The sequence below is a fragment of the Seriola aureovittata genome, chromosome 12 (genome assembly GCF_021018895.1).
Source record: "Seriola aureovittata isolate HTS-2021-v1 ecotype China chromosome 12, ASM2101889v1, whole genome shotgun sequence".
In the NCBI taxonomy this organism is placed as follows: domain Eukaryota; kingdom Metazoa; phylum Chordata; class Actinopteri; order Carangiformes; family Carangidae; genus Seriola; species Seriola aureovittata.
Window position 1 is genome coordinate 7,007,598 of NC_079375.1, and position 128,634 is coordinate 7,136,231.

At 38.9% G+C, this 128,634-nt stretch overlaps 4 protein-coding genes and 2 non-coding genes across 6 annotated transcripts in view; all 6 read left to right on the forward strand.

Annotated features, from left to right (window-relative positions):
* Window positions 1–2,151, forward strand: part of rps8a (ribosomal protein S8a) — a 3,776-nt gene extending 1,625 nt beyond the window's left edge. Inside the window, exons 3-6 of the mRNA XM_056392455.1 lie at window positions 1–47; window positions 298–473; window positions 1,136–1,265; window positions 1,996–2,151. The exon at window positions 1–47 is cut by the window's left edge and continues 53 nt beyond it. Coding sequence (XP_056248430.1) covers window positions 1–47; window positions 298–473; window positions 1,136–1,265; window positions 1,996–2,105 — 463 coding nt within the window. The 3' untranslated portion in view covers window positions 2,106–2,151. The remainder of the gene's footprint in view (window positions 48–297; window positions 474–1,135; window positions 1,266–1,995) is intronic.
* Window positions 117–186, forward strand: LOC130179545 (small nucleolar RNA SNORD38). The gene has a single exon (XR_008829304.1). It is a non-coding gene; the product is annotated as a small nucleolar RNA SNORD38 (small nucleolar RNA).
* Window positions 929–997, forward strand: LOC130179546 (small nucleolar RNA SNORD38). Its single transcript, XR_008829305.1, has one exon. It is a non-coding gene; the product is annotated as a small nucleolar RNA SNORD38 (small nucleolar RNA).
* A 1,315-nt stretch (window positions 2,152–3,466) lies between the features above and the next one.
* acadm (acyl-CoA dehydrogenase medium chain) lies at window positions 3,467–12,577 on the forward strand. The gene is made up of 12 exons (XM_056390936.1): window positions 3,467–3,603; window positions 4,611–4,722; window positions 5,492–5,589; window positions 6,245–6,314; window positions 6,817–6,917; window positions 7,306–7,386; window positions 8,085–8,215; window positions 8,565–8,673; window positions 10,037–10,177; window positions 10,704–10,799; window positions 11,014–11,262; window positions 11,353–12,577. Exons 1-12 carry the CDS (start codon window positions 3,589–3,591, stop codon window positions 11,422–11,424), a joined length of 1,275 nt encoding a protein of 424 aa, XP_056246911.1. The 5' UTR covers window positions 3,467–3,588; the 3' UTR covers window positions 11,425–12,577.
* A 401-nt stretch (window positions 12,578–12,978) lies between these two features.
* Window positions 12,979–19,988, forward strand: rabggtb (Rab geranylgeranyltransferase subunit beta). Its single transcript, XM_056390938.1, has 9 exons — window positions 12,979–13,254; window positions 13,620–13,727; window positions 13,916–14,113; window positions 15,052–15,157; window positions 15,473–15,525; window positions 15,617–15,727; window positions 16,091–16,216; window positions 16,755–16,904; window positions 17,816–19,988. Exons 1-9 carry the CDS (start codon window positions 13,252–13,254, stop codon window positions 17,954–17,956), a joined length of 996 nt encoding a protein of 331 aa, XP_056246913.1. The 5' UTR covers window positions 12,979–13,251; the 3' UTR covers window positions 17,957–19,988.
* A 17,601-nt stretch (window positions 19,989–37,589) lies between these two features.
* st6galnac3 (ST6 (alpha-N-acetyl-neuraminyl-2,3-beta-galactosyl-1,3)-N-acetylgalactosaminide alpha-2,6-sialyltransferase 3) lies at window positions 37,590–116,197 on the forward strand. The gene is made up of 5 exons (XM_056391917.1): window positions 37,590–38,122; window positions 66,044–66,238; window positions 73,111–73,520; window positions 107,641–107,748; window positions 110,410–116,197. The coding sequence occupies exons 1-5, from the start codon at window positions 38,105–38,107 to the stop codon at window positions 110,597–110,599; spliced, it is 921 nt and encodes a 306-aa protein (XP_056247892.1). The 5' UTR covers window positions 37,590–38,104; the 3' UTR covers window positions 110,600–116,197.
* Window positions 116,198–128,634: the final 12,437 nt, after the last annotated feature.

Here is a 128,634-nt window from a genome sequence, read left to right on the forward strand (position 1 = left end):
CCGTGCTCTGAGATTGGATGTTGGAAACTTCTCATGGGGCTCTGAGTGTAAGTTTATTTTCAATGCCCCTTTGATTTCATGGGACCATGTGAGCCCTTTCTGAGGTTGTGCATATCTTTTCATGATGATAACTTTGTCCAGTTCTGCTACTGAATGAAAGTGGTGATAACAAAGACTCTGATAAGACCCATTTAATTTATTGATATGCATTTTCAAAAGTTTTATCAAAATGAATTAGTTGTCAAATGAAATGGGAAAGGGTGCTTTTGCTGACAGTGGTTGCGTTTGTGTTCTCAGGCTGCACACGTAAGACCAGGATCATCGATGTGGTCTACAATGCTTCCAACAACGAGCTGGTCAGAACCAAGACCCTGGTGAAGAACTGCATCGTCCTCGTTGACAGCCTTCCCTACAGGCAGTGGTATGAGGCTCACTATGCCACTCCTCTGGGACGCAAGAAGGGAGCTAAGCTGGTATGTTGGGAAGATGCTAACATTTGGAAGTACCTAATTTTTACTGAGTGATGCATGGATGGCTATTTGCAGGTTAAAATGCTAAAAAAAAAAAATTAAGTCTTAAGTGGAAATGGGGCCATCCTAGTGCATATAAACTTGAAAATTTGTTTTTGTTCCATCACAAAGCTGGCATTTCATCTCATAATACCAGCCTAATGCTGTTGAGAAGTCAGCTTGCCTCTTATTATATATTGCCATAATTGGTGCAGTTGTAGTCTATTAAGTTGGTAGGTCTGCTGGTTTTGATGAGTGGTATATCAGATCAGTCTGACTTAATGAAATCAAATACTGTATTTTTGTAAAAAATTAGTGTATATGGAAACACACTTTTTGGGTTAGGTTTTCAAGTGCTTTATGTGTGAATACATTCACTAGAGGCCCTTTTTGTTATCACACCTGATCTGCTGCACGTCTTTCCATGAAGATAACTTTGTCCAGTTCTGCTACTGAATGAAAGTGGTGATATCAAAGACTCTGAGAAAGACCTGTTGCCTACAGTGAGATCTGCAGCAGTGTTATACATTTTAAATATCCCAGTACTAGCAAACAATTTAAATGTGAATCTGTCTCTCAAGTGTTTCATGGCCATCTAATAAGCTTTGTCTCCTCTGCTGCTGTAGACTCCTGAGGAGGAAGAGGTCCTGAACAAGAAGAGGTCAAAGAGGACCCAGAAGAAATACGATGAGCGTAAGAAGACAGCCAAGATCAGCCCCCTCTTGGAGGAGCAGTTCCAGCAGGGAAAACTGCTTGGTAGGTCCAACATTTGTGGTGTTTGGCTGTCCTGGGTGGCCTTCAATGTAGAGTTTGAGTTGTACCAACATTTTGTACCGTTTGACCACTGATAGGCTTTCCTGAAAGTCACCCAGTCTCACCAGAGGGGATCTAGTGCCTTTTTGATTTTGTGTGAAAACTTGCAGAATTTGGGTCACTTGCACACATACCTAGTGCACGAACAGCTTAATGGGCAACAGATGAGATGCTTTTTGTACTTTAAAGCCTCCATGTGTAAATATGTTAGTGAAACAAGGCAAGTCCATTGTAGAGACAGTTATAGGGTTGGGCCAGTGCAGAAAAATTTCAAACCAGTTTGATATTAAGTCCAACACTGGACCAGATCGTAATAAAGAATCTTACCACTAGGTGTCACACTTGGCTCAGCACACACACACTAAAGTTGAATAGAGTAAGAGTGTGAGCGCCCATGAATGATGGTAGGTTTGCCAACTGCCAATACTGAAAATTGATCATGTTGTCAGCCTAGTGACTCCGTTAGTTCAATTATAAACATGTTTATCACATTTTTATATTGTTTTAGTGCAAAACAAGTTGGACTTGGTGCCATGACACTATTGGCACAAGTAGCTGTAGTCAAGTTTTAATTTGCCAGAACCTATTATGCCAAATGTTGGTTCAGTCAGTTCGCATAAAATGTTTGAGAAGGTTTATCCGCATTCATCACCGTTTCTCTTCTCTCCCGCAGCTTGCATCGCCTCCAGACCCGGCCAGTGCGGCAGGGCTGACGGTTACGTCCTGGAAGGCAAGGAGCTTGAGTTCTACCTGAGGAAGATCAAGGCCAAGAAAGGCAAATAGATGTACAGCTGTTTGATAACGTGAATAAATTCCTCCCACCACACAACTGTCTGCTGCCGCTCCTTTGTTTTCTGTGTTCATTGGTGCTGTTGTGAAACTCAGAATCTGTCATCTAGGTTAAAACTCCGAGGGTGGTTGTCACTGCTTTTTAGTCCTAATCAGCAAGGTGGTGAGGACGTGTAACTGGGAGCAAAATATAAGTTTCATATTAAGGTTTTGATCACAGGTTGATGGTGAATAAAGCAAATTACAAATCGCTGCAATTGTTTGATCTTCTATAAATTCAGTAGTATACATAGTGACAGGCTCTTGAGATGTAAAGCACACAACAGTTCAGATCCATATCAGCTACAACAGTAAAGTCCTGCTAACATATTGTACATAATTTGATAATTTACTATTAAATAATGCAACACAATGCAGGGACAGTTTTCCTGCATTTTGAACATTTTTTGATACGTTGACTAGATTTAGCTGATTAAGCAAATGTGGTGGAATCATGATTAGTTTAATGTAAATAGAGCTGCTTGTCACTGACAATGAACCATGTGGTGGAAAGTAATAACTGGTGGGGAAATTTACTGATGTACTGTCACTATAAAACAGGACATACTTGCTCTTGAATATTTCCAATTTGTGTATGTACTTTTAGTCCATCAAATTTCTGAGAAAAATATTTAACTAATTTAACAACAAAATACATTGGTAGATTAGTCTACAACAAACCATATTTAGATGCTAAACACACCATAATGGTTAACATTGGCTCCAAGTCAACCCAAAAAATGAATGCAGGGTTTAATTTTCCTGGTATTGATCTTATTACTGAGATTAATGATCTGAGTACTTCTTGCACCTCTGATATCTGAAATGTTTGATTTATAAGAAACAAGTGGCATGATTAGTAGTAGGAATTTTATGTGGATATCATCAGCAGTATTGACAGTAAATTGATTGGCAACTATTTTCTATCAATTGATTACTGACTTATTTTTCAAGTAAAACACCAAACATTTGTTATTCTCAGCCTCTGGTGAAGATTTGAGGATTTTCGTGTCATAATACGTGATAGTAAACGGAATATCCTTTGGGGGCTTTTGGTTGAATAAAACAAGCAATTTGGACACATAATGGGCTGTGGTTGATTACAATGGACATTTGAGCTTTTCACATTGTATAGACAAACGTGATTCATCAGGTATTTGAGAAAATAAAAGACATCTGATGGATGATGAAAACAATCGTTAGCTGAGGCAGTAGTATCTGCATTAGTACAAGTAATTTAATACTGAATACACTTCTGCATTTGTAAAACGTCGTAGAGGTTAGGTTAGGTAAGAAACTGGGTCAAAAGTCATTTTACATACCCGAGAACTGACACGTGATCAAATCCTGCTGCTGTGATTGGCTGACACAACGCTCCTTTAGATGTAGGACAAAGGTAGTGGTCCAGTTTATACTGTCTACACGACGAGTCAAAACAATGCTGCTCAACAAGGTACGTTATCGTATATTAGCTTTAACCCAAAAGTGACTTTATGTGGATTTAGTAAATGGGAGATCGCTCGCCCGCTGCAGTTAGTTGTCATCCTGACCTACAGTTTCTCTTTTACAGTGAACAGTTTGATAGCTACGTCACAAGCTAACGGCAGCTAGCAAAAAGCCGCAGCGGTTAAAATGCTCTTAACACATTATGAGACGCTGTGTTATAACGTCTCCTATTTATATTACACAATAACATTCAGCTCAGAGTGTAGCTTCTCGCGTATTATCTAGTCTACATTTGTAAAGTCAAGGTGTAGTGGTTTTTAAATCTGGACCTGGTCGATTTTGGCCTGTTTTCACACATTGAATAATAGTGTTACAAATCTGAAACTGTTTCTTTTTCTCTGGATTAATTAAAGTATAGTCTTTTTTTAAATCTACAACTGGTCTCATTTTGTCTAAATGACTAAAAAGCAGTTACCTAGTTAAGTGGCCCCTTAGCGTTAGTCTTTGCTTAATTAACCAAACATAGAAAAGGGTATTTTTGTATTTGTCTATACAAATGTTACTTTAAATTATTTCTATATTTGCATACACAGTATTGCATTTATTTATTTTGTATGTGTGTTGTACAAAAAGAGCAAGGCCATAAATTATGTAATTTCCTTGATTGCTGTATAGGAAATAGTTGCAGCTTAAGAAACGCTTAAAAATCATTTTATTGTATAGCAGATAGTGTTTGGTGTCATGGTTTGAAGCCTTTGTTGGATCTAGAATTACCTTCACTTAAAAACTGCTGGTTTTTAAATGTCTTTTTTCAGACATCACAACATGTTTATTTCTCAGAAAAACAGATGCTTGGCTCTGTGACTCGATTAATTTAATGGTAATACATGGGAGGCAGATAATGTCTGCAACTGTACCAACTTGTTAGTTGAAACAGTACAAATTTTGGAGGTGACCTATTTAAGATTAACTAAATGATGTGTTGCTGATATCCCCTTCCATGCACTCAAACAGGTGATCAGAGCTAGTGTGCGGTCTGGGATCCGGCTGCAGAGCTCCACTGCTACTGCAGTCAACCATACGGCATCTTCCAGCGGCCACTCGTCATCCCTTGGCTTCTCGTTTGGTGAGTAGGAGGTTAAACTTTTACATAATTGTAATGGATATATTCACATTTTTATATTTGTCTAAAAAAGCAATACTTGCATGCTCTTATATTCAGAGTGTTAGAGGTCACTGTAACTGTTCCTCTTGTTCATACTTGCTGAGAAGAAACCCCTTCCTAAAGCAACTCCAATATAAGTGATGGAGATCAAAATGCACAGTACTCATTCTGGGGGAAAAAAAATTAAGTCGTCACTGGAGGAGGCACAACACCTGGAGGGAGAGAGAGCAGCAGTACCAGACAACTACGGGGGTCGTAGCAGAAGCTAATATGAGGCTTCAGGGGTCTGAGTTAGAAAATCAAGTATCTTCCAAAGTTACAGTCTTTGTAGAGTAAAACTCCCTCTGTTTTTCATTAACCCATAAATGCATACCTCAGTTATTTATCAACCCAGGACTACATTACAGCCTGTTTAATTCATTCATGTCATTTATTCAATCAACACTTAAATCCCTCCAATTCCTCAAACTATTTGTCTTTGGTTTTATTCTAACAGTCTATAGACACCTGAGGTTATGTAACACCGGTATGGTATGCAGGATACAAGTGTGTTTTCCTGCTTGACCTAATGATAAGGTTCAGTTTATGAGAAGTTACAGTAGGCTGTAGGTGACAAAAAGATGGTATAAACATGAAATATTACAGTCTACACTGAGAAATATAAATGACTGTGGAAAAAATCGGACATTTGTAAATGATCGTAAGAATGATCTTCTGCTTTGGCACACAGAGCTGACGGAACAGCAGAAGGAGTTCCAACAGCTGGCGAGGAGGTTTGCACGTGAAGAGATCATCCCTGCTGCACCCACTTATGACAGGAGTGGTGAAGTGAGTATAGCCTCGGGCTGCAGTGTGATATAGAGAATACTTACAATTTGTTTGTAAGATTTAATACAGTGACATGATAGTTTTGTCATGAAGGCTGCAAAATTTAAATGTCACACTATACCTTTTCCTTTCTGCACATGCCTGAACTTTTTCAGTGGCCTTATGATGGGATGTGCAATATTCTCTAGTTTCCGCCTCACAAATTAGATAATTTACTATTTTTCAGAGTAATAAAATGACACAGAATATAGAAGCAAGCAGAAGACATCACTTTGGTCTGAAGCATTTCTTCACTTTTTCTTCAAAATTTATGAACTAAATGATTAATCAAGGAAATAATATCCAGATTAACTGACAATGAAAATGATCCTTAGTTGCTGCCCTAGCACAAATATTTAAATAATTCACATAAATAGTGTAAGGTATTTTGGCTAAGGTATATCGCATATACCTTTTTAATGCTGGCACTTAAATTATTTTAATATTTATTAATTTCTTTGAAAAAATAATCTGTTTTTCTACACCTCAGCCTGCCTGCTGCATTATGTGAATTCCCCCTGGGATTAATGAAGTTATTCATCACATTTGACCTCAATTTTTTATTTTTTATTTAATAAGCATGACTATAACTCCTTAATGTTGTGTCATTTTACAGTATCCTTTCCCCATCATCAAAAAAGCATGGGAGCTTGGTCTGATGAACGGTCACATTCCACAGGAATACGGTATGTTACCTTTCTTGACTGGTTCAAAATTACCTGCCATATTTTGTACTGTTTTTGCTGGGTTCCCCCACTGCGGCAGGCCCCACACATTCTGACACATCTTCTCTCGTACCAGTTTACTTTGTAGAAGATGACCTAAACAATAGCCACACTTAGTAAATATGTATTGAATTGAATTTGAACAGACAAAGAACAAAATACTTCACACATATAGGATATCAGGTAACAAAAAAAGATAAATAAAAATAAATACATTTTTTATAGATAAATCAAAATAGAATAATAAAGAAGAATAAATAAAACAAACAAAAACAACAACAAATAAACAAAATAAAATAAGAGCATAACATGCACATTCTTCAGTGTATGATACAGACCTACATATTGAGCGTGTTCATTTTTTAATGAGATCAGCGGAAATGGTTTCTTCAGGCAAGTTTGTGGATTTCAATTTTAAAACGCTGCGAGTTTCCCTTTTATGTTCATCTCTTTTTGTATTCAGGTGGAATGGGCTTGTCCATCTTCGACAACTGCCTCATCACAGAAGAGTTGGCTTACGGCTGCACCGGAGTACAGACTGCTATAGAAGCTAATTCTCTGGGAGTAAGTTGTTGTTTATCAACTCCTCAAGTTTTTAAAGAGTTAGTTCATTCAAATCACAAAAAAAGTGTTTTTTAAGGAATTCACTGCAAGGGCAACAAGAGGGAAGATGACAGAGGACCTGATGAATGAGTGATAGAGACTGATTCTATATTCTTCTTGTTTTCCTTGTTGAGTTTAAATAGTGACTTTGGTGCTTTTACACACAAAAATATAAATAAGATATAATTGCTTTCTAAATGTACTCCCTTTTTATTACACAATAATAAAGAAGTACAGATGAGAGTATGTTATTACATCATATCCACCAGGACTACTGATAACAGTAGAAGTATTGATTTTAAACCTAGTGTTGGGAGGTAATTAAGGTACATCTGTTTCTCCCACACAGCAAATGCCTGTTATTTTGGCTGGCAATGATGCACAGAAGAAGAAATACCTGGGAAGGATGACTGAGGAGCCTCTTATGTGTGTAAGTATTTCATTTTAAGAAGATCATCATGTATTTTAAACAAGTACTCTCCTGTATCCAGTGATGTCACACGTTTGTAGTGTACAGTGATAAAACACACGGGTCTGTACTTAAGTACAATTTTCAGATATTTCTGCTTTACTATAGTAACAATCCTACTTAATATTATACTCTTCTACATTTATTTACCTGCTGCAGTTACTAGTTACTTTGACTTCATTTTTCATAGATTAAAGGCTCCACATAGCCACAGAAGTGTTTTCAGGCGTATGTCAGCCTGATTACACCTACTCATGTTGGGGTTTATGTCAGTTCATCCTCCCCTAATGAGAAATATGAAGTTGTAAATTGTCCCACAAAAAACCAAGAGCAAAGCCGCTGAAGTTCTCCCAAAAATATGATCTTGCTGCACTTGTGTGTACAAATGATCTCAAATTAAAAAAAAATCTTTAAGCATCTTGGAGGCTCCACTAAACGATTTGGATGTGCCCCAAGATTTAATGGGTTCTTTCCTGGCCCATACCCCACGCCTCCACCAAGCACTCTGTCTAGAATTAACTTTCTAGACTTAACAGCAACAAATGGCTTCTTTATATAGTACTGCTTTGCTAGTGTGTCCTGACTCCAGCAGAAAGGTACTGCGCTGTCTTCCGTCAGGTCAGACGGTGTTAACTCCTGTGTGGTTTGTTTTTCGGCAGGCGTACTGTGTCACGGAGCCGGGGGCGGGCTCTGACGTGGCCAGCATCAAGACCCGAGCTGAGAAAGTGGGTGATGAGTATGTTGTTAATGGGCAGAAGATGTGGATCACAAATGGTGGAAAAGCAAACTGGTATGTAATCCCTAATATGCCGTTGTTGTCCACGAAGAATATACACACTCAGCTAAAACTAATACTTTTGCACATCCCACAATTACAGATTGATTTTTTTTTTTTTGCATTTTTAAGTTGATGAAATAAAAAATAACAGAGCATTAATATTTAAAGAGAGGCTCGTTTTTTAATGTCTGTTTGCTGCAGGATTTGTATTAAATTCTTTTCATTTGTAAAGATCAGCAGAATATCTCATTTGTCCAAGGGTGTCCAAACATCTGCATGCACTTGTATATATTTATATCCTTGAATGTAGTTAATACAAAAAGGTGTCTGTTATTTGACTGTTTGTCTTTCATATTCCTAGGTACTTCCTCCTGGCTCGCACTAACGCAGACCCCAAATGTCCAACCAGCAAGGCTTTTACTGGCTTCGTTGTGGAGGCTGACAGTCCAGGAATTCAAATTGGAAGGAAGGTAAGATGAGGCTGTATATATACATTTTTTTCACTCTAACACATGGTCTGGTTTTGTATTAATATAGTTATTTTATTGGAGGTTTAAAACATTGTATCAAAGGGGAAATTTAGTTTTGTAAGAGAAATTACAATCCGAGAAGCCCGTGTCGACTATGACAGAAACTGTGGGTTTTCAACACTACTGCACATGAAAGGTAACAATTCAAAGGACGGTGACGTGCATGTAAATTAAATATCCCTGGGGCCTGTTCTATGAAGCAGGTTGATGATGTTTTCAGGTTACATTTGCTGACTAAAACCAGGAAAGGCTATCGGATATGTTTACAAGGACTGACGTAAAGAAAAACGGAAAAAAATAAATGTTCCGTGTTTATCTAGATAAACTTGATGAACCTGCTGGGAACAAACCCCCGGCTGTTCTGAAGTGGATCCATGATACATGATACATACATGTCTTGCAGTTTTTATACCCACATCAGTTTGAATAAAATGGTACTCTTTAGTATTGATTTGAATATGATGGGCTATTTTTGGCTATTTCTTTTTTGTAATCTTTGAGAGCTCTTAGTTACACAAAACTTGATTCAGGATTGGAAACATAAAAAAAAGAGACTACAAATCAAGGTTTATAAAATAATTTTTCTTGCAGAAGCCCAGATGCCACGACAGTATGGGCTATGTTTAGTTTTCTTGTTCTGAGGACTGACAGTAACTTGAGCATTGGCACAAAAGATTGACCCAAAGTCTACAAAAAGCTTCATATTTCACTGAGAGAAAGGGACAAGATAATGATGCAGACAAGCGGTTCACTGATAATGTGTCTTCCAACAGCCGTGATGGTTAAGATAAATGTAGGTAAAAATTTCACTGCTCTTTCACAATTACAACTTCAAAAACTTCCTACAAGATAAGCATCAGCTCTGCCTCCTGAACAAAACACTTCCCGGCTCTCTTTATGTTTATGTGTCTCAGTTATGCTGAAATTCACACTGCTCACACATATCCTTTTTTCTGTCTCTTGGGATAAGCTCTGGTGAAAACACCAAATGTACACGATTCAGCTCCACCTACATCAACACATTTTAAAGCTACAAATTTATGATTTGGGGGTTTCCTGTTTCTTTTTTTTAAACTTGCAGTGCAGCAGCCATATGATTTAGAGCTAGAAACCACCACACTGTCCCTGTAATCTGAGACTATTTGTCTCCCTGTGAACTGCATTATATACCTATAGATAAGTGCTGTATAAATGGTTATTATATAGATTTATAGGGAAACATGTTATCCAACCAGGATGATACAGTCCCATAATTTGTCATTGACTGTGACATGCACACCATGTGTTTGTTCTGTGCTCGTAGGAGCTGAACATGGGCCAGAGGTGCTCCGATACCAGAGGCATCACCTTTGAGGATGTGAGGATACCGAAAGAGAACGTCCTGATCGCAGAGGGAGCTGGCTTCAAAATTGCCATGGGTGCCTTTGACAACACAAGGCCACCGGTAAGTCTTTTAACTGTTACTGAATTGGACTGAACATCGGTCCAAACAGGAAATTGTTGGTGATTGATAGTTTTGTTCTGGCAATTCAAAAGGTTTGAAAAAGTGGGGGTTGTCTTATAATCGAGGACTATTATGAGTCTTATGAATGTTGTCAGGCAAGTGAGTGTTTTCAAGTCTGTTTATAGTGAGTCTCTGAAAGTCATTCCTCAAAGGGTTTCATTTGACCAGTTTAACCTGCAGGAGAGTCTGGAGACTGGTTTGATGTGTTTTGCTGCCAAAAAGGAAATAAATTGAAAACAACTGAAAACGAGTTTGGGGTGTCTCTGACGTCATTAAGAAGCAGAAAAAAATCTGTCAAACAGCTAAGAATTGCAGCTTCCACAGATCACAGCTCAAAGTATGAAACAAATTATCCACATACTAATAAAAAACTGTGTGTGGAAAAAACACAAAACTCATGTGTAATTCGATTTGTCACTGCTGATTTGTGTCTATCATGTTTACTAATGTAATTAATACATTTCAGGTGGCAGCAGGAGCAACAGGCCTGGCACAGAGAGCACTTGATGAAGCTACCAATTACGCACTGGAGAGGAAGACCTTCGGCAAAGTTATCGCTGAGGTTTGTTCTCACAGATCTTCATGTTCTTATGAGTCACCTGCAGAAAACCACATCACTGGCAGTCATAAGCTAACACATCCCATTTTGACTTACAGAATTTACTCTGAAATGCTACTGTATCTGTCATGACAACTGCACTTTTAACAGTGCACACCTGAGTTGTCAAAGATGAGTGCAGGATCAACAGGCCCCTCTGTCTCCTCCTCTTTCACAGCACCAGGCCGTCTCGTTCCTTCTGGCTGAGATGGCGATGAAGGTGGAGCTGGCCAGGATGGCGTACCAGCGGTCAGCCTGGGAAGTGGACCAGGGCCGCAGAAACACCTACTACGCATCCATCGCAAAGGCCTTCGCCGGAGACGTCGCCAATCAGGTGGCCACTGACGCTGTTCAGGTGTTTGGAGGCAACGGGTTCAACAGCGATTACCCAGTCGAGAAACTGATGAGAGACGCCAAGATCTACCAGGTGGGTGATGAAGTTGTGTACCTAATGACTGCTAGTGGAGGTGTTACATGGCAAAACCTAATTTTCTTAAATTTTTCTTTCCTTTTTCAGATCTACGAGGGAACGGCTCAAATCCAAAGACTCATTATTTCCCGAGAACATCTGGGAAGATACAAGAAATGAACTCCTGACTTGACCTCATTCAAATGCAGTTTGTTGTAACTTTTCTAAACATATATACGTGTTACTGGAAATAGATCTGGTTGCTTAAACTCAGGATATAGAGCAAAATGTTGTTTGCCTTAATGCCATTTCATCCTGCCTTGCTTCTTCAGACTGATCCAGGCCCTGAACCGACAGCAGTCTACACAGCCTTCTAAATAATGCCATAATTCATTCAGTTTACTGTTTAATGGAGCTATCAGGTGTCATTAAGTCACTAAATATCACATGACCATGTCCTGTTAACCTGGTATTTGCATTCAGGTGATTATCTCCCACTTGTAAATATATCACATGGAAATACAGTCCCCTACAGGTTGTTAACAATGGCAGCCAAACACAAACTCCACTGCGTTTGCTATCAGCCAGGGTATGTTGTTAATTCCAGGGCATTACAGTAAAATCCTGTATTTATTTAACATTCGCCTGGTACACTGTTTGCCAGCTGTCCATCATATGTTTAACTGTGAAGTTGTTTGTATCTGGTGGGGTGAGATGGGGAGGAGGAGCAGGTTCAGCCTGGCTTTCAGTGTTGCAACACTTGAATATAGTGTTGATTTTGTTCTTTTTCTCCATTCTGATTGACAGTAAAATCAAAGATAATAGCAAAGATGATGATGATGATGATGCTGATGTCCAGACATCCTGCCAGATAATGACATAGTTGTAGTGTTTGGCTGACTTTCTGCACTCATTCAAAATATTAAATCAACAAAATGATTCTTCAGACAATGGATGTAATGCTCTTTTCTCAAACAGTAAAAACAGTTTTATCTTGATCTGTAAAAGAATGTGTCAGACATAGGAATGTGCCTAATGATTTAACAACTGTAAAACTGCATGTTGTCAGAAAATGGTTATCTGCCTGATTTAGCAAGTAATCCTCAACTGTTGCAGTTCAATATAACAATAGCACCGATATGAAATATAGAGGCATCAGCTTTACACATAACCATGGAGAATCTCCACAAATGTAGAGAATGGATGTAATATGTAGGCTGTGGTTCAGGTGTCACTGTAGCATTACTGATTGACATCATTCATGACATAATGATAAATTCACCTGAAGCTTTTCAGTTTGTACATCATCCATTTATTAAATTATTCCTTTCAATCTAGAAGTGATCATGGTTTTTTTGTTCCTTTCTTTTTGTGGAAATTAATAGTGGAAATAAAAAATGTGTTCTCTGATTTCATTTTGAAGTTGGATGAACCAAGAAAACCATAACCAACTAGCAACCTTTGTAATTGTATGAAGAATGCATGGATAGAGAAGAAGAAATTGGTGAGATCAAATTTAAAAGTGACAGGATTCAGATAATTGTGAAAGCTGCAGAGCACCATTTGGACCATTGTGATGGGTTTAAGAAGTAAACCATGAACTCAGGATACAGTCAAGAGACAACATGTGTCGGTTGATAATACTAATAATTCAAATTCTCAGTGAAATGTGAGAAACCTGATTGCTAATAGCAAAATTTTATAGGAGAGAAAAAACACACACTCTTTCAAGTAAAGAAATGGTGATTTTGTTTTGTAAGGATGACTGGACTGGAGAGACAGATTTCAAATGATTGGACAGTGAGGGAGAATAAAACTGTAGGTGGCAGTAATGCAGCATCGTGATGCCAACTTCCATAAAACATCGAAGAAGAATTGATACTCTTGTCCACACACGAAGCAGAAGGTGGCGGTAATGCACCTCGTTCCAACCGCCATTTAAGAAGAAGAAGAAGAAGAAGAAGGAGGAGGAAGCGACGAAGAAACTATCATGCGACAATTTTCAGAATGGTAACCAGCATATTGTTGTAAATGTATTTGATAGTAAGTTTATTTTAAGATAAAATTATAGCGGAAGTGGGTTTGAAGGTTCGCTTGTCTCCACACTGTCCAAATTTAACCGCAAATGTGTGAAAGCTGCAAGTAAAATGGCTAAAATGTAACTAGCATCAGTGTTAGCATGTTGCTTGCCGATAGCACAGCCTGTCAACAACCAATATTCATTTCATTCAGTCAGTTAGACGCATAATATGAATTTATTCAGTGTCAGGTTTTCATAGTGAAAGGATGGGGTTATCAGTTTATCAAAGTGTAACTAGGTCAGTTTGAAATTGTGGTCTGTTTTCACTGTTTTGTGTATGTGTGTTTCATGTCAGGGTACCCAAGTGAAAGATGTCATCATTAAGCCTGACGCTCCCAGCTCACTGTTGTTGGACAAACATGCAGACTACATCGCTGCCTACGGCTCCAAAAAAGATGACTATGTGAGTGTTTTTTTATTTTTTATATTAATATCTACTCTGGACACTCTGACCACTTACATTTCATATATTTTCACACAAATAAGTCAACTAAAAACGAAGATCATAACAGTTATTAGATGTGCAAGATATGAATAAATACTCACAAGTAAGGCTGCAATGAACAATATTGTTTCTTTGTGTTTGTCTAGGAGTACACGCTGTCTGAGTACCTGAGGATGAGCGGTATCTACTGGGGGCTGACAGTGATGGACCTGATGAGCCAGCTGCCCCGCATGAACCGTGAGGAGATCATAGACTTCATCAAATCCTGTCAACATGAGTGTGGAGGTATCAGCGCCAGCATCGGACACGATCCCCACCTGCTCTACACCCTTAGCGCTGTCCAGGTGACTCCGCAACTGTCAACATTAACTTTGACAGATTACTATTTATTCTTGTTTTCTCAGCAACTTTCATACTGTGAGAGGTTGGAACTAGGGCTGCAACTAACAATTGTTTTCATCAATTCATCTGTGGCTTCTTCACTCATTAAGTTTAGTAGGTGCTAGTCTATAAAGTATATACAATGTCATAAAATTTATTGAGAAATCACATCACAGATTCCAAAAGCCTAATGTGACATCTAGTTTTCACAGTACAAAACTCAAAAATACTATCACAGAATACTGAGGAAAACAAAATATATACACATTGGAGAAGCTGGAATTCTGTGTTGAAATAACCATAAACAATTAATTGATCGTCAAAATAGTTGCTGATATATTTTCTGTCAATGGACTAATTGTGAAATCTCCGGATGGAATTGTTGCCAACGAAAAAGACAATACTTATCTGTGATTTGAATTTGATGAGATGTCATGTTCTTTACGATTAATCAAATAAGCAGAGCGGAGAAAGCAGAAATATAGTTTCATTGATTTTAATCCTGAATGACAGAACTTTAAAATCAGTGAGGTGCCATTAATTTTTATTTTCATTCCACCTGAACAGAGCTGCAATGATTAGTGCATTAATCAATTAGATAATTATCTGCTAGATGCAGCACAATGTTAGAATCTCCGCACTGACATTTTCTAGTAATTTCAGTGATTATACCATTTATGTCTCTCTCTTGAGCTGCCTCATTGTCTGTGGTTTTTAAAAGGATTTTTTTTTTCTCCTGAAGGATCTTTATGATTAAAGTGATGTTTTTATTTACCTCTTCTGTTAGTATCAGGTTTGTAAATTAACCGGATTGCTCTGTAAACCTTGTGTGTTTTCTTTACTGCTTTTTCACTTTTATTAATTACAGTATTTAAAAAAAAAAAAAAAAAACCCTCCCCAGATCTTGTGCTTATATGACAATGTAGACGCGATTGATGTGGACAAAGTGGTGGAATACGTCAAAGGGCTGCAGCAGGAAGACGGCTCATTTGCAGGAGACAAATGGGGTGAGGAGGGTTTATTCTGATTTATGTTTTCTCAAATAACATTTTCTCCTTAAATGGACAAAAAAGTAACAAGAATGTTAGTACAGTAGATGACATAATTGGCAGCGTCAGCGCACACTTTATATCCAAATTGAGAACGCGCATCTTTTCAAATATGTTTATTCAAATATATAACTAAGGACTTACAGCTGAAATCTCAGTAAAGAAAGTATAGGAGTTGTCCTTTATGTATATTATAGTTTGCTTTAAATATAATATAAAATACTACAATGTTTCATATAGTGACAGTTTTTTTGTCTCTGTCTTTGTCTACAGGAGAAATAGACACAAGGTTTTCCTTCTGTGCTGTTGCTACACTTGCATTACTGGTATGTGTACGACCTTTGCACAGGTTTTTATCATAAAGCACATCCACAACAGTAATATAAAGATGTCTCTTGCTCCTCTGTTCTTTCTAAGGGTAAGATGGACAAGATAAATGTTGACAAAGCTGTAGAGTTCGTCTTATCCTGTATGAACTTTGATGGAGGTTTTGGCTGCAGACCCGGTTCAGAGTCTCACGCTGGTCAGGTGAGTCCACTGCTGTACTCGTAGAGAGCGAGACAAATGTTGTGAGAGTTTTACTTTTGTTCAACCATTTTTAAACAGAGGCAACAAGTTAAAACTAGAAGTAAAATGTAATAAATCAGGTGTTAAGTTTCCACATAGCATCAGGCATTTAAGTCATTATTCACACATCACAAATGTGAGGCTGCAGGCAGGTCTCGTAGGAGGGAGGCTGACTCAGCTAAAAGGCTGTCAGTCCTTGATGGAAACGGGAGGAAATGTTCTGATTCTTGAAGGTGGCTGCTATTACATTTACACCCCCATGAGCGATGTCATGTATTAAAATCCTTCTCAAATAATAATGTTCTTTTCCCTTCGGCCTGTTAGATTTACTGCTGCACCGGTTTCTTGTCGCTCACCGGTCAGCTGCACCAGGTGAACGCCGACCTGCTGGGCTGGTGGCTCTGCGAGAGGCAGCTGCCGTCCGGGGGCCTGAATGGACGACCTGAGAAGGTTTGTGCTTGACGGATGTTCTGAGAAATCGGACGCCAGCTTGTCGGCGTATAATGTTTTAGTTCTGCTGCTTTGATGGTTCATAGTCTCCAGCGTTGGGAATAGATTTTTCTTCATGTTGGGAGAGTTTTAACATAAACGTGTGTAGTCTCAGGGGAAATTGAGTCTGTTCATTTCAATCAATCACAGTTGTAAATAAAATACATCTACCACTTTACATTATTTCACTGCTTCTGGCTCTAATGTTTTTTATTCCTCATACAGTATTGAACACATAACTGCATGTGAGATAAATAAAATGTATCAAGGAAACATAAACACACACCAGAGGAATCCTTACTACACATTTCACACCCTCCTGATCAATGCTGCAGAGTTTTATATTTTGTTTTCCTCTCTGTGCCTTAGCTGCATTAAAAAGACAATGCAGGCCACATATAGGTAATAATATCTGTAGATGATTTTGGTTTGAATTGTTACACCTAACTACTGCAAAATATATTGTAACTGCTACTTACGTTTTCTTTGCTCCACTCAGCTTCCAGATGTGTGCTACTCGTGGTGGGTGTTGGCGTCGCTGAAAATCATCAGCAGGATTCACTGGATCGACAAGTCCAAGCTGCGGACGTTTATCCTGGCCTGCCAGGACGAGGAGACGGGAGGTTTTGCTGATAGACCGGGAGACATGGTGAGCTGTCAAACACGACGCAACTAAAATCCGTGTGTTGCCATGGAAAGAAGAACCTGTCATTTCTGAAAATCACGGCTTTTGTTTTATCTGTAGTCATCTCTCTGTACCCTGAGCCTTTTTTACCCTCCCCTGCCCTCCTTAGTTTTCCTCAGCCGTACACACAGATCCTATCCTTTATCTCTCTGTCTCATACACTGAAGATAAAAGTTATCTTACAGTAGATACACAGGGAGCTGCCTCAGTACTGGAATGCCTGAAAGTGTTTAGATAAAAATTTTATAAGTTTTAAAAAGTCTGGAAGATACTGCGCTGATGCATTTGATAGGGCTCAGTATTTTTAGTTTTATACTGAATATGAAACTGAAACTTCATCAGCAGAAAACTGCAGAAAATAGAGCATCCTTATCTGTTTTTCCTAATTTACATAAACGGCGTCAGGGCAACAACTATTTATTTTCATCTCTGGTTAATCGGCACAATATTTCCCTATTAATCAATTAATAGTTTGGTCTAAAAATGCCAAAAAAATAATGAAAAGTCTGAATTTTCATTTTGTTTTGTCAGAGCAAGCATCCAGAACCGAAGGTTTTCAGTTTATTATGATAGAATACAAAGACAAAAGCTTACATTCACATTAGAGAATATGAAACCAGCCAGTTATCGGTACACCAGTTTTCCTAATTACATTTTTTTTTTTAAAAACAGGCTGCTGCTTCCATTCCACATTTCCCACCATTTAAGCCCATTAATAAGATGCAGATTGTGACATTTTACATCCTGAAAGCCTGTGCCACAATGTTTTCTCACAGCGTATCATAACAACGCAGTAGTGGTTGACAACATGCAACTCTGTTTTTTTTATTTATTTTTTTTATATATCTCTGGTTAACCGTCCCTCCTCTCTGCAGGTGGATCCTTTCCACACTCTGTTCGGAGTTGCAGGTCTCTCTCTCCTCGGAGATGAACAGATCAAGCCGGTGAATCCCGTACTGTGCATGCCGGAAGACGTCCTGCAGAGGATCGGACTGCAGCCGGACCTCCTCAGCTAGCCCCCCGACACCATCATCCCAACATCCCACATTCATACATACACACACTCAACTACCACCTCCGGATGTTGGGAGCAGAGAGAGGATTACCACACATCGTAGTGTTAGCTGAAGTCTACAGACACATTTTAGATGCAGGTGTCAGTCTCCGCTCACTAAGGACAAAAAGCGTAATGCAGTTGTGCAGCTCATTCCCTCTGAACCTTTCTGTCTTTAAACCCTCAACCACTCGTTATGTTATCAAGTTGGTTTTCTTGGATTCGATTGAGAGATGGTTTAGACAGTTTTTGAAGGAATGAGGAAAAGATGTTTTGAAGTGTAACTGTCGTTAAAACAGCACAGAAATCATGAAACTACATTCCTCTACTTTTGTTCACATACGTCAGTTTGAGGGAAAACGAAACTGTTAGCACAAGAAACAGTTTGGAAATGTCTCTCTCTGATCTTTTTCTTGCTCTCATCACCTTTTCAGCTTGTCAACTAGCCAAGGAAGTTATTATTCACTTTATTGTTATTTTTCTGGCCAGAGACAGGAAGAAGTGCTGATTTCTTCCTCCTTTTGTTCTACTATGCTTTATTATCATCTTTGGTACTTGAATAACAGGAATATTCAGTTTTACTTGACAGATTTGACCTTGAGAGCGTAGAAGGACTATGTGTGGGAGAAGATCAGCCAAATTCAGCTGAAAAGTGAAAGTTAGGTTTATCATTTCATAAGACACTTGACTGTTTGTTAGTGATTTGGTTTAAAGGCACCACTTCTCTTTTTTTTTTCATTTTTTGGAGCCTTTTCCTGCCTTTACCTGTTTCAAATAAAATAACTTCCATAGTTGAAAAGTGAGAGCATGACAAGGGCGAACTATCCTCATCCTGTTTACGCTAGAGCAGTCACACCAACACTACTAATAATACCTCTCACAACTGGAGATGCAACACGGGACGTTTTTGTTCATGTTACTGCATTAAAATAACCTCAATTTAACAATACAGAGACCATTATTTTGGCAAGCATTGGCGGAAGGAGACACCCAGAGCAAAAACACATGGCGTTGTCTCTTGCCAAGTATATTTAACATCTTATCCACAGTCTCAGCTGCGCTATTTATTTAAATCCTTGCTACTCAGTCCAGCATTGTAATGTAGCTGTGGGCAGAGGGTTAGGTTTGCCCTCACACTGTGTGAAGAAATGTTTCCAGTCGTATGTTCAGATGATTCTGAACAGAATCTGTGAAATGGCTTTTTGGAAAATGTAACTTTAAGGTTATTTTTCTTTCAGGAATACCTGATTTTCATTGTGCTGCACTCATGTTGTCTCACTGAATGCACATATTTTTCTGTTTTCTGTTCCAGCAGAGAGTAAATAAATCACACAGCTCAGTCAGTTCTCAGATTTTCCCCAATTTGAATGACTGGGCAACACTTTTATTTTGCATTTCTAAGTCATATATAAACATTTAATACATGGTATATAACACTGTAATGTAGTGGTGCGCAGATATGTGTTTCTTAATGAATTTGCACCTGTAAGTGGAGGCCCACAGGGTAATAAAGGACAGTAGTACAACACAGTTGTGAAAATATAAAATGTCTTCAGGGGGAAGTTATACTGTAATAAGCACTTACAGTGTCCTTAAAGCTGAGTAATACTACATTATAGTGTTATAAACCATTTATTAAATATTTGTGTACTACTTATAAATGTTGAGGGAAATGTTACCAATGATGGACAACTAAACAGAAATGTATTAGTTTATTTATGCAATATTACAGCAAAGACATTACCTAAACAAAAGCTTATATTGTGGTAATAGGATTTAAATTACAATTCTTAATGAATTGTTCTGCTTAAAGATTTCTTAAAATCTTAATAATAAATTAAAACCTTAACTGTGTCCTAAACCACGTGTTCAACTACCAGGTCTTATCTATGTGTTGTGGGGGCGGCGCTGATCCAAAAAGCTGCTGACTGATACACATCTAGATGTAAATTATTTGTTATCTCGGTTGGCAATAAATGTATGATTTCTCCTCAGCTGTGATTCTGTTCGTTTCTGCACTAAGAGACTCTGGAGTATTTAACAAGCACTGTGTGAATTAACTGTTATCAAGCAAAGAAAAATGGGGCTCTGTTTATCAGCAGCTCACTCCCACTGAGATCAGGGATCTAGTTTTTTTTTTTTTTCAAGAAGTAATCAAGGCAGCAGCCAGTTAGTCGATTAACATGGTGGATGTGATTGCTTTTTATCTGCATCTGCCTGCTTGTATATGTTGTTTTAATCTAATTAAATTGGCTTGTTAGCTTTCGTTTAATTGTGTACAGAAGTAAAATGCCAAGTTCAAGTGTGGCACGATTAGAGCCGAAACAATGGGTTGATTAATTGACAGAAAATTAATGCAACTATTTTGATAATGGATTTAATCATTGGAATCATTTATGAAGCTAATATACAAAAAAAGCTTGTTTCCCCTTCTCCAGTGTGAAGATCTTTTGTTTTATTTAATTGCAAACTTAATATTTTGGGCTTTTGGACAAAAAAGATATTTGAGGACATCAATAGTATAGATGCCCAATGGTGGACATTTATTGCAGTTTTATACACTAAACAACTTGATGATTAAACGTTCTGTAAATTAGATTTTAAACACTAATACAGCGGTAAACAACTATTTCTTATGTGAAGATATAGTGGAGTAATGGTGTCCTGTGCAGAGAACTGTCATTCCTCTGAAGGAAGTGTGTCTCTCTCTTCTTCGTTTTGGTATCCAGTGTGGCAGGGCTGGCATGTTAGTGCATGAGTCCCTTCTGTTAAACCATTGGCCCTCCCTACTTTTAAACACACAAAGGGGCCCCTTACACAGAGATGGGCAGTGCGGTCTGCAGTGTTGAGGTGAAAGCTACTTTCCAGAATTTCCTTCACTGAATAAACCAACAAAAGCCTCTGACAAAGAAAGATACAAGACTTGTAGCACAGGCAGACCGACCGTTGGATTCAGAGAACAAGTGAGAACCACTAGATGGCAGCCTTACCATTTAAAATCCATTGATCAGTCAAAAGCAAATATCCTTGTAAGAAACTGATCATACTAAAGCAAAAGATTTAATTATATATGTCATTTAAGTCACTGAAATATGTATAAATGTGGAACCACAATGAGATGGAAATGAAATTTAAAGCTCTTATTTTCATGAGTTGTTTTGGCTAATTATATATATTGAAGACCAAGAAAAACTTGATATGCAAATATTTACATTTCAGGAGCTGGAACAATTGAATTTTGGGCATATTTGCCTTTTAAAAAATTTCTTAAAACGAATTAATTGTTTCAGCTGAAATATTCTGACACACAAGCAATATATATTACTTTTTTTTAACCTTTTCTCATTTATTTTACATCCTACGTCACATCCACACTGATTCATGCTGTGGAGGCTGTAGTAATAATGCTTGCACTCCACGAAATGCCACGACTCTTACTGTGCTAGAAATTATGTTTCTAAGCAGTGGCAGATGGTAATAATGGAGCCACATAAAGATTGATGCTCTCCGCCTGAGTAATTAGAGCCAGGTAATTCTCTCCTACCTGTTTTCCTACACGTAATAAAGATAAGGACTTTCTCTGCATTGTACAGCCTGATAAGAAAATGACACTTTACCTGGAACAATGTCTAACAATTGCTTTCATAAAATGTCAGACTGATGATAAAGCGATAACAATAACTATGTGGAACATTATTATCTTCATGCACTAATTAATGCATCATGATAGTGGAAGACTCGGTACGTTTTATTGCTCTCATGCACTTCTGGATTCCTGCTCAGACGTGGGTTCAGAAACTTTTAGGAACTGAAGAAAATTTTAAACAAAGGGGGGCACGTGTGTAAAATGAGCACAGTGTGTTATGACTCATTTAAAGCCCTGGTTCTTAGTATTATTATTATTATTATTATTATTAATAATAATAATAATTATTATTATTATTTTTATTAATAATTATTATTATTAATAATAATAATAATAATAATAATAATAATAATAATAATAATAAAGTGCTCGTCATTAACAGCTATGTTATTTATTCATGGTAATAAATGAGTGACAAACAAGCAACTTGAAATGTACTAATATGAAATACAATCAATAAATAGCTGCTTTTTGTAACACAGACAGATTCCTGGACTCCTCCACAGGAGCAAGACACCCAGAGCCTGAAAGAGACACGAAACAACTACAAATGATGCAGGTCCCTTTTTTGATTGTTTTGCATTTCTCTGTCTTTTTGCATTATTTTGCGATCATTTGTATCTTTTTGGGGTCATTTGTGTATTTTTGTGTGTATTTTGTATCTTTTGGGGTTGTTTGGCTTCTCCCTGTGGTGGTTTTGAATCTCACTGTAGTCGTTTTGCATCTCTTTGTAGTTGTTTGCAGTCATTTTGCATCTCTTTGTAGTTGTTTTGCATCTCTTTGGTTTTTCTGTGTGTTTTTTGTGTAGCCAGTTTATGGCCACAAATATGGTCAGTTTGCTTCTCTTTGTGGCCTTTTTTTTAATATCTTTTTGTGATCATTTTGTGCCTCTTTGTTGTTTAATTGACTTCCCAACAAGAAATGTTGACTTCATACTGAGGTTCTGGTCCAGGGCTCCAGGTCCTGTACCTGGTAGACCTGTTCAGTAATCCATCCATGATACTAACTTGGCTGGGCGGGGGCCATGTCACCCCTGGCCACACCTCTGTTCCTGCTGTATGCATTTTTAATCATGTGAGATTCTCAGTGCAGCGTGGACCTGCTAGAAATATACTGGCAGCCCTGTGAGTTTTGTATTTATTTGTCTATTTATTTAGTCGATGGGGGAGCAGTAATCTGTGGGCCCCTGGTGTCTGGGCAGAGAAAAACATGCTGGTTGTTAGGCTACTGTGAAACCCCACCGGCTCTCATTAGTGAGGAAGAGAGAGATGAAGAGGGAGACGGAAGGGGGAAGAGAGGAAAGAGGAAAAATGTGAGTGAGAGATAAAGGCAGAGAGGGGGAAACCAGACAGAGAAGAAGAAGCAGAGAGACAGCTGGATAGATCGCAGCTTTCACCTCTCAGTCTTTTTGTTTGTTTGTAAGGAAAGCCACAACCCATTTTTCCTCCCTCTCCTCTTCTCACTTGCGTCACCCTCTTGTTATCTCTCAGCACAAAATACTGAGGATTAGTCCAGGCCACGGGGGCTGCAGCCAAATGCTGTTGAACCACAGGCAGAGCAGACAATCACTTAATAAATGTTTAATTAAAACCGCTGTTATATGTGAGAGTGGAGATGACTCATGAGTTTGGTGGAAAATGGAAAATACTTTTGAAAAGTAGACACAAGAGATTCCTATTGTACCTTTCACCCAGTTTGTGGTTATTATCAGGGACACAGCGTGACATGTTATTATTCACTCCCAACAGCTCCGGCAAGGTCTGATTTTACAGCACAACACTCTGGCTTGGACCGGAGGCTCTTGTTAGGAGAGAGTCTGTTTCCACTGAATTCATAATTTACTTCTTGTCACTGTGGAGATTTTTGGACCATCAAGTTACCACAGTTTCTGCTGACAGCAAAGTTGTTGCTTTGGTCAAACCTGTGGTGTCCCCTGACACACCTGTCACATAAAAATATAGATTTTCAGTGCTTTGGTTGAAGTGGAAGATCAGCTGGGGACCATGATCTCACAACCAACTCTATAAAACAAGAGTCCGTAGCTGAAGAAAAATAAAACTCCTACTACCTCAAAAAAACAAATTGATCACTGAGATCTGCTGAAGCCACACGAGTCTTCTTCTGTCTGTGAGAGAAAACACTCGCACACAGATCCGATCAAGTCAAGGGTGAAGATGATCTTACATCCTTTCTCAAGATATTTTACTTCAGGAAATATGCTTATTTACTTTGGCCCCACTTTGGCTGAGAAGAACAATACCACTCCCATGCCTATACAATAAATATGAAGCTAGGAGACGGTTAGCTTAGCTTAGCATAAAGACTGGAAACAGGGGGAAACAGCTAGCCTTGCGTTGTCCAAAGATTAAAAAGTCCAACCACCAACATCTCTAAAGCTCAATAAGTATTGTTGCAACCTCTGTTGCCCAACCTGGTCTCCTAGAAATTCTGTTTAAATACAACTGATTTGTAACAGGAAATACATGTTGAAGGAAACGTAATGCCGACTGATGCTGTGTCAAACACTCTCTCTCTGTCGGTATGTGTTCCCCTTCACCTCAATCTGAGCCAAACCTCACCCTTAACGCTAACCAGTCAGAAGTAGGACTCAATGCACCAATGAAAGAGCAGCAGTAAATGAGGAGAGCAAATGAGGCTCTGTGTGTCTTGTGTGTTTGTTCTGTCAACTCTTGGATTTATTTCATCATACATAGAGTCTTTATATTATTTCAAAGTAAAGGGTAAAAGTACAAATACCTTGAGATATTGTATTTTAAAACTTTAAGGTGAGTTTGCTATAACTCTGACAAAAGGGCAAGAAGCTGGTGTCAGGTATGTTGTCAGGAAGAGCACTGACTGACGTTTATTTTACCATTGTTTGCTTTAGTGTCATTTTAACATTATTAGTTGTGTTATTGTTTTTAGGATTTAGTTTAAGGTTGCTTTTAGATAAAGGTTAGCATCTCTGTTGCTCTTTGTTTCCAGTGCTGCGGCTTGTGGCGGCCTCCATCCATGGGTGTGGTCAGTATGCCGGGAGTTTAATCACCTTTAAAGTTATATGGTTTGTGGTGGTGCATTTTTGTGGTGTTTTTATTTGGCTTATTGGTTTTGGATTGTACCAGTGGGTGATTGGCTCCACGGTGCAGCTTGTCTGTCCTCCCCTCTTAATTTCTTGTGGAGCCTCTGTTTCCCCATCCACATCTAGTAGTTCTAACAACACTCACGAACTACTACACTAACCTCAGCTGTAACAGCAACCACGGAGGGAGGCGCTCTGGGAAACCCGGAGAAAATCATTTTAATGGGAGAGCAGCCTGCGGCACGAGACTGGATTATGTTTTCTATTAACAATATGAGGAAATGTTAATGTTAATTAACATTTGTGGCAAGATCGCCAACACATTTCCTTTGTCTGCCAGTATATGTGATCTTGTGGTAAAATATCCACGTGTTGTGACAACAGCATTATTTTACATCTCATTTATATGTTCAACTTTTTTCTTTTAACCCAATGAACACAATCCACCTGGTTAAGAAAACAACAACTTCAGACGTTTCTTGTGCTGCAGCTGGAAATGACCATGCATCGACAAAAAACTGTTGCAACGGGGGAAAAGAACCACCAGCCTGAATCAGAGGTTTTGTGTTTCGCAGAATATACAAGATCTATTTTTGATAGACACAGATTCATGTGAAATGTGAGACTAACAAAACAATCTCACCTCAAGGTCCATAGCTTTTCTTTTTCTTTTTTTTGAGCTTTTGGTCGTATCATGCAGGACTTATACTAGTAACAGAGTGTTTTTACAGTGTTGTATTAGTACTTTAAACCAAGCAAAGGATCTGAATGCTTCCTCCACCACTGGAAATGAAAAAAAAAATGGCGATCAGAGGTTATTTTGAGTTAATGGAAAGATATACTGTCAGAAAGACAGTAGGATGTTCTTACAGCTGCCAAAGGGCAAATTAAAGTCGACTTTAACCTGTGAGCCGACACCCTATAAGGTTATTTATTTCAGTCATAGTTCAACTTACGATATGAATATGAATGAATCTTGTGTCTTAAGATGAACCATTACATGCGTTAACAAAAACACACAGTGACAAAAACACACAGTGACACAGTGTTCAAAAAGAACTCATGGTAATTAGATTTCAATTTATGCTTCTTTTCAGTGGCAGGAGAGAAAAATCTGTCTGAATGAGTCAAAATGAATCATTTTCATAAGCTTTCATAGAAGCAGAGAGGAACATGGGACAGGAGCTTATCCTGTTTCTATTGCTGGAGGCGATCTGATGTGTGAGTGCATCCTCTGTGCTGAGTTCTAGTTTGAAATGCTCCACTTGTGTTAAAGTGCTGCTTGAGTTACACTTTATTCAGGTCACTGTGAGACTGCACGTGTGCTAGAAAGCGCACCGTTCGATTGCTACTGAATTCTAAGTGGTTCATTAAAAGGTGATCAAGAAGAAGAGTGAAATTTTAACCTGTCAAATTCAAGTAATTTGTTTTGATTTTGATTCCTGCAGGTAATTTGAATATTTTTCCATGATTTAAGATTTAAGATTGACCTGTTGTTTGAAATCAATAAAAAAAAAGGCAGTTTGAACTAGAAATATTATAAAAAGTTATTGAAGGAACTAAATTTGTCCAAATTCATTATAAAGTGAGAGTTAATGTGCCCAGAAAAATCAAGAGTTGAACATTTTTATTCCTTGACACCTGAAAAAACTTTCTGTTGAAGAAGACTGTGATGCCATCAAAAGCTCCAGAACAGTTACTAAATGGACCTTTTGGGGAGACTGATGAAGTAGATCTAATACTTATAAGGTCTTAGATAAAGGTTTTAATGTAGAAAATATGAGTTTTTCAACAAAAAAGCTTATTAAGTTGTTTTATTGGGTTAGGTTGTGTCTTTTACCAGTTTGGATACACAAAAAAACAGAATTAGTTTGACTCTTTTCTGGGTTAAAGTCAAGTCACAAATTAAATTGTCATTGTCAAATTACAACATTAAAGTCTGTCTGCTCTCTCAGTGAGATTAATATGAACATTTTTCTTTTTAAAGAGCAGAGCTGAAGACCGTTTAATGCACTCCAGGTGAACTTTTATTTAAGAAAAATGTTGTTTGCTAAAATTATTTTGTAATTTGTCAAGAGGACGTGTGTCAGGTAAAGTCTCACAACAGATGATGATTACTGCAGACTAACTTTGATGAACTGATACAGATACAGACACAGATCTCCAGCCAGTTGGATGTAAGGTTACGCTGACATTTAGTGGGAATTAACTGTAAATTATAAATACAGTTTTGATTTGATTTGATCTGCAGATTTTCAGTCACCTTCCACCTTGCCTCTTTACAGACCGACGGACTGTGAAGAGCGACTTGTCTCCATCAGCTGGGAACCTCCAGCGGAGTCTTTGTGTCTGCGTCTGTCAGCAGAGGAAGAGGGTTTCACAGAGCAAAGAGGGCATCATCACCCAGGCATCCTCTTACTGGCTTCACTGGACTCAAGCCTGGGAACCGGACCAACGCTGACCATCCTCATCAAGCAAATTCACCCAGGGACTCTGAGGGTGAAATCAGAGCCCTGCTTCACAGCGTGGTGTTTTTAGATAAAAGCTCTGAGAGGAAAAAGTCTGTTCTGAATCTTCTCTTCTGTGCACAATTTTTCATTTATTATACTCTGAACCTGAAAGCAGCTTTTTTTTTTTTTTTCTGAGTCCATTATGCTCAGTCGACTTGTGTTGCCTGGCATCTTCACACGTCTTACCTCATTAAGCAGAGTATACTTTTAAATGAACATATTGTAGTTGTAGACGCAATTATGGTTTGAACTTTTAGTCTTCAGGCACTTTTTTTTTGTCACACCTTTCCATCACATGAGTGACATAAAGTTTCTTTGGGAATATTTTCTTCTGTTCTGTGTTCAAGTCTGATGCCTCTCCTCTCTGCAGGTAATTATTCATCAGCTGTTCAGCAGAAGCTCTGGGAAAATGAATGGTGTAATTTGTGATTTGCTCCCACGTAGGTCATGTGAACATTTCTATGAAAAACACAGACAAAACAAAACAGTCTCCAATTGTCAAGGAAGATGTCACCTGTGAAAAATGTATTATTATTATTATTACTATTATTATTAATAATCATTTTTAGCCGCAGTAGCTTGGTTGCTCCACTGCTTTGGTCAAAACTGAAATATATTAATGACTGTCAGATGGATTAACATGAAAGTTTGTGCAGACATTCATGGCTCTCAGAGGATGAATCCCTGTGCCTTTTGTGATCCCCTGACTCTTTTTAAAGTTTTCTGTCATACATAAAATGGATCTCAATATCTAATGAATGGACTGACACTAAAACACTGAATCCTCATGACTTTTGGTGATCCTCTTACTTTTCCTCCAGCAACACCTCAAGGTTGATGGTGAGATGTTGAACACAGTTGACTTTATACCTGCTAAACACGAGCATGTTAGCATTATCATTGTGAGCATTTTAACATGTTAGCATTTAGCTCAAAGCACTGCCGTTCTTAAGTACGGCCTCACAGAGCCGCTAGCTGCAGACTACTAGACCTCTGCAGGTCTTCAATATATGTTGTAGCCTATTCACTCTGGGGAAATTACATGGGTATACTCAAAACAGCATCCATACTTAAAAACCCGGGATTTTTGAGTTTGATGCTAATGGACATTGCTTTCACATTATGTACCAAGGGGGGAAAAAAGTAAAATATCATGTGGATGATAGTGAAACAGCTTTGTTAATACTCCCAACAATCCAGAAATAACTATAAAATCCTTGGAAAAACATTCTGATTTCAAAACTTGTAAAGTTTAACTGTTAGTGACTGACTGACATGCAGCAGCTACGCATCATTTTCTTGTCAGTAAAAAACATGCAGTGTCTTCACTTTCACTTCACTGTTGTATACTAACTAAAAACAACAGCGTACAGAGAGTTAGTATAAATTATATATTTTGTAAACTACACACTTGTTCGTACTGCATGGTTGTCGTATGGAGGTGGCACACAGCATTAGTTTCAGATCGGCGTCTGATTTTTGGAAGAAAACTGCACATGTGCGTCTAGATTCAGGTGAACCTGTCTGTCATTAGATCTACTGTACAAAGCTGAGACTGCCAATCTGAGACCTGAAACAAAGAACTGTTTTTTTGTATCTCGAAGACATAGTGTTACCTTCCTCTGCTTTCCCGAGCCCAATAGCTCATTATCGCATCCAAAAAAATGTGCGTATCATCCACAGTCTCTTAATCATCCAGAGGTAATTTCACATGCACGGTCTGCAGGTGACCTTGACTTTCTCTTTTTAAATAGGGTCCGCACTCCAGAGAATTTAATCCGTGATGTGGCACTCTCAGAGTTTGAGGATTACTTCTTTTTTTTTTCATGCTCTGTTTGAAAAGCTTTAAAAGAAGAGAGGGAGAGAGAGAGAGAGAGAGAGAGAGAGGGAGAGAGAGAGAGAGAGAGAGAGAGAGAGAGAGAGAGAGAGAGAGAGAGAGAGAGAGAGAGAAAGAGAGAGATTTGGTGATAACCCTGATAGAGCTATTGATTTGGTGAGAGAACCTGCTTCACACATGGCAAGATTCAAGAGAAAATAACTGAGAAGTTTAATCAATGTGCCGACAGCTAATCAAAAGAAGTGAGGTGCACCAGCAGCCTGTGGTTACCTGCTTAGAGGATTTATATGCATGTGTGTGTGTGTATGTGTGTGAGTGTGTGTGTGTGTGTGTGTGTGTGTGTGTGTGTGTGTATATGCCTCTTTTCCACCAGCAAGTGTTTGTACCTCAGTGGATTCATGCCTGTTTGTGTCTCAGTAATTGCAGATGGTGTATATCAAATATTTTTTGTGTTAAAAAAAAAAAGAAAGAAAGAAAAACTCAGATTGGTTTCTTTCATTTGCAAACAAGACTGACATCTTGGAAAATTTCTATTTACTCAAGGTGTCATGTCTTCTGGCAGGAAGGCAGGCTGCAGCTGAACTCAATTACAGCCTCCTATACAGGCAGGAGGAACACAAAGGCAGCATCTGAATAACATGATGGAGAAGACGGACAGGATGTTTGCCATGTTTTTATCACCATGTCTGATAATTCCAACTGTTTTTGTAAAGATTTCTTTTATATTTCTCCAAATATAAGCTATCACAGAAGGTCAACTTGAAATGCGATGTCTGGTTGTTCGTGCGGCCGGACCGCTTGTTTGTGTCCTCGGTGTCTTTAAATGGGCTCATGCATTTTACTCAAATCTTCTTTCAACAAAGGAGTGTGAGAAATGCTGCTTTGTCAACACACTGACAAAATTATACTTTTTGATCCTACATTTATTCCGATCCATTTTTAATTAAGATCACTATAACTGGATTTTGATTGTGACTGATGATTCTTAACTGTTTGAAATCCACTAACAGCAATGTGTTTGAACTGAAACATAATGTTTTTGGGTTGTCCGTTCATCCCTCCCATTTTCGTCCCATCCTTGGACTCAAGGATGAACTAATTAGAATTTGGTGTTAAAAGCCAAAGGTCAAGGTCACTGTGACCTCATAAAACATATTTATATCCAAAAGGTCAGAGGTCAAGTTCACTGCAAAAACACCTCTGGGTATTATTTAGCACTGTAACTCAAGAAGGGGAAAATTTCACCATATTTCCTGCAACTTGACTGGTTAGTGGAGTCATACAACCACAAGGTGGTAATACTAGTTTTGTAATGTGAACAGTAGGTTAGAGACTCTGGGATTAGAACACAGGAAGTAGATGCAATAAAGTTCCCACACCTGATCCAAAGCTAGTCATGTTCACAAGAGACACACCTCAAAGGTTTGATTCAACATGAAAAATACTGGTGACCAGCCACATTTGATATCTTATACCTAAACAATCATTTTTGATGCAAATGTTTCCAGATTTAAGGTACTTTATTTTAATCAATATGGTTTTATGTGAAATTTGGAAGAGCTGGTTTCTGCTTCAAACCTGCATATTCAGTAGTAATGTTTTTCACAGTGCTATAAAGGACCCACTGTATTTGACTAGAGACCAATGCCATTTCACCAAGTATGCAGATTTTATGGTACAAAAGGTATTTTTTATTGATCTCTCTTCATTTTTAGTGTCGTATATATGGCCCTCTACCTGTCTGCTCTAGTTGAATCAGAACCACCACACAAAAACTTTTAATGTAACCACAATATGAAATTTAACAAAGCAACTCACAACATGATACAGCCCCTCTGCTCCTGCAGAGGCAGGCAAAACATTTGTCACATAGGAATTAGATTAAAAAACAATATTTGTTTCTTTCTGCAGAAAGTTTTTGAGTAAACTTGAAGGTAGGAGGGAACTACAGGAAGGTAATTATTGCTTACAAAAATAACTTTTGCAACCCTGTTATAAATCGTAGAGGGTCCTAGACACAACTGCAATAAAGAAGATAGTAAAAGAACAATAAGGAGACAATAAATCTGTAGTATTCCCTACAGGAGTATTATGGGAATTATATACTCATATTATGGGCCATAAAATATTATAAAGTACAACAAAGTCATTAAACACACTAATGACTCCACACAGTGGCAGTCCACTGGCTTGGTGGTTATCCTTGTCACTTTACAACCTCTTTGAACCTGATCCTGTCAGCTGGATTCTTCCTGTGTGGTGTTGTCTGCTCTCTCTTTGACGTCTCCTATGTCCTCTGGGTGCTCTGGTTTCCTCCACAATCCAAAGACACGTATGTGGTGGACTGGATACTCCTTAAGTCGTGTGACTGTGTTTTTCCCACTGAGTGACAGCAACCATACCCCAGCTCTCACCCAGGACACGCTGAGGTTATAGCCTCTAGTCCTCCAGTGACCCTGAACATAACCAAGACCTGTATTTGTCAGACTTATAAGAATTATACTTTAGAAGTTTCTCAAGTATACTAAAGAGGAAGAAAGTTTAACCAGGGCAGTCACCTCTCACACAGTTGTGTGTGTGTGTGTTTATATATATTTATATAGAATCAAAGACCTGCATGCAGCATATTGTTTATGAAACATGGAAGCTTCGAAGGCGGCGTTGCCATGGAAACGGCGCTAACAAACAATTTCTAAGAAGTTGGTCTAACGTTAATCATGCTTCGCATACACGTGTTGTATTGTTCAGACTAAACATAGAGGAGCACCGGCAGTTGAAGGTATCTTACGTCGAGGATTACGTCATACGGAAGTGGGCGGTGTTTCATCCAAACTGGGTACACGCGGGCAGGCAGAAGCAGCTGAATCCACTGAAGCGCGATACAGGTAACTAGTGTTTCACAAACTAGGTAGTTAGCTAACATTCATTCCTGATAAACTTTTAATGAAAGTTGAAATGCTTCTCTTTGCAATTCAGTTTGTGTAAAACATTAACATGGATATTAAAATGAAAGGTAACCCTATTTTTATTCTCATTGCAAGATCAACCTAACCGACGCTGGTAACATTGGCATGTAAATATCAACTTACAAGTGTTTACTTTCTGTCACAGATGAAAATGAAAAGACTGCTTCAATCAAAGCTCAGCTTTGGGAGAGGAAGAGATGTGCAACAAGATGAGGATAGGGAGAAAAAAGAGAAGGTGAAGGAGATTAGAGAGGAAGAGCAGGTACTGCCCACAAACAAAAACTGACTGACCTGATCCCATTCAAACAATGTAGGGCTAATTAGCACAGAGATACCCCACCACATACAACATTGACCTATTGCTCCCTTATAATTAGATTTCAGTGGTGTCTGTGGTGAGAGTTTGCCTTTCCTTGAACAACTTAATTGAACAATGTCAACATTCATTTTCAGGTGTTTCATGATCATTTTAGCCTCTTCTGTATTTCCAGACTGTAGTGTAGATCATTCATTGCAACATTTAACCCGATTATCATGCATTACTGCATGAGAGATAATTTATAGTATAACTTATGCTCCAGCCCACTTACATGGTTTTAAAGCTATTGTTATCTAGCTATTGTAATTTTTGCCCTCCAAATGTCTTAAACCCCCCCACCCCAAATACCAAATCTCACTCACAAGTTCAGTTTGTTTGCGTGAAATCTTTAAATCTCTGGAAATAAATAACACGGGAAATGAACAATAATCTAATACTGTGTATTCATAACACAAATAGGGATGAAATGGGATGATAGAAAATTTGCTTAAATTGAAACAAAAGTCTGATACAAACATTTTGCTGTTGGTAGATGAGGTATGTCAGAGAAATCATACTAAAGGAGAATTTAATGCCACACTGACAAGTGCAGACAATGAAGAGGCTGAGACAGTGATTGTAAATAAAATCATTTGTCAGAATATATTCTTCAGTGTTGGCACCACTGATAAATGGCAAGTTTGTGAGCAGGTGTAGAAGTGAAGGATTTTTACTTTTATTTTTTACTTGAGTCCAAACTTTTACATGTAGCAGTTTGATAAATACAGGAGGTCGGCACGGTGGGACAGTGGTTAGCACTGTGGCCTCACAGCGAGAAGGTTCTGGGTTCTGACCCCTGGCAAATTGCCTTTCTGTGTGGAGTTTGCATGTTCTGCCTGTGCCTGTGTGGGTTCTCTCCGGGTACTCCGGCTTCCTCCCACAGTCCAAAGACGTGCACAGAGGTTAATTCGCGACTCTAAAGTGACCATAGGTGTGAATATGTGCGCAAGTAGTTGTTTGTCTCTACATGTCAGCCCTGTGATAGGCCTGTCCAGGGAATACCCTGCCCTTGCCCAGTGTCAGCTGGGATTGGCTCCAGCCCCCCTGTGTCGCTACAAGGATAAGCAGTATAGATAATGGATGGATGGATAAATACAGGCCCAGATACAGAAAATTGAAACATGACCCCAATGACATTTTTTGCTGAAATTTCATGATGACCTTAAAAGAGGTTATCACTGACATTCACTTGTATGAAAAACTAATTTGGCTCACTTTAATATTTAATGATTTCCTTTAGTTGCCCTGTTTGAACCCTGAATGCAACTTTTTGAGGCAAATAATCCTTACAAGTAGATTAATGTTTCTGTTTCTATCAGGAACCCCTAAAGGTTTCCACCACGTGAGTGTTGTTCATTGCAACATTTCTGCATTCAGGTGAATTCAGCATTTGAAGAAAACATACAGTAATACAATATATCTACAAACCTGAGTTTTTCTGTACTGACTCCCCACCAGAGAAGATATCATTTATATTCTCAGACAGGATTCCTTACCAAAACAGAGGTGACATCCTATAAGCTCAGCAGAAAAGTGTTCTACTTCATCTACTTATATGGTAGTTTAATACACCATATGTTTTGAACACGCTTTGTGTCAGATACAAAACACTGAGTATGATTTGCTGATTTTGAAATATGTGGTTTTTTACTGTTAATTTCTACTGCTTAATGTGACAGGACAAAATATAAAATCAGCATGTTCAATTGAAAAAGAGTAAGGAAAGACACAGCTTGCTAACCTGAATACTTGATCAAAAAAGTACTTAGTATCTTACTATCAATAATAATGAAATTGCAGTGAGGGGGAGTCTAGTGATATCACTACACTATTTGTGTCACTTGTTGTATAAGTTAACCCTGTTGTCTGGTTGACTCTGGCTCAATACATTGTTTTCTATTTCCAAAGAAGCCGCATTACACATAGAGGAGGAAAAAAATTGGCAGCATTGCGACTGCATCCCAGCAGATTTGTATTATGTGAATCAGAGGAGTGACTCACCAGTAAAATTGAATTATTCCACATTTTCTACGTCCCTCGTTCCCTGTTCTTTAGACGCTCTGCTGGTCCAAACCAGCAGCAGTGTGAACACAGTCTAGACAGCCTAGAACCTGGACGTACATGCTCTCATATTTGTCATTTCACAAAATATTCTATTATCTAGTTCCCACAAGTTCTGTTTTCCACGTGATAGCATGAAAATAATAGATTGCAAAAACAATTTTTAAATTTATTAATTTGTTGTGAGTTTCAGGTCATTGTTTTGGTTCACTTTCACCGCTTTCATAGCATACCATTTGTGGCATGCTAAAAAGCCACTGCAGCACCAAACAGCAGTTAGCAACTAGCTGGTGGACGTAGTGGAGCATTTAGTAGTGGCTAACGAGCCAGATATTTCCCTCAGGAGTTGGCAGTGACCAAAAACGGAGCTAAAAGAGTGTGAACATTATATCTTAGCTCGCCGGGTGGCCACAAACTCACATCCAAATGAATGATAATGTTGCTCTGTAAATGCTGAATGAGTAAATGAGAATCTATTTGCTAAGTTTCACCATACAAACCTAAAAGTTGATGATATGTCAATACTGTGTTTTTCCGCTGCTCCCATGTAACAAAAATATCAGCTATTGCAAATTTAACATCTTGTTCTCACGTTGCAAAAAATGCATAGGTAACTTGGGGCATCAGTATTGTCCTACCATTATGGCTCAGAAAACAGGACTAACTTTTTATGTGAATTATTATAAACATTTTAATTATATACAATTTATGAATCATATTTAGAAACCTCTTCAGTGACTCTTTTGTGTAAAAATCCTGTGTTGTTTTCACACATTTTAAAAAAAGAAATTCTGATGCAGGACCACTGCTTTTCATTGATAACTGCAGATTTCACGCATTCATTTCACATTTTTCTCACAAATAAAGTAAAGTTGCCTGTAAACAAAGCGTGGTGGGAGAGCACTCGTGATTTGGTGATTTGGTTGGTGTTGAGGATGGATAGATAAACAGGTGGATGGTCTTGTGTGTCTCCTCAGGTTGTGCCTGCTCTTCTTTATTTTACTTTTCAACATTTCAGTTTTCCATGATGCCTTTTGGATCCTGGGGCTCTTTGCTCAATCACACAGGTTTTCTGAGGCCTAAAGCGATATCAGTATTTGAGAGTTCGAAAAAATGACAAATGATATTATTATTATTTTTAACATTAATGCATAACATAAGTGAACTTTTCTGATAAGGGCACTTTAAAGCACAATTGTGAACAAGAAATGTTCTGAAAGGCACATTTTATGGTGGAAAAATTGACTAACCATGTAATCACAACACTGTTTCTAAGGCCCTGTCCACATGGTCATTTTGAAAACGCTGCTGTTTCTATATGCGTTTTGGTCTTTCCTCCACATGCAAACTCCATTTCAGGTCACTGAAAACAGACCTGTTGCAAAACTCCGGCCACTCTGTTGTTTTCAGCGTTGTCATGTAGACGGGGAAAACAGAGTTCTTGGCTCGTAAACTTGCCTGTAACATCATTGTCATGTTGTAACCAGAGCCGGTGATACCTTTTTACCTTATTGTTTTCGGGTTGTCCGTTCATCCGTTCTATTCTCGTGGACACAATATCTCAGTAACGCCTTCACAGAACGTCTTCAAATTTGGCACAAACATTCACTAGGGCTCAAGAGCGAACTGATTATATTTTGGGCATCAGAGGGCAAAGGTCAAGGTCACAGTGACATCACAAAACATAATTTTGGCCTTGTGAATGTGATATCTCCAGAACTCTTCAATGGAATCCCTCTGAATTTTGCATAAATCTCCAGTTAGACTCAAGGACGAACTGATTAGACTTTGGTGGTCAAAGGTCAAAGGTCAAGGTCAGGATGACTTCACAAAACGCTTTTTAGCCATAACTCAAAACTTCACACAGCAATTATGACCAAATTTCGCACAAATGGTTAATATTTTATATGGTTTGGGATAAACAGGGATGTGACCTGAAACTAGTCTGAGTGGCGGAGGCAGACAACCCTGAGATGATAATTCTAGTTTTTCGAGCTTCTGATTGGCCGACATAGCTTGGCGATAGGGTGATATCGCTGATTTCTTTGGACAACATCCATAATTCATTCTTGAAGTCTTGTTCTGAAAGATTTCTTGACATTATAAAAATTTGGGCTACATTTGGATGCAAACTCGGCTAATGTGAAACTCGTAGTGATGAACCTACAGAGAATTATCTCCTGAATGTGCAGCTCCCGTCAGTTTTCTGGAGCTTTGTAGTGAGTTTCAGGTCATTGTTTTGGTTCACTTTCACCGCTTTCATAGCATACCATTTGTGGCATGCTAAAAAGCCACTGCAGCACCAAACATAATGTTGTGGCTAACGAGCCACATAGAGGAGGAAAAAAATTGGCAGCATTGCGACTGCATCCCAGCAGATTTGTATTATGTGAATCAGAGGAGTGACTCACCAGTAAAATTGAATTATTCCACATTTTCTACGTCCCTCGTTCCCTGTTCTTTAGACGCTCTGCTGGTCCAAACCAGCAGCAGTGTGAACACAGTCTAGACAGCCTAGAACCTGGACGTACATGCTCTCATATTTGTCATTTCACAAAATATTCTATTATCTAGTTCCCACAAGTTCTGTTTTCCACGTGATAGCATGAAAATAATAGATTGCAAAAACAATTTTTAAATTTATTAATTTGTTGTGAGTTTCAGGTCATTGTTTTGGTTCACTTTCACCGCTTTCATAGCATACCATTTGTGGCATGCTAAAAAGCCACTGCAGCACCAAACAGCAGTTAGCAACTAGCTGGTGGACGTAGTGGAGCATTTAGTAGTGGCTAACGAGCCAGATATTTCCCTCAGGAGTTGGCAGTGACCAAAAACGGAGCTAAAAGAGTGTGAACATTATATCTTAGCTCGCCGGGTGGCCACAAACTCACATCCAAATGAATGATAATGTTGCTCTGTAAATGCTGAATGAGTAAATGAGAATCTGTTTGCTAACAAGTTTCACCATACAAACCTAAAAGTTGATGATATGTCAATACTGTGTTTTTTTTCCATGTGACAAAAATATCAGCTATTGCAAATTTAACATCTTGTTCTCACATTGCAAAAAATGCATAGGTAACTCGGGGCATCAGTATTGTCCTACCATTATGGCTCAGAAAACAGGACTAACTTTTTATGTGAATCATTATAAACATTTTAGTTATATAGAATATAATAATTATATACAATTTATGAGTCATATTTAGAAATCTCTTCAGTGACTCTTTTGTGTAAAAATCCTGTGCTGTTTTCACACATTTTAAAAAAAGAAATTCGGGGATATTTTATGAGAAAAAAGAAAAGATTATGGGCCAAGTTCTCTCCACACTGGCATGTTGTAAAGGCAGGAGGAAATCAACGGCGGTCATGTGACTGAGGAGGGCGGGACTGTGCGTCTGTGCCGGCCAGTAGCAGCGCAGCGTCGGTCCAGGTCCCAGCAGCTCCGTGGGAGAAAAAAAAACCCAGAGAGAGGAGACGAATAACGGTACACTCCAATATTTATGGAGCCGATCCCCGCATTTAACCACACCGCGTCTGCGTCTCCTCCTGTGATGCATACATGAATAAATGCGTTTGGAAACGGACGCGGTCATCGGCGTTTTGGGGCTGACGAAAACAAGCGGTCCACCATTGTTTGCGTAGAAATAAGAATGGCCTGGATGTGGAAGGTAAGTGGGGGTTTCTCTCACACATACATCAGTCAAAAAAAAAAAAAAAAAAAAAGGGGGAAAAGGGGGGAAAAAGCACACAGGCAGCTGACGTGGTCGCCTTTTAAGTCTATCCATTTTAACAGATGTGAGGTGAAATGTGAGCAGGGAGCTGCTGTGGTGGTGATGCTCCGTGGAGGTACTGAACCCTCCCCTGGTTTCTGGACGTTCGCCTGGTTTTGGGCTCTGAATTTGTGATTCTGGTTCGTGCACATGACAGGAAACACAGAGGAAACCGGGCCCTCGTGCTTGTGTGGTGCATTCAGTGTGTGTTTGTGTTTATTGCTCCTAGAGAAAGCAGGCATATGCAGGCCAGCCAGCCAACATCCCCCCTGACACGTTCAGGTGTTCACATGATGTGAGGAGTTGACAACACACAGACACCTTAAAGAAGTGTGTGAACAGATGAGGAGAAAGTTGACAAGAACGTCCTCACTGACTCCCACTCTGTTCCTCTTTTTCTATTTTCACTTCAGTTAATTTCACAAATTCACACATTTACAGATGTTGACATCAACAACGCTGCCAGATGTTAAGGTGTAGTTTTTCATATGTGACACAGAACAATCCACTTAGGATTAGTCAGGGCTGCAACAAATGATTATTAAAATTTCTTTCTTAGTTAATCATTTTGTATATGTAATGACAGAAAATGATGAAATATGTCAATTGCAGTTTCTCAGAGTTCAAAGTAATGTCTTAAAAAATTGCCTGTGTTGCTGAACCAACAGTCCCAAAGCCAAAGATGGAGGATGTGATAGAAAACAGAGACAAGCAGCAAATCCTCATATTTGAGAAGTTGAACTTGGCAAATGTTCGGTATTATTGGATGAAAAATGACTCGAACAAGTAATTGTTTCAGCTATAATAATTTCTGCTTTGTCCGACTGTCATTCTAAAACCCGAAAATATTCAATTGACAATGATATAAAAGAGAGAAGCAAATCGTCACACTGGAGAAGCTGGAACCAGAGAACATTTGATTTCTTGTCTTGAGAAGTGAACTATCATACTTGTTGATAAACACAGAATGTTCTTTGTCAAACCAGCAGTCTAAAACTCTGAGATATTCAGTTTACAACCAGGTAATGGATGTAAAACGTTGTTTGCGTCACAGAAATGGCTTTGTGTTTGTAAGAAGCTGTTGTTGATATCTGTGAATGTGTGTCACTATTGTGTCTTTTAGCAGGAGCAGCATTTGCTATTCAAAACACTCAAACCGTGTCACTTGACACCCCCACCACACACACACACACACACACACACACACACATATTCGTGAATACAGCTACAGTTATTTGCATGGGAAATTTTTGCAGTTCATTTCAGCAGTCCAGTCTCTTGAGTTTGTTATCTGAAGCTGAAATGAAGCTTTGTGTATAGAAAGGTGTACAGTACTGAATGTTGGCTTTGGATGTGAATGATTCTGATGATTCTCACTCTTGCTTATTTTTTGGATCAGATGTTTGCTGATTAATATGATGATTTTGTGAATTCACACAGTATTTTACTCAGGCAAAGTTCTCCTGCTTTACATTCTTTAATGTAAGAAATTGAAAAAGTTTAATCTAAGCTTTGGTACAGGGGCTGCAACTAACAATTATTTTCATAATTTATTCATCTGCTGATTATTTTCTCAACTAGTTAGTTAATCTCTTGGTCTATAAGTTTAAAAAAAAAAAAAACGTCCCAAAGCCTGATGTGTCATCATCAGTGTCATTTTTTTTTTTGTCTGACCAACAGTCACAAATCCCAGGGATATTTAGTTTACAATCAGTTAAGATTAGGAACTAGGAAACGTCTGGCATTTTTGCTTGAAAAATGACTGAAAAGATCACTTTGCTGTAGATTAACTAATCAATTAATCGATTAATCGTTTTAGCTTTAATTGGTAGGTAGTTGTATTGGCGCAGGTGCTGAAAAATGTGATACCCAGCCCTAATCATAATATGGCAACTGCATGACACATGAAACATACAAAAAATGTTCAAAGCAATGAGCTGTGTCCCACTTGTGCTTCTCCAAACTTTCTGTGTGAGTAAGAGAAAACTTCACCTTGCCTGTAATCATACGTACGGACAAAAAGTTGTTGAACAACAGCATGATAAGGTCATATCATCCCAGTATGACTCTGCTGAAACTTGATAAATGCTGTTATTGAATTATCACCCATCCCTAATCCATAGCAAAGTGATACTGATCTCACTGTGCTGTGGTGGTAACTGCTGTTTTCATACTGTAAAAAGTTATTTTCCTCTGTATCCGTCCTGCTGGTGTAGAGTCAGACAGTTCGTCACAGCTAATATACAGCCCTAGTCTGGTTTTGTCAGACTTCAGACTTGTTTTATCCGTATTTCATTGTGCCAAAGTTGAGTTTTTATTTATTAAAAGGCACTTTGGTTCCTGTCAGTCCTCAAACATGCACAGGAATAAAAAAGAGTGTCAGACAGAAAGCAATCCTTCAACAACATGTCACTTTGCAAACTTTATAGTCACATTTGACTCGTTTAGGCTGTTTTTGTTATCTGAGGCAGCCGTTAGTTTCAAGCTAGATTTGACACGACTATGTCATTTTATATATATATATATATATATATATATATATATATATATATATATATATATATATAAACATAAAATATAGGAAAAGTGGATCAAAGTAAATGAGCTGTAACTTTAAATTAAATGACACCAGTATTCTTGTTTCCTTGTTAGTTGTGTTGGAAAGTGGTTATTAGGTAGCCCACATAAAGACTCGGATGGCCATAATACAAATCTTCATTAAGCTACTGCCTGAAATATTGACAAGCCAGAACAAACCTGTCATCCTCTAGTAATTCACTTCACTTTAGCTCTACTATATAGTCAACTAGTCGGCTACTTCCATGTCCTGGGATAATAGACATTCCAACATATGGACTTTGCTGTCATATGTTTTTATATCGTATGTCGTGTCTTGTTTTATGTTTGCGACATATAAATTGAGCCGTCCAGGATATTTTTCTGCTTATTAAACGACCTTCAGACAACAGTGATTTAAGTTTATTGCATGTCACACTGTGTGAAATGTGGCTGATAAAGTCTTATCAGTTTAAGGCATGTGTTGATTGAACTATGGTTAATTATAGCACTATGATGTACGTCGCTTGTGTCATCCATCTTATCCTTTAAAGAAGCTGGTTCTGTTTGTGAGACTTTGTTAAAGTCACATGAATGTTTTTTTTTCCTTTTGCCTCCAACATCTTGGTGTGTGTGTATATGTGTGTTTATGTGTGTTTTTATTCCCAAGTTTCATTGAAAAATAGCCAGTAATACATGTTGCTGGTGAATTCTGCGTCGTTTCATGTCGTATTCTGATTGGTTGTAGCAGCGGTCACGCTGTGAGAACATGTTCCTAAATTTCTGACACACTCTGAATTTTGCCACAGGCTGTCTTTGGCTGCCAAAATCAGCCCTCAGTGGACGTGTCTCACAGTGTGATGCGGGACCACTGCTTTTCATTGACAACCGCAGATTTCACACTATTTTTCTCAAAAAATAAAGTAAAGTTGTCTGTAGACAAAGCATGGTGGGAGAGCACTCGTGATTTGGTGATTTGGTTGGTGTTGAGGATGGATAGATAAACAGGTGGATGGACCTGTGTGTCTCCTCAGGTTGTGCCTGTTCTTCTTTATTGTTCTGTTCAACATTTCAGTTTTCCATGATGCCTTTTGGATCCTTGGGCTCTTTGCTGTTTTTCCATAGGGCCTCAATCACACAGGTTTTCTGAGGCCTAAAGCGATATCAGTATTTGAGAGTTTGAAAAAATGACAAATGATATTATTATTATTTTTAACATTAATGCATAACATAAATGAACTTTTCTGATAAGGGCACTTTAAAGCACAATCGTGAACAAGAAATGTTCTGAAAGGCACATTTTATGGTGGAAAAATTGACTAACCATGTAATCACAACACTGTTTCTAAGGCCCTGTCCACATGGTCATTTTGAAAACGCTGCTGTTTCTATATGCGTTTTGGTCTTTCCTCCACATGCAAACTCCATTTCAGGTCACTGAAAACAGACCTGTTGCAAAACTCTGGCCACTCTGTTGTTTTCAGCGTTGTCATGTAGACGGGGAAAACAGAGTTCTTGGCTCGTAAACTTGCCTGTAACATCATTGTCATGTTGTAACCAGAGCCGGTGATACCTTTTTACCTTATTGTTTTCAGGTTGTCCGTTCATCCGTTCTATTCTCGTGGACACAATATCTCAGTAACGCCTTCACAGAACGTCTTCAAATTTGGCACAAACATTCACTAGGGCTCAAGAACGAACTGATTGTATTTTGGGCATCAGAGGGCAAAGGTCAAAGTCACAGTGACTAACTCAAGACTTCACACAGCAATTATGACCAAATTTCACACAAATGGTTCATATTTTATATGATTCTGGATAAACAGGGATGTGACCTGAAACTAGTCTGAGTGGCGGAGGCAGACAACCGTGTGGTGATAATTCTAGTTTTTCGAGCTTCTGATTGGCCGACATAGCTTGACGATAGGGTGATATCGCTGCCTGTCGATTTGACATGCTCTCGACAGCTTGTTTTGCATTTTCATGTGGACGGACATTTTTTTCAAGATCGGAAGAAGGAAACCCCTGTTTTAATAAATACACCTGGACATGTGGACTATAGGCCTAAATAACCTAAAACAGTACTGCATTTTCTGTTTTTTTATCAGCTGTTGTATGTTATAATTAAATATGGAGGATATTAACTCTTCTCTTTATCCCCCAAACATCAAGGCACCATTTATCATTTGCCACTTTGATAGTCTACTGTTATTCTAATTTTATTAAGAGTGAGTAAACAAAAAGTGTTGAACCACAGCAAAAAACTCAAACAATATGCTGTATGAATGCTGTATATACAGTACGTAGTATTTCAAAACCCCTTGTGAATAATTTGCTGAAACTTCAAAGTTCATCTCCGGCATCAGGAAGGCATTAACAAGGTTTTACCCGTCTGCTCTGGTTAAATCTCAATTTCTGTCAACAAATTGAGCAGTTTGTCACTTGTATGAACTCACCCACCTGCCCGAGTATGGTTCATGACACCGAGAGTAGCTTTACTCGCACTCTGCTACTGAGTTCACGTTTTTAATTGGTGAGAGAGGCCAGCAGAGAGAGAGGTCTGACGTGCAGGGTCCCTCTGTTTGTTAGCCTGTGTTTTAATTGGAGTGAATTCATGCGCGAAGAACTGTGCTTGAGCTGGGAAAGGCAAAGCAGCCGCTGCCGTCTCCCATCGTGACAGCTCAGGAAGAGCTCCCCATCACTCCTCATCAAAAGATGGTGATGCTGGGTTCATACAGGTTCACATGAGTAGAAACCACACAAACACAGATTTCTAATGAATTAATGCATGCTCACACAAACACACAGTTGTTTGTGTGTGTATTTCTGTCTAACAGCGATGGGGAATGTGGTGAGTCTCCCAGTCCTCATGAGTTCAGGGATGAATGGCACTTCTCTCAGTCTCTCTTGTCCCATGTGATTGTGTTTCAGCAGAAGGCAGGCTGATAAAAAGTACCCTGCCACAGTTTTCGAGAAAGCACAGGGCACTGACAGGATGTTGAATGAGGCTGAGCCCCTGGTTTATATTCAAAGTGTTATCAAATCCGTTCTCAGATTTCCCTTTGTGCCTTTGGCTCCTTTTATCTGTTTCCCTGAGTGTGAAGTTTACATGAGAAATTTGGGAATCCATTGTTTTGTATTTTCATGTCGGCAGCGCGGGGTCCTAAAGGGAGAATTTAAATTCATTTTTAATCCTACAGTATATAGACCAGCTACCAATAGTTTAATAGATTCCTTCATACAATAATGATCACTTGAAATCATGCTGTAAGTCACTTTATAGCAGAAGTTTCGTTTTACTCATAAATATGCAAAATCTAAATTAATGCATGATAAAAACAAAACAAACAAAAAAACTGAATTCAGTGTACAACAAGAAACCAAAAAAACTATTGCAAAAAGTCAAACAGACACATGAAAATTTGTTTTTGACTCATGCACTTCTTTCGTCAAAATTGTAAAAGGAAGAAATGTAAGTTACAGAGAGCCAAAGTGAAATGTGAACCTCTGTTCCTGAACACTTCATTCAAATCCACTTGACATTTATAGCTACGCAAATCACTAAAAACTCAGGCTTGGAACAGAGCCTTTCTCAACAGTATGTTCATTGCTTTCAAAAGTATCTAATCTAATTCATGTAGACAGGTTTATTAAATATTTCTGTTTTTTTAGCTCCAATAAACGCCGTTTGCCGTAAGACCTAGACCTTTTGCGGGTTTAATGCCGTGTTCACGTCGTGTGGGAGGGAAACTAACGAAGGGAAAGATTCCCGTGTTTAAGACTTGAAGCGGGTTCATGCCATCAGACAACTCATGATGGCAGCTGTCAGTCTGCATGTCTTTGTGCTTCTCACACATTTGTGGAGATGTCTTAATCAATAAACGCCAACAAAACAAAAAGACACTAACATAAGCTACATTTCTTTAAAGAACATTCTACTTAGCAAGAACATCATTTGCTCAGTCGATAACTCCAGTATGACATGAACGCAGCGCAAACGTGACGGCTCAACAAAAGAGGCTAGTCCCTAGAATATGGAAAGTAAATTAAATTAAACATTTTTTTTTAATTCATTTCCATTCATTTTGTATTAACCAGCTTGCGGCACAACATTATTGGCCATTGCTTTGCACCATGTGAGATTTCAGGACTTGGTCATCAAGTAGTGTTTTTATTTACCTAACCCTAACCGATTAAACAGGTAGAATCCGAAGGTAGGGAACAAACACACTATATGGTTGTTTAGGTTGAAGGACTTGTTGGATATTTTTGGTCATTTGGTGGCAGTGGAAGCTACTTGTTGAACACAACATTTGATCTTTTTAGCAAACAGTTGCTCCTTTACACGCCAGGCAGTTATGAAGACACATTAACATTTATTTGGAGTTGTGTTTATGGCCACCTGTTGAATACAAGTCCAATATTTGCTCTCTTTTAGCTTGTTCTTTAGTCTTTACCAGCTCCAGAAAGAAAATATCTGTCTCTTATGCTCCACCATGTTCACCGGCTGGTCTCTATCTGTGCCTGTCTGCTGTTTGGTGCTGAGCAGGTAGTGTACAGTGGATATTTATGGCTTTTTTCTTTTTGTTGTTGTTGTTGTTGAAAACAGCTGCGTGCTGTGGTTGAAAACGATGCTGTGAGAGCGCTGAGAGTGAACCAAGACAGGACCGCTAAACACGGAGGTGAAACTCACTTGCTCCCCGTAAAGCTGAAGCAAGCAAGTGATTCAGATGATACACTATTACACTACACGCTATTTCAGGCTATTTAAATGATATGACTGCAGGGCCATCAGTGGGGGGGAAACCATGCATAAACAGTTTCCATAAATATGTCCAAAAAATGTTTTTATAATGTTTTGAAAAATGGAGAAATATGCACAGTAGCTGTAGTAATATCATCCCAACACACAAAGTGAGAAGAATTCAAATCTCAGCTTGACTTTAACCGAATCCGCTCCCTGACTGAATCGCCTAAAAGGAAGTCTTTGTCTTTTGCTCTGCTGTTGCCATCAATTCTTTAAAGCCTTTCTGAGCCAACAGGGTACCATTTAAGCGTGCGGCTGCTTTATTATGGTAATGTAACCTACATCTGTTGTGCACACGCATACACACGCTGCTGCAGAAGCTCGTGCTAGGGATTCGCGTATTCACGGTGGTAACCAAGGGTGATAACCTCCCTCCAGATCTGGCATTAATCCAGGCTGCAGCAGATGTAGTAGTAACTGGGCCAGCGGGCTGACCCTCCGCTCACACAGGGAATCTTATCAACATCTGGGACTTACAGCTTTTCTTGATCTCACCGCGTGTTGTTCATGTTGTTCAGGTGGTCACTAATCCCCGGTGGTTTAATCATGTGCCAATTCGGACTGCTTGAACTCCGCTGACGGTGCTGGTCTTTTTCTTGGCAGTTTTTGTCTGTTCCCTCTTCACCCCGATTTGAACAAAAACACAAAGAGAAGACAGCCAGAGTTTAATGAAAGAGGTGATATGGCAGCCTACAAATTAAGTTCCACTCTGTAATTGCAGTCACGGTCAGCAGCATATAATTACATGTCACTCGCATAGAACCTCTGGGCCATTGCTCCTTTTATTACTGTACTTGCATTCATAAAAGGAGCTTTCTGAAGCTGTGACGTCAAGTTTGAGGTTTCATACTTTGACCGCTCTAAAACAAGAGGATGGAGCCAATAATGATGTAGAAAAACGAGTTATTAATCTGCCATCGTTTCTTCTAGACATCAGGAGAAAGTGCAAACTTGTTGTAATCAGTACAGTAGAACATTTAACTGCATTTTCATTAAAGTGAAAATTGCTTTAGCCCTGACTGACTTAAACGAAATATCATCTTTCAGAAGAGTGAAGTTGCAGCTTTTACTTGAGTTAAGAGTTCAGCTCTAGAGGGGAAACCAGTGCCTCCATGTGATGTGTATGTGTGAACTTTGCTACCAAATGATGTGAATTTTTTTACTTTTAATGTTTAGAGTCCTCAGTATTCTTTCTTCCGTGAGAGTAGACATTGTAATCACAAAGATTAGAGAAATAATAGCCTATTTTCACATTTAATAAATGAGCAGAAGCTGCTCTTAAATTATCTTGTTACGTCCTGCCGGCTCCAAACAATTGAAAACTCCACTTTCGGCAGCGGCTGAACCTCCACTGAGTGAAAGTATTGTAAGAGATTTGGCTCTGGCCTCCATCACCCGTTGTTTCGTGTGAAAAGCACAGATAGAAATGGTGCAGTGCAGTTCTTCTTCTTTGATACTTTATTAATTTGCAGTTTTCTGGCTTCACTGAGAGAAGGGAAACTTTAATCACAGGGATCAGACAAATGATCAGGGGGGCATTTTTCAGATTTCATAACTCATCTCAAGCTGCTTCTAAATTATCTTCTGACTCCCTCAGGGATCCAAACATTTAAAAACTCCACTTGCAGAAGAGAGAGACTATAAATCTTAAGTGAAAGTTTTTTTTTTTTTTTTTTTTTTACAGATTTGGCTTTTGACTCCTGATACGAACTAAATGCTTCTACTTGACTTATTGTATCGGGTGAAAAGTTGAACTGGCACCAAATTATATGATTTTTTTTTTTTTTTTTTTTTTGTTCTTTCTACTCCATTAATGTTTGAATTAACTGAATTGATTATTGAGTGATATGATCATTATTTTCGTTTGTTTAGTCTGCAAGAAAAACAGTGACAAATTGTGAATGCCATTTTTTCAGAGCCCATGCTTATGTCCTCAGCTTTCTTGTTTTATGACCGATAGTCCTAAAGATATTCAATGAATGTCATATATGACAAAGAAAAGCACATTTAGGAAACTGAAAGCAGAGACTAGTGGCTATTTTTGCTTGAAATGACTGAAATGATGTTTATCCAAACAGCTGTGTCTATAAAAAGTCTAACAATAGTTTATAATGTCCATCACAATGTCGTACAGCGGGTGGTGGTGTGTTCAAAATGTCTCATTTCACATTTTTACAACCTTAATCCAAAGATAATCAATTTACTGTCACGTACAAGACAAAGAGAAGCAGCACATTCTCACGTTTTCAGAAACTGGAACAAAGTAACGTTCAGAATATTTTTTGTTGAAAAAATGACTTAAATGCTTAATTGATTATGAAAACAGTTGAAGATTAATTTTCTTGACTCAGTGATTCATTTCAGCTCTTGCTTGGAGTCTCCTGTGTTCTTTCTTTACTGAGAAAAGACATTTTAATCATCAAGATCAGAAAAATGATATTTTTTTTATCAGCAGTGCAGTTTTTTCAGTTTTCATTAATCTTCTCAAGCTGCTCCTAAATTATCTTCCAACTCTCTCGGGGGTCCAAACAGCTAGAAACACTGTTTAATTTCCTTTCAGCAGCACTTTCCCTCCAGTTCTCGTATTAATCTAGTGTTAGTGTTTGTCTTGTTGGTTTTAGGAAGGATGATTGTCAGATTATCTGTCGGCCACAGTGTTTGTTTTGAGCTACACCTGTGTGATCCGTCTGCAGCGCGCACACCTTCAGCAGCCTCTGGACAGCCGGTTCCTCTGGGATTAAAGGGTCAAACACCATTTCAGGATTAAGACTGGCCTCTTAACACCTGACTCTCCGCTAAGATGTGAACTCCTACTCGTAGATTAAGACTGACCGAGCGCCTTCACAGCAATCTGCGGGACCGAGCTGCCAAGACGGCAGATCGTATGTGGTCAGATGGCATCATCCGGCCCTGAAGGATCCCTGGATGAAATCTGGAGTTTGGGGTTAAAATATGATCCAAGAGGCGACTCGCCAACTTACTGCAGAGAGGAAATGACAAATACCGGATGGACTTCACACTGTGTACGTATGAAGGACATGGTGACCAATGGTTGCCCAGTCTGTGTGAGTGATGATGTCATCTGATGGCTGTGTTGAAACGCTTGTTAGTGCTGACATATGCGTATTTGCATTACAATAGAATAGGCAATTGAAATTAGTTCCAGTGTGGCAAGAGAACTGATTGAACAAGGTTGTTTTTGTCAGGTTTTGTGGTGCATTATAAAAAACATTACAGCTGCAACTTATGATTTTGTTCAGTCGATGCATCTCATGATCGTATTGTTGACTAAGAAAACTTAAAAAGCAAAACATAATTTTCTTGAAAATGATGAAAAACACTCATAACATTTTGTAGAATGTCTTGTTTTGTCCAAGCAACATTCTCAGGCAACGACGCAAAGAATCACATAATCCTATTTTTTTCATCATCTGGGCCTTTAGTCGATTGTAACGAGCATTTTTCACTGCTTTCTAATATTTTATCAACCAAAAACATTATGGTCGATTAACTGAGAAAGCGATCTACAGATAAATCATAGATTGTTGCAGCGCTAATCAAAATTGCTGTTGATTCATTTTCTGTCGGTGTACTAATTAGTTAATTTACCCCTTCGCCGCTAGTCCGTTTATGGGGGAAAAGAATATTCCACATAGGCAAGGAAAACTGATTTTATGGTAATATTAATGCAATATTAAAACGTTAACATGACTACCATGTTTGAATCTAATTAGGACACTTGGCATGAAATGTGGAAAAATTGGAATCTTGTTTTCTGATCAGTCTTTTCCTTCCCTGGCGCACTCAGCTCTCTACATCACACAGTTCTGGGCAAATTTGATCAACTTTCAGTGGCATTTATGTTCTCAGTTTGTGTTCATTTCCTAACATGAAGTAGTTACTGAGTCATACAACTCCCAGCCAGTTGGATACATTTGAGCACATTTCACCATTGCTGGATTACATTTGGCAAGGTCCCCCCCCTCCCCTCCCCTCCCCTCCCCTCCCGCACATTGTACACTTGGCAAGGCCTGAGAGGTTGTTGTACTGCTGGCAAGGCCTTGCTGCTCATTGGCACAGGGGTGCTGCAAAGCCCCAGAAGAGACAGAGCAGCAGAGGCCATGTTTGATAAGGAGTTGTGCTCTCCATAGACTTGGATGTGGCTTAGAAATGCTGTCCAAACGACAAAAAGAAGAAGTCATACAGAATGAAAAGGGGCAGCAGGAGGTGTCAGAGTGAGTGGGATGACTGTGTGTAAACTTAAAGCAACGGTTCAAGTGTTTGCCTTGCGAAAGTGTCCTTAAGCAAAATACCGAAACCCATTTGGCTGCAGTGGTGCTTGTGTGTCCCTGACCCAGTCCTTTTAGCGTCTTCTGGACAGGGGGAGGTAAAAACCTTTCTTTGGAATATCAACTTGCTGTCATATTTTTTTTATAAAATCCTGCAGGAGACAGTCTCAGATCACAACTCACATCCCTGTTGTTGCTCACAAATGAAGAATCCAAACCAGCAGAGCTCTATTTGATCCAGGCAGGATGCATCGGAAGTGCAGAATACCCTTGATCTCACGGCCATGCCACTCTAATCCTATATGTATTTTCTCAACAGCTTTTCCAGACATGACATGGCAAGATGAAGCTTGGTTGTTACTCTGGGTAACAGCTGATTTTGTGCCGCTCGCCTTGAGCTCTCTGCGCTCCGCCCTTGAACCGAGCCTCTGAGCAAGCAGAAAATCCCTGTAATTGCATTAGTGTTGTTCAATTGCAAACCCCCGTGCCACACCCGGTCCCTCCAGACCGGCTTTTTAGCTTAATTTACTGCCTTGACATGTTAGGATTTATTTTCATCCTGTTGCAAAATTGCGGATGACATATACAGCATCAGATATCCTTGATGGATATCCCAGCTTTGATTCACTCTCCTCTTCTCTCTCTCATTGAAGTGTCAGGTTGTGCTATAAAGTCAGTGATGTGCTCAGTGGGAGCCAGGTCTGGTCATAGTATAGGCCCCTTCCTGAGGGCTCTTGACCAAGCCAGCTAATAAAAGGTTTCAGTGCCAGTGTTATTATCCCCGGTGGAAGCCCGGCACTGCTCTGGGCGCCAGCACTGGGAGGCTGATTACCTCCGTGAACTGAAGAGGTTGACAGACACAAATAGAGCCTGGTGGTTAAGTGAGGGTATTAAATAAAGTGCAGTCAATTTTTTTCATGAAATATAATCCCCCGTCTGCTTTTGTCCTCGCCTCCGCCCTGGAACTTTCTTTTGTTGTGGTCATTATGAAAAAAGGAAATGGACAGCGGTTCAAAATGTCACCGTGTACTCTGGGTAATGTCGTATCTGCTCAGTGAGCTTGCTGTTGCTTTGCGAGGAAGCCGCACTGCTGTTCTTCCAGTCACGCTGTTGTGTTTGAGGTTTCGCGGTTGGTTTTGTGATGGTTTTTGTGCGTCCATATTTGTATTTTGGCTTCTTATTGATCTCCCTGATAACTGCTGTTTTTGTTTTTGTTGTTGACTCTGACACCGCTGCCTCCTCCCGGACCCTAACCCACACACACACACACACACACATTAAATGCCACATTTCCCATCCTTCACATTTGCCAACAGTGCAGCTACACACAGAGGCTTTGACAGAGCGGACTCTGCGAACATGATTGTTATTTTGCAGAGTGAACACCTGCGCGCGCCACATAGCGAGGCTTTTTGGTGGCCTTCGATTCACCTGGCTGGTTTGTTTATCATGTGTTTCGTAAGGCTGTTGTTCAAGCTCTTGGAAAACCTTCACAATCTAAGAGGATTAATGAAAAACAAAGAGCTGTGCTGGCAAATCATCAGAATTTTTTTTCTGATTGGAAATCTGAGAGAATTTTCTGCAGCTTGGAACAAAAAGGATTCAGTTGAGTCAGACTTTTTCTCCACCAGTTAAAAAAAAAAAAAACTCCAGAAAATAAATCTGGAATGAGACATGACTTAAAAATATGTCTTAAATGCAACAAATCCGTTATCCGATCCAACATATCCCGTTTGTTCCGCAGCTCAGGAAGATAAGAGCCGTCTTTTCTTATGCTTGGCTCTCATTGTCATGTAACCTCATCCTGACAGACATTATAATCAGGAAAGATGTTTGGCTCATGTCCTGGGATTCATCATTAATCATTAGGGAAGGGGCATGTCAGCTTGAAAATGGACTGACACAATTGAAAGGGAATTCCTCCAAGAGTTTTTTTTTTTTTCCTGAGGCAGAGGTGGCAACATCCTGATCATGCTCAAGCAAATACTTTTCATAAGCGACATATTTTACGAGTTCTTTAATGAAGTATTTTAACGACTGTTGGATTGGCATGAGATTTTATGGCGACATTCATGGTTCCCAGAGGAGGAATCCTAATGACTCTGGTCATCCTCTGACTTTTCCTCTAGAGACGCAACAAGCTCGACCTTTGCGGTTTTGAGTGAAATGTCTCGACAGCTATTAAATAGATAACCAAACAGTTTGGGACACACATTGATATTCTCCTCAGAATGAATTGAAATCAGTTTGTTGATCCTCTGACTTTTCCTCTCGCGCCGCTGCAGATTTTTTGATTTGCTGAAGTACAGCCTCAGAGAGCGGCTGGCATGGCTGTAGACTCCCGTGACCTGGGTATTCCTCTAGCTTTTTAACGATCGACAAATCGATTAATTGACTAATCATTTTAGCTCTAGTGAGAGTGAGCACTTTGAGCTTGAGCCATTTGTCTTTTTTTTTTTTCTTTCTTTCTTCTGCTTCTTCCTGTTTTATCTCTTCTGCTGGATAAAAAGACCGAGTGGTGTTGTCGCTGTAAAACCATCTCTTAAAAGTTACATTAGTTGCAGGAGACGAGACACAAATCATCTTGCCAGTTAGAACAATGCGCTCGTAACCTCAAGGTACGGTATCTAAGTCATCATCCCTCTGAGGGCTGAGCTCCAAACAGGACAGATTCCTTTTATTGCTCAGTCACTTGGAAATTCAGTCTACATATTGCTTTCTGTCTCTGGCAGCCTTGAGGAGAAGTTTCCTTGTCAGGCACATTTCTTCAGCAAATAACACCTTCAGGAAAATCTCTGCAGAGGCCGGACGCCTGTCTAGTCAAGTGGAGAAGGCAATCGGCGACGCTGTTTGTGTCCCCCTGACTTGCAGATGATGCTGTTGATGCTGCATCTCTCTGTCTGTCTAATCCTTTCAGATTCTGTAGTTTGTACTGGTGATATATATACTCAGATTTCTCTGTGTGAGCACTCATGCTGTGTGTCATCACTATCAATGAGATGGGGTTCTATTATGGAGTTATGGAGGGATACCACTGAGTTTCAGGGGAAATATCAGTTGTTAAATGTCAGTAATCCTGCACTGGCATTTGGCAAATTGAAATGGATTTTCTGTGGTCGATGTTTTTCTCAACAGCGAGATTCCCGCCTGCCTTTCGCCCTTCAAACACAAGTAGACAGGGAGAATAATTGCTATTCTACTGTGAAGTACTTCATAGAAATACAAAACTGGATGTGTGGATCTGCAGCATCTGCTCTTTACTGGGTGCGCTGTCTACTTTAAGTTGTGATTTTGCACTTAAGTTTCTCTTGCAAACTGGCTGTCTGCCGCCCTGATTTGTGGCTTAAAGTTAGGGCACCTGTGGTGGATGGAGAGCAGCTGATTTATTACTATATGGTGGCGTTGTCCTTGGCCAGCAGTGCGGGCTCCTCTGCCTGTTGGCCATCTGCGACTGTAAGAGGCAGCGCTTACTGCACTCAGATATTACAGTATGATAAAGCTAAAACTGCTCTTGTCCGAAGTGAGCAGCAGAAGTCATTTTCTGTGATCGGCTGAATGCCGCGAGACATTCTGGCTCCATGTCCCCTCTAAATATAACCCTTGACAATAGAAGCATGGATTTTATAGAACAGGGAACATTTGCTTTTTGCCACATTTAGGCTCCATTTGGCCGTAAAATACAAGTGAGTGGAGCAGGTGGTCTGAAAAATTGAGCCCCTGCATCTTCATAGCCAGGCTGTCGCTGTCTTCACACCGCGCTTCTGATTTACACTTTATTACCCTGAGCCAAGTTCAACAAACACACTTTTAACAGCTGAACAGTGCTAAAAAGAAATACAAGTAATGAAACAAAATGAAAATATAACATGCAAAGATAGTAATAGTGAAAAATAGTGATAAAAAGAGAAAAAAACTATAACTGAGAGGTTGTATAATGGCCATTAAAAATAAAAATAGACAAAGTTACATATGAAAATTTATATGCGCTTTTACATTGCTACAAATGCTGAGTTTGAATTTAAATGTTCAAATTGTGGTGGAGCTCCCCCTGAAACGCCCTGAAATAACAAAGTGAGGGTCTCAAAATCCTTACCCTGAATTTGGTCAAGATGTATTGTGCAACATTGTCAGAAAACAACTAGTTATAGTTGTTCTGCCCACATTTGAATGCAGAGTTAAAATCCAGTCGACGATTTGTTGATAATTTGACAAGACTAGGTCGAAGCCTGGTATATGGCTGTAACGCGTGGTCGCGTATCTAAGGTTTGTCAGTGAAGTTGCTAGATTTGTCACTATAGGCGCTTTTTAAAAAAAAAAAAAAAGCTACAAAGTTGTCAACACTGCTGTTTGCGCTAATTCATGGAGCAACGGCCAATAGGCAAACTCCAATTCAGTCACGTGGCATTCAGCTGACCAATGGTGGAATTATGATCAGTCAGTCAGTCAGTCAGTCAGTCAGTCAGTCAGTCAGGGACATTCGCGATTATAGGGCTGGCCACACTCAGACAGTCTCTTCAGTGGTAGACATTCATATAATTGAGTCAACACAGACTTTAACCTTTACACTTCAGATTTCTCAAAGTAAAGTTTTCAAAGTACTTTTTTTGTCCAAGTTGAAATGAAATGTTTGGCAATTTACTTGAAACGTGACTTTCAACAATTAACTGATTATTTCTCTGGCTGATTAAATATTTGTTTAATCAACTAATCATTTCAGCTCCAGTTTGTTTTAGTCATGTCGGTGATGACTGTGGGAGTGTTTTAACCAGTGGTGGAAGAAGTATTCAGATCTTTAACTTAAGTAGGAATATTGCAGTGTAGAGTTAAAGTCCTGCTTCAAAATTTTGGTACAAACGTGTTAACATCCAAATAAACTTGAAATACCCAAAGCAAAATAAGTTGTTGTGCAGAATTATATCTCATTTTAGAATAATATATAAGTACAATTACTCATGTAGAGTACAAGTACCTTGAAACTACTTCTGTAGAGTACTTCAGTACTTTGTCACTGTACTTTCCACCAGTGGTTTTGTGGGTTACATTGTGTGCGTTATTCACCTTATCAAATGAAACGCAGAGCTTCGCCCTGGGAGAAACAGTTGTTTCAAGTGCTGTGAGGAAGAAATTGAGAGCAATGTCAATCTCTATGTAAACAACTTCCAGTCGAATGTAAAATCTCTATCAGCTTTGTTTCTGACAGGTCTGCTCACACAGATGTTAAGGCTCTCATCTTCCTAAAGTGCAACAAAGAGCAGCTTTTTCTATTTTTGACAATTTCATAACTTTCTCAAGTGAGCGAGCATCAACCTACGCGGCAGAGCTTCACTGTGTCTGTGAACATATGGTGATGTTTTTTTCTTGTTTGTTTGTTTGTTTTTTTAACCTCACCCTAAAAGTTTGCTGGATCCAGAAGGGGAGGTGAATATTGTAGAGTGTTTAATCCTTTATACTTGTGGGGATTATGTTCCATTTGATATCAGATATGCATTAATCAAATGGGTTTTGACTGCTTTCCCTGCCACAGTCACGCATTCAAGTACACGTGTGCTGATACGCACATGCACGCAAACACACATTTATATTCATATCTACTGATTTAAGTCTGGGATTTGCCTTGCTGATGTTTATAGCTATGAAAAAGCGAGTGGATGAAAAGGGTGTTTCTTCCTTATTGTTCCCTTCTGCAGAATTTCATCTACATGAAAACAAAACAGATTCCTTTTTGGTCCCAGATTAAGATTTTTTTTTTTCTTTTTATACCATAATGATCCGGTATCATGCCAACAGAGCAGATTAGTGCTCATTTGACCTGGATTGAAGGATTTTCTTTTCATATGTCACCGCTGAATACGGTGATACCACAGAAGTGGCATGCACCAAAGGCAGCAGCATCAGGACATTTTGTTATTGTACCGCAGGAAGGAAACACCACCCACATCAGGCATAACTGAGGTTTCGTTTGCACTGCGCAGACATTTAAAGCTGCTCTCTAAGTGAGGACTTTTTTTTATTATGAATTATAAAACACACAAAAGGGGAGAGAACAGCCTCCCACTTGTCTTTACTGACATCTCCTTTCCTACAAACTGATCCCTGGACAGGAGCAATCTTTCAAAAAAGGATAGGTGCACTCATATCATTAGATCATAATAATTGGGTCGGGGGACTTGAATGTAGCAGTGAGCGATAAGAGTAAATTCGTATATATCACTTTATATGTAATATTACTATATAGATATATATTGTGATCTAATACAGTCTCTGGGAAACTTAACTCACTGTAAGGTCCACTCATTGGCTGTTCTGGAGCTTTTGAGCATATCTCTGTGATCTTCAACAGCAGATGGAGTTTGCCCGACTGTTATGGAGCTGCAGGATGTAGAGTGTGTTCTAGATTTCTTTCGGAGCAATTCAGAAACGTTTTGGATTTTGGCTAACCCAACAAATTAAAAGCCGCAACAAATCGCTACATGATCACACAGATGCGATAACAATATAAAAATCCAATAAACTTGTGTAAAACGTGTGGCGATATGACAGTGATTTATGTATGGCTAAATCTCCAGTGGCTGACAAATTATTTAGGGCTGTAACTAACACTTCTGTTTTCATGACTGATCAGTTGACTATTTCCATTAACTTATTGATCATTTAATCTTTACATTGTCAGAAAAAAAAGAAAAATCACACTTTCCCAGAACCACAAGCTGACGTCTTCTTGTTTTGTCCAAAATAAAAGATATTTAGTTTGCAATTATCACATTTGAGAAGCTGGAACCAGTGAATGTTTGGCTTGATAAATGACTTAAAGGCCTGATTATTATTTTTTTTTCCAAATTGATTAACCACTGAAGTTACCAGTTGTTTTAGCGCTGAAATTATATCATCTCACCGCATATAATGTTTCATGCTCCGGCTTGATGTCTTATGTGCAGTGTGCGAATGTCTGCCAGTGATTTTTGAGACATGTCCTGCACGCGGTCGGCAGCTTGTACTCTCAGTCAGTATATTTAAATATACAAGTGATCTCTGGATTTCAGGTTCTGTCTGGGCACCTGTCTTTAAGCCTTTTCTTTTTTGCCTGTTGATATTTAGGTGAAAAAATTCCAGCTCTTGTCATTTTGGATCTGCCAGCGTGCGAGTTTAACAAGCCATTTTGTGAGAGACAGCGGGATATGTTATTGCCTAACCAGACTGCTGGCAAACAGTCTGCAAAGTAAAATGTAAATGAATGAGGTGGGTTGTTTGTATTTGCAGAGAAAAGACTTTTCAGTCTTTGCATGTCAGAAAATAAACCTCCTGCTGCTGGAGTCTGGCTGATTAATGCTCTGTAACTGGGAGTGAATGATTGGAGGGTTTCTTCAGAGCAGAGCTTTAGTCAGAGGAACTCCAACTACATCCCTTTTTTTTTTTTTTTTTTTTTAAGATGTGGGTTCGAGCTCCTCTCGTCCCATCTTGAGTGCCGTCCTGACACGCTGCGTGAGGTGACTGCCCCCTCTGCTGGGCTCAGTAGGGATCAGCAGGCTACAAACATCCCACATGAGTAATGAACTTTGCTGCTGCTCGTTCATTCACGCTGCTGCAACTTCAGCATCCCTCCCTCTGCCTCTGAGTGAATACAAGCATGCTCCTACCCCGCTTTATCTTCGCATTAGTTCAGCTCTGCTTTAGCTCATTAACACAGTGAAATGTTGATTTGAGGTATTTCCGTTTTTCTGCTAAATTATACTTCTGCTCTTCTATCCACTTCATTTATCCGGCAGGTGTAGTTACTGGTCATTTTGCGGATTATTTCTCGTACAAAAACAGATGATGTGCTGAGCAAAACATTGTTCACTGAAAAAATATCCCTCTCTGCAAAGTTTTATTTATTTTCTTATGAAAGTCATAATTCTACTGCAGCAATGTTTCTTCAAGATACAGACACACAGACGGGTGACAATTAAAGGAAAAAAACTATGTCAAGTGTCTTAATGAGGTGTCGGGCCACCATGTGCCGCTAGAACACCTTCAGTGCGTTATATTGGAACGCCGGTGCATTGTGCGCTGCATGGTACAGTTAGTTCAATTAACATCCAATCATGCTCTGTGGCGTGTATGAGAATGCTGAGCAGGCCCAGTTGATTCTGATCTTGTATCAAGAGGAAAAGATCTAAGTGACTTTGAAATCGGGTTCATTGTTGGGGCACGGGTGGCAGGAGCTTCAGTCACAAAGTCTGCTCAACTGACGAGCGTTTCAACATCAGTGACTGAAGTGACATCCGCATGTAGATCTGTGGGAGAGGCTTCAATAAATAGGGTCGGACAGCGCGGTCAACAGCGCACATTCGATGGCCGTGATGCTCATGCATTAGCGCGATATGTAAGGAAAAACAGAAGAGCAGCTCTTGCTCGGGTGATTGAGAATGTCAGTGCAGGACGTGATCAGACTGTGTCAGCAAGAACAGTCTGTCGACAATGACATAGAGAGGGGTATTATAGTAAGGTTGCAGTGCATAAACCCCTCATTATAAAGATGAATGCACATTTGAGAGTTCAGTGGTGCAAAAACCAGAGGCAACGGAATAAAGGGGAAAAAACGTGACATGGACAGTTGAGTCGTCCTTCACCATATTCTTGACATGTGGGTGGTACAGGCCTGAATGCTTCACCCCTACAGTGAGGGGGTCCGCTGGCTCTGTTATGCTGGGGGGGGGGGGGGCATGTTGCTGGCGTGGTTTGGGTCCACTTGTCCCCTCAGAGGAAACATTTCTATCCTGATGGGAATGTTCCCTTCCAGGACGATGATGATGACGCTTCCATCCATAGGGCACGAGGGCTCACTGGATGGTTTGATGAGTATGAAAAAGCTGTGAATCATATGCTATGACCTTCACAGTCATCTGACCTCAACCCAGTTAAACACCTATGGGAGATTCTGGACAAATGTGTTAGACAGCGCTCTTCACCGCCATCATCAAATCGCACACGAGGGAATATCTTTTGGAAGAAGAGACTTGGAGAGTCAATCACAAGGAGCATTGAAGCTGTTCTGGCAGCACGTGGTGGCTTAAATTGAAATCAAGTTGAAGTCTTCTTACCACACTGCAAATTAAGGTTTTTAGGACTCAGTTATTGGCAGATTCAACAGCCCGACACTTTATAAAAGTAGTTAAAATCAGCTCCACCTTCACCAGCTACAAAATTGCTGCTCACACATTAACACAGATGTGATAGTAATCCCACAATATGCTGTATATAACGCTATGAAACTTGTACTTAAAGCACATTTTGCGCATAATACTTATGTACTTTTACCTAAGTGAAATTTGTACAATGAAGTTAATGATCTGAATACTTCTTCACTTCCACTGGAAACTGAAAGAGAAAGAAAACAAAAAATGTGCCAATCTGATGAGTAAAAACCCAAAAGACAGCTCATGAATGGAATTAATCATAAACCTAATCTAAATGCAATAACATCTACAAATTGTATTAATTCTCTATCACAGTTCTTGTGGCAGTCGGAGCTCCTTTGGGTGAAATTTGGAGGGGGAACTTGTGCGTGACCGTTTTACCAGCAGCAGAGAGCCCCCCCCCTTCCTCCTCCTCCAGGGAAAAGAATAGTTTGTTATCTTGTACTTGGATGACTTTTGAAGTGAGACCTTTGCTGGAAATGTGACACGAATGAAGTCATACGTCTGGACCGCTCTCTCTATCTCAAGAGTGGCTCTTTGTTTATGCTCCTTTCTTACTGCCCTGGAGAGGCTAAGGCTTAAAAAGAGGACGAGGAGGAAGAGTGAGAGAAAAACTTGGTAAATATTTTCTCAAACGCCTTAATTGAAATTGGATTTTAACTGCTCGCTGGACCGTGGTGGCAAGAATCAGGTATCAGGGAGGTTGCGCTTTTGCATTGCAAATGTAATTTTCTGTTTTTTTTTTTTTGTTTGTTTTTTTTTTCTGCCCATTGCCCAGGAGGCACTCGAAAATAGTTACCAGATATGTTTTTTCATGAGCCATTTTCTTCAGGTTGAGCTTCTCATTATTCCAATACCCATCGCGATTAGCTTTTTGGATTAAACTACAGTGTGGTCCTGTTGTTTACTAAGCTGGAGCCGGAGTCTTTGTGGGAAATTGTATTCTCTTCATGCCCAGATAGTGCCTGATGGAGGTGAAACTTTGATTGCACATTATATATGGGGAAATAAACAGCTAATTTGCTCTGAGTTTTCATTCATCACACAAGTGAATGGGACGCTACTTGTTGATCATTCTGTAATTTACAAATTTATTGCCTATTTGGTGTACATTAAGTGGGAGAATTGCTGCAGTGATTGATAGAGAAACTAATCTTAAGACGTTTATTCTCAAATTATCCCTGTAGATACCAAATAATGAGCAGAAGAATTTTATATCCTCATATTAAACATGCTATTACCACAGTATAAAAAAACATTACAATTAATTGTCACGTAAGTAAATAGTATTAAAGTACTGAGTAAAAACACCCCCCGTTGCTTCTATTGAAGAGGTCATGTCACCTGTAGCATCAGTCATTCATCGATTAACAGATGAGTTGATCAGCAACATTTTTGATAATCAATAAGGTGTAACTTTGGGTTTTGAACTGTTTGGTCGTACAGACGACGATATTTCTCTTCACAGTCCTCTGAACTTTTGTCGACCATAAAGAAAATGCTCAACTAGTGAATTAATATTGAAAATAATTGCTTGTTGCAGCCACGGTTGTCTGTATATTCTCTATATTTAAAGCCTGGGGGGAATTTACATTCTATAATTAAATATGTACATATAATGGATTTTTTAGCCCAGGGGTTTTTAAAGCTGTGGGCCTCCGCTCAGATAAACCTCTCACCACACCTTAGTTTAATTGCTTTGTTTCGCTCAATTCCTGGGTGCCTATGGGATCATGATTATGTTATTTGATCCCATAGACACTCAACAACTGAGCCAAGATAGCCTAATAGTGCTATTTGTCATAACTTGAGACTAAACCAAATACATGAAAAAGGTCTGTCTGAAGGCTTTTACTAGTTTCTGACTCTGGGAAAAACAGTAAAATTCCACCAAACTGCTCTGAACTATCTCTTTAACCAAATCCCACACATGTAGGCTAATCTCTGTGATCTCCTTTTGATAACTAATGTAATAACTTTTAATATTTTTTTCCCTTCCATTCACTGAGCCTCCCCTGAAACTTTTTGGAAGCCCCCTGGTGAGGCCTGCCTCCCACTTTGAAAACATCTCTTATAACAATATTTAAATACATTTCCCCCTGAAATGCAGTGGAATAGAAGAATAAAGTAACATAAAATGGAAAATACAAGTTTCCTAAATTTGTACTAGAGTAAATGTATTAAGTTACATTCCACCACTGGCTATTGCTTTCTCAATTTCAGATTTCTCAATTAGGTCATTGCCACAAATGGACGAGGTGGCCATCAATAACTTTCTGCTAGTTTTTCCTCCTATATGTAATCTGGTCACACAAGCTCACTGCAGGAGAGACTGGGGGAAAATTATGGCTCCCTCGTGTCCCGGGTCCCAATGATCCCACACACTGTGTCTGCGAACTGAGATCAATACCTGCTCAGAGGAGGTTTTAGCACCTTTTAAAAATAGCCCCCACAAAGCTTTTTGGTCTTGGTGTGTTAAATGAAACGTCCCCGGGCTACAACCATAAGTGGCGCTGCAGTTAATGGCCATCATTGTCTGATTTGATGGTCACAAACAAGGTCGTTGCAGCTGCATATAGAGTCATATTCCTCAAGCAAAATGTTTTAACATTGACTGAAAGCTCTAATGTTGAAACTTTATAGCCGTTCTGCTGCCTCTCTGCTGGTGTTGATAGTCCCCATTTCCCCTACTCCACTACTGTACCGCTTCCTCAACATCCAGGCTTTCAGTCCTCTGTCAGACGGCTCAACAGGCCGACTTGTGATCACCCTGATGGATGAGCAAATGAGGATGGGAGTCGTGAGCCTCACACTCGAGCTTGCGGAGGTTCAGCGCCCCGCTATGCCCACGCACAGCCCTCCAATCGCCTCCAGACTTTGACACATTATTTCCCCTGTGATTTGTGGCCAGATTGAGGTTGAAGGAGACAAGGAAATTTTCTGTCCTCATGAGAGCAGATGGATGTTGAAGCGCTGCAGCCTGAGCCGAGGGTTGTTTCCTTTTTTTCTTTTTTTTTTTCTCCCCCTCTTCAAGAACCATCTTGCTTTATAAGGGATTGGTTTCATGCTCCATAATGGAGTCCTGATGACTAGCTATTACAGCACATTTCCGGAAAATGACCTGCTATTTGTTTTTTTTTTTCTAGAATGGCATAGAACAGACTGAATGTCCTTTCAAGAAAGTGATGTTATTTTGTAAAATACTTAAAGTATTGAGTGGCAATAGAGAATTTCTCATTTGTCCCCTTTGTGCTGTTTCATACAAGATCAAAGTTGACACCCCTCTGTTTATGATCAAAGATGGACAGTAATGCCATGAAATGATTCGTGATGTAACATGCATGCAATTGGTAAAATGCGATAGGCTTGTCGGGGCAGCAAATGGCCACCGTCTTTTTTTCATCCGCCCCGCCCCCGCCCTCACATGTTTGATCTCGTCTCTGAGAAGCGAATGCCTCCGGCTGCTCCCTTGGGACGTTTGATGTTGGAGATCAGAGCTCGTGGTGGTGCAGGCACTTTGGCTGTGGGGGCTTCACCATTATGTCGCGCCACATCCAATCTTCTCACCATCAGATAACTTCAAAGAGTCTCCGAAATACCACCTTCCTAAAAATCCAGAGTTTCCCACTGGTGTTGTCTGTTAGATTAGCTGCAAGTTATTGAAGTTTCCTGGAGAAAAAAAAAAAAATGTCTCTGACTCCATTGAAATCTGTCATCACCTCTCTCTGTGATGACTCTGAGATGGTGTTACACACCAGAATTCTTTTTTCATCTCTTGTCTGATTCTTTCTCTCTTCTGTGCATTGATCTCCAGCTCTGCCCCGCCAATGGCTTCTCCTCTGGTAGACCTTTCCTTGTCCTCCATCTCTTATCCATTATTCATCACTCTCAGCTCCATCTGCCAGGCCGTAATACCTCTCACCTCTAGACGATCATTTTGCTGTTTCTCAATGTATGGAACAGTGACGCCTCAGCTGTGGCTTTATCAGTGGCGATGCTGAAACAGAAAGGTAGATTATTATATTTGTGCACAGTAGACACCTTGATAAAAGCAAGACAAAACATCAGCACAACATGCTCACAATGATGATGCCTGCCGATGGTCAGCAGGTGTAATATTTATTTATTTCGTTCACCATCTTAATCTAGCATGTTAGCATGCTAACATTTGCTAATTAGCACAAAACTCAAATAGCAGCTGAGGCTGATGGGAATGTCATTAGCTTTGCAGGTATTTGATCAAAAACCAAGGTGCTGGACAAAAACTTTGACCTGATGGTGGCGCTACAAGAAAAGTTGGGGGATCACCAAAGTTATTAAATTATACATTACCTAGGAACCACGAATGTCTGTATCAAGTTTTGAGCCAATCCTTCAAATAAATGTTTAAATATTCCACATTTCCTCATTTTACACTAAAATTTATTTAGATAGCCATAAGAAGAAATAATTGTGGTTTTAAGTTAGTCAGAACATGGCGTTTTGTGTCAGTCTCTGAGCCTCTCTTCTGATTGGCTGACTGTTTCCTGAGTCATGCACAACCAGGCCAACCATAGGGAATGGGTTGTAGCCTACTACTGTAGCTTGGTAAAACTCACTGGGAAATACAAATGGCGATGATCAGTCAGCGGCTGAAATGAGCCGAACAGACATTCTCTTGTATTTCAGAAAAAATAAACTTCAGCCACTGATCTCTAATGTTATTGTCTTTGGGAAAGCTGTTGCTTCCTGACATTCAATGAAGCTCTCCTGGACATCTTTCTGTCTTGTAGCTTGCTAGCTCAGCGACGGATTGACCACTTAGTGTTGTCTTGTTATTATAGTCGCTGTAAAAGGATGTTGTTAGGCTTGCTGGGTTGTTAGGGCGGCTGAGGGCCGTGACTGTACGTGCTGACGGCTCGTTTTAAGACAGTTTCTGAATGTGGCCTGGGTACATCTCCCCATGGATTGATTATTTTGTTACTCTCAGTAATATAAAGTGTAGACCTACTTTATAATAAAAAATAAGAAAAACATGAAAATCTCACTGTCTTCAACATGGGATCTTTAATAAGTAAAAATATAGATTTTTCTCTAGCACCATCAGGAGGTCAGACGATCATCAAAGTCAGTACAATTTTTTCTCTGGGGATCTTAAATATCTTTAGCAAATTCCCTGACCATCCATCCTTTAATAGTCAAGGTTTTTCGCTCTGAACCACAAGCATCAACCTGCTGGTGCAACTTGATAAACAGTCAGGGCATCACCAATATCATTCATCCCGTGGGGACCATGAACGTCTGCAGAAATCCATCCAATAGTGGTTGAGTTATTTCAGTGGGAACCCAACTTGTAGACCAACTCACCGACCCAAAATCGCCATCCCAAAAGTCGTGTTGCTGGCACAGCTAAAAAAAAAAGTGAGGGGCAACTTTTCAACCGTGTGCCATCTCAAGTTTTCTCAAGTATGATGGCGTAATGACATCAGATTCAGTGAAAAATAGAAATTCTGCGTGTCAGTTAGCAAAGATTAAGTGTTAATCTCTGCTAATTGACTATCTCTGGAGAAGGGGCGTCAGAGAGATCTTATCATGCTCATCACATCTGAAGTGAAGGGAAGAGGTTACCGTGAGTCATCTGTATTCAGTCGAAAACAAAATGATTGAATTCAACACTGTCTTCCCTCCATGTTATGAAGTTTCTCTGCCACTCCAGAAATGTCTTCTCACTGTGACAGTGCCGTCGTCTCTGTCTCACTGGTCAAACAACATCAAAGTGACCTGAGTAAGATGCACTTTTACCTTAGACTTTTTTTTTTTATTTAACTTTCTGCATTTTCATGCGGATGGAGGTTTGTTAAGAGTGATAAATACCTGTGTATATACTGTATACACTGGATGCTGCAAAATAACAGAGATAGATATGCTGCAAGTAATAGCTTTCATTTTCTTATATTCTGCATCACATGTAACAAAGATCTACATAAAACCCAAATTTGGCGAAGGAAGTGATCTGCACCAGTGATCTGTACAGTTAATGATATCACGGTCTCCAAGATGTAAGACTTGAACCAAACAGCGAATGATCTGAACAAAAAAAGCCAACTGTCACAAAGTCAGACACACGATCAGACTCAGAACAGACAGGCAGAGAACAGAAACGTCAACTGTATCTCTAGAGGAGAAAACAACTGTCTGAAATCTCTTCAAAGAAGCCTCTCAATTACTCAGTTAAGTTGCATCAAGTGCACACGCAGTGTGACTACTGACAAGAAGTACAGTGTTGGCAAAATCTGAGAAAAATATAATATATTCAGAAAAAGATGTGTAGGATGTGTTCTTTCATGTACGGCTGATGTCTATACGTCTATATTGATTTACATTGTGAATAATCAGTGCAACTTTAAGCAGTTTACTGTTACACTTTACTTACAGAGGTAGAGAGGAAGGTCAGGGAGAGCGAGTGAGGGGATGACATGCAGCAAATGGCCGGGGGTCGGATTCAAACCCACGGCCTCTGCTGTTAGGACTAAGTCCATGTGGGAGGTGCTCTACCAGGTGAGCCGCTGAGGCGCCCCATATACCATTTTTTTTTATCTGAAATACTTGAACTTGGCTTCCCCTTCTTCCCTCATCAAAATCAAATCAAGTTGCAGATTTGATTTCACAGTTTCACGATGCATTAAACTTTGCTTAAAGACTCACACGCGTAATGACTGTTGGATGCACCAGATATTCCCGCTGCCCTGCCTCTTTGGCTCAGTTGTATAGAAAGTTGAAGTTGTTACTTGTTCTGTGACGAATCTTTCCATCAAGGTTTATGCAACTCACATTACTGCACGTTGAAGCTTTCCCCAGTGTGATAATGCATTTATGCTAAACTACATTTAGAAACAAATGATGTCATAAGCTTTATATATAAAATGTGTATATTTGCCATACTGTAGGCTATATATTATATAAAAAAAATTCTCAGACTTGTCATTAAGTGCTCTCTCCATCCTCTCCACAGAAGAAGTCTCTTATCGCCACCAGTCTGATCGTGGCGGTGTCGCTCTTCGTGGTCGTGGTGAACTACTCGGAGAAGCCGTACTTCCTCCTGCAGCCTGTTTTCGGTCAGACGTTCAGCAGCCACTGGATGTTCTCCAAGCAGCCGTACAAGGCCTTTAAGCCTCACCTGGGCTACGTCAGCATTCCCAAACAGGAGGTGAGGGACATTAAGTACAGATACACATAAAGTACATGTCAGCAAAACACAAACACAGTCACAGCACAAGCCCAGCTGGGCAGACACACCATGTCTTGTTTGATATTTCTGTTTCTACTCTATTTTCAAATTGTTTTTTCAACTGAAATATGTCATATGTCATTTTTTTATGTTGCTCTGTGAAATCAGCTGCTTTGTAGTCTCATTAATCTCGGCAGAGTCTTGCTCAGTTAAATCTGAAAATGCTAATCGAGTCAAAGTAGAGCCGTCACACACAAAAGGACTTAAACGAGCTGTACATTAGTGTGAAGTTACTTTCACAACATAAAATCTACAACATCTTATGCCATTTTAGCGTGTAATGTCACGCTTACTTTAGTGTGCAAATAACAAAGTACCAAGGACATTACCTATTTGGTTGAGGACAGTTCTATTCAGCTAAGCTGATTGATCGAGTGTCTGAAACCTTTATTTCCACAGAGAAAACTCAAGGAGAGAAAGCCATTTTTGTTTACAGCAGAACCATATTTACAGAGTTCTACAAATAATTGTCATGATTCTCAGAAAAGTGACGCAAGAGAAGGACTCAGGAGGAAGATGTAAGAGTACAGAGTCTGCACTTTGAGAAAAACTAGGATGCCAAAATCCAAGCAGGCAAGCAAAGTACAAAGGGTCAGAGTGAAGCAAAATCCCCCAAAAACACACACAAAGTCGAAAACATGATCAGGCTCAGCACAAGCAGGCAAAGAACAGAGAGAAAGAACTGGCACAAAGTCAATCTGGCAGAGAGCAAGTGAAAATGGGCCGGTGTATGTTTAAACTATGGAGCTAATGAGGTAATGGAGAGCAGGTGAGTGGGGAGGAGGCGTAGATCAGGTGATTCTACTGGCGGGAAAGGCAGGCGGGCAGGTGGGAGGTGGCAGGGTCTGAAAGGACAGCAGAGTAACAACATGTATGCACAAACAACGGGGCTGAATGAAGGAAAGGATTTAAGGAGCAGACTGAAACTCGGAGGTGAGTGTGACACCTTTTAGTGAGATGATAAAAATAAATGTGACGGCTGATAAATGATGATAAAGGACAAGGTGGTTATGTTGCAGTGATCTTGGCAAACTGCAGGGAAACTTCTAAGTGTTTGAAGTTGTTCCATCTGTAGGGTAGAAAATAACTAGGAGCTGATTGATGAACATTTACAACAGCACAGGTGAAATCCTGGAAGCTTTAAGTTTCATGTTGCCAACATTCTTCTTTCTTTCTTTCTTTCTTTCTTTCTTTCTTTGCATCCCCATTAACTTCCACACAGTGGTCGCTAGTCTTCCACACACAAAAAAAACATGAACATCATTTCATGTAAAAACTTTTATTTTCACATATTCAGTATGTTGCTCTGCATCCCTGCTGAAATCATTCACTCTTACGGTGAAAGCATTAAACGTCTAATGTTTTACAATGAACCTTCTTACATTTGCCTTATTTCGGCACGTGTGTTATAACTTACAGCATGCACAGGTAACCTTTTCTTTTATGGTGCATTCATATTCTATAACCCCCCATTAACATTAACCTTCCATCACACAGCATCCTCACGATAATGAAGATGTATTCAAATGCACTCATGCAAATGCACGGCACCTCCTTGAGGATTTTTTTATTTATTTTATTAGGGGTCTCTGTGATGGATCAGAAAACGCCTGTTTGATGTCTCTTGTGTGCATTATTTCTTTGTAATTTTAAACACCCATGTCCGTGATCCTATTCTTCATCCTTCCTTCAAACAGCTCTGTGCTGTATATTCCCCGCACAGTTTATGGAAATTGAAATATCAAAGCCTTTTAACTCCCACCACATCAAAATGTAAAAACCAAGCTGTGTATTTGTTATTTGGGGAGGCAGCTGGCGAAAACTGAAATTGTGCTCATATTGGTGGAAATGGAGTAGTCACGCTGGAAAAACATACATACCGCTCGCAGAGATGCGTGCACCGTTTCCGGCTGACGGGGGAATGAGGATTGCGCTTTGAGTTTGGGCTGCGATACATCTAGAGTCGAAGAGTCGACGGATGCGTTGGTCCTTCATGGGACGTGCATGCCTCATATTCAGCAGGCTGATATTGGCAGATTAATGCGGAGTGTCATCCCCCTGCCTCCGGAGAGCTTCATCCACACAACATGGGCCCAGAGGCAATCATGTCTTACACCAGTCTCCACGACTGCACCTCCTCCTGCCTCCAGACAAGCCTGCTTAAATCACTGTCCTCTCCTCATGGATATTTATGCAAATCATACGGAAAGACTGGCAGTTTCTGCAGAATTAGGCTTCCTTTCAGCTCATATTACCCCGCCAGTGAGTTTTCTGTAGCGAATCAGAAGGGGCAGTGATTGGCCTGAACGTGAGTGTCAAAAGTGTTCCTGCACGCTCCTGAAATCTCTGACAAAGGATGCACAGAATTGTGGAAGTCTGGTCAAGGTGATTCTCTCATACAGGGTGCCGTAAGTGATTAAGTCCGGAGTGAAATCCTGCTGTGTGAGCTGTCAGCCTTTGTTAAGCACACAGCAACACCTTAAGAAGCAGTAATATTTCTCCCGGACAGTGAGGCAATCTTACCTGATCCGCAGCGAGGTGTCATTTGAGGTGTTATAAACCTCTGGCAAGCATGTATAATGCATAACCCGGCAGCATGGGAATGGTCTGCCTTATTTTCCTCATTTGATTGAGTCTGTCTCCAGGTGTGATAAATTGTTCCCGCTCTGCTTTTCAGGAGAAATAGAAAACATTTGTCTTGTGGCACTTTACATTCATGCCTCTGGTCTATCACAGACGGAGACAGAAACTCAATATTTTCATTTAGACCTGAAAACTTACAGGCCCTTTGAAATGTACACAATAACCAACATGGAGGAAAGTGCTTCTACTTCTTGGACCATGTCCAGCTGTTAGTAGATCCATTATAAAGTTTTTGTGTACAGTCCTCCCTAAGTTCCAATGAGCTAATTAGCTACCAGCTAGTTGCACCATTAAAACTCGAGGAGTTTCTCAGCTAGTAAAGGCTTCAGTGATGTGTAAATCATTAGCAAGGAAACATCTGTAGATGCCCTCTGATCAAAAGCATTAAACAGTGTAAACAGGAAATCACTGCAGCATCAGGAGCTGCAGCAGAACTTCCAATAAACAAACAAGCCTTAATGCAGGGGGGGCCAGTGCTTGTATTAAACTAACTTGAGAATGAAAATGCAACTTTGTTTTATTTATGCATGCATAAATGGAAATATGTGTTTTCAGAGTTAGGTTAGTTTGGTTTAATGGGACATTTTGCATCCAAAACTGACATTTAGTTTAATTTAATTGCCCTCTTGTATCTATTAAACAGAGTTTTCATCAAGTGTCAGGTCAGATATATGTCCATCATATTTACCCCACATGAATGGGTGCTATATGAGCAAGCTATCGTTAGCTTTGTCAGTCAGCTACACATCTAATCTCTGTGATGATACCTGACCAGCCATCCCCAGAGGCATGTGACTAGCATGGCTAAACCTCAGCTCAGTCAGTTGAAATAATTCTTTATTTTTTTCCGATTTGTTTTTTCCGAAATGACATTTCACACATGAACTGCATTTTTCTTGTTTAGTGAAATGTGTTTGCCCCATGAGGAGCATTTGGAATGAATCACTTTTCACCATGCAGACGGATGCAGCTAATCGATGAATTTTTAAACACGAAAAGACTTTTGAGTCCCAGGGAGGCATCTTACACTGGGAACTTGGCGTGTTAACGTAATAATTATTGCTTATTAATTAATCGTGTTTAGAGCGTTTTAATGAACGTCAAGGTTAAGTTCACATCCCAGTGGTATAATTTAATGAAGACCGTGTCCCCGGAATTAAGCCCTGCTTTTTTTTAAATAACCCACTTTATTTTTAGCACACTCATGCATTAAAATCTGAGGCTTTGCTGTGTGATTTTGTACTTATCACAGAGTGCCAAATTTATTGGGATTATAAAAGTGCTCTCTGTTTCCGATTATGGCATGCCACACTGAAACAGCGCCGTCGTGAATGTGAAATCGTGAATCACAGCTGAGTGGAGGGAGAGGCTATAACATTTTATTGATTTACAGGATGTAATATTAATGGATTTGTCGGGAGCTGGATGCCAGTCCTGCAGTATGCGCTAAATAAAAATGCTCTACTCTGGTTTTTAGTTATAAATTTGAGCGTTTAGACACTTCCTTAATGCGTGTAAATGTGATTAGTGTTAATGGGAAGGTAATAATGTTCACTGAAACTAAGCAGATGCATGTTTTTATCTTTCAATGAACCTTTTTAATACAGAAAAAATACTCCTGCTTCTTTTTTCACCACTTGTTCATACAGTTTGTTTACAGAACCCTCTTCTATTGTTTGTCACTGAGCAGCTCTGAAGCTCTGAAGCTCTGAAGCTTTGAGGCTCTGAAGCTCTGAAGCTCTGACGCTTTGAGGCTTTGAGGCTCTGAGGCTCCTCAGCGGTGGATTTTCCAGTCACACTGCACCCATGTGTCTCACATGCAGTTAGCCAGCCGGCGTTTTCAACAGAGCCCGGCCAATCTGTGTGTGCTGAGAGGCGTGATGGAGTTATGAGATGGGCTGAGGGGGAGCGGGTGATGATGGACGAGCTGCTGACAGCTCGAGGCTGCTGTGATGTGTGTCTCAACCACCCAGTAAATGGAGAGCTACCAGCCTAGGTCCAGGGATCATTTCTTGACCCATGATTAAATCCATTCATGGGAGAAAAGCCAATAGCAGGTAGCTCTGTAGGAGTAATTCACCGAAGAGTTCTGTTTTGGTACTGCTTCCTCTCTAGGCAGTTGATCTTCTGCGTCTTCTGTCTGTATAACAATGAGTCATATGAGTGCTGATAAGCCAAGCAGTTGTAATCGAATTTACTGGATTGTCTTGTGGGATTCTGTTTGCAGAAACACTAAAAACAGAAGAGTTTCACATTCTCTGCCTAAAAACACTGCAACACAAATGCAATTTATATTCAAACCAATGACATCACACTTATTCTCCATAAAGCAAATGATCAAACGGGGCTTAGTCATGACACAATGCTTTCTCTTTTCGAACTTTTCCTTGCATTCATTCACGTAAGTAAGTTTAATCTCATCAAAACAAACCGAGCATATTAGCTTCAATTAGGTAAATCTCTCATTTCAGATTCAGAGAAGGCTTTTTTCCTCCCTTGGCAAAGCGCAGCTAAGAGCAATTATTCAAGATTCATTACAAATCCCCTTTTTCCAGTAAAGTATAATAAGAAATACAAAAAAATATACAGTAAGATAAATGACGCAACTTCCTTGCTTCTCTGCTCTGCATTGTCGCAGTAAGTCTCTGCCGGAACGCTGAAGTCCCACATTCAATTAACTTAATCAACGTTAGTTCTGGGCACAATGACATTAACCTCAGGACATAAAAGAAAGTTATACAGGGCTGTAAAACCCTGATGAATTTTATTTTTATACGTAATATCCAAATGCATTTTACTTTATGTTCTGATCACACAACAAGCTTGCCAAAACCTCACTTTAATCTTATTGCACACACATAAAATATATCATCATAAGATAAAAAATAAAACAACATGAGAGGCAGTATGTTTTAGAAGAAAAGTATACTCGGAGGTCGGCATTTCGTTTTAAGAAAAAAATATTGATTAAATTAAAATGGAAGTTAAATTAGAAGACAAGAACCAAACACACTTGCCTCCAGGTGAATTCAGCAGTCAAAGTCTTAATGGGAAAAATAATTGTTAATGAATTCATTTTAGAAGAATTTTTATCTCTTTTTTTGTAATAAATAAGAAAAATAATGAAGGTTTTTCTCTGTTGCTAAACACAAATTGGACATAAAATCTGCAGGAGTTGAAGGAATGGACAGTAGCTAAGATTTCAGATTTTAAATTCTTGTAAATGTTGTCGTCTTTTACAATTTTTCCAGACTTCTTGCATTTTTAGCTTCTCAGTGATGGAGGATGTTGCTACCTGTCTATACAAGCACATACAAGCAGGCTAAAAAGCCTTGCTCTGGAAGCTTTAAAAGTAAATGATGAACATACTTTTACACGGTGATATATTTCCTCTGATTATCAATTTTTTCTGTGCCTCTGTTGTGTGAGCTGCACCACAGACCTACTGATGTTCCCTCTGTTACTGATAGAGGTTGATAAAGGTTAAAGATGACTTTTTGTCTCATTAACCACGGCTGTAGCCTTGAGACTGGACTCGAGTCATACTAAAGAAAAAATAAGGACTTGAGACTTAACCTTGACATTTTAAATTACTTGAGACTTGACCTGAACATGTATAAATTGACTTGGACTTCTGTGTTAATTTGAGGTGTAAGACTAACTCTCATAGAGACTTAACTAAGACTTACCTCAAATTATTTGAGACTTGACCTGGATTAGTCTTGCTTGACTTTGACTTGAGACTTGACTCGGACTTGTCGTGAATTACTTCAGACTTTACTGTGACTTGCCTGGATTGACGTTGACTTAAACCCTGAATTTGGCTGGTCACAAATGACCTTAGCTTTGACCTGGACTTGTTTCCATTGTGTTGAGTTTTGCTTTCTTTGTTAATTTTGTAAATTGAATAGAGATTCACCCTGACACACTGGGGACCTGACTCAGAGTTGTCTCTACTGACTTGTAACTTGGTCTTGTCTTAGTTGACTTTGACTTGTGATGCCTTGTCGCTGTTGTTGTTGCTCACCCTGACCTCTAACCTTTACAGTGCAGAATGCCAAAACCATAGAAACAAAATGAAAAGACTTAATAAACAGCGACTGATAAAGATTTGTATTATTGTAACTGAATTGCCTCCTCTCCTCCAGCCCCTGAAGCTGCACTGTGAGCTCTGCAGCATTGTGTCCAGCTCCGGCCAGATGTTGGGGCAGGCTGCCGGCCCGCAGATCGATCGTTCTCCCTGCATCTGGCGGATGAACAACGCGCCATCTCGGGGGTTTGAGCATGACGTGGGCCGACGAACCACGTTGAGGGTCGTCTCCCACACCAGCGTCCCCCTGCTGCTGCAGAAGCCCCAGTACTTCTTCGGGCAGGGCAATGACACCATCTACGTGGTGTGGGGGCCGCTACGAAACATGAGGAAGGACGGGAAGGGGATCGTGTACAACATGCTGCGACAGGCTGCAGAGAACTACCCTCACGCACGCATCTACGTCACCACTGAAGACAGGATGAACTACTGCGACATGGTTTTCAAGAAGGAGACGGGGAAAGACAGGTGAGTCAGGGCTCAGTCTTCTGTATTTGTTGATCCTTTTTTTTTTTTTTGGCACAGCGTCGCTGCATTCCACAGCAGACGCTCCAATGTATCACTCTGACAAATTTACCTCTCAGTGCTTTGACATTCACTGTTCCGTTCGCCGCTATAATATCGACCTTATCGATGCTGATGGTCTGCTCAATGCTCGGCGCTTTCCTTGTCTCACATCCTCCCTTTCATGAGGCGTAATCAAAGTGAGTTACTCAACTTTCCCCTCTGAAGAGGATCTACACGGCCCCGGAGACAGTTTTCTCAAAAGAAGCTTTTATGGGGATCCTCAGAAGTATGTGTTGTCTGGGTTATAGACATCAGCCAAATGCTGGTCTGGGGAAATCTGGTTAATGAGGTAGCATTATTCTGGCAGACTTTCTAAACACTCTAGTAGCAGCTGGTCTCACAACTTATCCAACTGTGTCTTGGCAGATTCTGAAAGTGCAAAAATGGAGAAATTGTTCAAGCTGCAGATCAGTGACGGGTAACCTGGAAGGTCTGCAGAGGATAGGTGAAATTTATCATCCATGTTTAGCATTTGGCAGAAGATACGCAACAATTGCACCCGATAATTTAAAGACAGACCCTATTCCCCAAAGAGAATCACAGGTTAATGACTAAGAAAACCAGGCTCCAAGGCCCACTATTGTTCGGGACAAACCTCATTTCTCAGACTGGCCCCCACTCACTTCCACAGAGCCCCACACCCCTGTCTCTCCCACATGTCATCAAGACCTCTTTTAACTTCTTAAGAGGATTAACATGTTCGGTAATAGGCACAGCATCCATTCCATTTCAGCACCATTGTCTTGCTCTTTTTCAGGATGGCAGGGTTAACACTGAATTTCATGTAGAGTGTGCATGTTCAGCTTGACTCAGCTTTTCCGAAGGTCTGCAAAGCGCTGGATAGAGACATGGGATTAGGGAGGGATGCTCGGGGAGAAGAATCTCATTACAGGACATAATGCTCCTGGGTGTGATGCAGCGCTTCAGTCATTACTGATTGGTAACAGAGACCAAACTCGGGGTGTAACAATGAACCGGATCTAATGAATATGTGACGAGCGCTGAGAGGATTTTCTATACGTCTCTGTCTCCGCCTGTCCGTGACTATATGTGCTCGCCTGAAACCTGGTGGCAGCTTTTAAATCAGCCTGAAAGACAGCAGTAACACTGCATATTATAATGTAATCAGAGGGAGGGAAGGGAGTAACAGTCATTATATTGAGCTCATGCAGTATGACATCACTCCAGAAATAAACCAGCAATATAACACTCAATAAACAGCCAGATCGTTTTCTCTGCTGGATACATGTATTAACGTCTAAAAGTACACAACAACAAAACACTCTTTTAAAATACAATCACTTGGAGCAGCTCATTTGCATTTACCCTGTCGTGTGTGTGTGTGTGTGTGTGTGTGTGTGTTTTCGTGTTCATGGGTTTACTGTCAACGCTTTCAGCTTGGTGCTAGGGATAATCATCAGCTTGCTGGAGATGGTACAGTGATCGAACACAGCTCTAATTATCCAGGTTGCCGTGAGCCGCCTGCACGACGCAACACCGGAGCGTCAACTATGCAGATCAGGCGAAACACAGCGCCGGCTGACTGACTCACCAGTCGACCGAGTAACTCGCTCTCAGTCAGTAATTTAAAACCAAATCAGTCAGTCAAAGGGGTCTGTCAGGAAGCTCAGTCATTTCTGGACAGGGGCGTGGATATGAAACTTTAAGGAGGCCCAGAGCTGGAGGGGTAATGATGATCTAAGTGGAGCTACAGTAACGACCACCACAATAGGTCAAAAAGGGGAACGACCAAGTCAAGAGCAGAACCACAGATACAGACCAAGACCAAGAAGAACTAACTGACCAAGACCTAGAAGAAACTGTTTTCCAAGATTTTTCAGCCGCTGTCTCATGATGAAACATCAGTCATTTCATAGTATGCATCCTGACATATTGTGTGTAAACAAAATCATAAAACATGTTTAAAATTGGCATTTAGTATGGAATTGAGACACAGTCGATGACTGTTGTTACACAATGTATTTCTAAAAGGAAATCGAGGAGTTTCTCACAGCTGGAAGAAAATTTAAATGGATTGCAGTGATGAAAGACGGCTCCAGTAACACCTCAGAACACACACGAACCAGTATTATGAATCTGTAGGGGGAAAAAAAAGTGTTCTCTGTGTTGAGTGTTATTCCAAAGTCACAGAGAAAATGACGCCCCTTGGGAAGATTTTTAGATAATTTCCCCAAAGAACAAAACAGTAAAGTACATTGGTTTTGTGTATGTAAACTGCAAACCAGCGTACTGTGAAAATTTGGATGTGTAATGTGCACTGAGATACATTTGTAAGAGCTCCGCTCTTATATTTTGAACATCCAATTACTGAAAACACAATATACTGAGAATCTTTCCATCAACAGGCTTCTGCCGGAGAATTGTCTTTGTTTGCTGGCAAGGTGAAACATCTGTGTTTATGTATTTCCAAACAAAGAGAAAGGTGTATCTTGTTTCCTCAGCTGTCTAATGTGTAACATCCTGGAGTCAAATCAAATTCAAACTTGTCCCTTGTCGCCTTTGTCTGCCTCCCCATCAGTCCCGTCTTCCTCTTCAGTGAGCTGGCCTGAAAATAGGAGAAAATAACCTCAAAGAAATCTGCAGAAAAAAAAGTCAAATCAATAACAGAAACCCTGGATGTAAATGTATTTGACAGCTGCTTAAAACATATGAGTCGTGTAATTGCGCACTGCAGCTGGAAGTTGCACAGGCTTCAACCTCTCTGTTATCAGCACCACCGCCTGAGCTGCAGTCGTTTGGCTGTCGGGCCGTATCGGAGTGGCCCTGTTAGCGCTGCTAGATAACAGACCATACCATGACACAGGACTTAAATCACACTGTCACTTTACAGCACCGCCACCTGGGCCTGTGTGACCTGGGTCTCTGCCTCCCAGCCGGCTGCTCCTTCATAGCAGGCGTATGCCCTCGAGTTTGTGTTTGTGTGGAAGTGGATATGTGTGTTTTCATCGGTGAGACACCTTCTCTTGCTCTCTGGTAGTGTGGGCATTTCATTTATCCCTGTGACTGCTGATTCATTCCTGCACTATGTTCTTTCCCAAATGCATAAAATCATTTAACTGTGTTTAACCTTTAGAAGTGAGTTACATCATTGGTCGGCCAAGTATTGGACTTTTCCCATTGGCTGTTGCTTTTTAAAAATGATTTGGCATGAATATTTTCTGCTACATCAGCAGGGGATCCACAGCACTTTTCATTTTTAGCTAGCTACTTTTTGGACCTTAGCTTCTTTCTATAGAAGAGAGTCGCCAGTACTTCCCCGCAAGCGAGAGGCACACCCATATCTGTGTCCACTCTAGACTCAGCAGCAGTTTTGTCAGCCAGATGGAAGCTGCCAGTCCGAACTGCCCTGTTGCCAGTTTTTTAGCCCTTTGTCCTCCTAAAAAAACGACCACCAGCTTCTTAACAGACAATATGTGTGATACGCTGGTGAGCCCAAGGGGCATGATTTCCTTGGGCAAATGTTACCCCAAATCAGCCAGGCAGCTGGGCTTTCAAGGAGGTACCCCAATCACAGCTTGTGAAGAGCACAGCTGTCCACCTCCTCTCTCAGGCTGGTCTTGAGTTGGGAGATAGTGTCTGTGACTGGGGACAGATGTGAGGGCAGCTACTGGGCTCCAACCATTACAGAAAGGGAATCAGTGGAGCCAGATCCTGTCCTCCAGTCCAGGCAGCGGCAGCAGATCTGCTGAGCGCTAGTTGCTTATTTCTACAGAATAACCCTGATAGTGATAATAGTAATACTGTTACCAGTTGTAACATTAGTACGATTGTTTTTCCAACTGCAAAGCCCCAGCAAGAAGAAAACACAGAGATGAATGAGGACAAATTCATCAACATCAATATTCCCAAAGAAGTCTCATTCACATTGTTTCGCTTCACCATCAATGGAAATATTCATTCTAATGTGAATTATAACACTAAGTAGACCAATCTTAAGCATACATTGTGCGTTGCCATGGACGCAGTTCCAGCTGTAGAGTCTAACAGACTACTAACTTATTGATTTATTTAGTAAGTAACCATGTAATAAGAAGGATAATGTACAAGAAGCAGGTCATTATAGCAAAATTAGCCCCAACAGGGTGATGCAGGACTCTGTATGTGGATGAAAACACGACATGATGATGTCATTAATATTATAATTAGCGTATTAGGTCATTTAGTGATATTTAGCGACTATTCCGGCAGTGCTTTAGATACTTTCCATTGAAAAGTGGTTGTTTATAGCGGTTCTGCAGATGTTTTTTAAATACGTCTTGACTTCGCACATTGGCCACACACACAGTCCAGCCGTATACTAGGATTTATTTGTTTGCATTCCAAAAACTTAACGGCTCTGAAAACCTAAAAACATATTTAACGAGCTTCCCAATCAGCTTCCCATGAGCAGTGGGTCAATGATTCAAGATGAACATAATATATTCTGCCAAAGTTAGAACCATTTTGGTTCTTACACATGAGAGATTTCTCTGTTTGTGTTTTTCTGTGCAACAGAATTTTGCAGTGTTTTAATTAAAATCTGATGGCAGTTGTTGGATTGTTTGCTTGAGTTGCCAGGGCACTGTCAACCAGATCTGATCAAACCATTCCCCACACAGCCTGAGGATGTTAGTGTCAAAATAAACTTGTGTCCTGCAAAAAAAGTCATTTAAATCCGTGGTTCTCAAAGTGGGGTCCGGGGACACCCACGGATCCATGAGGGGGTTCTTGGCAGTTAACAGCATACAGGGGAATCATTTATTTTCACTATAATTCCATCCATAAGTAGGAATATATGACTATTTTATTCATGGATATCAAAAACTTTCTGTAATAAAACATATATAAGCAACAGTCTTATCAGATGGGGGACCCTGGGACAAAATCTTATAAAAATAAATAAGGCATGTATTAGAGCCCTTTTAGTTTTGTAGACAAACTTTACACCAACATCCAGTACACATGACGTGTTTGCAGCTGCAGTCAGCAGAAATGTTTGTCCTATCTCCCTTGTGCTGGTAAGCCACATGCTCATATTAGTGCAGGAAATAGCACAGTGTGGATCCCTTACCTACTAATCAAAACATTACTCAAAGGGACAACTCATGGTCAAAAACTCCACAGGTGACCTTTAATTTCAGTACAACACAGGCGCCATGTCTTTTACATATTGTTACATATTGTGGTTGTCAGATGAGCAGCTCCTGTAATATGGATAAGACGGAGAAACTGTGACTAAATGCCAATCTTCTGATCTGAGCGTCGTGTCTGAGGAAATTATTTTTCATTCTGGACCAGAATCAGTGGAAAGAAACTGGACGTCAACCTAGAAAAGTGACACAAACCAAACAAAACCACAGATGTTATCCCTTGAATGGCTCGCTGATGCCTCTGGTTAAGTAACAGGCAGACGCAGGAACTGAAAATGGATATTTCGTCTCCAATTTATCAGTAGAGACGAGTCAGTCTAATCATAGATGAACTAAATAGCAGATGCTCCGGTCTCTTGGGCCTCAGAAAATGTGGTGAATTTTATTTTTAATCTGTTTTTATTAGCATGAATGTCACGGCTGTGTAATCATGCTTCATAATCTCCAGCCGTCCACTTCATATGACTGTGCGTGCCCCTGGCAGTCGGCGCTTACTCATCCTAAAATAGTTTGGGTTGAAAATGAAACAGCACTTAGTTCAACAGCTCCTCTGCGTTATAATCACAGTCTGAGAGATTCTGTTCAATATTTGTGAATGTGAATAGCTCTTTACCAAAGTGATGTGTTGTAGATTGCAGACATCTTTTGTGATGTTGTCAGTTCGAAATGCCTGAAGCTGCTCCAGACAGAACGGATCAGAAAAGACAGAAGAAAAGAAAAGACCCCACGGGGATTTTCTAGGGATGAGGGAGTTTTTTCTGGGTTAAAATCGACACCATCCCTATGGAGTAAAAGCTCACATTGATATAAACGCTCAAACAAAAGAGAAATTCAGTCTTCCATTCATTGAAAGAGCTCACGGTTTTACACCTGACGACCCTGCAAGTTTGAGCTTGATCCAGTTTGTTTTTCCGCACAGCAGAAATCATTTTCACATCCTTGAGAGAGACTGGAGGCTTTTTGCTGCCTTTTATAGATGGTGCTGGAGGCCTGGTGACAAAGTGGCTTCTGGTCGTGGCTACTGTTAGTTGAGGCAAAATGGACTTGACTGGAGGGATTATAAATAGCTTCCCTAATGACAATTATATGTTCTTTTATCATTTCAAGAAAAATAAGGGCTGTAATAAGAACATAACACCTCCTTTTTCTCTCTTTCTTCCCCCTGTGTGTGTGTGTGTGTGTGTGTGTGTGTGTGTGTGTGTGTGTGTGTGTGTGTGTGTGTGTGTGTGTGTGTGTATGTGTGAGAAAGAGAGAGAGAGAGAGAGTGTATAAGTGTGTGTGTGTGTGTGTGTGTGTGTGTGTGTGTCTGTGTGTGTCTCACCCACTGACCTGACTCACACTGACTGGCTGAGTAGCATCACATGACCAGTGCTGTAAAGGCTACAAAAGCTGTTATAGGTCCAGGTCTGGATGGGATGACGTCTGCATCCGGATCTAGACCGCGGCCCATCTATGAATGACCTCTGTACTAGGGCTTTCAATAGTCAACATGTAATGACAACCAATTGGGCAGTAAAGCATTACTTAGTGATACGTTATAGTAATGTGATTACATTTTTAAAATTCAGTAATTATATCAGAGTTACTAATCCCAGGAGCGCTTTCTTACTTGGTGTTTTTGTGGTCGGCTTGTTCGTTGTTTTACCGCAACTTTGGCACGTTACTGTCAGCTTGGTCTCTGGACTGATCCTGGATCTGCTAGCTAGGAGCAGGGGCTAACAGAGAGGGGAGAGAGCTTCTACCAAAAGAGGAGATAAGTGACTCCTGTTAATTCGTCGTATTCACATCCTGTGTGTGTAGCTGCTGAGGCTAAGATAGCTGCTGGGTGGTTTGTGTGTTTGCTGTGTTTTATTTGAAGTGTTGCTCCATAAGAGGATACACAGTATCTGTGGTTTTAGGAACCAAAAGAACCATCTGAATGTCGTTTTACATCTCCTCTCTCAGGCGTCTCTCTGGAGCTCCGGTCATAGCAGGTCAGTGAATCTGCATTTAGGCGGTTTTAAGGCTCAGTTTCTGAATACAGGCTGCGGACTGAGCGCTTTGATACATTCATAGTATTAATATAGAACCTAGACCTGCTTTATAATCAAAGAACACATGGACATCTCACTTAATACAGCATGGGACCTTTAAATTAAAAGGAGGAGACATGTGGGTGTGAAGGATTCAGGGTTAGTTATAGGCACCTTTGACGGAGCGTACAGACGAGAAGTGAAAATAATGTAACAAGCAATGTAACACATGACCTTTTCCGCACACTAATTGGTAAAGAATAAGTTGATTATTTTTTCAGTGAGTAATTAATCACAGTTACTAAAAATAAATTGACGTTGCTCTGTCGATTTGTGAGGCCTCCACTAGGCAGCAAAGATCCTTACTCTTCTTCATGGGTGTTTTTGTGTACGGTGTTGAGTCTGAAACGCTACACATTTCTCCTCAGATGTTTTGGTGTCCCGATCATTCGTTCAGCTCGGTTCGCTTACTTTCCTCTGCTCTGCATTAACAAAGAGAACAACAACAGCCCCATTTGCTGAGGGCACAGCGTGTATACACCGTCAGATTCAGTCAGATCATCGCAGAGAAATCAATTGCACTTAATACATAAACCAAATTTCACTTTAGAGAGATGGGATTCTCTCCTTTGTTGCATCCAGACTTTCATTGTGCTTTTATAATAACAAAAAAGTTTCTGGTGCATCTCTGAAATGTGTGATATTCCAAACAAAACAGATGAAAATTGCCTGACCCTGAAATATTCGAACTCAAACTGAAGGAATTTGACAGAAAGCACCGATCACTGAACTTTGTTGATGTAATCTGCGTCCCAATGTGACTGAGAGGAGGCACTGGCTTCCATGTCAAATGACTCCCCAGCTGTGCACAGGCTTGTTTACAGGGTGCGTAGTACGTGACTGTATCTGTAATTGCTTTGTGTATTGGATGTCAAGAGAAGAAGAAGCAGATAGTAGGAACGTTGCTGTTGGCTCATGTAGGAGATTGAAATAGTGTTTGCAGCATCGCCACATAACTGTAATTTCATGCTTATCATGACAAGCCGTTTAAAGAGAAAAGAGAGCGGGAGGAGTCTTTGTGTTTCTCTCCACATGGAACCGTGATTCCCACTGTATACGGCCCGAAAAAAATCAGCACTCTCCATCCACACCAAGAGCAAGTCACTTGTCACCGAGCAAGCGTGTAATGACATTACATTTCTGCGTTGGAAGCTTGTAATTGCTGTGAAATTATCTTATTAAATGAAGCCACTGGAAACCCTGAAACACAAATAACCCGGCGTTCTGGGTGACTGTTCAACAGGTCAAAACCGGTCAATTCATAAAAACAAGAAAGTCATCACAGTGTCCACTCCCAGTGGAAGGGTGGGGGGGGGGGGTCAGCAGCTCGTCATTTTCTGTGTTCTCGTGGCCCCGTCTGAGAGAGAAATGAGGCGTTGTGGCGGCTGAAGGCAAAGAGCGGTCTTCCTTAAAGTCCATTTGCATTTATATCCTAATGATGTAATGATTCTTGGAGGATGCTAACAACACTATTAGCGGGAGAGGGACACTGGGTTACTGGATTTCCATTTAGAAGGTCAAAAAGTCAAAAATCCTTTTATCCTTCATCTGTGTTGTGGGGTTTACTCGCAGCCTCTGTATTGTCTGTATACTTGCCTTTAAAAACAGCAAAAACAGCTTGAAATTCATCGCTCAGTAGCTATAAAAACTATAGTGAAAATCATGGTTTGGTTTTTTATTTTTTCTGCCCTCCTTGTACTTTATCTTATTTACGCTTTTGGGAATTCTACCACTCTGCCAAAAGTGTGTGGACACCTGAACATCACACATCTTTGATTATTCAACATCTAATACAACACAACAGTTGTATCGTTGCCACTCATCCAGGAAGGATCTCCACAAGATATTTGTTCCTATTCAGCCACATGATCATTAGAGGTTTGTTGATTTATAGATGTGCATTAAGGAGCTCACTGCTTCACTGACATTTGCGTCCCTAAAAATGTAACTACACATCGGGGACATATTAGCTATGGCTGGACCACATAGTGACCTTCAAGCTGCTCTAATGGATATTTTTTTTTATAATATCAGTGTATCAAATGACAGTGTCAACAATATCAAAGATGTTGCTTGATGTGATGAACCTACAGAGAATAATCAGGTGAATCTGCAGCTCTTGTCAGCTTTTTTTTTTTCTTTTTTCTTGCAGCACTTTCACTGGTTGAGCGTAGTGGAGCATTTAGCAGCTAAAGAGCCGGATATTTCCCTCTGGAATTGGTAGAGACCAAAAACAGAGCAAGAAGAGATGTGAATACTGGACTTATATATTCATCAGGTGGCCAGAAACAGGACTCCCAAGTGAACGATAATGTTGTTCCATCACTGCTGCGTGTGTGAATGAGCGGCTGTTTGCTAACAAGTTCACCACATCAACTTGGCGTTGTTATGTCGATGTTGCGTTCAAAGCAAAAGCAATCAGTCAATGCAGGTTTAAGAACGGTGAGTGGTCCACTCGTGTCGTCTGTGTTTCATCCTTTCGGCTGCATGTGTTGCACCTAAAAGGAGATTGAGATTGATGATAGTAAAGTAAAACCGTAAACAAGGAGAAGAAAGGCTCACTTACCTGCTCCTGTTGACAAACGCACACCCCTCGCTCCTTAGAGTAAGAGTAACGACAGAATGTTAACACACTGCAGGATTCTCACACTCAGAAATGAGACATGGTAGATAGAAGGTACCTGGATGTTCTACTGAATGAGACACTCAGTGAGTCATTGTGTAGCTCAGCCTCACTTTACACGTAGACACGTGTCATAAAGTAAATGATGGATCCTGCACGATACATCCAGCCACCTCTGAACTATGTATGAAAATCTGTGGTGGAACTACAGGTAAGACTCCCACTAAACCCCTCGCATCGACCAATCAATTTAAGGCCTCACTCACAGTCGGGGTTCTTCCCCAAAAAGTGCAGGATGGAGGTCGGGGCTCAGTGTCGGCCACTCAACGTCTTCCACATCAAACGGAGAAAACCATTTTCTTTGCTTTTTGCATGCTGGCATTGTCATTTTGACACAACGGTCCATATACTGTTGTGGACACATAATGCCCCCCCCCCCTTCCCACATTTCACCTGATTTGATTTTTGATTTTCTGTGCGAGAAAATGCTCAAAAAGAAAAAAAAGCTCTGTGGTTGGAAAACGGCAAATTGCTTTCATGTCACCAACAATGCTGTCACAAAAATGATACGTATTTGTCATGCCTCTTTCTAGAGCAGACCATTTCGTTTTTTTTCTTCCCTGCTTTTTGAATAAAATCTCCTCTCTGCAGTGGACGCTAATAAAATCATGTCCGACTCACATGAATCACTTATTCTACCTGCTGGGCAGTAACGCAGGCACAGACATGATGGTTAGCTCACAAGCTTCACTGGGTGAAATCTCCCAAGCACACACACACACACACACACACACACACACACACACACACACACACACACACAAACACACGCATGCATCATGAGTCCCATAGCAACCCAGCCATCTAATAAGCCTTATTAGATTACATGCTTCTGTGGCTTCAGATAGTATAACCTCATAACACAAAGCTCCACTGTGTGCCAGTGTCTATTAAGATTATGTCTGTGCAGTAGTGTCACTGAGACAGTTTACTGCAGATTTATGCTGTATTGTCCACATTTAGCCAAGAGAAAATAAGATGAAACTTCATGAAAAATGATAGAACCGTAGAAGCAAAAAAGTAACAGGAATTAGTAGGAGAAGCAAGAAAAGTAGCGAAAAAAACATGCAGGAGAATATAAAGTAGGTCATTAAGAAGTGTAGAAACAGCAAGAAAACTTATTGACAACTTAATGACAATAGAATGCATAGAAATGTGTTGTTCTGACATTTTCCCCCTTTTATATTAAGTAAAATGGTTCATGAACCTTTTCTTGTAGAACTTTAATTGAACAACAACAAAATTAATCTGTAAGTATTTTGACAATCAAGTAATTATTGTTATTTTTCAAGCAAAAACGTCAACAATTTTCAAATGTGAGAAAATTCGTTTTTTTCTTTTTCTTTTTCTTTTTCTTTTTCTTTTCGGACTGTTAATCAGACAAAGCAGGACATTTGAATCGGTCATCTTTGTCGCAAGAAAATTGTGAGACGAAACAATTGTGAAAATAATTGCCAGACTAATCGAGCTCGAAAATAATTGCTAGTTTCAGCAACACCTCGACACAGTGTTGCAGCGCGGCTAACGTAAATGCAAAATGAATAACATAAATCATCCGTCTCTAAAAACTGAGAGTACTGGTATGTGCAGTGTAATGTTAAGTGTAAATATAGAAAAGTAATTTGAATTTGCGGCGATGGTAATGGCCTGTAAATATCTTTTGTCTTCACATTAATCTGGTCTGCACGTGGCGGCCGTACATATGCACAGGAAGTGTTTGGTTTTGTCCGAACCATTGCAGCGAAAAACCAATTAATGTGACTTTGGCTCTGAGCCAGTGGCTGGTTCATGCTGGTTTTTTGTGTGCTTTGTGTGTGTGTGTGTGTGTGTGTGTGTGTGTGTGTGTGTGTGTTTGAGAGCTGGGTGTTTTTGCCGTGAAGGTGAGAGCCTGAGAGCATGTGATATGTGGAACTCTGTGGTCAGGCCTCAGAGTGTTTCACAGGTATAACACTAGTAAATTTTTAACACTTGCCCTCCTCCTCCCTCTCTCTCTCTCCCCCTCCTCCTCTTCTTTTCCCAGGCCGGTGTTTGACATTTTAACTGCAGAAGGTGCTGAATTCTAAGTCCTCCAACAGAGCAGATAACTTCCTCTCTCTACATGTCTCATAGATCCTCTAACACCTTCTGACTTAAACAAGCTTTTCTCTGATGTTTAGGGTGGCTAAAGACTTGTTTCTCTATGCTCACTGTACTGTGGAATAACAATCAAATAATCTGCAAACTAGGCCAAAACAGAAAATGCCTACTGGTGCAAGCCAGACAAGGATAGATGTGCTATCGGTGTCCTAAGAAAGAAGAATGAGTGCAGCCATAAGGCTCAGCGCAGCATCGGCTGTAATGCATCCTGTCACTGATGCTCTGTTATATGTTCAGCTCTAAATTGGATGTGAACTAGTCACTTCAGATTATAGTTGTACAACGCTGTGTGAAAAGGGAAGCAATCACCTCTTGGCAGCAGTATTAAAATGTGCTTGTAAAATTGTCAAGCCCTCATCTCCCCAAACAGAGCAACGCTGGTTCGAGAGAGTTCCTCAGCCAGTGACAAACAGTCATTCGGCCATTTGCTTTGCCTGACAAACACCAGCTTTCGGGGTGCATTTCAATCTGCGAACGCGGCTCATTACGGCTTCATATTTTGTTTTCAATTTTTTTTTTTTTTTTTTTTTAAATGCATTGCCACGCTAATCATAGTAATCCCAGAGAGAGAGACATCCAGCGTTTTTTTTTGTTTTTTTTTTCCGGCCCCTTGTGCATCTGCAGAGCTGTGTGAAATTAGATGGTTTACTTTCTGGTCAGCTTTCAGTGCAGCTCCCGATGATGTGGAGCTGTTCAAGCCTCAGTAAAACTTACACTATATTATTATCTGCATCTACCGACATGCTCATTCTTTACTACTGCAACTTTGTGTTCATTGTTTTACTCTGAAATGTGACTTTTGTGGACACAAGGTATAAAAATGCAAATTTCTTTTTGCAAAGGCAGGTTTATTACTTTCAATTTAAAAGACCTTAGATTAAACTTTATCAACAGTGGCAGAGGAAGTACAAAGATTCTTTAATTAAATAATACCACAGTGTAAAATGTAACAAGTACAAAAGGTTATCTCATTAAAATGAAAAAGAAAAAATGAAAATACTTGTTGTTATGCACAATGAGCTCTTTCAGGGTGGTAATTATATTATTGAATGTATTAGACCAGTGTGAAACTAGAGATTATTTTTTAGTATTAAGTTATCTGTAAGTTATTTTCTAGACTTTTCTCCATTTAGCAGTTAATTGTGTGGCAATGAAACAACATGTCCACCAAACAATGATTTTAAAAAAAGTAGCTAATTGGGGTGGAGTTCATTGGAGGTACTTAATAAGGGAGTTACGCTGTAGGCTACGACTTATACCCTGTTTTTTTTTTTATTTGCCTCTATTTGTTATAAGGTTTGATGAATTGGCATTTAAAGTATGCTATTAGTAGTTCCTTCTTGTAATATACCCACAGACATACAATCCATTATCACTACGCTACTTGGACACTGAAGACAACTTAGCAACGTGATGATTTTCAGGCAAGGATTCATGGACACTGGCGATCATGATATCCTTGGTAATGTTAAGTCACATTGAAAATAAAAAATCTGTGTATCATGTCTGTGTGTTCAGATTCGACTGAGTTACGGACAGACGGAGCACATCAATGTACCGATGTGGAAAATGAATCTAAGGAGATCGGGCATCATCTATTGCGTAAATGTGTCAAATTACCGAATGTATTACCTGTTAAAAGGAAGAATAATCACTCCATTATTCCGTCTGTCACACCTTTCAGATTTCTGATTTGTGTGCAGCATCATTTACCATCTTCATAATGTGGCGTGATGGACATGAAAATGTAAAATCGTGGCAGCGTGTGCTGTAAGCCTCCTGTAAAACCAGGAGCTGTGCTGCATTGTCGGAGCGAGCGGGTTTTTGCATATTACGGTCGCAACACATTTCTTTGTGAGCCACCATAAATCTTCTTTACTGTAAGAGAGGGGACCCGGCGTGGCTTAAAAGCAGCCTGATCAGTCGGGGAGAGCTTAATAACACCATGGTTATTGGACTTTTGCGTGGGATAACTCCCTATTGTGAAGCTCTCCAAGGTGTGTCACCAGAGAGAGGCTGCTTCTCTAAATTATTCAAACAGTACAGTGAGATTAATTGATTATTGAGCTTTAAAATCAATGATAATCAGTAGTTCTGTGTGTAATTCTGGATCTTAGGTCTTTGTCTTGATCTCTGTCCCGGGAGAAATCTCTTAAGTTGGGCCTCATCTGTTTTGCTAATCCTTGGTTTTTACTTCCCTGCTCTCGGACAGGCAACCCATTAACATGTTGAATAGGCTGCAGAGCTTTTAGACTCTGCCACTTTCCTCAGACGGTTTTCTCTGCTACCTCCTGTTTTTGTAATTTCTTTTTTTCCCGGAGTCATAAAAATGGCTCACTTATACCAAACCCATTCAGACTCCTGCTCACCTCCTCTGACCTTACACCATTTGTTATTCTGCCTTTTTGACCAAATAAATCTTCATAAATGGTTTATGGCTCCTGTGCACAGAGACAGTGGCTGTTGACTGTCATGGTTCTCAGAAAAAGGGACCCAAGAGCATGACTCAGGAGGCAGATGCAAAAGTAAAGTGTCTTCACATAGAAAAAAAAACAAAAACAAACAGGATGCAAAAAAAGTACAAAGGGTCAGACTGAGGCAAAACCCTCAAAAAACACAGGCAAGGTCAAAAACATGATCAGGCTCACAACAGGCAGCCAAAGAACAGAGCGCTGGAAGTCTGTTGCACACGGCATGAAGACAATCTGGTGAAAAGAAGTGGAAACGGACCGGTACATATGGATACTAGGGAGCTAACGAGGGAGTGTGGAACAGGTGAGCAGGTGAGCGTGGAGGAGGAGCGGGTCAGGTGATTCGACAGGCAGGAAAGGCATGCAGAAATGTCAGCAAAATAAGAACACGTGTGCACAATTGAAAGGATGAATGAGCAGACAGGTGAGTCCAACGTGGCACTCGGTTGATGCTTTGCTTCCGCTCGAGGGCAAAGACTGTCAGGTGTTATGTAGTAATGCCTATTCCTTATGCTGCTGACTAAAATGGGTTAAGATAAACATCTCAACCTGCATGAGGCTTTCATTTTCCAAGACACTTTATACTCACTTTGAATAATGCATAAATCCGACTCTTCTCTTTCAGCAAAACAAACACTGTTTATTCCTGTGAAGTGAGTTAAGGTCTTGGCTGGGTCTTGGATAATGATGGGATTCTTTCACTCGGGGCTGTTTGTCAGAGCTTTGATAAGTGGAGCTAATAGGCTTATAAACCATGAGGTTTCTTTATCAATATATTGTTCTATGAACTCCAGAAAACTGTTGCATGAATGACATTTAAAACTCAATCTCTCAGTGCTGAAGTGAGTAACAACGTATATAGCAGCCGACTTGAATTAGAGCTTCAACCTGTTAGCATGTTGATGTTAGCATTTAGCTCAAAGCAACAGTGCATATGTACAGCCTCAGAGAGCATGGGGTAGAGACTCTTAGTTGTATTGCTTCACAAGCTACTTGAATGATTAATCATCAAAGTTGTTGATTTATTTCTGCTCAGTTTATTTCAGCATTTTTCGACTTCTCTCAGGTTAGTTGTTTTATCAAGCTGCAGACGCTGAAGAAGCAGAAGTTGTAGCTTGAATTCAAGATGAACTGGAGCTGTAATGTTTTGCTCTCAGGTTATCAGACAGTCTATCAAAAAACAAATGCAATGTCAGACACCAGTTCACGTTCAGTTTCTGCTGCTTTTTAAGCCACTTTTACTGTTAAAGGTAAGAGCAGAAATAACAACGGCAGAACAGCACTTACGATACTGAAGACTGACTTTGGGAATTCACTGCGAGATACAAGAATCAATGTTATTATTGAGCTTTACCGTCCAAGAATTGGAAAATGAAAAACCAAGTAATTCCAATATTTAACCAGCATGTGGTATTTCACATTCAGTTTAGGTTTGGTGCAGCAGTGAAGGCATTTTAAAATTCCTTTTGTTATTGGTGTTTCAGCTCTTTCTCATTTCTCTCAGAGAAAATTAAAATTCAAACCTGCCATTCATGTCTGTCTGTGTTTCAATCTCCTGCCCCAGAAGTCAAAGTGGTTGTTGATAGGTGACAGGCGGGCTGTGGGATGGTTTCTGGTTGACAGGTGGCCTGTCTCCATGACACCAGAGAACATAGCCTACTCATTACCAGCCCATGAGTGGCACACATGTTGGATAGTTGTGAGTCTGACACTTGTTCCCCTTATGATCAGTTACTGTCTCGTTCAGTTTTTTAGAATAAAATATCAGAATAATGGCTGTTTATTACATTTTTCAGAAAGTGAGTGTCATCTGCTGCAGATATAAGCGTCCTTATATGACACAGCTAAATAAAGTCTGCAGTGGATTTGATTTTTAGCGGTGTAGCTCTAGGAAGGACTGTGTCAGTCTGTCGGTCGGTCCACCACTTTGGTCCAGACTGAAATATCTCAACGAGATCTCTCTCTCATATGTCAGCTGTTAGATCGAGTGTCATGAAATTTGGTTCAGATGTACTTGTTCCACTGAGCATGGATTCTAACTACTTTGGTGATTTTCAGTAATTAGTAGTGCAAAGAATTCCAATTTGAAATTCAATAATTACATTAAAATAACTTATGTCAGTAACCTTCTGTCACTTTGACATTTTGGGTGTTTATTCACTCATTTATTATTCGCTCTCATTTATTCGCTGTCTTAGAAGGAGTTAGATGGCAGGTTACTGATACTTCAATGGGCCACTTCAGAATGACTGAACCCGACAAAGTCGTTTATACCTGATCATTAAACTGCTAAAGTGATTCGTGGGCACGAGTATTTCATTTGTGTTCGGTCGTTCTGAGGTGGCCCATCCAACGATTTGTATCCTGTCCTACTTTGAGAGCACCGATCTCCATTAGTGGAGGTGCTGGAGCGCAAGAGACTCCTTTCACCTGTTACTAATACTGATCTGTGTCTGAGATGGGCGGAGGCAGTTACCCTCCTGGTAACCCCATAGTTACATACCTCTAGGTACGCATACACTCAGAAGACACGTTTTGTTGTAGAGTCAGAGGGTGTGTGAAATCACAAATGTTAGCATGCTAACAAGCTAAACTGAAATGGCGAATATGGTAAACATTAAACCTGCTTTAGCATGTTAGCATTGTCATTGTGAGAATGTTAGCATGCTAATATGTAACCCTCTTCAAAGGCTGGATCAGATAAATTGTCACCTTGTGGTCTGAATGTTGTTTCAGAGCTTTTCTTCCAGTAAGACAATGAGAAGATTTAGGGCAGACAGTGAATACTGAAAATACTCAGAGTATTGGCACACAGCATGAGCTACTGAAAAGTAAAAAATACTAAAATGAGTTGAACCCAAGTAGGAATGTGCTGTGCCACTCATTGTACGTCGCCGAGGATTAGCGCGTCAGCTAAATGCCCAAAAATGTAACGGAAAATATGCTTAGCGTGTGTGTTACACTTTGATTCTCCGCTCAGCTCGAGTTGACTAATCTGGCTTTGTCTTCTAAAATGAGAGACAAGGTTATATAATCAGTTTGAAATATCTGCCCAGTTGTTTCAGACGAAACGGGAGAGAAATTTGCTTTGAAGTTTTAGTTGGAGTGTGACTGAAACAGGGAAATTATCTGTGGGTGGTAATTGTGTGAAACAGCTATCAGTGCAGGCAGACTGCTTTTGACTTTGACTCACTTTTGAGGCATTTGAGCGCAATCAGTTGAACTCAATTAAAAGAATAAATAGAAACGATATTACAAATCACACGCATATTTTTCTCCTATGGTTAAAAACATTATCTTCTCCCTGGGGCTGTAGAAAAATAGTTTTTTTTTTTTTATCATGTCAAAATTTGCCATTGAATTTGTCAGTCTTTAGATCTTTTCATCAAAGCTAAAGACACCTCACACCTATCTATTTTAGGGAATAGTCAGGGAGTTAATTATGATTCATTATCAGAGCCATATGCAGCACTGTAATGAATTTAATCTAATACTGAATGGCTCTGATTTATGAATTATAACAAGGGTTTAATGTCATTCAAGAGACATAACACATAATCATGCATTTATTTTGCTGTGGGACTTAGAGGGAGAAACGTTGTAAAATAAACAGCTCAGACAAATTCACCTTACACCTACAAAAAAAAACCCAACAGATTAAGATGTTAGTGTGTTGTCTTCTCCTCATGCATTCGCCTCAGACTCACTGGGGTGCTGTGAAATTAATGAGAGAAAACTGCTGGGGTGGTGGTGGGCATAAAAGCATCAGATGCCTTCTTCTGCTCTGAGAGAATTATTAAAGTGCTGGTTCCCGGGCGGAGATGGGGAGATCAGTGGAAACCCCTCGCCGTGAGCTCGGTGCATGTCAGGAGGAGGGGGTGCTTTGTTTGTGCTTTGTTTTGTTTTGTTTTGTTTTGTTTGTTTTTTTTTTAGATTTTCCTATTTAGCACCATCTGGTCGGTCATTTGGGTGTTTGTGTTTTTTTTGTGTAAATGCGACAGGGGACAAGTGCTGTGAGTGCAGAGCAAGTTAGGATGATAGATGTTCTCCACATGCAGTGTGTCTCTGGACACAGTCGCCTGGTTCGTGCTAACAGCACAGAGAGCCTGCAGGGATCCATGTGTCAAAAAATGAGATGCAGCTGCCCTCCTCCTCCCCGGTCGCAGATTTTAGATTTGTATAAAGATTCACAGGAGTAAATAAAGCCATGAATATCTTCTCTTCTCATTCTTCCACAACATTTGAAGAGAAACTGAACATTAGGCACATTTTGAAGCCTCAAGCACTATTATAGTAAACAAATGGTTTATGGGAGACAAACAAACAACAGCAGTTATGTGATCATGATCATTGTCCCGTCAGAATCAGTCATTTCAAATCTGAACTGATTTGCTAATTATAATAAAGAGTCACATATAATTAGACAATATACAATACTGACATCACATGCATGCTTTCTCCATGGATGATCACAATAATATATTAAATATATCATTGTTCCAAGTAATGATCACACCGATATGCACGTGTTTGAAGGGCCCTTGTTTCAGTCAGTATAAGCTCCAGTCCAGGAAGTGAAATAAAAACAGCTCATTACTGGATAAGTGAAAAATCTAAAGTCACTTGTCAAGTCGTGAGCTTTGGTCCAGATTAATGTGCTCGGACAAAAGCCAGTGGCAACTTCAGGCTAGCCTTGATAATAAGACTGAATTTTCATTGTGGTTCTCTATTATTGGAGCGTGGGGGCAGGGTTGTTCAGTAGTGAGCGATGTATCTATAACATCGTTTTTAGACAGTTGAGGAAATATGCAGGTTTTAGAGGTGACATTTCTGTGAGTCAACAACAGCAGTCTGTACTTGTAGCCGTGGATGAAGCAGAGTGGCTAGTGTAGGGTGGTGTTGTGGAACAAATGGGCGATGTGGGTGGTGGTTCAGAGATCTGGAGTCCATGTGCAACTTGACCTTAACTGTAAACATGTCGAATAATTATGCATGAACACTGGATTGGCCAGGAGGTATAGAGTTTTTATTATTGGCTCGATCTGTTGCTGCTTTTATTTTTCAGTGGTATATTTCGATTTTTAAAATATTTTTTACACTGTGTATTTATTGCTTTAACGTCCTTTACAATTGATTGTTTCTGTTCATTGTTATAAGTGTGATCACTCCTGCATGCAAACCTAATTTCCTCTGGGATAGTAATGAAGTTGAATATGTAGATGAAGATGATGCGGCATGAAGCACCTTCAAAAAGTGACCAAAAAATATCCGAAATTACCAGACTAACAGAATCCAGACTGTTTCCAGACTCGTGGCCCTTAGCCATTCTCAATCTGACGCTTTCCTTTTTTTTGCTGCAGAAGTGTTAATGTGGCATATTTTACTGTTAGACTCATTTGTATTTTAGCCTAAAATGTCAACCTTTAAAAGTGTCTAAAAAGTTTGTTTTCAGAGCTGATAATTATGACATTTCCCAACCCAAATAGGCAGACATTGTACTTAACAATCTAAGTGGGATCTCACTTCAGAAATGGCTGAGTAATGATGATAGTGTAGCTGAATAAATGTATCATCAGTGGCAGCAGCAGCAGCACGCTTTGAAGCTCTGACATTTTTCTGGGACACTTCAGGGAATAAATTCCTACTCGACTTTGGTATTTTCATTGTATCATGGTTGTGTCGGCACTGAGCCCTCTGTCCTCTCCCTCCTGGTCTCCATCATCACTAAAATGGAGCACAATTTGACTGCGGTGGCAGTGAGCTCACTGTGCCCGGGATTATTCAGGATACTTCACTTCACAAAATCCTCTGTGCAAAATGTGAGTGCAGTGTCACGACTGTTGGCTGTTTGCTGGGGCATCAGCCTCCACACGGGGAGTTCAGAGCCTCTCTGTCCATTTTTACCAGCTCTTTGCCCTCTGTCCTCTCACTGCGCTCGTATCGGCATCTGCTTTAGGAGGACAACGAGGCCATTTACCCGAGGGGAGGGGAGAAGGCAGGGAACAGAGGGTCAGAACAGACAGTACAGCAGAGAGAGGGATGAAGAGAGCGAGAGGGGAGGAAGAACAGAGTTGAAAGGGTCAGAGGGAGAAATTGTGGACAGAGGGGATAAAAACAGAGGAGAGGACATTGAGTGTGAACAGGAAATAGTGAAAAAAAGGCCACTGGAGAAAAAGAATTTAAAAAACAGAAAAGAATATTGAAGCAGGAACAAAGAGATCCCCAAGGGGATTAAAATCCAATATCATCAGGCCCTAAAGGACTAAAGTACAAATGACTAATCTCCAGGAAAGGAATGGATTACATATCAGAAGACAAAATAGAGAAAGCAATTGAACAAACTTCCTTTAAGGATTTTTTTTTTTTTGTTGAATAAAGGCAATAAAAGACTTAGGGCAACCGAACTATTCACAATACAGCAATGCAGCTTGGAAGGATACTTTTAAAATGTGTGTCAACACCCTCCAACAAAACCTTGACCATGGTCCATTCACTTAAACATGGTCAAAGACAAACAATGACACAAACAGGAACTGAAATAAGCCTGTGCAGTTCCTCTATAGACTGTGAAATCCTGTTGTGTATGTAGAGATGCAAACAGACAGCCCTGCTCTGATGGATGGACGGATGGATTGATTGATGGACGGATGGATGGATGGATTTCCCAAAGCTCTCAAGATAATAACCTCATTCCTTCATTTCCAAAATACAGACCGATTTGGCCATAATAATTACAGAGGCATTTGTTTTTATAGCAGCCTGAGGGAGGCTGATCAAATTTCAAAGCAGTGACCTTCTGACCACAGAGCCTTTAGACCTTTTACCAAAACAAAAACTCCAGACCTCATTTTCCCCCATGTGTTCTGAAAACTAAAAACTATTCACAAAACGGAAAAACAGAAAAATTTGGTATGTTTTTAGAGACTTTCAGGAGGTTTTTGATTCAACCTGGCACACTGAGCTCAATATACATATATTCAACAGGGGCTGGGGATACTGTATGTGCACTGGAAACTAAGTGTGCAGTGAAGCCTGGAAACTACAATAAAAATAACCTCTCAATACTGGACTTCCTTAGTTTGTCTGTTACTAAGCCCCAAACCCATTTGTTCCTTCTTAAAAAAGTAAATATTTAATAACTGCTCACAAATATTCTCTTTCATTTCTGAGAAAGGCTCAGTGACGTCCTAAAAGAGCTGTGCGCTGTGGTTTTTAGCAAGTCTTAAAACAGCAGGAAAATAGTGCATTCGCTGGGGACTATTTTCAGCAGCAGATTAACTCACTTTTGGGGCTCAAGTGGGTATTTCCAGCAGCAAGAAGGTGTACGTGGGATTGACTCAAATGAAGCTACAGTGCCAATGTTCATAGTATTGAAAGGACATGTCACACAGCTCAACAGTGTGACTCAGTGATGTGTTTTTAGTATTTCTATAACAATGGCGCTCCATGGCGCAGAGGAATAAGGGTTTTTCACTGGGTTTGTGGACAGTGAGGAAATTATAGAATATCAGCCATATGTTTTAATGTCATTAAGAGGTGCAGACACAAACTTAAAATATAATTCATGTAATTCCTCTGTAGTTCTTCTTTTCTGTTGCCTCTTGGTTCATCTGTGTAGCTTCTTTCCTGTTTCAGCTGGATTTAATCAGTTTAAGTATTCACACTTGTGTTGATTGGGAAATTGTATCTCTCTATAAATAATGTAGTGTGTGTGTGTGTGTGTGTTCAGCTGGTACATGCTGGGTCCTCCAGTAGCTTGAAAAACCTGACCGATTTATTTGTCGGCTGATTTTGATATTGGCCTGTCACAGACATATTGGTATCGGTGCATATATTCTCCAATATGCACTGATATGAATACTTTTACTAAGAAGCAATAATGCAGTGGAAATGCTCAGGTCAAGTTATACAGGCAGCATTTTATGTATATTTGATCCTTTGTTTTCATTCAAGTTAAATATATAAATAGTTATTTATTTTTATATTTATTCTATTTAATTCCTAGTGAAGTTTACCGTTTCATTACACTGAAATTTGGACAGTTTGTCATTTTGGACAATAAAGTTTATTGTTAAACTATAAAATATCCTGCTTTCATTACATATCTTTTTCAGATGATATATATATATATATATATATCAGCCGATATATCGATATCAGAATTTTTTAACTCCCTAATATCAGTATCGGCATCGGCCCCAAAAATCCAATATCAGTCGTCCTCTATTGTGTTGTGTGTCGATGTTGTGATTGCAGGAGCTGCTCTGCGTTCCTTTGGTTTGTCTGGGTTTACATTTAACCATTTAAAACCATGATGTGTTTCTGTGAAGTGGATGCATTTAAGTTCTGCTGTGCTCCGTGGAAAAGATTCAGCAGTTTAAAATTTACATAAAACACTCCCTGAAAGGAAAAACTACAACTAGAGTCCAATAAAGTTGCACCAGAAGTGTTGCAGAATGTTGCATGTGGAGCAGAAGCAAATTCAGAAAATGTCAAAACAGGACATTTGTCTTGTACTCAGATGCTTCTTACATATTATTTCACCAGAAGCTAAACTGGGCTGGTAAAAACCCTGCTGAGTAATCTGCATTATGTGGTCGACCCAGTGCAATGAAGTCTGAGCAAACTAACAGCAAAACCATTCAGCTTGAGAGGAGCAAACCAACTACTTCATCCATAAAAACATTAAAAGTATATTGAAGAGAAGAAAAGAAAATAAACCATACAATAGCTAGTGTGCTGTTTGTTCCCTGGAAATGCAACTTGCTAAATAAAATCAGAAAATTGAATCTAAACAAAACAAGGAATTCATAACTGTGAACTTGAGGTTGAAAGTGGCCACTTTTTTCAAATGGAGACAAACAGTGGATCTTGTCTGTAATCAGTGCCACATGAATATTTTACAGAAAAAGCAGCAAAACATTTTGTGTTTTGAATAAAATACTATAATAACGAAATTTCATCAAGGCTTTGAAAAAGATATTCAAGGATTCACAACACTGCCAGAAAAGCTTCCTTTTCTCACATAGAAAGACAGAGGTGGTGCAGGGCTGGAGGGTGTTATACTGCTTCTCATGTCACTGCTTATTTTTGATTTGTTTGTCGTATTTATCAATTAAACTGTGATGAGTACATTTAGTTCAGATTCAGAATGCCAGTGATTTGATCAGTTTGGTTTATTGCTCAGCCCTAGTACAACATACAGTCAATACAGCGTCTATATTTCATATTATATTCACTTTTTAAACGTAACTATATTTCATGTGAGCCATTTCCAGTCTCCCGAGAAGATGTGCTTATTCAGCTGTATGATCATTGTGGGGGATGTAGTCTGTGTTCCTGTTCAACTGGATTGCATTACCAGGTGGTCCTATTATTTTGTCCACCTCATTCAGATCAACGAAGGCAGGACAAAAGCAGCTCAAACCAGTAAACAGCAAGTTTCTCTCTGGCCTGAAATCGTTCAAAAGAAGATGAAGCATTTGGTATCAACAGGCGTCTTTTGCTTAAGGGCTAATGTCCTCTTCCTGGTGAATAATTGTCTGGTGCAAAAGTAAACAAAACCAGACTTGAGGAAAGCAAATCGTCTTTTTCATAATGCAGGTTGTCGAGGTCACCCCCGACGCTTCATATTGCCTCCTGGCAGAATTAAGAAACGCCTCAGCAAGCCTGTTCTCAACCCCGCGGCTCTGCTCGGGATTTTGTCACTGTTTTGTCCCAGAGGCTCCTCGGCTGGTTGAGGACACAGGAAGACACACGGTGTGTTGTTGTTCTACGCAGAACTCGCCCACGGGCAAACACACCAACTTGTCTTGTGCCCTATTGTTGTATGAAGTAATCAATTCATAACAAACAATCCTTTGCACCGGGCTGCATTCTGCCCGCAGAAGAAAATAGCATATGTGGATGAAGAAAGGGAGGCACGGAGGCGTTATAGGCGAGTCTGCTGGCACTCAGATCAATTTTAAAAACTGTGCATCTAGTGGAGACAACCCTTCTTCAAAATAACATTGTTTGTTTGCAGTGGTTAGATGGTACTTGTGCAAACCCGGACAATTTACAACAGAAGCTCTGCTCGAGGGGCAGTTTCTTTGAAGCAGAAGAGAAGAGAGAAGAGGAGATCAAGAGAGAGAGATGGTTGATATAATGTCCACCCTCTTCTAAGAGACGCAGGAGACGTGGGTTTGGTCTGATGAAACGCTCTCACGAGACTGCGTATAAAGTATCTTGATGGAGGATGGATGTGGTGGAGGGCCGGGGTCACTCCACATAAAGCACAAGCCGACATGGCTGAAAGAACAAGAGGTACTGCACTGATGCTGCTCTTTAGCACCATCACAATGATCATAATAATAATGATGATATATAAAATGGCACCTTCAAAAAGACAACAGAGCAAGAGGTAACCATTAGAAATTCTGAGCAAGCACCAGTTTGCTGATTTGCAAGTCAAAAGATGTCTAGACGTCTGGATAAAAGGACCGGCGTGTTATTCAGTGGCATATCCAGGTGAGGTTGCAGATTGGAGTGAACTGAATACCCCTCCCCTCCCTCCTCCCTTTCCAAGCGTGTATGAGAGCGTACGGCGGCCCTCAGGTAACATAAAACACACAAAGCCCTGGTTTGTCTGTTCTGGGCTACTGTAGAAACATGGAGGTGCAACATGGTGGGGTCCGGGGAAGAGGACCTGCTCCCTACGTAGATTAACAGAGGCTTATTCTAAGCTAACGAAAACACAACCATTATTAGTTTCAAGTGATTACACAACATTACATGAATGTTTTATATTCCATTTCTGCCAAAAGATCCCCCTGAATCCTACACACTGGTCTGTCTTTTTTTTTTTCTTTACAAATCAATGATACAGATTCACAGCAGCTTTTAAATAAATAAAACACACAAATACAGTTCTGTTAGAAAGGGTTAAGATTTAAGGAAATTAATTGTTTGTGACATCATTATTTTCCTAGTTGCTGGCTGCTTGAAGAAGAGGTCTTTACTGTGAGACTGTAGTCATTAAAATGTTATTCAAACAGCGGTTATATGAAACCTAGATAAATAACCTTTCAGCCAGATACAGCCCAGTGTTGTGATGTTCTGTGGTTTCACTTTAAAACATCAAACAAACGCTGAGAAGGCAAATCATTAAAAAAAAAAAAAAAAGTAGAGTATCAAAAACACAAAAGCTTTCGATAAAGGAACAATTAAGTCTAATATTCGCTCTGAAACTGAAACTGAACTGAAGAGAGTCTGAGAGAAATATCTGGCTCTTTAGCTGCTCCGTGCTCCAGTGTGTTCTCCAGCTGCTCTACAACTTTGTTTGCTGCTTGTTGCTGTGGTGAGTTTATTAGAGGGTTTTTTTTTTTTTTTCCCCTGAAAACAACTGGCTGCTGCTTCTGATCACAGCGGTGACGGGGAATCAAAAGAGCAAAATTACACGTCTGAAAGTAAAAAAAAAATGAGTTGACAGATGCTTTAAAGCTTCATAGTGGAACTTGAGACTGTGGTGTTAATTGTCAGTGGGTTATTATGCTGGTGTTATGGTTAACATGCCGAAACGCTCCCAAGACCCGAGGGGAACAGCTGAGTGATAAATCTCTGTGGGTTTGATCCATTGCTAATCTAAAATATATTGATTAGTGCTGCTGTAAGTATAATACTGTTTAAAAGGAAAAAACAAGAAATTCACCTTCAACTAAATCTGTTCACTTTAAAGGATTATTTCTTTTTTCTTTTTTTTTTGTCTTTATTTTGAGAAACATGGCAGAACATGTCGGGAGAGCAAGATACACACATGGTCAAATTAAATGCACACCTTTCTTATAGTGCTGTCCCGGCATGAACACATATACAAAACAAAACAGACAACCAATCAAGACAAACACACACACACACACACACACACACACACCAACACACACACAAGCAAATTAATCTCAGTTTACTCAAATTTAAGTCCTTGCTGGCCACTCACAACCACAATACGTACTGATGGGGGGGGCACTTTTACAAATTCATCTAAGGTTCATTCCAATACCTTTTCACAAGGGAGAATTGATAGTAATAGTAGTCATTTATCATACCACATTGATAACGTATAGGAGGATAAGAATCAAGCCAAACCTGCAGGATTGAAAGGCGTGCAGCATACAAGATGAAACTTAGCAATTTAGCCTAGTTTAACTTCTTTTTTTTTTGGAAAGATACTTATTTGTTTTTAAACAAAGACATACATGTTCATTACTGAGCTTTAGAGGTGCTGGAAGGCAGATGTAGTTACTGTTGAAGAGTGCCAGGCTAGCAGGTTCCCCTTGTTTCCAGGCTAAGCTAAGCTAAGCAGCTGGCAGTGGCTTCAGATTTAGCGTACAGATGTCAGAGTGGATCCTGTTATCTGTGCTAACTCTTAGAAAGCAAATAAGCATGAAAATATTAAACCATTCTTTTCAGTCCATAGTCACGATTTATAAACTGACAAGTACAACCATCAGTTTTTAATAGTTTAAATCAACATTCAAGCTGATCAGTGCATGATGGCACCAGGTGCTCCTCTGAACATGCAGAGAAACCGTGACATTCAGGCTGTGATTATAGCAATATTTGCATTTATCTAATATTATTTTATCATTTACTTTTGTCTGACGTAAAGCAGTTCATCACAGTCAAGATGATTTCCCTGGCAGAGGGAGGATCAACTTATCACAATGGAGCTGAGTTATATTCCACTAAGTGTTTTTGACAGGTGTCGTATCATATTTGTGCAGCTGCAGAGGCATTATAAAGCACAGTTCGACTAAACCGGTCGTCAGTGCGGATTTTCTCACACACATGGACAGCTCCCCTGATGTGAATGTCAAGTGCAAATTATTGAACAGATTCGGTGGTAGAGGAGTCTCTCACTGATCCTGGGCAGTTCTCCACCACTCCGTTGCCTCTGGCGCTCGGCAGGTAAAGCACAACAAGCTCCAGCTCAGTCAGACTTAGGGGATTATTTACTTAGACCCCGTTCAGAGTGTCTGACTTCATTTCTCAAACACCCGTCATTTCCCAATGCCTGTAGTATCGCAGCGTCCTAGCATGTCATTCCCAATCACTCCTGCCTCACTTGTCTCAGGTTTGGGTTGGAGAGACAAAAAAAAAAAGGATTTAACCAAGCTTTTTACGTGTGTTCTCTCATTTTTGTCTTTTTTATCCAGCTTTGTTCATGCCCAAACACAATTTATTTTGTTTCATTTTTCAAGTAAACTGTGGCAGTGGGGACTAAAAGAGACTCGGTAAAAAGCCAGGCAGCGTCGAGCCAGACCTCATGACACCTTTGTCTGCTGTCTTTGAGTAAAAGGCTGTGTTTTTCTGCTTTAACAAAACAAGCAAATTGCATTCCCTCTGTCCTCAGGCTCTGGATGTTATTTGTCGTCTGCCAAAGCAGCTTCACACTATGCCTTATCTCTTTTTTTATTGGCCATGCAATAACAGCATCCTTTCTACAAAGTTGTCCCATTATAATTGTCATAGGTAAACACATTGCCTGTTTTAGACCTCGACTTCTATCAGTCGGCCTCGCCGTGTCTCCACTTCCTGCTTTGAAATGTTAGTTATCAGGTCAGCAGATCCCACCCACTTTTATTTATTCCAGCAAGCTTTTTTTTTTTTTTTTTTTTTTGCTTCAGGACATTCAGCTCTCGACCGGGGACGTGGTGTATGTGTGTGAAAGTATGAATGTGTGCTTGTGTTTGTGTGTGAGAGCCTGTATGTCTACTGCTAGAGTGGCAAATGGCTAATGAATAATGCAGGGTAATAGTGATGTGTTGACAGCTCTGACAGCTGAGAGCTGCCGAGCTGTGTATCAGTGATAATGTGCCATTTCCCGTCTGTGCTCCTCCACTCCCTTATTTCAACAAATTGCATTTTTTGTAATTTCACCTCCCCACAACCCCAGTGTCCGTGTGTATGTGTGAGTTTGTTGGGCTATACAAACTCAAAAGCCAAAATACAATTGTGGCCTTAAACACACATTTTACAGTAATGATGTCTGAGACTCTAAAAAATTAAGTTTAGTCTGCTAATTGGTTTCTAAATTAATTTCAGCTTGTGTCTGCAGTGGCATTGTGTGGTCACATTTGAGCGTTTGGAGTGTGTATTTACTTATCCATTGAAGGAATAAGATTGGACAGAAACATGTTGTTTTCTTACTTCTTCTAGTTCTATAGACAGTTAGTGTCATAGCTATGAGGTCATGTTTTCAGTATTTGAGTCTTGAAATGTTTTATTCTGCTGTTGTGCAGTTTGCATTGTGTGATTGACTATTATATATATGTATTGGATTTTTTTTTTATAAAGTCCACTTGGAAACATACTGTAAACACTACACTTAAATTACTTATTATTACCTTAAAGGGGCTATATGTAAGTTTTCCTTGCCACCAAATGGGGTTTCTTGACGGGAGTGGGTAGTGGTGATTGTCACTTGACAAGAGCTTCAAACATTGTTGCATTTTTTTTTACAAGATAAGAGTTTATAATACGTCCTCTGAGCAGCGTGTGTGTTCAGGGCCGATTGGAGGTTACAGTGAGTCACTATCCGAAAGATACAAGACAGGCCAGGGCTAGCTGGTTAGCACGCTAACTTCAGTGGAAGAAAAGAGTTGATAGAGACAAGAGTTAACACTGAAGTTGCTTTCCACCTCTGGAGACAGCTCTTGGTGAGAAAAGAAATAAAGTTTGATGCTGAACTCGCAACATTTCTTCTAGACTGGTAAACAAACAGCTGTTAATTCTAACATTAGCTATGTAGCAATAACAAAACATATAAATAGCCCCTTTAAGTTGATATCATGATGTATTGTTTGATATAGTAAAGTTCTCGGAAAGAGGTGCACATTTTCACATCTGGTAGACACAGAGCAACATTAGCATTGATTTGAGGTCATGTTTGTGGCCACCAGATGAATCTAAGTTCGGTAGTAACTCTCCTTATTACCTGTGTAGTTTTTCCTGAAGGAAATGTCTGGCTCTTTAGCGGCCAAACGTTCCAATGTGGTCATCAGGTACTAACTGTGTCTGTCTGACATTTGGTGCAAGTGTACAGTGGGTTTTTGGAGGAACACAACATTATGAGAGCAGCAGCCAGAAAACCAAAACAATGAGGTGAAAGATGCTTTAATGCTTCATATAGGAACTGGAGTTTAGTGATCATTTTCAATGAGCTATTATAGCTGCTTTTAAATATGACTAAGCCAAGAAAAAACATATTACAGGAGCTATCCTTTTTTTATTTAAAAAAAAAAAAGAAAAAGGTATCTGGTCAAAATGATGTGTACTTCTGGTGGAGTGGGGGTTGTTTGGCCGGGTTGGACTTTAAAAATCTTGGCAGCAACACTGTATCCAGTAGTTCAATCATGATCCAGCTATTTTAAATGTCTTCAGTGATGGCAGCTACAGTAGGTCAAGTCTTCAGCTACACATGAGCGCATGCCACATTTCACTTGTTAATCAGCAGGAGCATGGAGAAGTTAATTTCTGAATAACTGAAGAAAAACACAGCTGAACTCACAATACATGCTCCACATTCAGAAACTCAGACTTCGTCAGCTCTGGGAACAAGGACACAGATGTCACGAGTATCACTCACAATGTTTGACTGATCTCTAAAGAATGCAGAGCGGTAGAGGAAAATTTACAGGTTCATTTACCCATAGAACAGCTGAACATCTTTGTCGTGTCCAGGTGTCCTTGGACAAGAAGCTGCATCCTCCACCTGCTCAATGTTTGCCGGCACAAGTAACCCGTGAATTGTAAAAATGTGGAACCTACAGTATGGTAATGTTTCTCCAGTGTTACAGTGTGACCCCCTTGCATTTAATGATGCATTTGTTTGCATAAAATTTTGCAGCAGCTCTGGAATATATTTAAGGAGGCCACTGCAGCGTCCCTTTGTGTGTTTGGTACGGTCTGCTGTTTGTGAACCCAGTGAATACAATATTTAGCCAATGGTCTTCATAAGTTTAAGCTTCAATGTTTTTTGTCTGTCTTGGTTTTAAACATTGTGGGACCATGTTTCAATCATCCCATATGACAAAAACAATGTGTTTTGTAGATCCATAAATATATCAAACCAAATTAAAAGTAATGAAAGGTTAAAAAGCATGTTACTTCCACACTCAGTTTTACTCAGAACCTGCTGCACACATGACAAATCACAGCTGTTGGCCTTATGAGGTCACTTTAATTAAAGGTCAGAATTTTAAACCCAAATGCAACATTTTGGACACAGCACTGTAATACAAATCTGTGAGGTCTTTTGCAGTTTGCCTTCAGTAGGCCCCTTTCTTTTTAGCTGCACCACAACAGCAGGACCAGCCCTGTTATCGCGAATGTCTGTTACTGACTGACTGACTCGCGGACTAACTGAGTGATCATAACTCCACAATTGGTCAGCCAAATGTCATATGACTGAGTTGGAGTCTCCCCATTGGCTGTTGCGCTTTCAAAATGAATTGGCGCAGAGAGGCAGAGCAGCGGTCTGTTACCAGGACAGACGCTTAATGTTTCAGTCACTATTTCAAACTTGTACCAGTGTCTGACAACAGACACAGAAAAACATGTAAATGAGCAAACATGTAAAACAGCTTCATTGAGCTGAATTAACATACTATATACACACAGAGAGTAGGAGAGAAGCAAACAGATAAAGAGCTGAAACCAGCTGACACTGGGCAGAATGCAAATAGGATGTAATGATGTCAGTTGTTGAAACAGACAACTATAGTCTGTAGTTGAATAGATGGATAGATAGATGGAAAGATAAATGGTAGATTGGGAAATTCTTGTGTTATAGCAGCTGGGTACAAAATAAAAACAACACAACGAATAACAAAATAAAACAGAATATACCTCAATATCTATTATAGAAGAATAAACACAACAAATATAGAAATAAATGAAATAGCTCAATAACACTAATAGAAAAATAAGCCCAACAAATAGCAGAGTAAAATAAAAAAAACATAATAAAAACAATGAATAACAAAATAAAAATAGAATAAAATAGCTCAATATATATGTTTAAAGAATAAATACAACAACTACATCTTCAATGTTGTACATTGACCATACATGGTCCAGCCATATACTACAGGTTCTGGCCTAGTCTTTGTTTCTCCTCTCCCCAGCCAGCTCTCCACCCCGCTGTCATTCTATCTTTAATAATATCTATCTACATAATTTCTGGTAATCATAATTCATAATTGTATATCATTTGAAAAACTGTCATTAATGGACATTTGACAAATGGCAAGAAGTTGTGCTATGTGAGAGAAATGTAAAATAGATTCTCCTCATTGATGAGAATAGCTCACAATGAACAGGCTGGACAAAGACTTGAATAGTCTGGGAGATTAACCTCTAGTTATCATTCAAACCTGCATCAATTGTATGCCAGCTTCTTTCACAGCACAACAGTTTGATTGGAGTTTTACTGTTAATTATTTGTGATTCACAACAAACTAAAAATATGTTTACCACAAAACTGGAAATTAAGTATTCTTAATGAGCTCATTTAGAGCTTATGGAAAGCTTTGATCAAGTTTTAATCAGTGCCCAGTTCTTTGCTATGTGGTTTCATTTGCCAGCATTGCTCACGTTAATATGAACTGGCTGTACCTGTTTGTAGACTTCTCCAAGGTGATGGTGAACTGACATTTACTGATCTACAAACTTGTACTGTAGTCGATCAGCCTATGTTTTATATCATCCTCTTGCTTTCCTGTACAAGTAAATCATTGAGATTATTCGTAACTGTGGTTTAGGGTCCCCGTGGGGGACAAGGGATGATTAATTGGATGTGAGGACAGAGAAAATATATTTATTCTACACCAAATTATGCTTATTCAGATTCTCTCTAACCTTTCCTTTTTTCTGGTGAATTCATGGATTTTACCTCTGAAAATTGTTGACATAAAACAAAAAGAGAAAGTCACTTGTTTAACTGGTAACAGCTGGTAGACACATGCAACTGGTGACAAGGGTTTTTCACAAGCCAAAAATGTGGGGTAGTACAGATTTAGATCATTCTGAACCAGTGTTTGTGTTGATCGCTGTCCAAGGTGCTGAACCTGGAACAGCCTGGGATGAAGGAGCTGTCCATAGTACTTCATACAACGACGGATGCATCACAGCTAACAGGATTTATTTTAGGAAACTTGACAAAAGTAAATCATGCATGTTGCTATGTTTCTTTTTTGTTTGCTGTTTCTGGGCTCCAGTATTTTCATTTTGGCCATCTTCTATGGAGAACTTCAGACGCCATGCAATTTATCTTTTTGAAAACAGTATTTTCAAATCCTATTTATAATAATTTATTTAGGTAGTCATCTGTTTTAAATGATGGATCTATTGATTGTTTAATTAATATTTATGATATATGATTTATTATTGATGGATTAATATATTGATTTATATAAATTATTTTTACAATCCTTCTTTCTATTGCCTACTTAAATATTAATAAATGAAATACCCAATAATTGAATCAATTTGGCAGTGGATCATTTGTAAAAAAATTTTATTAATTCCTGTTTTATTGTCCAGTTAGATATCAATACACAGAATCTTTTATATCCATTTACATGACACCTGTTATCCTCCATAATCTCTATGGTGATACTGTGTCACACTGTCATATTTTTCCCCACATCATTGTCAGTGTCATGCTGTGCACTCTCTTTAATTTGTAAAAGGTCTAAGGCTCCTTATAGGATTTTGCACTGCTGAGAGGCGGGGCCCTCAGGGAGTGTGGGGGGCCCCCTTCCTTGCGTGGGCGGGGGGTGTATATTTTATGACCCACTTCAGACGCTGTTACTCTGGATGTGGCAAAACCTTGATGCATCTCGGCTGTGTGTTGAGTATTTGAAAATGATCAAAGCTTTTTTTTTCTAACTTTGATAGGTCAAATAACTCACACACCGCAGGTCTGATGCTGATGAAAGAATTATGCATGTTGTTATTGATTGGTCTACGGGGTTCCTGCATCGTTCACAGGAGACGACATGTGCACTGCTGTTGGCTGGTTGCGCTGAGCTGTTCAGCAACCCAACAAGTGTCTCTCAGATACTGAAGAGTGAATTTTACACAATTCCTCAATGCACACAACCTCTTCAGGTATTCATGCACACAATTATAAATGGGTCTTTAAAATTAGGGAAATGACTCGTTAAAACTTACAGTATGACAGACATATGGTTATACATCTGAGGGCTGTCTTGCTGTTCTACAGAAACATTTACATTTACATTTTTGATCCCTTGCTGAGGCTGTTATCCAGAGCAGCGTACAATAAGAACATCTGTTAGAATAATTTAAATTCTTAGATCAACTGCATTACAAGCAGCAAGTACAAAGGTCAGAGAAACATTCTGGAAACTCTGTAGATGTTTTTATGTTAATGCAAATCATTGTTAAAGATTTTTATGCAAATGAGTATTACAGCTAAATATATGTACATTTTATTATTTGCAGGATCCAGTCCGGCTCTTACCTCAGCACCGGCTGGTTCACCCTCATCCTCGCCATGGACATGTGCAAAGAGATCCATATCTACGGCATGATAAATGACACCTACTGCAAGTAAGACACCAACTAACCCCCTCCACCACCCCCACCCGCCATTTCGCTTCCCCATATTGGGATGAAAAATGCACGCATTCCCACAAAACTTAGAAAACTAGATTCACATTCATAGCGGCGCCGGCCAATCGCAGCCTCCCATAACTGTGGACCGTTGGAATACATTTCCAGTGCCTCAGTTTGGATTTAATGGCTGAATTTCAATGCTGAAATCCATATTGGGTTCTCTGTGTCGTGAATACCATTATATTTTCCTGCCTAGAAAACCCAGCAGGCTGCATAGCCTCAGTTGCTGCGGGTGGCTGGGCTGTAGCACCCAATTCCTCCTCTGCTTAAAGTTTTATTTGTATATTGGCCTGTCATCTTCTTTCTGACTTCTGGGTGAGTGAGTTACTGTCTGGCTGCGAGGCTATGGGAGGGATGACAAACAAGATGCTGTCGCTCTGGGCATGGCTGCTCAGTCTCGAGTCCTCTCAGATGGACTCTCCGTTCTCTCTCCCCGCCGTTCTCGCGGCTCAACCTGAGCTCCCTCAATCCCCCGAATCAAACACTTTTACCTAATGCACGGTGAAAATCCCGCCTTTTATCCTCTCTGTGTTCCCTGTGCACAGCAGGAAATAAAAACAGCCCGAGACACATGGCAGAAAGGAGTGATAATTTAACCAGCACAGAGGACTGTATGATTCAGTCAGGCAGTTAAGGGCCGGCCTTCTCTTCCCTCCTGTCGCTCCCTTATTTCTTTCCTTCCTGTGTGAGACAGGAAGATATTGTGTTAGTTTAGTGTCACAGTAAGTACTGCTGGCAGCCGAGTTTCCAGTAAAAGAAGAAGAAGAAGAAGGGATGTTTTGTGTGATGATGCTCGAGGCTTTAGTCAGAATTGACCTCAGCAGTTGGGTAGTAATGGGACTTCAACAGGTGCTGCAGAGAGGGTGAAATTGAATTTATTTGTGAACACTGGTGTGAACCGCTGTGTGACACAAAGAGAGGAGAGGCAGTGATTGGGCTGTGTATTACCATGCGCTGGCAGACAGCCACAGTCGCCTTCTCTCTGTGGACTCACTGGCAGGCTGTTGTGATGGCTGTTTCTCCTCTGTCTGTGTTCGTTCCCCCAATGAAATTGTTTCACACTAGTCATCCTCTCATAGAGCTAACACTCACTATTAGAAATCAACTGCAGAATACACAATGAGTCTATTCTACTGCACCTGCGCTTTTATTCATTCTCTTCTTTTTAATGGTTTTAAGATGCCAAGTGGAAACAGAGCAACTCATAATGAAATCGAGGTCAGAAAGGCTTTACCTCTCCTGCTCTACATAACTCAGTTTTCTGAATGTTTTCAGATTCACTTTGACTCAGAATAGAAATTAATCTTATCGTGATGTCTTACAAATACATGCAGTTTAGTTAAAAGAGTATTTATTGAATATTTTTTCGCTGCCAACAGCGACTTTTAAAATGAGAGAACCTGCTGAGTGGAGAATTTTGCCCGGGGCAGCTTCATTTCAAATTGCTGAACACTGTCCTGAAGGATATTCAGTGTAATAGTTTAGTAATTTGTTTTGCTTATTATTTTGCATTATATGTTTGTAAAGCTGAGTCAATCAAAACCACAGCCACTTGGAACCAGGGACATACTGGCATTTGTTCCAAAACTGTTTGAGAATGCAATGCCTTAAAATCTAGCTTACAATTACACTATTATCATTATATTTATTATAATTATAAAACTGTTACATACATACATACATACATACATACATATACATATTTGTAATGTATAGAAAATGTCTTGCTTGGACCAACAGACATCAATGATACTTTTTATCACAACATACAGTATGTTATATAATCAAATCAAAATAGATTACTTTTAGCAGAAAAACGTGGCATGAAATATATCATATACCCATATAGAATAGAATAGAATGCCTTTGTTGTCATTGCACAGTATCGTACAATGAAATTTGCTGTGTTGAATGAATCTGCTTCTATAACAGAAGGTTTTTCCACAGGATTTTGTAAATATATGTGCATATATGTGTGCATATGAATAAATGAGTAAATATGTACATATAAATATATATATATGTACATGACACACTGTATGTCACTCTTAAGAATTCAGTATCGGTCAGATTACAGTCCACATTCTTTTGGCCATATACAGACTGGGACCACACACAGTCCATTTTGCAGCCACATATAGCAGAATAAAGTGGCATCTGAAGATATAAAACCAAATGTTATATCTTTTAAAACAGTTCTCCACAGATGCAGCATTTCACTCCTATAACATCGACAGACAGTTTAAAAAAAATGAAAAAAAATAGGATCCAAATCGATGCAACAGAACCAGAAATATTGTCTTTTTTTTTTTAATTTATTCTACACGTTCTTCTTTGCCAAAAGAAGACACCATTACTCACAATGCAACTCACTCGCCAGCAGTTTGGTCAGAGAATGTAGCTAATGTAGCCTCAGGCTGAGTTGAGGAGCGAGCGACAGAGGTCTGATAAGCTCAATTCTTTCCACACATTGTTTTCATTGTCAAACTTGTGACATAGCAGATTTCCCACAGCTCACTCTGGGGCCACAAAAGGCTTTTCCCTTTAATAAACCTGGTTGAATAATCTTTCTTGTCATTCCTCTCTCCTCTTCAGGACGGAGGGTTACAGAAAGGTCCCTTACCACTACTACGAGGCCGGCAGCCGGGACGAGTGTGCGGAGTATCTGCTCCACGAGAGCGCCCCCTACGGTGGACATCGCTTCATCACGGAGAAATCTGTGTTTGCCAAGTGGGCCAAGACTCACGCCATCAAGTTCTTCAACCCGCCGTGGCAGCTGTCGTGACCCTGGCTGAACCAGCATGGAAATACCACATCATCATCACCGCCGTCGTCGTCATCGTCATCATCAGTATCATTCAAAGACCAGCTGAATCTCTTCACTGACAGACAGAGTGTCCCTTAATGTGCACAAACATCTAACTCTGCACAAATACCACTGCATATCCATATCAACGCTGGTTGACGGTTGTTTGTCAAGTCCTGGTTGGTTAGAGGGGGCGCCTCCAAAATCCAGGGACTTGTTTGTTGGACAATGGCCGCTCAATCAGACAAAAGTTTGACCAACCTGGACAGCTAGAGCATATCTCCTGCTTCTTGAATATGAAGTCTTTTTTTCCTGGATTTGAGAGCTGAAGGTAGTGCACAGCGCTCTGCTCTGCACTGACTAATCGATCCATCCGCTGCTCTATGAGTTTAGCAAAAGGATGGCTCAAAGACCAGCTTGAAAAAAAATAAATATAGAAAACAACATAAAGAAGACATGACCATCCATCAACTCGCAGCGACCGCAGCGGCTCAGATTTCCGCAGGCCTTGTACTGTACTGTACATCGCAGAGGCTGAATTGAAGTGGTTTTTTTTTTTCAGCACTGTAGTTGAAGAGGCGCTTCAGCCGCCGCTGAGACGAGTCACGTTGCCATGGACGTCTGACGAGCTCTCTTGCTCTGTTTCCTCTGCGTGACTGTCTTCTGTCAAGCTGTAATTAATCTATAACGAGTATAATTCAGGCCTTCATCTCTGACTGAGGGAGTATTGAAGGCAGATGCTCTGTCAGTTTCAATTTTCTTTGCTCTGTTTAAAGATGCTTCAACAAACAAGTTCATTTGAAAAAGGAAACACAAAATCTGATTTCAGTCGTACCAGAGATGTAAGTGTAAATCTGCTTTTTTATGGTTAGGCTTGGTTGTTATGCTTGTGTGTTGACTCACACAACTTAAAGATGTCAGTTCTTTTTTTTTTTTTTTAAATAATGCTGTGAAATTGAATTTTAAGAGACATGTTTTGGCGTTGGCTTGATGTCTGGATGGTTTGCGTATTTATACTGCAGAGTTTAGTTCCTAATGCTCTTTAACAGTGTGCCATTGACAATATGAGCATCACAGCATATAGAGCAATGTGCAATTAGAAACCCCATCCTTACGGAAGGAGTAAAGTCATTTGTGACCCCGCTGAGGGAGAGATTTATGTGTGCAGTGAAACCATTTGAAATTAATTGTATTCTATTATCATTTTGTGCCTGCAATATACAGTACTCTGCAGTTCATCGTATAGAGACAAGAGAAGAAGCTCTCTCTCTCTCTCTCTCACATTCTTGCTCTCGCTCGCTCATCTTCTCGTCCAGCTTTGTGCCTCTTTGTGAACAGTATCACTGTGTGAACACATCTTCCCATTTGTCTTCGGACACGGCGTGCGTGTCTCCTGGTTCAGGCCATTACATTTGAATGCATCTGTTCCAGGACAGTGAAGAATAATCAGTGAAGTGCCGAGGTGTGTAGGTTGGCCGGTAGCTGTGGAAGGCTGAGACACGGTGATTAGTGTCCCGGTCAGAATCACGGCCCAGAGGGGGAGGACTGGAAGGATTCAAAGACTTCTAATTTAGGCGACTTGATGCACAGGGTCCCCGGCGACTGTAATATACTGCAGCTGAGCGTCACAGTCTTAACTCCTGCTGCATTGTACTGTTTACTATAACACACAGGCACTCTGCTTTAAGGCCATGTCTGTGTATGCACCCGTGTGATAATTTACAGGACAAAACATGTGGATGAAACTGGGCTGAATTTAAATGTGAAGGTGAAAGCCACCTTGAAAACAAAAGTTTGAAAAAAGTAGCTTTCAGTTAAAAGAAAAGAAAAAAAAGACTAAAACTCCGACTGGGCTGAATTTGTTTGCTACCGTTTTTACATATAAACACTGTTCCAGCAACACTTCACTGACTACATTTCAATGTGAAGCAGGTCCAACCTGCGCAGTGAAATATGCTTTTGAAGCAATGGTTATTTGTAACTTTGATGTGTAGAAAACGAGCCTTTCTCTGCTGCTGGAACTTTTCCAAAAATCTGTTAAGAAACTTAGAAACTTAACTTTCAACAAAACTATTTCAACAGGAGGAACAAGGCTCTCGAATTAGTTCCCGGAAAAAAAAGTCCCAGTGGTGAGAACTAGCACTTTCTGATGGAGGGGTTTACGTCGCCAATTGGTCAAACTTGTGTAAAACATTAATTCACAGAGTAAGAAATCTCTGGGCACTGAGAGAATCAGTATTAGGACAAAACAAAATTACAAAGACAAATTGATGTCAGTTTTGATTAGTCTAGAAACAAAGCGACGAAATAAACCATGAAATACTCAGCAGATTGAGTGCCAAAGTAAATTTTTGACATTGGAAATAATCATTTGAGAAAATAATCTAGAACTTTTGTAATTCCATTAGATGTGTTTGAGGCTCCCTTTCCACCTCTGCACGTCCTCAAACCTCAAACAGTAAATGACAAAGAAAAACAGTGAGTCTCATCATGTGTTTCTAACAAAGCTCCATTATCTCTCCACTTTAACTAACCTTCATGTTTTTTTCTTAGATGTGATGAAGAAACAAACATGGACATGCAGTTTTTCGTTTACTGTCTGAGCTATTTTATATCTGAGCTGAGTTATTTTGGCTCTTTAGCTCCTAAAACTTTTTTAATGAAAAATGATTAAAGCAAATTTAGTGGTAACTACTTTTTCCTTCACTAAGTCACACATGAACCTTTTGCACACTTAATAGAAGTTGTAAAAATGCTACGGATGGAATCATTACAGCTACTGATCCTACATATCAACATCTCCATGACAACGTAGCAAACTCCTTCTCCTGACAAAGACTGTGTGACTTGGTTGAGAGCTCCAGGAGAAGGTGTTATCTAGAAGAGATAGGATTGTTTTGTTGAATTTAGCCCAGTTTTGTGTGTCAGCTGCATGTTTGGAAACATGTTTTTACTGCTTTTGCATCAGGATCAGGAAACTCTGATCTCTCCCTGTTTTCCAGACAGTGCAACAGACACCTTCCTACAACTCAGAACTCAATACTCATCTGTCCCGTTGTCACCTTGTCACTCATTGTAAGTCGACCGGGCTGACAAGAGCATCAGCAAAATGTAAAAATGCCCTATTTTAAATTCTTCCCGGTGTGGCTCAGCGGATAGGAGACGGCCCGAACACAGGCAGGGTCACGGGTCCGTTTTCCTCTGGGACGACGCGAGCTGGAGAGGTATTCGATCCCAGCAGCTGCAGATCAGAGTGTCCACCACCTGACGTATACAAAGCAGAAACATCTCGCAGTTTTATTTTCCCCTGCTCAGAAAGCCCGGAGGTAAAAATCTGGGCCTCGGGACGGCTTTGAAATGATGCTTCTTTCAGTTCCTGTGGGAAGACAGTCACAGATACTGAAGCGTGAATTCATACAATATGCCATGCATGTTACATGATTAACGTACAGCTTTTTATACATTCCCACTCAGCCTGTGATTGTGCAGTCATCTGGCAGCTTTCCACCAATCGGTTTACCTCTACTGTACAGGATATCCACCTTGAATTGTAACGCACTTCACACCAGGATGAGAAATTAACATCTTTTGTCATATTTGTTTTAAATCGTTTATGTACAACTGGAAGAAGAGCACAGTGTTCCTTCTGTTCACCTTTTTTTTTTTCTGTTTTTCTTTTCAAATAATGGTTGCTTTTATTTTTTGTTGATGCAGTGGTTTGTGTGCAGCATGTTTGTTTTATTTTCTGCTGCAAGTTGCATGTTGCCAACATTTTCTGCTGCTTCAGGCTGTGCACTCTCTGATCAACAAACACTCTATTGTTCTCAGTCAGAACACACTGCACGAACGCCCACGGATGTGTTACCCTGAATATTATGGAGAGTGTACGCCCTCTTATAGGCTCCCATGAATCATTTACTGGCTCACAGGAAGGGCACTGTAGACACACTCGCTCTGTAACATACAATAAAAGTATGGGAAGAGGGGGAGGGGGAAAAAATAAATAAAAGGTTACTTTTAATTTTCAGAGCTCATTTATGATTTTGATACCTTTAGACGGAGTCAGGCTAGCTCTTTTCCTAGCCGTGTCCCAATTCAGGAGCTGCATCCTTCGGTGGCTGCATTTGAATTGCATCACAGTGGCGCGACTACACTGTCCCATTTCAAATGCTGCCTTCTTTTCCTGGGCAACAAAGGATTCACCTGTTGGATCCTTCGTGGCCCAACTTATCCCGAGATTCATTGCACGCCAGTGATGACAATAATGTGGCAGCAAACAACGCCGACAGAGAGCCCCATGATTATACTTTTAAATGTTAGTATTGGTTTTCAGCTCATTTCAACAGCTAACGGTACAGTTGTTAAAACCAAGGGCTTTAAGACCCCAAGTCTTTGGGAAAAAAAGTTATGTGTTGTCAAGGTTGCTAGGCGACAGGAGCCGCGCTTTACAAGCAACGCTAAAGGGAAAATCCTCCATAGACCACACTGCCTCATTTCAGTTCAGCCTTCGCGGCCTGTGGAGGCAACGAAGGGCAACAACTTCGTCGACTGCCTCCTTCGAAGGATGCGGCCTCTGAATTGTATTCTTGTTCGTTTCAGATGTTGGCTCTTTTGTTTTTGACACAACTTATCAAATGGCCTGATTTCTTGTTCTGAGCACTGAAGTTTCAGCCCGTCTCAAGCTCTTTGTACCTGGCTGTATATATGCAAATGGCAAAAAAAAAAAAGACACAATCACCGCTTGTCCTCAGATGCTTGACAACAGAAATGGCAGTGGAATGAGCCCTGACTGTTCACACATCATATAACACAAAGTTTAAAAAGCAAATTGAAGGTCACTTCCTTTAAAGCAGAGCTGGCTTGTCCTGATTAAAATGTCTAGGCTGCGAGGTCTGCGGACAAAGATGTGAATTTCATTGTTCCTTGCCGTCTTTAACACTCGATATTTTTTGCTCTTTTTCTTGCTGAGATCAGTCGAGGTAATTGCGGCCCACTTTGCAGATTTTTAAAGAAGGTTTGATTGTCTGACTCCACGTCGAAAACCTCTTCAGGTCACTATGTAGCATCTGACTCTTTCCCTCCTGACTGTTGTACTTGTTGCCATTTTGACAAATGCCTCAAGTGCTTTACGTTGAGAACTTTATTTGATTTCTCTTCTCTTTTCCTGTGTGCATGTCTTACTATTATTTTTGTGTTGTAAAGCACTTTCCCTTCTTCATTTTCAGGTCAAGTGTCCTTGTGAAATTTGTAACTTTGGGTGTGTTTGAGTTACATCGAATGTAATACAACACTAAGGTTGTTATAATGAAAGAAAAGTTGTTTTTTTGCTAACACAGCTAACACACTCCTTTTATTGGTGGTAAAATAACATCCAAATGCTGCATGGATTATTGCAGGTTATTGAGATGTATGTTTTGTTGGAAAATAAGTAGTGATTATCTGTATTATTCTGTCACTTGCTGTCTACATTAGCTAAAATTAGATATATTGTGAATGTTCTTATTTTTACCAATGTGGATTCTGTCTTCTGTGTCTTTTATTCACTGTGGGGATTAAAGAAAACCTAAAACCCCTTTATATGATTAAGTTCCTTTCCACACAAAAACACAGTAAGCAGCATCAGAATGTAAGAAAGGTTGGTGAAATGTTCACATGTTATATAAATGGAGCTCGAGCCGAGCTGTCATATCAAACCCGGTGTCTCATGAGATTATTAAAACATCGGTAAAGGAGCAGAAATGTGCTTAGTTCACGCAGTTCTTGGGCGTTTCGGTTTTTATGTAACCTCTGCATAAATAAACATGAGCTTTAAATAATAATACCTAAATTCATGGTTTTTATACTACAGTAATGAATAAAGTATTGAGATAGAAAATTAAAGGGGCACTCCAGGCATTTAGTATCACACTTTCATAAATTTGGGGGAGCTCATAAAACAAGGATTTTAAAAAAAGAACAGTCAACGCACAATCATAAAGCCTCTCCCTTTCTTTTTAACACAGACTTTCAGTGATAAATTTGTTATAAAGTCTCCTGTCTCCTAAAAACTACATTCATATTCCACTCATTTGCAACAACAAATACATTTTACAAGATTTAAAGATGCCACCCAGATTATTTTTTTATATACAGGAGGCAATATAAGAAAATGTATTACTGAGGGGCTTTGCAAAGTTGCAATGCAAAGTGTATTTGTTTTCCTACACTATATGCTTGTGGTAACTAAAACATGATTAACCCTCATATGGTTATGTTAAGGCCACTCAAAGCACTTGCTGAAGGTCAGAAAAAGCTGCAGTTCAATGTTGAAAATGACGTCTAAAATCACGTGTTTAGTTTTTCTTTCTTGAAACTAAACCACAATTAACTTCCATTGTCAAAATACTGCACTTATAACACCAAAAAATATTGCTAGTGCACAAACAAACACAGCAATTATATTTTCCTTCAAAACATAAAACCATTCAGTAGCAATGTATGTTTAAGGATTGCTGTTCTGTGAGCCCAGATGATCCTAACCCAGGACTTTGTAGGACTGTAATCATAGGACGAACAGTATTGTGTGTAAAATCATCAGAGTTCCCTTTTAAATATGGGTTGGCTCAGCTCTGATGTTTTCAGCTTAAGCCCCAACTAAAGACGTAGCTGGACAGGGTTTAATTGAATAGTGTTTCATTTTTGTCAGCCTCTAGTATTATCATATCAGTTCCCAGGAAGACGGAGGAAAATGTTCCAGGGGAAGTAGCTGTGTTTGGATAATGCTGTTGCACCTGACTTTAAGTTGATTAATAGACAGTTTGAATTGTTGTCTGCCTGAGCTGACCAACATCAACACAATGTCTTCAGCCCTGTAGGGGTGACTCAGTCACAGCAGCAGAGTCACATTAGTCCGAAGATAAACATACATAAACACGTTCTGCTCATATGTTGAACATTGTGCCAATTTTATCTTATAGGATAATAAACCAAGGTGCGGGGCATCTGTGTGCTGAGCTGACTACATCAAATCAGCAGGCGCTTCCATCTTCTTTATGAAAGCCTCAGACAGTACGATGACATGGCTGATGTATTAACTAATAACTAAATAGCTTCGAGCGCGACTCCAGAGCCCATTCATTTCTCAGAAGTGCTGGGTGGAGCCGTACAGGGAGCTCAGTGTCTGAGCAATGGGAGTAATGGACATAATGTAATTTGCACAAGCTCACAACAACAGAGAAACTAATGAGCCGTTGGATAAAGGGGAAAAAAAGCACGTTTTTTCATTCTACCTAAACTTGAAGAGAGACAAACAATCGTTTGCACTAAGTTACCTTGACTGTGTTTGACCTCATTTTAGATTCCAGCCTGACCCCATATTTACTTAAACTTTTTTTTTCCTGCCTTTTTTTTTTTTTTTGGTTTTATCTGGCAGCTGGCACCCATTAGTGTTTTCTGTTATGTGCACAGCTTAACTGAGCAAGGTCAATGAGACAACTGGATTCTTTTCAATTCAGTGTTTGCAAATTTGTTCTTGCAGAGAGTTTGACCTCCCAAACATATTTGCAAGAGGATGTGCTCTCCAGGGCCAGATGGTGCCACAGTGAGTAAAATTATCATAGCTCAGGGAGACTTAACAATGGTAATTATAAAATGTAAAATACAAAGGAAAGGGAAGTAAAACATAGATGAGGAAAGATATTCAAGACAGCTGTTTGAAGCAACTTTCTGTTGCTTTTCAGCCCTTAAATTTCATACTGTCACATCATTTTTGTTAAAAAGACAAAAACACATCAGCGGTGTCCCAAATCCATACAACGCTGATTCTAAGTTGGTCTTTTAGTAGGTAAAATGTTCACTCTGGAAAAATGCCTGTATGCATACTAGAAATGCTTCATTTGTGAGTGTTATTTATCTACAGTTCATTATTGCCCACAAGTGTAAAAAAAAAGGAAGAACAGTTACAGCTGCAAAATTGTCAAATCAAACTGAATGTAAACAACACAGATAATTTTCACTGTGTATACTTACTTTTTTACTAATTAATAGACTTAATGACATACTATACTATGACATTTTTGTGACAAACTAGACTATGACATTTGTTGAATTACTATACAATTGTTTTTATATATTACTATACTGTGGCATTTTTATGACGTACTAGATTATTTAGTTTTTCTGACTTACTGTGCTTTGACATGTTTATGAGTTATTATACTATGACACGTTTTATGACATAATTTATTATGATATTCTAATGACTTACTATAGTATGATGTTTTAATGACATATTATACTATGACGTTTTTATGCCTTACTATATTATGACGTTTTTATGACATTTTATGCCTTACTATACTATGATGTTTTTTGACATTTTATGCCTTACTATACTTTGATGTTTTTTGACATTTTTATGCCTTACTATACTATGATGTTTTTTGACATTTTTATGCCTTACTATACTATGATGTTTTTTGACGTTTTTATGCCTTACTATACTATGACGTTTTTAAGACATTTTATGCCTTACTATACTATGATGTTTTTTGACATTTTATGCCTTACTATATTATGATGTTTTCGAGCCTTACTATACTATGACATTTTTATGACATTTTATGCCTTACTATACTATGATGTTTTTTGACATTTTATGCCTTACTATACTATGCTGTTTTTTGATGTTTTTATGTCTTACTATACTATGACATTTCTATGACATTTTATGCCATTTTATACTATGTTTTTTGACATTTTATGCCTTACGATACTGTGACTTTTTTTTTACATTTTATGACTAACTATACAATCACATTTTTATGACATTGTATGCCTTACTATAGTAGGAAGTTTTTATTCCTTACTGTACTATGACGTTTTTTGACGTTTTCATACCTTACTATACTATGACGTTTTTATGACATTTTATGCCTTACCATACTATGACATATTTATTCCTTACTATACTATGATGTTTTTTGACATTTTATGCCTTATTGTACTATGACGTTTTAATTACATTTTATGCCTTACCATACTATGACATATTTATTCCTTACTATACTATGTTTTTTGACATTTTATGCCTTAATATATTATGACGTTTTCAAGCCTTACTATACAATGACATTTTTATGACATTTTATACCTTTCTATACTGTGATGTTTTTTGACGTTTTTATGCCTTAATATACTATGACGTTTTTATGACATTTTATGCCTTTCTATACTATGCCTTTTGAAATTTTTATGCCTTACTATACTATCACGTTTTTATGACATTGTATGCCTTACTATAGTATGAATTTTTTACTCCTTACTGTACTATGACGTTTTTTGATGTTTTCATGCCTTACTATACTATGACGTTTTTATGACATTTTATGCCTTACCATACTATGACATATTTATTCCTTACTATACTATGATGTTTTTTGACATTTTCTGGCTTACTATACTATGACGTTTTCAAGCCTTACTACACTATGACGTTTTTATGACATTTTATGCCTTACTATACTATGATGTTTTTTGACGTTTTAATGCCTTGCTATACTATGACGTTTTTATGACATTTTATGCCTTACTATACTATGACGTTTTTATGACATTTTATGCCTTACTATGCTATGATGTTTTTTGTCGTTTTTATACCTTACTATACTGTGACATTTTTACGACATTTTATGCCTTACTATACTATGATGTTTTTTGACATTTTTATGCCTACTATACTATGATGTTTTTTGACATTTTATGCCTTACTATACTATGACATTTTTATGACATTTTTATGCCTTACTATACTATCACGTTTTTATGACATTGTATGCCTTACTATAGTATGAAGTTTTTATTCCTCACTATACTATGACGTTTTTATGACATTTTATGCCTTACTATACTATGACGTTTTCAAGCCGTACTACACTATGACGTTTTTATGACATTTTATGCCTTACTATACTATGACGTTTTTAGGACATTTTATGCCTTACTATACTATGTTTTTTGACATTTTTATGCCTTACAATACTATGACATTTTTATGACGTTTTATGCCTCACCATACTATGATATTTTTATTCCTGACTATAATATGACGTTCTATCAAGTTTTTATGCTTTGCTATACTATGACATTTTTTGACGTTTTCATGCCTTACCATAGTATCACGTTTTTATGACATTTTATGCCTTACCATACTATGACATATTTATGACATTTTATGCCTTACTATACTATGACATATTTATGACATTTTATGCCTTACTATACTATGACGTTTTTATGACATTTTATGCCTTACTATACTATGACGTTTTTATGACATTTTATGCCTTACTATACTATGACGTTTTTTGACATTTTATGCCTTACTATACTATGACGTTTTTTGACGTTTTTATGCCTTACTATACTATGACATTTTTATGACATTTTATGCCTAACTATACTATGACGTTTTTATGACATTTTATGCCTTACTATACTATGACGTTTTTATGACGTATTTATGCCTTACTATACTATGACGTTTTCAAGCCGTACTACACTATGACGTTTTTATGACATTTTATGCCTTTCTATACTATGATGTTTTTTGACGTTTTTATGCCTTACTACACTATGATGTTTTTATGACATTTATGCCTAACTATACTATGACGTTTTTTGACATTTTATGCCTTACCATAGTATCACGTTTTTATGACATTTTATGCCTTACTATACTATGACGTTTTTTGACATTTTATGACATACTATACTATCACATTTTTATGACATTTTATGCCTCACCATACTATGATATTTTTATTCCTTACTATAATATGACGTTTAATCAAGTTTTTATGCTTTGCTATACTATGACATATTTATGACATTTTATGACTTACTATACTATGACGTTTTTATGACATTTTAAGCCTTACGTTACTATGACGTTTTTATGACATTTTATGCCTTACTATGCTGTGATGTTTTTTGTCGTTTTTATGCCTTACTATACTATGACGTTTTTTGACATTTTATAATATACTATACTATCACATTTTTATGACATTTTATGCCTCACCATACTATGATATTTTTATTCCTTACTATAATATGACGTTTAATCAAGTTTTTATGCTTTGCTATACTATGACATATTTATGACATTTTATGCCTTATTGTACTATGACGTTTTTATTACATTTTATGCCTTACCATACTATGACATATTTATTCCTTACTATACTATGTTTTTTGACATTTTATGCCTTAATATATTATGACGTTTTCATGCCTTACCATAGTATCACGTTTTTATGACATTTTATGCCTTACCATACTATGACATTTTTTGACGTTTTTATGCCTTACTATACTATGATGTTTTTATGACATTTTATGCCTTACTATACTATGACGTTTTTATGACATTTTATGCCTTACTATACTATGACGTTTTTATGACATTTTATGCCTACTATACTATGACGTTTTTTGACATTTTATGCCTTACTATACTATGACATTTTTATGACATTTTTATGCCTTACTATACTATCACGTTTTTATGACATTGTATGCCTTACTATAGTATGAAGTTTTTATTCCTCACTATACTATGACGTTTTTATGACATTTTATGCCTTACTATACTATGACGTTTTCAAGCCGTACTACACTATGACGTTTTTATGACATTTTATGCCTTACTATACTATGACGTTTTTTGACATTTTATGCCTTACTATAATATGACGATTAATCAAGTTTTTATGCTTTGCTATACTATGACTTTTTTATGACATTTTTATGACATTTTATGCCTTACGTTACTATGACGTTTTTATGACATTTTATGCCTTACTATACTATGACGTTTTTATGACATTTTATGCCTTACTATACTATGACGTTTTTTGACATTTTATGCCTTACTATACTATAACGTTTTTTGACGTTTTTATGCCTTACTATACTATGACATATTTATGACATTTTATGCCTTACTATGCTGTGATGTTTTTTGTCGTTTTTATGCCTCACTATACTATGACGTTTTTTGACATTTTATGACATACTATACTATCACATTTTTATGACATTTTATGCCTCACCATACTATGATATTTTTATTCCTTACTATAATATGACGTTTAATCAAGTTTTTATGCTTTGCTATACTATGACATATTTATGACATTTTATGACTTACTATACTATGAAGTTTTTATTACATTTTATGCCTTACGTTACTATGACGTTTTTATGACATTTTATGCCTTACTATACTAAGACGTTTTTATGACATTTTATGCCTTACTATACTATGACGTTTTTATGACATTTTATGCCTTACGTTACTATGACGTTTTTATGACATTTTATGCCTTACTATACTAAGACGTTTTTATGACATTTTATGCCTTACTATACTATGATGTTTTTATGACATTTTTTGACATTTTATGCCTTACTATACTATAACGTTTTTTGACGTTTTTATGCCTTACTATACTATGACATATTTATGACATTTTATGCCTTACTATGCTGTGATGTTTTTTGTCGTTTTTATGCCTTACAATACTATGACGTTTTTTGACATTTTATGCCTTACTATACTGTGACGTTTTTTGACGTTTTTATGCCATACTATACTATGACATTTTTATGACATTTTATGCCTTACTATACTATGACGTTTTTTTGACATTTTATGACATACTATACTATGACATTTTTATGACATTTTATGCCTCACCATACTATGATATTTTTATTCCTTACTATAATATGACGTTTAATCAAGTTTTTATGCTTTGCTATACTATGACTTATGTATGACATTTTATGCCTTACGTTACTATGACATTTTATGACATTTTATGCCATACTATACTATGACGTTTTTATGACATTTTATGCCTTACTATACTATGACGTTTTTTTGACATTTTATGCCTTACTATACTATAACGTTTTTTGACGTTTTTATGCCTTACTATACTATGACATATTTATGACATTTTATGCCTTACTATACTGTGATGTTTTTTGTCGTTTTTATGCCTTACTATACTATGACGTTTTTTTGACATTTTATAACATACTATACTATGACATTTTTATGACATTTTATGCCTCACCATACTATGATATTTTTATTCCTTACTATAATATGACGTTTAATCAAGTTTTTATGCTTTGCTATACTATGACATATTTATGACATTTTATGACTTACTATACTATGACGTTTTTATGACATTTTATGCCTTACGTTACTATGACGTTTTTATCACATTTTATGCCTTACTATACTATGACGTTTTTTGACGTTTTCATGCCTTACCATAGTATCACGTTTTTATGACATTTTATGCCTTACCATACTATGACGTATTTATGACATTTTATGCCTTACTATACTATGATGTTTTTATGACATTTTATGCCTTACTATACTATGACGTTTTTATGACATTTTATGCCTTACTATACTATGACGTTTTTATGACATTTTATGCCTTACTATACTATGACGTTTTTTGACATTTTATGCCTTACTATACTATGACATTTTTATGACATTTTATGCCTTACTATACTATGACGTTTTTTGACATTTTATGCCTTACTATACTGTGACGTTTTTTGACGTTTTTATGCCATACTATACTATGACATTTTTATGACATTTTATGCCTTACTATACTGTGACGTTTTTTGACGTTTTTATGCCATACTATACTATGACATTTTTATGACATTTTATGCCTTACTATACTATGACGTTTTTTTGACATTTTATGACATACTATACTATGACATTTTTATGACATTTTATGCCTCACCATACTATGATATTTTTATTCCTTACTATAATATGACGTTTAATCAAGTTTTTATGCTTTGCTATACTATGACATATTTATGACATTTTATGACTTACTATACTATGACGTTTTTATTACATTTTATGCCTTACGTTACTATGACGTTTTTATGACATTTTATGCCTTACTATACTGTGACGTTTTTTGACGTTTTTATGCCATACTATACTATGACATTTTTATGACATTTTATGCCTTACTATACTATGATATTTTTATTCCTTACTATAATATGACGTTTAATCAAGTTTTTATGCTTTGCTATACTATGACATATTTATGACATTTTATGACTTATTATACTATGACGTTTTTATTACATTTTATGCCTTACGTTACTATGACGTTTTTATGACATTTTATGCCTTACTATACTATGACGTTTTTAAGACATTTTATGCCTTACTATACTATGATGTTTTTTGACATTTTATGCCTTACTATATTATGATGTTTTCGAGCCTTACTATACTATGACATTTTTATGACATTTTATGCCTTACTATACTATGATGTTTTTTGACATTTTATGCCTTACTATACTATGCTGTTTTTTGACGTTTTTATGCCTTACTATACTATGACATTTTTATGACATTTTATGCCATTTTATACTATGTTTTTTGACATTTTATGCCTTACGATACTGTGACTTTTTTTTTACATTTTATGACTAACTATACAATCACATTTTTATGACATTGTATGCCTTACTATAGTAGGAAGTTTTTATTCCTTACTGTACTATGACGTTTTTTGACGTTTTCATACCTTACTATACTATGACGTTTTTATGACATTTTATGCCTTACCATACTATGACATATTTATTCCTTACTATCCTATGATGCTTTTTGACATTTTATGCCTTATTGTACTATGACGTTTTAATTACATTTTATGCCTTACCATACTATGACATATTTATTCCTTACTATACTATGTTTTTTGACATTTTATGCCTTAATATATTATGACGTTTTCAAGCCTTACTATACAATGACATTTTTATGACATTTTATACCTTTCTATACTGTGATGTTTTTTGACGTTTTTATGCCTTAATATACTATGACGTTTTTATGACATTTTATGCCTTACTATACTATGACATTTTTATGACATTTTATGCCTTTCTATACTATCACGTTTTTATGACATTGTATGCCTTACTATAGTATGAATTTTTTACTCCTTACTGTACTATGACGTTTTTTGATGTTTTCATGCCTTACTATACTATGACGTTTTTATGACATTTTATGCCTTACCATACTATGACATATTTATTCCTTACTATACTATGATGTTTTTTGACATTTTCTGGCTTACTATACTATGACGTTTTCAAGCCTTACTACACTATGACGTTTTTATGACATTTTATGCCTTACTATACTATGATGTTTTTTGACGTTTTAATGCCTTGCTATACTATGACGTTTTTATGACATTTTATATGCCTTACTATACTATGACGTTTTTATGACATTTTATGCCTTACTATGCTATGATGTTTTTTGTCGTTTTTATACCTTACTATACTGTGACATTTTTACGACATTTTATGCCTTACTATACTATGATGTTTTTTGACATTTTTATGCCTTACTATACTATGATGTTTTTTGACATTTTATGCCTTACTATACTATGACATTTTTATGACATTTTTATGCCTTACTATACTATCACGTTTTTATGACATTGTATGCCTTACTATAGTATGAAGTTTTTATTCCTCACTATACTATGACGTTTTTATGACATTTTATGCCTTACTATACTATGACGTTTTCAAGCCGTACTACACTATGACGTTTTTATGACATTTTATGCCTTACTATACTATGACGTTTTTAGGACATTTTATGCCTTACTATACTATGTTTTTTGACATTTTTATGCCTTACAATACTATGACATTTTTATGACGTTTTATGCCTCACCATACTATGATATTTTTATTCCTGACTATAATATGACGTTCTATCAAGTTTTTATGCTTTGCTATACTATGACATTTTTTGACGTTTTCATGCCTTACCATAGTATCACGTTTTTATGACATTTTATGCCTTACCATACTATGACATATTTATGACATTTTATGCCTTACTATACTATGACATATTTATGACATTTTATGCCTTACTATACTATGACGTTTTTATGACATTTTATGCCTTACTATACTATGACGTTTTTATGACATTTTATGCCTTACTATACTATGACGTTTTTTGACATTTTATGCCTTACTATACTATGACGTTTTTTGACGTTTTTATGCCTTACTATACTATGACATTTTTATGACATTTTATGCCTAACTATACTATGACGTTTTTATGACATTTTATGCCTTACTATACTATGACGTTTTTATGACGTATTTATGCCTTACTATACTATGACGTTTTCAAGCCGTACTACACTATGACGTTTTTATGACATTTTATGCCTTTCTATACTATGATGTTTTTTGACGTTTTTATGCCTTACTATACTATGATGTTTTTATGACATTTATGCCTAACTATACTATGACGTTTTTTGACATTTTATGCCTTACCATAGTATCACGTTTTTATGACATTTTTATGCTTACTATACTATGACATATTTATGACATTTTATGCCTTACTATACTATGACGTTTTTATGACATTTTATGCCTTACTATACTATGACGTTTTTTTGACATTTTATGACATACTATACTATCACATTTTTATGACGTTTTTTGACATTTTATGCCTCACCATACTATGATATTTTTATTCCTTACTATAATATGACGTTTAATCAAGTTTTTATGCTTTGCTATACTATGACATATTTATGACATTTTATGACTTACTATACTATGACGTTTTTATGACATTTTAAGCCTTACGTTACTATGACGTTTTTATGACATTTTATGCCTTACTATGCTGTGATGTTTTTTGTCGTTTTTTTGCCTTACTATACTATGACGTTTTTTGACATTTTATAATATACTATACTATCACATTTTTATGACATTTTATGCCTCACCATACTATGATATTTTTATTCCTTACTATAATATGACGTTTAATCAAGTTTTTATGCTTTGCTATACTATGACATATTTATGACATTTTATGACTTATTATACTATGACGTTTTTATCACATTTTATGCCTTACTATACTATGACGTTTTTTGACGTTTTCATGCCTTACCATAGTATCACGTTTTTATGACATTTTATGCCTTACCATACTATGACATATTTATGACATTTTATGCCTTACTATACTATGATGTTTTTATGACATTTTATGCCTTACTATACTAAGACGTTTTTATGACATTTTATGCCTTACTATACTATGACGTTTTTATGACATTTTATGCCTTACTATACTATGACGTTTTTATGACATTTTATGCCTTACTATACTATGACATTTTTATGACATTTTTATGCCTTACTATACTATCACGTTTTTATGACATTGTATGCCTTACTATAGTATGAAGTTTTTATGCCTTACTATACTATGACGTTTTTATGACATTTTATGCCTTACTATACTATGACGTTTTCAAGCCGTACTACACTATGACGTTTTTATGACATTTTATGCCTTACTATACTATGACGTTTTTTGCCATTTTATGCCTTACTATAATATGACGATTAATCAAGTTTTTATGCTTTGCTATACTATGACATATGTATGAAATTTTATGCCTTACGTTACTATGACGTTTTTATGACATTTTATGCCTTACTATACTATGACGTTTTTATGACATTTTATGCCTTACTATACTATGACGTTTTTTGACATTTTATGCCTTACTATGCTATAACGTTTTTTGACGTTTTTATGCCTTACTATACTATGACATATTTATGACATTTTATGCCTTACTATGCTGTGATGTTTTTTGTCGTTTTTATGCCTCACTATACTATGACGTTTTTTGACATTTTTATGACATACTATACTATCACATTTTTATGACATTTTATGCCTCACCATACTATGATATTTTTATTCCTTACTATAATATGACGTTTAATCAAGTTTTTATGCTTTGCTATACTATGACATTTTTTGACATTTTATGCCATACTATACTATGACATTTTTATGCCTT

What these genes read in the sequence shown, in the direction of transcription:
- rabggtb (XM_056390938.1), top strand. An exon ending in ACACCCTTAGCGCTGTCCAG is followed by an intron (nt 14,114 to 15,051) that starts GTGACTCCGCAA and finishes AACCCTCCCCAG; the next exon opens with ATCTTGTGCTTATATGACAA. An exon ending in TTGCTACACTTGCATTACTG is followed by an intron (nt 15,526 to 15,616) that starts GTATGTGTACGA and finishes GTTCTTTCTAAG; the next exon opens with GGTAAGATGGACAAGATAAA.
- acadm (XM_056390936.1), top strand. An exon ending in TAGAAGCTAATTCTCTGGGA is followed by an intron (nt 6,918 to 7,305) that starts GTAAGTTGTTGT and finishes TCTCCCACACAG; the next exon opens with CAAATGCCTGTTATTTTGGC. An exon ending in TTGACAACACAAGGCCACCG is followed by an intron (nt 10,178 to 10,703) that starts GTAAGTCTTTTA and finishes AATACATTTCAG; the next exon opens with GTGGCAGCAGGAGCAACAGG.
- st6galnac3 (XM_056391917.1), top strand. An exon ending in AAGGAGACGGGGAAAGACAG is followed by an intron (nt 73,521 to 107,640) that starts GTGAGTCAGGGC and finishes TATTATTTGCAG; the next exon opens with GATCCAGTCCGGCTCTTACC. An exon ending in ATAAATGACACCTACTGCAA is followed by an intron (nt 107,749 to 110,409) that starts GTAAGACACCAA and finishes TCTCCTCTTCAG; the next exon opens with GACGGAGGGTTACAGAAAGG.